Source organism: Saccopteryx leptura, chromosome 4, assembly GCF_036850995.1.
Source record: "Saccopteryx leptura isolate mSacLep1 chromosome 4, mSacLep1_pri_phased_curated, whole genome shotgun sequence".
NCBI classification, from domain to species: Eukaryota; Metazoa; Chordata; class Mammalia; order Chiroptera; family Emballonuridae; genus Saccopteryx; species Saccopteryx leptura.
This window is the reverse complement of record NC_089506.1, coordinates 54,377,350-54,521,528: the sequence shown is the minus strand read 5'-3', so window position 1 is coordinate 54,521,528 and position 144,179 is coordinate 54,377,350. Positions and strand designations below refer to the sequence as shown.

General features: G+C 38.7%; 2 protein-coding genes and 1 non-coding gene across 3 annotated transcripts; 1 reads left to right on the top strand and 2 right to left on the bottom strand.

Moving 5' to 3' along the window:
• Nucleotides 1–31,079: 31,079 nt before the first annotated feature.
• Nucleotides 31,080–31,152, bottom strand: TRNAF-GAA (transfer RNA phenylalanine (anticodon GAA)). Its single transcript has one exon. It is a non-coding gene; the product is annotated as a tRNA-Phe (tRNA).
• A 17,304-nt stretch (nt 31,153–48,456) lies between these two features.
• Nucleotides 48,457–69,944, bottom strand: TGDS (TDP-glucose 4,6-dehydratase). Its single transcript, XM_066380687.1, has 12 exons — nt 69,783–69,944; nt 67,677–67,743; nt 66,223–66,291; nt 64,202–64,292; nt 60,718–60,860; nt 58,074–58,172; nt 56,649–56,708; nt 54,699–54,742; nt 53,949–54,114; nt 51,990–52,048; nt 50,966–51,063; nt 48,457–49,860 (listed from the first exon to the last, which is right to left on the bottom strand). The coding sequence occupies exons 1-12, from the start codon at nt 69,866–69,868 to the stop codon at nt 49,775–49,777; spliced, it is 1,068 nt and encodes a 355-aa protein (XP_066236784.1). The 5' UTR covers nt 69,869–69,944; the 3' UTR covers nt 48,457–49,774.
• A 4,683-nt stretch (nt 69,945–74,627) lies between these two features.
• GPR180 (G protein-coupled receptor 180) lies at nt 74,628–110,979 on the top strand. The gene is made up of 9 exons (XM_066380686.1): nt 74,628–74,876; nt 77,252–77,410; nt 85,184–85,384; nt 99,832–100,012; nt 100,156–100,205; nt 103,121–103,278; nt 106,207–106,398; nt 108,450–108,527; nt 109,467–110,979. Exons 1-9 carry the CDS (start codon nt 74,732–74,734, stop codon nt 109,623–109,625), a joined length of 1,323 nt encoding a protein of 440 aa, XP_066236783.1. The 5' UTR covers nt 74,628–74,731; the 3' UTR covers nt 109,626–110,979.
• Nucleotides 110,980–144,179: the final 33,200 nt, after the last annotated feature.

Here is a 144,179-nt window from a genome sequence, read left to right as displayed (position 1 = left end):
TTGACTACAGTCCAGTCTACACATTGATTGCAGCCTATTAGGAACCCTGAGACGGGAGACTTAGTTAAGTCACACCTGGACTCCTGAGCCACAGAAACTGTGAGACAATAAATGTGTGCTGTTCTAAGCTGTTATATTTTGGAGTAACATGTTACACTGCAATAAATTACTAATATACTTGATATCAAGAACTCACATATAGTGTGTTACCTGGCACCACAGAGTCTAAACATCAATAACTATTTTTTAGGCCCTGGCTGGATGGCTCAGTGGTAGAGTGTCGGCCTGGCATGCAGGAATCCCGGGTTCGATTCCCGGCCAGGGCACACAGGGGAAGTGCCCATCTGCTTCTCCACCCCTCCCCCTCTCCTTCCTCTCTGTCTCTCTCTTCCCCTCCTGCAGCCAAGGCTCCATTGGAGCAAAGTTGGCCCGGGCGCTGAGGATGGCTCTGTGGCCTCTGCCTCAGGCGCTAGAATGGCTCTGGTTGCAACAGAGCAACACCCCAGATGGGCAGAGCATCGCCCCCTGGTGGGCATGCTGGGTGGATCCCAGTCAGGCGCATGCGGGAGTCTGACTGCCTCCCCATTTCTGGCTTCAGAAAAATACAAAAAAAAAAACAAAACACTATCTTTTATTTTTCCCTCTAGTGCTTACTTTGATTAAAACTCCATTTTGTCACCTAGCATCCAGATCTTGGTTTCTCCATTAAATGAAGCCAAGTTGTTTGGGAAAAGTTCTTCAAGAAATAGTTGATTCCAGGGTTAGGGCAGAAAAACCAAAAGCGGATCATGAAACATTTTGTGGTGACAGAAAGAAAAAAACTACTCCCAAATAATGGGTATGTCAGAAAATAAATTATAGTGATGTATTAGAATCTACAGAATAAAATAAATATTCATAAGCCCATACTGATATAAATATGGAAGCATGGGAAAGGGACAGTAGAATTTAATTTATAAATATAGAAAGAATGATGCAAATAAAAAATAACTATAGAAAAATTCCAAATTAATCATTGTGGTTTTATGAGGAGATATAGTATATTTATGTGGTCTAGAAATAAGAAATTTCATAATTACAAAGGGAAAATAACTAGAGAAACCTGCAAGAGACCACAAATAATCAAATTTAACATCACCAACAGTAAAGACATAACATATAACCATCATGCACCCCCGATACCATGCACTGAGAAGAGTATAATATCTGTTCATGAGAAAAGAAACTCAGACAAGTGTACATTGACAGTTTTGCTATTATGTTACTGTACAGAGTGATCTCTAGGTCTTGTTTTCTTCACATGGAAAGTAGGTGCATTGTACTGACCAGTATTCTTCAAAAGTGTCAAAGTCGTGAAAGACAAAGATTTTCACTGATCAGAGGAGACTAAAGAGACATGATAACTAAATGTCATGTGGGATCAGGAAAGGAATGTTAGGAAACACTGACTCTAAATTAGTTAACATCATTGTCTCAATTATTTCTTGATTTTGATGATTATACTATGGTTATATAAGATAGTAACCTAAGGTAAGTTGGGTTGAAGGGTACTCAAGAAGTATCTCTACTCTTTTTTACAACTTTTTTGCAGACTAAAGTATTTCACAATACAAACTTTAAAAATAAAAACTCCACCTGGTATTCTAAGTTTGAAGTTCTGATGGTCTTTCAGCCTCACACCACGAACTAATGGGTACAAGACCTTTGATCTAAGCTATAAAAGAGTCTCTCCTTGGTAGATTTTTATCAACCCATATCAAAGGACATCTTGCTTTTGAACACCAGGTGGCAATTACATTTTGGCTATATTGACTATTTTTATTTAAAACCTTATAAGACGTTAGCTTACTTTTAATTAATCTCTTCTAACTTTATAGAGTCAAAAGTCTACTGGTTTTAGACTCTCCTTTGCATCATTAATGATAGAAGAAATGGCTCGTTTAAATCATTACCAAAAGGGGGGGCACATCAAGATCCATATATCATATACTGCTCTTTAGTCATGTTTTTATTATTTCCCATTACTTACATTGTCAAACCTCAGTTATCTGCAAAAATATCGAGGATGTACATGCATGGTACATTTCATGATATGAGGTGGAAGTGATCACTAACCATTATATTATGTTGGTGGTAGAAGCTGTCTAATATTGCCTTCATTATATGTCATAATAACTAACATTGTATTCTTCTTGTATATTGGGCACTGAGCAGATCACTTTATGGATTAGTTCCTTTCATCTTTCAATAGCCCTATGAGGAAGACACAGATGAGGCAGCAAAAATATCTGCTAATAATATCTGACTTTAGAGAAAGAGCTCAGTGAGTGTACACTGGGCCCCAAGAAGTTTTGTGCTGGAGAAGTGACTTGAGTAGCCTCAGGCTGTGTCCACTTTTTATTAATCCCCTTTTATTTATCTCTTTTAAATTGGATCTCACTGTCACAAATACTGACTTTCAGGTTGATGTGTTTTAAATTAGAGAAGTTTCAAACTGGAGGAGAAAGACTCAGGGGAAACATGAAAGCCATTTTTCAAAAATGTGAAGGGCTGTTTTGAAAAAGAGGGTTTAGTGCTATTGTGTGTGATCTGAGAAGGAAGTTTAGAAGAGAGATTTCAGCTCATTATCAAGAAACTTTCTAACTCCAAAATCCAATTATGGGTGAGGCTGCCAGAGGACTCAGTGAACCCCTGGTCCTGGATGAGCAACTCTCAAAGAAGGATCAAAGCAGGGGTTGGTACTTGAATTAGAAGTCCTTGAACATACCCCCCAAAGAAACTCCAGGAGGTATTCTGTGTTTCTGTTTTATCAGTGGATCAAACCCTTCTGAGAAATGGCAATTTGCAGCAACTTGGTCCTGATGGCAGAGCTCTAGTTTGCTACTATGTTCAGTGTAAAGAAGCAGGTTGACTGGTGTGTGGGGATAAAAACCAATTTAGACAATGGGTGGATTGATGTTGGAGTCTGTTGGAGTCAGTTGTAGACAAGAGAGACTTACATGAGGTCTAAAATTTGGAAAACTTATCTTTGTTAACTTATCTCGTTAATGATCCTGGTCAACCCTTATCTATAAGAAGAGATAGTAGCCTAACCACGCAGTGGCACAGTGGGTAGAGAGTCAGACTGGGATGCAGAGGACTCAGGTTGAAAACCCCAAGGTCACCGGCTTGAGTGTGGGCTCATCCAGCTTAAGCACAAGGTCACTGGCTTGAGTGTGGGATCATAGACATGACCCAATGGTTGCTGGCTTGAGCCCAAAGGTTGGTGACTTGAAGTTCAAGGTCACTGGCTTGAGTCCAAGGTCACTGGCTTGAGCAAGAGGTCACTCACTTTGCTGGAGTCCCCCAGTCAAGGCACATATGAGAAAGCAATCAATAAACATTTAAGATACCACAACAAAGAACTGATGCTTCTCATCTTTCTCCCTTCCTGCCTGTCTGTCCCTATCTGTCCCTCTCTCAGTCTCTCTCTCTCTCTCTCTCTCTCTCTCTGTCTTTGTCTCTTTCACTAAGAAGAAGAAGAAGAATTAGAATTAGAATTAGAATTAGAATTAGAATTAGAATTAGAATTAGAATTAGAATTAGAAGAAGAAGAAGAAGAAGAAGAAGAAGAAAGGGGAGGAGGAGGAGGAGAGGAAAAGGAGGAGGAGGAGGAGGGGGGGGAGGAAGAGAAGAAGAAGAAGAAGAAAAAAAAGTAGCTTTGGCCGGGTAGGTCAATTGGTTAGAGCATCATCCCCATATGCTAAGGTTACAGGTTTGATGCCTGATCAGGGCACATATAAGAATCAAGCAATGAATGAATGCATAATAAATAAGTGGAACAACAAATTGATGTATTTCTCCATCTCTTTCTAAAGTAAATTAAAAAGAGAGAGAGATGGTAAAATATCAACTTTGCAACAAATTTGGTGCTCAAGCCAGATCACCAAAACAGAAGGGATGGTTGGCACTCATCACATTTGAATCCAAGCTGACTTTCTGAATCTCCCCTCTTGTTTCCCCTGCCTTCCTTCAGAGGCTGTACTGACCACTCAGAATCTGAGTGAGGTAAGCAAAGTTAGCAGAAACCATGGGCTGGTATTCATTGGCTGGCTTGAGTCCCTAAAAGGTTCTCTGTGTTTCCAGGGCTGCAGTAGCATAGGAAGAGGCAGGTGTGACCCAGACTTCAGGGCAATATGTAGGAGAGGCTGTGCTTACTTATGAGAGATAAATAGGTGTTAACTATGCAGAGCAGAAAGTAAATAGGCAGGAAAATACCACAGTGAAAGGAAAGTAGATGACAAAGGCTGGTGCTTTTAAGATATTCATTGTGACTGGAGTGCAGGGTGGGAGAGGGAAGGGTGAGGACCTAGAAACAATACAGATAGCCTTGTTTGGGAAGCAGAGGAGTATGGATGCTATAATCAAGAGCTTGAGAGGTTTTAGGCTAAGATGTAACATAATCAAAGATGTATTTTAGACAAGTCAACTGCAACAGTGTGGGAAAAACTGACTAGGTTCAAGAGGATATAGAGGCAGCAAGATCAGTGAAGAGGCTGTGGCAATAATCCAATTACTAAATAAATATGGTTCTGGACAAAGTTGGGAATGGTGGGAAATAAAAAGGATGTGAAATATTCAAATTGTTTTGAGGTATAAAAAAATCAACAGAATTTGGAAACCAATTGGCTGTTGAAGGTGAGGGACAGGAAAGGTAAAAGACCATCCCCATGCCTGACGGGTGGGGGCACAATGGAATGCTGAGGTTGCCAGTTCAAAACCCTGGGCTTACCCAGCCAAGGCACATATAGGAGTTGATGTTTCCTGCTCCTCCCCCCTTTTCTCTCTCTCTCTCTCTCTCAGTAGATGATGAGGCTACTGACCAGTTACTGAGTCAAACAGCACTTGGTCAGAAAACAGAAGCTTCTCAATGTATCCTAAGAATAATGGGTTTTGCCTGACCAGGCAGTGGTGCAGTGGATGGAGCGTTGGACTGGGATGCAGAGGACCCAGGTTCGAGACCCCAAAGTCGCCAGCTTGAATGCAGGCTCATCTGGTTTGAGTAAAATCCCACCAGCTTGAACCCAAGGTCGCTGGCTCGAGCAACGGTTTACTCGGTCTGCTGTAACCCCATGATCAAGGCACATATGAGAAAGCAATTAATGAACAACTAACGTGTCGCAGCGAAAAACTAATGATTGATGCTTCTCATCTCTCTCCGTTCTTGTCTGTCTGTCCCTATCTGTCCCTCTCTCTGACTCTGTCTCTGAAAAAAAAAATTTAAAAATAGTGGGTTTTAATACAAGGAAATAGAGGCTTACAAAATCTCAAGAAGGGCTAGGAGAGGTTCTCAGAAGCTCTACTGCTGCTTCCCAGAAGAGAAGCTACTTCATATCTAAAGAACTTCTGGAAATCCTGGACCTCATCCTGTAACACCAATACAGGTAATCCCAAGAAGCAGGTGGCCGCTGTCTAGACTGTCTATGGCATGGCAACAGGTGCTCATCTGGGAGTTCACCTGGAGGACGGATACTGGGGTTGGAGTATGCTGTGACTTCCAAGTAGGATGTTTGATATATTCTTCCAGACCACAAGAACGAGCTCTGAACTAAAAAAAAAAAAAAAAAAAAAAATGGATTTGCGAATTGTGGGGCTCAAAATGAAGCTACTCAGAGAGATTGTAAGAGAAAAATGAGAAACATTAGGATAATATCAACAGTGGGCCAAAATATAAGGCAATCATAGCAGCAATTTAAGCTTCTTGGTGGTGTTCACCCACTCTCTCCAACTATTGGAACTGCATCTCACAGAGCAAGACACAGAAACCAGACTCGGTTTGTCCCAGCAATTTCTCAGCAGTACTGGCCAGGTCTGGATGTGGAAAAGGATCTATTGACTCAGTGTGCCTGGCAGGCAAGTATTGTGAGCCTGGAATAGCTCAAAATAAGAAAGAGATGGTGGTCATGTGCAAGTGAGAAAATTGGCAGAATCAGGACTTGAGGTACAAACTGGATAGGCCATATTCTACATTAGATTAAAACCCCTCTGTAACTGCTGCCCAGAAGAGAAATATGTCCGATGAAAACCACATGATTAAAACTGAATGAATTAAGCAACGTTTCTTTGTGCTACAGATCTCCTGGTTTATCACATTTGTAACGGAGAGGGAAAAACCTTTTAAAAGGATAAATGTGTAAAAGGGAACCCATGTTTACCAACCAACTAATTTATAAGACTGTTCAAGAAGAGGCAAAATAAACCAATAGCAAATGTGTATTCTAAAAAATAAAAAAAAGTGTATTCTAAAAAACAAATTTTGTACAAAGACTTACTATTTCAAATAAAATATCTCAAGGCATACTAATTATGTAGTTTCTAAAATCCCCCCCCCAAAGTAATCATTTTCTAAATCACATATAAGTGGTGAAGTAGGAGACTGAGGAGAATGGTGGAGGTTAGAAATCGCTTCCAGACAATTTCTCTTCCACTTTTGGAGTTATATTCCAGCCACCAACATCTACTCCTCTTCTGCCCAGGTCTAACTTCTAATGACTTTTCTCATTCTCTTAAGACTTTGAGAATTGACCACTTCAATTTCTGCCATTGTCCAGTGTAACTTCAAGGTAAACTCACCCAGTATGTGGGCTCTTATCTCCCTGACCTCATTTCAGGGAGATAAGAGCCAATAAATTCTTGCTTTCCTCTACTTTAGATACCACCTACATGGTTCTGTTCTTTAATATTACCTGAAACTGTGTCACTTCCAAAAATGACAACTGTGTAATTTTAGAGATGATGTAGCAAAAACATATGAATACCCAATTCTGTAACTACAGCCTTCCATTTTTCCTGTGTCCTTGCTCAAGAACTCTGTATTAGGCTGGACAATAGCCCCCAATAATATCAGGTCCTAAGCCTTGGAAACTAAATATCACCTTTTTATGTTGGCTACTTTCATTTGTTACCTAATGTCACCTCATCTGTGGGACTGTCAATCCTTTGGCTCATGTGTTTTCTTCCTGTCCTCTTAACTTTCCCCATTATCCCCTCTTTCCTCCCTATGCATCCTAAAACCCATTGTCCATATTACAATATTGCAAATACAGTTCCCTTGGCCTCTCTCTTACCCCTCTCTCTTTCCATAACCAGCTGACTTACTCTCCACTCTGGATTAACCTAACAATTGGCCATCTCTATACCAGCACCAAGCAACTAATTGCTGTTACAGAAAAATCATATAACCTGGCAAATTGATGACACCAAAAATAGAAATAGTTGTAAGCTTCAGCCGGGTCCTCCACACTGCTTGCCCTTAGCCATGTTCCAAACCATACATATGCAATTGCCAACTCAACTTGGAGGTCATGCAGGCACTTGGAATCTAATGTGTTCAAAATTTATCTCAGGTTCTCCTTCTCAAAGCCTACTCTGTGTCCCACAGTTCAGAAAATGGCACTAACACCAGAAATCTATGTGTCAGCCTCAGCACGTTTCTCCTTCATCCCAAATCCTGCTGTTTTTACTTTCTAATGGTTTCTTAGAACTGATCACTTTTCTCTACTTTTCACCAATGTTTAATTCACCATGATCCATTGCCTACACTGGGGCCATAGCCTCTGCACAAATCTCCTACATCCATTCTTACCTCCCTTCAGATGGTTCATTTTCAAGACCAGAGCTATTGTATCAAATATAAGTTTATTTTATGTCTCTGCTTAAAACTGAATGTCTGAATAGAGTTCACCAAATCCTTAGCATGGACTCCAAGCTTCCCACGATTTGGCTTCTTCCCTCCGCAGTTTCATCTCACCTCATGCTTTTTCTGAATCCCTAAGCTTCAGTCCTGTAGGCCTTGTTTCAGTTCTTAGAATGAGTCAAAATCTTTCCAGCTTCAGAGTCTTTGCCCACACTCCTCTATTTGGATAGAATGTTCTTTTTCTTTTACCCCATCATCACTCCCTCTCCCAGTCTAGTGTATCTTATCAAAGTATAAATATATATATATTTTTAAATTTTATTCAGTGAGAGGAGTGGAGGCAGAGACAGACTCCCACATGCACCCTGACCGGGATCTACCTGGCAAGTCCACTAGGGAGCAATGCTTTGCCTGTTTGAAGCATTGCTTCATTGCTTAGCAACCAACCTCTTCTTAGCACTTGAGGCAAGGTCACGGAACCATTCTCACCACCCGGGGCCAACTCATCCAATTGAGCCATGGCTAAAGGAGGGGAAGAGAGAGAGAGAGAAAGAAAGAGAAAAGCAAGGGGGGGGTGTAAAAGCAGATGGTTGTTTCTCCTGTGTGCCCTGACAAGAAATCAAACCCAGAACATCCACACACTGGGCTGACTCTCTACCACTGAGCCAACCAGCCAGAGCTCAGAGTATAATTTCTATAGGTTCTGGAGTATTGTCTATGTCCTTCCTGATGAACCTTCAGCACCTAGAACAGTACCTGGACTCTATCTAGTAAATGCTTACAGGGGGTCCTTGGGTTAGGACAGTCTCAATATACAAAGTTTCAAGTTTATGACGCTTACTCCCATAAAAACTTTAAAAAATAGAGATGTGTTTTAGCTTATGCCATTAGCATGTACTAATGGACAACATGGGTAAACTAGTTTGGTTGCTTGCAGTAGAAGAATATGCAGTAATGCTATGTCTGAGCGAAGGGTTTGACGTCCCCCAGTACACTTACCTACATTTTGGACTGTTAAAAGCACAAGTGTTCTGTTTGCGTTGCTTTGTTTGATTTTTTTTTTACCCTTATCATGTCATTTTTCCTGTTACTGCAGTACAGTGTACAGTACAGTATATTTATGTCCTTTTCCTTTTTCTATGGCTTAGTTGTGTTTTTATGTAGATTATGATTTTATAACTGTGCTAGGATAGGTAAGTGACTTAGGCTAGGGTATGTTTTGACTTACACCAAAATTCAGGTTACATCACTGTCATAGGAAGGGAACTCTGTTGTAACCTGAGGACCCCTTGTGTTCAATTTTAGGTGAAAGGAAAAACACTAGAAACTTGGGGATATAAAAGAGGAGCAAGACCTGGTTTTGCACCCAAAGAGTTTGCACTGGGATACTTACTCAAATCTCAGCTAACCTAATCCACTCTCAGAAAGAAGAAATTATTTTATATCAAGAAGGATATGAGACACATGGCTAAGAAATAGATGGAAAGAAAGACCTGTTTGAATCATGGCCACATCATCTGTTGAGAGGGTTCTGCCCTGTTCAGGTCTCTGCATATTCTGGAGGTGGGTAGGAGCTAAAATCTACCCACACGTGATTCTCCAAACGACATGTCTGTGGGACTGCATCAGTTAAAGGTATAACTTTTTTCTAATTTGCACAAAGTAGTGTGAAAACCAGTGGTTTTCTTTGTTCACATCCCAAGATGAGGATCCTTGATGGGTTAAGTGGTATCCAATGAAATGAAATAGTCTGAAAGTCAACCAGGTAATAAAGGAACCAAGAAAAAACCCAACACTTGTGGCAGGTCCCTTAGTCTATTATGGAACAATTCAAACAATTAACTATAAAGGAGAACAAAGGAGAAAGACCTAAAAACTTACTGAGTTCTGAGATGGTAATTAAGGACATCTAATAGAATCTGTAAGTGGTTCCTATCTGACTTTAAGGTGTCTCTCAGAAGTCAAGAAGGGTCAAATGGAGTCTCCAAACACACATCTTGCTATTTAAGATTCTCAATAATTCCAATATTAACCCCTACTTGCTTTCATATATTGTACCATTTGCTGCAAAATTAAAATAAAAATCAATACAATGAATACTCAGTATGTAAAACAATTCAAGGCTCTATTTCAGCAAGAAGTTTCATTTAAACTGTAGAATAAAAAGAAAGACAACCCTTTGTTCTTCTCATTTCACAATCCTGCAAATGGTCTCTTAGCCAAAATAGCTCCTCTAATCTTTAAGTTTTAATTAGCTGCCCACAATTCATAAAATATCAGGAATTAAAATGCTGATACTTCGTTCTCCTGAGAAATGGCACACAATTAACCTCTTTTTTCTGGTCAAAGGCAGAAATTGAGAAAGGGTAATGACAAAATTAATCTATTCTGGTGGCAAGGCAGGAAAACAGCCTCCCACCCTGCGTCAAAGGGGAGAGCAACGCAAGCGTGGCCAGAAACCGCGATTTCTTGTGTGCGGAGCCTTTTGTATTCATGCCACGTACTATACCACAAAACCATAGTGGGCCCCCCAAATGGCTCCCCAGAATTAATCGATCTAACCCACCTTCTTTTTGCCTCTGAAGACAGGTATACACAGAAGGTTTAAGTCATGTCTGAAGTTCTGGCTTTCTCACGAGGTGGGCAGAAGAAGAGACAGAGACATGCACATCTTCCAGGCATGATCTCAAGATCAAAACATACTCTTGGCAGTAAAGTCAGGTCGAGTTGCCGGGACTGAGTTTATGCCTTTCTAGAATTTTTTTTTCTCTCCAAAAGGTAGATTCTGCTTGTATATCTTAATCATAAATTCCGTGCTAAATATTTAAATAAGATTAACCGCAACCATTTAACCTCAATGAAAGCTCAAGGAGATTCATAGAGCTCAAGACATTTCAACATGGTTTCAAGGAAGACCTGAGGAGGTAACTGGCAGGATAGAGGCTGTGGAGTCTATCTGCCTGATGTCATGCTCTCACTTGGCAATGCACTAGCTGTGTGATCTAGAGCAAGTTGATTAACCTCTCTGAGCTTTTCTTATATATCTCTAAAAGGGAATAAAACCTGTATTGTGAGGATGAAACAGAGAATGCTTATAATATGCTTAGCACAGTACCCACCACTGTGAAAGTGCTCATAACTATTATTGTCAACAGAGGGACCCAAATATCTTTAATAAGCACAAACAGAGAAAAGTAGTGTTTTATGTTATGAATGCTTTGGTAATTCCAATTGCTGCTGTTTGTTTCTTTCTCAGGTAACAGATTTTATTAAGATATAATTCTTGTGCAATGCAGTTAACCCACCTAAAGTGTTCTCTCCAATGGTTTTTAGTATATTCACAGAGTTGTACAACCATCACCACAACCCATTTTATTTAATTAATTTATTTATTTTCATTTTTCTGAAGCTGGAAACAGGGAGAGACAGACAGACTCCCGCATGCGCCCGACCGGGATCCACCCGGCACGCCCACCAGGGGCGACGCTCTGCCCACCAGGGGGTGATGCTCTGCCCATCCTGGGCGTCGCCATGTTGCGACCAGAGCCACTCTAGTGCCTGAGGCAGAGGCCACAGAGCCATCCCCAGCGCCCGGGCCATCTTTGCTCCAATGGAGCCTTGGCTGCGGGAGGGGAAGAGAGAGACAGAGAGGAAAGCGCGGCGGAGGGGTGGAGAAGCAAATGGGCGCTTCTCCTGTGTGCCCTGGCCGGGAATCGAACCCGGGTCCTCCGCACGCTAGGCCGATGCTCTACTGCTGAGCCAACCGGCCAGGGTCACCACAACCCATTTTAGAATGTCTTCATTACTGCAAAAAACAAAACAAAACAAAAAAACAAAAACCTCCATACTCATTAGCTATCATTCCCAAACCCTCTATTTCTCCAGCCTTAGGCAACCAGTAGTCTACTTTCTTTCTCTGTGAGCTTGCCTGCTTTGGACATTTTATATAAAATGAGTAATATGATACCTTCTGTGGACGTTTCTTTCACCTATTATAATGTTTTCAAGGTTCAGCCCTGCTGTAGTCTATATGAGGACTCCGTTCCTTTTTATGGTAGAATAATATGTTATTGTATAAATATATTACATTTTGCTTATTTATTGCTATATTTTCTTGGAGTAATTGTAAATCCAATGTTAAATAATAAAAGCATAATAACACTTACTACTAACCTTCATCCACAAAAAAGGTGCTTTCTAGCTTACTGGGTATGTTAACATATGTGATTTCATTTGAACATGAGCCATTTTAATTGCAGCTCACAACAATCCTGGGTGGTGGGTGTTGTTTCACATTTTATAGATGAGCCTGGAGAAGATAGTTTCAGTAACAATCACATAGCCACACAGTTACTGGCAGAACTGGAACTGAAACCAGACATTCTCAGTCAAGTCCTATGTTTTTTCCTTATATAAGTTGATAGGTGTATAAAAATCCATAGTAATGGGTGTGTGAAAGTCCACAGCACTAGGATACACTTTTTATGTCTTGGAGGGAGCTGAGACAAAATGACAGCTCTTTTTTGTGACCTGCATTTGCCCACAAAATGCAGTCACCAGCAACTATATAACCAGGGATAGGGGATCTTGACTCTCCAATTTCAAAGGTAATGTATCACAGCTTCTTCTGGGGTTGACCCATTTCTTGAAGAAGCAAAACAACAGTCCCTTTGCTAAACATCCTGTTTTATATCTCCCTGGCCAAATTCTTACTTGAGGGTTTACAGCTACACCATTTCTGAGCAGCACCTTTGTGATTAGAGACATATTCACCCTGGATTGATGGGAGAGGGATCAGTCCCTTCTTCTGTATCTAAACCCCTATTTGAACAGTCTACTTTCCTGCAAACATATACAGTAGCCTGAGCTTTCTGATTATTTAAATATTTTTGCTCTCTGGGTTGGGAGAAATAACCTCAAATTACTCTACTTTTCAAAAGATGTTCTGAGAACTTCATTTTTTAAAAATCACTTCTCATTTTTCCTAAGCCCAAGTCAAAGTGATTGGTTAACAGTAACCATTCATATACCCAACTCGAGTGTGCACAGACAGATGTGTACACGAAATTCAAAATCCATGTGAGGAGAAGGGAAAAAGGAGAGGACAAAAGGGGTTCAGAGTCCATCTGTGGATTTAAACTCAGTAAAATGAGCTAATAATACCTCCTTCAGACTGTTCCATCCAGGAAAGATCCTCAGCTACTAACCTCAAAATCAGCTGCGACTGGGGCACAGCATCGAGACCATGCAGTGGAGAACGACCCATTGTTCCATTATCTGAGAAGATGTGGTCACCCCATCAAAGCACTGATAGGCAACAGAAGGTCAGTGGGCTGCAGCATCTTCAAAGGCTCAACAATTGAAATCAACACCACACAAAGCAGGACAGGAACACCAAGGAGCCATAAGTGCATGACCATCTGTCTGCTCAGGATGAGAAGGATGTGTAGCCACGGAGACTTTGACTATCACCAAGACCTGCCAGCTCTCTGCCTTCCTCTGTCATCCTGGACCCTTGCCAATGCCATTTGCCACTGGCCTTGAGATACTTCAGACAGGTGGGCTCAGAGTCCTGTGTGTTGAGGTGGGACAGCGCAAGCTAAGCCAGCATTACTGTGCTGGTTGCTTTGTGGCCCTTCACTTAGATGAAGAGGAAAATTTAGTTCCAGTTTAAGATCCTGGGCAAAGCCACTTGCTTTTTCCCACCAAGAAATAACAGAACCTTCTCTTGGAGCATCCTCGTGGTTGCTTCTAGAGAACCCCACCAGGGCTTGGTTATGGGTTGGATTGTGTTCCCTCCCAAATTCATATGTTGAAGTCCTAGTATCTCAGAATGCAGCCCTGTTTGGGAACAGGCTATTACAGATGTAATTAGTTAAGATAGGGCCATTAGAGTGGCCCCTACCCCCACAGGCCTGGTGTTCTTGTAAAAAGGAGAAATATGGATGCAGACACTCACACAAATATAGATGCCATGGGAAGATGAAGGCCAAAATCAGAGTAACCCTTCTACCCGCCTGGGGACACCAGAGACTGCCAGCACGCCTCAGAGCCAAGGTGAAAGGCACAGGACAAAGTCTCCCTCAGAGCCTTCCGAAGGAACCAACTATGCCATCACCTTGGTCTTAGACTTCTGGCCTCTAGAACTGAGACAATAGCCAAGTTTGGTCTACGTTGTTACAGAAGGCCTAGCGACTAATAAGGACTCCTTCCCTTGCTCTTTGGAATTACTTCTCATCTCACATCCTTTCCTTTCTTTACGTCACAGGGAGGCCAACTCTTTCATTTCAGCCTCACTTCGGAGCAGGGCCCTTTGCCTCGCAGAAGTTTGTGCTACATTAAATACAACACTAGGGGCCTCCACACAGCTGAGAATGCTAGAAAAACTTTTCCTGTCAATACATTATTCCATTCATCTCTTTGTAAAAATTTTCAAAATAAGAATATTTTTATATGACAAATAATTGACATAATATAGCCAACACCTTTTTAGAGCCTAGCGTATTTCAGCCTCTGTTTGGATACTTATATTAGCAATTTAATGATCACAAAAATTCTATGGGGAGGTACTGTTATGATCATCCCCATTTTACAGGTGAGGAAACTGAGACAAGAAGAGACTGAATTACTCCCACAAGGTCAGTAGCTGAGCCAGAGTTCAAAGCCAGACTGTAGTCTGACACCAGAGTCTGTGCTCTGAACCACTGTGCTGGATTACATTTTGTAAGCAGAATTAATAGCATATGTGTTTGTCCTATTATTTCAGATATCAATCATCCTTGTCACTTAGGGGTCCAGCTAATGTCCTAAAAATGTGATGAGGGCACATATTCATTCCACCCACAGTGGGTAATTTTATGCCACAGGACTACCAGAACTGAGACTCCTAGGCATGGTTGCTCCAAAGCTATGTGTATGCCTAGCTGCACCCCACTAAGTGTTTCTGTCTGCACACACTCTGTTTTCTGGGCATCATTCTCAACCTTTGCACTTTTGTATAGCAGCTTTTGAGGATGTCCTTCCTCCCTCCCAAAATCTTCAAGCTTTGAATGGCCCCCTTTAGGGAGAGGTAAAGACCCAACTTCTACCCTGGAATCATGGTGCCATGAATCTATCGACCCAGGAGCGTGTCTCTGTTCAGATGACCCTGGAAATACTTGGTTTGTCTCTGTAAACTTTTCACTTATATAAACTGCTCTTGGCACAAACCAGCACAGCTAGTAACTGTCCAGGTCCTGATGAGAACAGTACAGAATGAAGAAATAGACTAAGAGAGGAAAAGGATGAGATCGGGAGGTCTCTGCAATGCCTTTAGCTTGCAAGAGCAAAAGCAAACCCCCTGGTCTGCTTTATTATATAGTGCAGAGCCATATGCAAATAAGGAAGTCTCTGATACAAAGACACACACTGGAGGCATAAGGGAATCTTCTTAAGAGTGCACCCCCCCCCCCCACCATGCAACATTCAAGGGTGTGGGAAAGATGTTAGTCTTAAAAGGGTGTGGGGAAGAATTTAGTCTTAAAAGGGTATGTTTAAGACTTAGTTTAAGACTAAACCCCAGGCCATAAGGACTTTGTCAGTTTACAAACCTGTCATCCACATCTCTTAACTTGAGCCTAAAGGCCATGATTATACCTATAAGTGGGTAAGCTTAAATTTGTTCTAAGAACAATTTGATATTGGCACTAAATTCCGGCCACATGTGCTATCTTCAAGGATTGTGGCTCATGGAGTGTGATTATCTACTCACAACTTGACAGAACTCTGGTGCATGTGAGTACTGTCATGGCAAGGAGCAAATTGGACATTCTGTGCCCAGATGTTTATTCACACAAGTCTACTAAAGGAGTATGTAAATCAGGCACTGTGATGAATAACACAATTCCTATCCTCAAGGAATTGAAAATCCAGATTAAAGACATTAGAAATTCATGACAAAGAATGTTCTTGGCCCTGGCCAGTTTGCTCCATGGTAGAGCATCAGCCCCGCATGTGGCCATCCCAGGTTCAATTCCCAGTCAGGGCACACCAGAGAAGCGACCATCTTCTTCTCCACCCCTTTGTCTTTTGCTTCTCTCTCTCTCTTCCCCTCCTGCAGTCATGGCTTGACTGGAGCAAGTTAGCCCTGGGTGCTGAGGATGGCTCCGAGGCCTCAACCTGAGGCGTTAATGATAGTTCAGTTGCTGAGCAACAAAGCAATGCCCCAAATAGGCAGAGCATCACTCCATAGGGAGCTTGCTGGGTGGATCCCAGTTGGGGCACTAGCTGGAGTCTGTCTCTGCTCCCCTCCTCTTACTTAAGAAAAAAAAAAAAAAAAAAAGGATGTTCTTCACTGTGTTTGAGTAATACTACTATTCTGCTACATATAAAAGGCAATCCTTGAAAAGGGGCCTCCATGGCAAACTAAGTTTGGGAAATGATAAATAGGATGGATGGCCATCTCCCCAAGCCCCCTTTCTGTCTCCCAATTATATCATTATAACACAAAAGGATCTGAAAATTTGGCAGTAAAAATATAAACAAAAGAGTGTTTTGTTTAATCCAGCTACTCCCTAAGTTATTAGGCTATAAAATTTTCTCCTTCAAAGCAAGTTTACTAACATATTACCTAAAATATTTACTGGGAATTTCTTTTTAAATCTCAGGTGCACAGCATTATTGGATGGGCTAGCCGGGTAGCTTCCTGCCAATTCCCTGAGGCAGGCCAAACACCACAAGAAAGGTGACCAGCTAGAGAAAACAATAACTACTAGATCTTACAGAAGAATACCCTAGTTAAAAGAAATGGAGTAAATGCCCTCTTATGGGTTAAACTGGAGCTCATCAGTATGACTGGTAATTAAAAAAGTGGGTTAAAAGCAGGAAATCATGAAAAAAGGACACTGTCACCTTAAACACTATTTTACTGCAAAACCTTTAACTGTTCATTCATTCACAAATCTTTTGATTCATGTATATCTTGTTGGAGTATAAGCTAAATGATTAACATTGTTACATTTATTATACCATGATGCATCTCTTATGATTTCCACTAAAGCAAAGTCATAATAATTTTTTATGAGACAAGCTGAATATAGCCTCTTTCTACATTCACAATTTCTCCTGATCTTTTAACTTATCTTTCTTCATCAGCTGCCTCATTATGTTCAGTCCTTCAATAAAGACTAAGTAATCAAATAAGTTTCCCTTCAAATCAAAGGCTGGTGTCTCCTCAATGGAAGAACTGTTAAGTTCTCAGGTCAAGTCCAATGGAAAGCACAACAGGCCAGGGGCTGAACCTCCTCCAGGCATATAATATCCATCAGCTGGCGACTTCATTTTACAAGGCTTTCAAAAGAATCCAACTTCATTTTCTTAGAAACTCCAATTATTTCTTTGTCTTTTGCTTTTCACACTTATACAATTATAAGCACAATTGACATGAATAGGTTTGGAAACAAGAACAATAGAATGACTTGGCAAGTATACAACTGCTGGGAGGAGAGTGCTGAGATACCACAGAGAGGCCACTGGCCGTGAGCTTTCAGTGAGCCCTGATCATCAGGCAATTTGTTTCAAAGTGATGGAAGGCACAGGCTGGGTGGTCATGTGGAAGTCTGTCCGGGCAGTTCCCACTGCACTGCAATAGCTGTTCTGGGTGGGGAGTGAGATCTTCAAAGAATATCCTCAAACAACACCTGAAAACTGCTGAAGTACCTTCTAAGGAGGGTGGGTAGAGTTCATTTAAACACTCTTATATGAGAGAAGTAGGAAAATTTGAAGGCAGAGGATAATTTTTTCAATATAAAGTGCAGAGCTGCCACTTACTGTCACATCCTCCATCCTGCCCCGTGTCATCCAAATAAATGTTGAAGAAATATTTTAAAACAGCATTTAAAGGGCCCACAGCCTCCTGAAATATCCAAATATCTGACTCTACATGTAGGATTTGGTTACAGCTTGTCAGTATATACAATTTAGAATACATTCTATGTAACTGCTTTTATGCAGACAATTTTAGTTATACAGATACTAGAAAGCCCGGCGGTCATACGAAATGACCGCTGTTCTAGATATTATAAATTGTAATTAAAATGATTTGTGCAAAGGTGTCTGCTAATTCAAACTGAATTACCCAGGGCAGGCGGCGAGGACGCCCCTTTGCTTACTGCCCTTCTACTTGCTTAATTGCTTAAAGTAGAGTGCAATGAAGGAAACCACTGGCGGTACATTTCTTAAGAGCCACCGCTAGCTCAATAAATAAAGGTGATTTAAATAATAAAATGTTAATTCACATGTCAAAGATCTCTTTGTACACAACATTTCTTGTGTAGATCTTTCCATCATTTTTAAGCTCGCCTTGCAGAGGACCATCAATTATTTTTAATTTTACGTCCATTCTTTCACGAACTCTTGAACAGGCAACATAAAGTTGACCGTGTCCAAATGCAGGCTCAGGTAAAAAAATGCCAACACGCTTAAGCATTTGGCCCTGAGACTTATTGATGGTCATAGCAAAGGCAAGTTTTACAGGAAATTGTCTATGTCTCAATTGAAACGGCAACCCTGTTTGAGATGGAGCCAAATCAATTCTTGGAATGACATGTATTTCACCTTTAGAGAAGCCAGTCAAAGACTTAGCTATTATGACATTATTCTCTGCTGCCTTTGTTCAAGGGACTCATTTTGTCGAACAGGCTTTTTTGTCTTGCATCTGAGGCAAGCCTTGTTTCTCTATGCTCATCAGTCTCATTTTGCCGAGAAAGACACATTTGCTCTGCCACTGAAGCAAGCCTTGTCTTTCTTTGCTCAGTGGTTTCTTTTTGTCGAGAAAGCTGTTTTTGTGCAGCTTTAGCTTCTTTTCTCTCCCCTTCAGTGCTGTATTTTCTAGGAGGCATTCTTAAAAGAAATTACGTTAAGATGTAGATTTTATGTAAAACAGATGATTGCCAAGGCAAACAAATATTCACCTTCCCCCTGACCTGCTCAATTTGCGTTCAGCCGTGGCAACTTCACCCCATTGGCTAGTACAGTTACGCAAGCAACCAATAAGCTATCGGCGACAAACAGACACTTAAGCCGCATATAATAAAGATATTACTGAAGTTCAGAATATAGGGTTGTGTTTGAGTATATGGTGTAACATACCCAACACAAAATCATTTCCATGTGATGAACTGCAAAGGAATTTAGGTTTTTGGCTTAAATAAGGAAGAAGCATTAGAGCTATGAGTACTAGGGAAATAACATAGAGAAATGAAATGAACATGGTGTCTGTCAGTCCACCAAACCCAGTGCAATAGAAGACTGGCAGATACTGAAGGAGTTCTGTCAAAAGCTCTGTCAGACAAACGTGCTTCCAGACATACCTGCAGTTCTCTTAATCAGAATACAGCAACACTCAGCACCTGAAGGCATTAATGTACCCATGTCAGTGCCCATGAGGCCAGCCAGGGAATGAAAGAAACCTGGTAGACCAGAGGTCCGATGGTGGTGCATGGAAAGTTAAGATTTTTTTGTGAAAACACATGAATTACCCCGGACAAGTATAGGCGAGATTCTTTCTGGTTGCTGAGGTCCTCAATAAATAGTTGGGGCAAAAAAAGGGGGGGACATAAAACTCTGAGTTATTACCAACACCATGACCCCATCTATACCTTCAGGATGGTAGGCCATGGGGAGTTGCCAAAAGCACTAATAATAAGTACTTTTAAGTGGCATAGCACAGCCTAAGTTATCCTCTTAAAAGGAAAATACCTTCTGCCACCCCACAGGAGCTCTCCAGGAAACTGAAGTGACTCCAGCTCCTCATCCGGCACCCCAAAGATCTGTTAGCTGGAGAAAGTATAACCCTTACCTCTAGCAAAAGTTGAGCTATGCTTCTAAAATGGCCTCTAGAACCAGTTCAGAAGCTGGTGACAAAATGCTTCCACATCTAAAGAAAGAAAATTCTTTATTTAAGGTCCAGTGGACCAATGTATGTGCACAGAGATGTGGCAGTTACCAAGGGCCAGTGGCAGATACATTTTAGGATCCAAGGTTGACAGATCCAACCTCAAAAATGCCATCCTCCAAAAGGCCTGGACCCAAGGATTTAACACTCATATTGGACAGAACACTGTTCTGGCAGCTGCCAATGCCTGTGACATCCGGCAGCTGCTCTTCAAAGGGGACCTCCCAAGCACACTCACTACAGACCAACACCTGCACGAATAGTGAACGGATAATTGATGAATTAACTAAAATGTTTACATTATTAAGACATGTTTCTATTTGTGTTGGTCTGTTTGCCTTTTTTTATATCCCTCTGAACACAAAACCTTTATTTAGCTTTTAATCTCTGTTACATCTGGATGGTTTTCTAAAACCTGTTTATTTAGGAAGTTACTTAAATCTTATGTTTTAAAATAGCAACCAGAACAGCTTAAGTAACTTGAAAGATGGAGAGACTGTTTTGATTACTGTTACTAAGACATTTATTGAATGTCAACATGTAATGTGTGATTATGATTCTAACGCATGGGTTTATGACCTAAATTCACCTGGGTTCATGCCCTGGCAGATCCTAGAACCAAAATGACTCACCTTGTCTCTGTTAGGCAAACCTATGCTCTCCTTGGAACATAGGTGAACAAAGAGGTCCAACTTTCTACTGTCCTGTTCTGCTATGTTGTAGAAGGTTTAGAGCCCTTTTTCTCCCTTCCTTTTAAAATTATTTTTAAGAAAAACATTTAAATACAGATTAATAAAAAAGAAAATTCTGAAAGTCACCCATAGTCTTAAATTAATCACACAACCTTTTTAGTCTCTCTAACAGAGTTGCTTTTTTGTCAAATCAATAGATGTTATGAAGCTTTTTCTGAGAACCTACAATGTTTCTGGCACAGGGCTATGTGATATAAGGCATAGAAATAAAGAGGAACCTCAGTCTAGACCCTCAAATGAATTAATTCTCTTGTCAGGGAACATGATAAAAACAAATACAGCCAAGGCCTATGACATGGTGGTGAGCCACCACTGGCAGAATAAAAAGAGAGATGTGTTAATATGCACACAGCACCTACTATGTGCCCTCTGTTGTGCACATGAATTGTGATCTGAAGGAGATCATTGCAGCCAGTCAGGAAAAAAAAAACAGTGAAATACAATAAAATATTGATGGATCTCTGGATAAAGTGTGGGAGGCAGAGAGTAGAGGAACAGCTAAGCCTTCCTGGAGTAGCCGATGTTTACGCCGCTTCTTACAGGAAGACAGCAATGTGCAGAAAGTACTTTCTGAGCACACAGGATATGTCCGGCTGTACATGCTGAGCACTTTTCATAGGTTCCCTCGTTTAATTCTCACCTAGCCCCAGAAAATAAGTGTTTTTCTTCTTCTCTATTTTACAGTGGGCAGACTAAAACTAAGAAGGGTTAAAACACTTGTGAACAATACCCAGCCAATAGGTGGAGTCAGAGCGCAGGTCCAGCAGCCTGCCTTCAGGGCTGTGTTCTTGACCTTCCCCACGCCAATACACACAGCTGTGGTACCTTGGTTCCGGCCTTCTCTGTCTCTTGATGCACCGCATTTCCTGCTCTGCTCTACTGCAGCCAAAGACATACATGGTTTGGTGCACCGTTATCTTTTTTTCCCATTGTGAGAGTTCGAGGCTATAAACTGTTCATAAGCCTCACCTCGTATTCTTCAGTCAGGTTGACTGAAGGTGAGTGACAGGCTCTCCACTGCCTATCACAAGTGCAATTGCAAACTCAGACTTAAAAAGAAATCAAGTTGCATCCAGGCTCTCCTGAAGCCTCTCTCTCTGCCTCAGATAAAAGCTCCTCCCTGAGGATTCCCACCTTAACAGCCAGATCAGTTGTCCCGGTGCGCATCTGCTTCTCCACCCTCACCTGCAACACTGTCGGGGGCAGGGTTTACTGCCCCTACTCCTGCCTGCCTGGTTTCCTTTACTTTGCTATCGTCGCCCTTTTCCTTTCATTCTGAGAGCCCAAACACCACTTCACCTTCTAGGGGTATTCAGTCCACACCTCTCCAGTTCTTCCAGGTCACATAACCTTTTCCAAAGCACCACTACTGGAAAACACCTGATTTTCTTGCTAAAGCATGGAAACTTTGAAGTGCCTGTCCCTGAAATCAACGCCACCTTTTGCGAAGGAGGTAGCATTTTGTCACAGGAAATGAGCAGGCATTCAAAACAGAAAATGAAAGATGGGGCAGAATCACATGCTCGATGCACAGAGGTGAGCTCTTTGGGAGGTCAAAATGGGGCGAGAGCAATATTAGCTTGAGCTACGGGGAAAGGTTTTATGACGAGGCAAAAATTGAGAGAATCGGAAAAATGGTGTGAATTGAGGAGACACTAAAGAAATAAGATGTAAAATAAATAGGCTCCTGATTATTTTTATCTGAACAAGTTACCAACTTGACATAAGAAAATGCTCAAAAGGAAAATGTCTTCATGCTGGTTTATACCTGTATTTCATTCTTATTTAATTGATAGTTGAAGCTATTTAACAAATCAGGCCTTTTTTCAAACGGAATTAAACCAAATGTGTCTGTTAATAGTCGTTGCTAGAATAAGAGCTCAGACCATTCAAATTTAGATCCAAATTATGGATTTAATATTAAAATCCTTTGCAATCATATCTTTAGAATCTATTTCAATAGGGAATGTAAATGTTGATATTGGGTGAGTTTATCTCTTAAATACTTTACAGGAGACTATGATTTAAAAGTTCAGCTCAGGTTTATAATCGGTTAAGGGAAAAAAAGAAGTAAACATGTTTGGTGAGATGTAAAAAAGAAGTGCTGTACATCTTTTTAAAAAAGCTTTAGGACAGTGTGCATGCTAATGATGCTATTCATCTAATATGTCATATGTGCTTGTATATATAAACTCTCTTGACCAAAGCAAACATTGTTAGAAGCTTCTGCTACTGACAATGGTCTTCTCTGCAGAAGGTGATTAGGCTCAGAGCTAAAACGGAAACGTACTTTTCATGGTATACCTCCTTCTCTGCTTAAACTTCACACTGTGTGTTTCAGTGATCAATTCTAATTCAGTGATCAATTTCTTAAAGAGAAATTAAGAATTTTAAAACATTTTCTCAAATTCCCAACTTTTAAATGTGAGAATAGGCTCTGTTGAGAGGGAGGGACTGAAAAAGCAGGTAGAATGGGAAGAAAGGAAGGAAGCAGAAGTCGTGAAGCGGCTGCTGTGTGCTCAGGAAGCTCAGGGATGCAGAAAGAGAACAGAATTCTCTTCACACTGTCCTTGTGTCTAACAGACATTTTCCCCGGGCCTGGGCTCCCGATTTAAGAGACACCTGGAAGAGGAGAGTCAACAACTACACAGACTTTGTGAAGATGAGAAAGACCGTGGGAGGGTTCAGATTTCAAAGAGAATGACAAAGCTGCAAAGCAAGGGGCTCTGCCCTGGTTCCGCACCTGGCCCCTTGCATCGGCAGGTGCTCCAGAGGTTGTATTCCAGATCTGAGGAAGTCGCTTGCCCCCTACATTTGCCTTCACACAAGAAATTGTGTGTAACTATAGAAATGATCATTTCCTAGATAGTTAACTTTAGGGATTCCTGCTTACTTATCAAATTTTCCTTCAGAGAATTGTGAAACTTCTATCAAACAGACTGGCAGAATGCAGGCCTTCTTTGACACATTAGTGTCACCTAAGTATGTGCACTGCGATATAAGCACTTTACAATTAAGTCAGGTCTTCATACTGATGAAGAATTCCTGGGCATTTTATCTTTTCATGCCTTCTCCCTTCATTCAAGCCCATCAAGAATGGAATGGTAATTTTCTTTTCTAATTCTCACCACATACTGCTTTATGCTTCACATGTCCACCTCCACATGTTTCAATTTGCCTGAAATTCTACTGAAAGACCCAGATTTTTGCTTTTTTTTAACATTGAGTTCATCTTTAAGCAGACATTTGTTCAAAGAAAAGCACTTAGAAAAATAAAATAATTTTCTTGCAAAAAAATTGAATAAGGGAGGGTCCAAGTTTTTTTAAAAAAACTAGTCCTTGCCCTGGCCGGTTGGCTCAGTGGTAGGGCGTGAGCCTGGCGTGCAGGAGTCCCGGGTTCAATTCCCGGCCAGGGCACACAGGAGAAGCACCCATCTGCTTCTCAACCCCTACCCCTCTCCTTCTTCTCTGTCTCTCTCTTCCCCTCTCGCAGCCAAGGCTCCATTGGAGCAAAGATGGCCCGGGCGCTGAGGATGGCTCTGTGGCCTCTGCCTCAGGCACTAGAATGGCTCTGGATGCAACAGAACGACGCCCCAAAGGGGCAGAGCATCGCCCCCTGGTGGGCATGCCGGGTGGATCCCGGTCGGGTGCATGTGGGAGTCTGTCTGACTGCCTCCCCGTTTCCAGCTTCGAAAAATGCAAAAAAATTAAAAAAATAAAAAAACTAGCTTAAACAAACAAACATGAAACTCTGAAATAAAACCCCCAAATCAAGCATACCCAAATCTATATACAAGAAGAGCGATGTTACCAAGTTTACAGTTAGTCCGTGCATCATGGTAAAACAGTGATGTGCCGGTCACTACATATCTTCAGACACTGACATTGAAATTGTTGTGGATAAAATTATCTTGGATGCAGAGTCAATAACTTTCAGAAAAGGCTCATGGCTTCATTTATTATGAGGATTCTAACTAAACATCGGGATCCTCTTGGGGCTGTCTTGGTTTATCTCAGGATGGAGAATGCTTTTTAAATTTCTTTTTTTTCTGACTGGAGTACATGATCGTGATGTGCACACTAAGTCTTCATAGAGGAAAGATGAAGTACGTCTTCGAGACATACTGAGTGTAAAACGATAATAGGATCCACCCAACCACCCTTTTCCTGCTCTATGCCAGCAATGTCCACACTCCCTGCTGCTTCACCCCCTTCCTTCCAGAACTGTCAGCAGTGGCAACCACATAGAAATCAGTGGATTTTTTGGAAGTATCTGAAGGGTGGCAGAATATGCCAACCCAAACATGCCACTTTTATATAAGGGTTATTTTGAGCTGGATGCAATTGAGAAGCAGACACAAGAAAAGCTCGTTGCCCTTCCCGATTTGCTTAAAAGCAGGACATAAATATGTAAAGATATCACTTCTCATACTCTACCAGGAAAGACAGAAACCAACAGAGACAACTAGACCCTAATCAGCCCAGCAGTGGGACCAGAGAAATCTACTTAAAAAACTTTACTAACTCTCATCTTCCATTAGTTTTCCCATATATCTGCCTTCCCATAATTGACCGATCTAGAAACTCAAAGTCCTTTTCCTTTGTCTTGTCACTTTCTACAAATTTATTGTTTTTCAGTTAAGATGCTATATAAGCCCCAGTTCTAATCATCTCTTAGAGTTACTCATCACTGAGCAGTCCTCCCATGTGCATGCATGCTGCACATGTTAATAAACTTCTGTTTTTCTCCTCTTAATCTGCCTTTTGTCAGTCTTATATACAAGGCCCCACTCAACAACCTTGGAGGGTAATGCGGAAATTCTTTTCTTCCTCCTCTACATACCAAAGTTAGCTAGCAGTCCTCTTAGACACAGACAAATCTATTCAACAGCAGTTCTCTACCCCATGTTGGCCAGATGCTTTTTCTATCGTAAAACTAGATAAAATATTTTATCACAGTTTCTCTCTTTGGCAAACAGCAATTTCTCATGCCTTCCTCTGAACCCATTTCTTCTAGTGGCATCTTCCTAAAAATTATATACTCTTAAGAAACAGTAATTTAGCCTGACCAGGCGGTGGCACAGTGGATAGAATGTCGGACTGGGATGTGGAGGACCGAGGTTCGAGACCCCAAGGTCACCAGCTTGAGCACGGGCTCATCTGGTTTGAGCAAAAGCTCACCAGCTTGGACCCAAGGTTGCTGGCTTGAGCAAGGGGTCACTCGGTCTGCTGAAGGCCCGCGGTCAAGGCACATATGAGAAAGCAATCAATGAACAACTAAGGTGTTGCAAGGCACAACAAAAAACTAATGACTGATGCTTCTCATCTCTCCATTCCTGTCTGTCTGTCCCTGTCTATCCCTCTCTCTGACTCTGTCTCTGTAAAAAAATAAAAATAAAAATAAAAATAAAAAAAGAAACAGTAATTTAGGCTGTTTCCAGATCTTCACTATTGTGAACAATGCTGCCATAAACATGGGGATGCATTTCTTTTCTTCAGTCGGTAATACGGTGTCCTTGGGATATAGTTTGTCTTTTTATTCTGTTCATATTGTCTTTAGCTGTACGAAAGCTTTTTAGTTTGATATAGTCCCATTTGTTTATCCTGTCTTTTATTTCATTTGCCTGTGGAGATAAATCAGCAAAGATATTGCTGTGATAGATGTCGGTGAGCTTAGCGAAGATCTGGAAACAGCCCAAGTGTCCATCAGTGGACAAGTGGATTAAAAAGCTGTGGTACATATATACAATGGAATACTATGGAGCTATGAAAAAGAAGGAAATATTACCTTTTGCAACAATATGGAGGGACCTGGAAACTATTATGTTGAGTGAAATAAGCCAGGCAGAGAAAGAAAAATATTATATGACCTCACTCATTTGAGGAATCCAAGGGAATAATGAGAACTGAGGAATGGAATTGAGACAGAGGAGGGATAAAAGGGACCAAAGGAAAAGAGGACAGAGGGAGAGGGGATGATAGGATGGGAGAAACCTGAAGGGAAGGGGGGAGGGCGCTGAAGGGAGGGGAAAAAGGGAGATATTGAGGGGAATAGGGAGGAGGGGGGATGCATATGGGGTGACCCTAGAATCTATGTAAACACAATTAATTAAATAAAAAAATAATAAAAATAAAAAAGAAACAATTTAAAGACAATAATTAAGTTACCTTTGCTTTCTTTTATCTTAGCAAATCTATTTCATATTTTTTGTTCTTTTATAAAATAATTCTCCTCTTCCTAAATCATGTTTTTATTCTTTATTAACCCTTTCCTCTTGAGTTAATCAAAACTAAACAAAAATGCTCTAACATAGATCTCACTAACAACATATAAAAGAACTACTACTTTATTTTTATGGCTAATGCTCCTTTTTTTTTTCTTTTTCATTCACTGAGAGGAGAGGAGGCAGAGAGAGAATCCTGCATGCTTCCTGACCAGGATCCACTTGGCAAGGCCACTAGGGGGCGATGTTCTGCCCATCTGGGGCCTTTTTTTTTTTCTTTTTTTTTTTTTAGTGCCTGAGACCGAGGCCACAGAGCCATCCTCAGTTCCCAAGGCCATCTTGCTCAAACCAATCTAGCCATGCTGCAGAAGGGAAGAGAGAGAGAGAGAGTAAAGGGGGAAAGGGGAGAAGTAGAGAAGCAAATGGTTGCTTCTACTATATGCCCTGACCAAGAATTGAACCTGGGACATCCACATGGTGAGCTGATGTTCTACCACTGAGCAAACAGGCCAGAGCCTAATGCTCCATTTTAATAGATCTCAAAATTATGCTGGGTTTTCACAATAGCACATTTATGTATCATTTTTTTAAATGTGTATTCATCAGTGCCTCCTACCTCAAAGGGTTATTAACAGGTCTGATGTGAAAAGTGCTCACTAGAATACCTGGTACACAGACAATACTCCAGGCATGGTAACTGGTTATTCTTTTTTTTTTCAAGTTTTTTTAAAATTTTATTTATTCATTTTAGAGAAGGGGGGGAGAGGACCAGAAAGCGTGAATTCCCATATGTGCCTTAACCAGGCAAGCCCAGGGTTTTGAACCAGCGACCTCAGCATTTCAAGTCCATGCTTGATCCACTGCGCCACCACAGGTCAGGTGGTAACTGGTTATTCTTGATACTTTAAACTAGACAGTCAGTCAAGTATGGAGAAGGAGTTGCTCAAAATGCACTATAGAATATTTTTAGGTAGTAAAGAGTCAAATATTTGTGCATCCTGTTTTAAGATACCTCATTACATGAAAATTGGAATTTATGGAACTAGTATGTGACTCAGGTGTCTGTTACGAAGAAGACCCTTACCTTTGCTCAAACTGTCCTGTTTGCTTCCCCAGGTGTCTGCTAGCCATCTCCCAAACAATACATCCAACAGCTAGGGACTATAAACAATCCTTCAAGATTTTCAGTTAGTTAAGTGAACTACCCTTAAACAAGGTAATTCATCCGGGCACCACATATTAAGGATGACTGTGCAGAATTCACATATTTCTGGTATCTGACACAAATCCAATCAAGAGTTGTATTTCTAACCAAGGTACTACATCAGATAAATCAGAGATATGACAAATAATATAACATGAAACTAAACAACTATAAACCACTATGCATTTAAAAGAGTAGAAGTATAACCCAAGACTAATAAAAATGGGCATTAATGTAGGTACACATCGATTACATAAAAGGCCCCAATGAATAATTAAATGCTCATCTAGTTTTATTGTATATAAAAATCAAGAGCTTTGCTATATTGTAATCCTGGACTAAAATGAATGTAGTATCCAGAATAGCTAAGAAGTAAACAGTCATTTAGCAGCATGCTTGCAAATCACCTTAGAATTTGTCAGATGAGCCAGATGTCTCAGATGTCTTTATAAAAACTTCCCAAGGAAATTTGAGAGGATACTTTCCCCTCACCCCCTGGATAAAAGGTCTGAAGCAAGGAGACATTCACAACCTTTCCGCTGATAATAGAGTGCTGGGATGAGCACTAACTCATAAATGTTTCATGCTGGTTGTGTTCCATTGAAAGTATTTCTTTTCTGAGGTAAGGGCTAACTCCACACTTCCACTCTTCCCCCTTCACCTCCTCCTCAGTCATAAAGAGCTATCCTGGCGCTGCCTGGTGTTGGGGGAGTTCCTAGGAGACAGCTCATGTTCAGTCTTTCTCAGCCTTCACTCCTGGGAAGTACAGTGACAGCTACCAGAGCACTGCATGCTTCAGGCAAAAGCAATAAAAATTATCAGATTACCTCTTTACACTTTATTCCTTAAAGTACAAAAAGAAATATATATACATGTAATAGACAGAATTATCTTTTAAATTATATATGTATACACATACATAAAAACTTTTAAATACTGCCTACCTTCTTCTTAATTATTCTTTTCTCCCACAAGGTCAACAACTGTTTATAATCAACCCCCCCCCCAAGTGGATGCCTGCCCAAACTGTCCCCTTTTATTTTTCCCTCTTCTAACTTTTAACCAGATGTGTGCCTCGAACCTCCCGCCAACACCACAGGTTCTTCCCCACAGGGAAGTCAGGCCTCAGATTGTCTAAAATGACTCTCACTTCCAGCATCTACAGTTTCTACACCATTCCTGTGCCATTTAAACACAGGGATACCTGGTGCTGCTGTTCTGTCCTTCCTTAACCAAGAAATCATCCTCTCAGGCCCACTCAAGTCCTACTTCCTCACAGAGCCTCTTCTGATTAACCAGCTAAAGCTTTTAGTTCTTCCTACAATTACCTCCACTTTTACACACACATCTTAACCAAACATTCCAGCAAATACTGCATTCCCATATAGTAACATTTAGGAGGTGGCAAATATTAGGTGCCTGACATGTATGTAATCCTTGCAATCCTACACAAACTGTTATATGTAAAATAAAAATAATGTTATATACCTCATAAGGAAGTTATGAAGATCAAATAATATCTGGCACATGGCAGAAGGTCAGTTAATTAATGTCCAGTTGATGAATAAATTAATAACCTGAGAGCACACAGTACTTCATAAATACAAGTTGCCTTTCCCTCTCAAGGCCATAGACCCAGAAGAGACAAAAGACCATATGGATAAAGCCAACAAGTAAGTGATTGTCTTTCATTCGCAGGCCAGCAACTCAGCTCCGCACTAAACTGTATCCCATTTTCTAGTGACTCCAACAGATTAAAATGTCTTCCTCCTGTGAGTCAAATTTACGTCTTTGCACCTTCTACCCCTCAGTCCTGGCACAGCAAAGGGAACCACACAATCTATTCCAGGGGTCCCCAACTTTTTACATAGGGGGCCAGTTCACTGTCCCTCAGACCATTGGAGGGCCAAACTTTAAAAAAAAAAAAACCCCTATAAACAAATCCCTATGCACACTGCACATATCTTATTTTAAAGTAAAAAAACAAAACGGGAACAAATACTATGTTCAAAATAAAGAACAAGTAAATTTAAATCAATAAACTGACCAGTATATCAATGGGAACTATGCTCCTCTCACTGACCACCAGTGAAAGAGGTGCCCCTTCTGGAAATGGGACGGGGGCGGATAAATGGCCTCAAGGGGCCGCATGTGGCCCGCGGGCCATGGTTTGGGGACCCCTGGTCTAGAATAAGGTGCCCAGCGCCTCCATTTTCTTTACTGCACCTAATTTAGCCTTGGGGTGGGCTCCCACAGGTAGCTAGAAAAGGGGATGCCCCTACACATCCCAGCGCCAGCACACACACTCATGGTGGAAACAAAAATGCTTTAAGAAATATTAATTTCGACCACATGCCAAAGTTTTCTTTCGGGCTTGCAGAGCAAAGACAGCAAACTGGAAAAGCATGTTCACAAAAAGTCTTAGTAAAGGAAGGGCTCTTTTAGAAATGGAGAGGAATAGCTGATAAGTGGATCTCAAACTTCAGTTGCTTCAGAATCTCACTGGGAGGGCCTGTTTGAACACCTGGTGCTGGAACCGAGAGTGTCTGATCGTTAGGTCTGAGGTGGATACGCAGTTCTAACCACAGTGTCTAGTTCCCAGGTGAGGAGGAGTGACGCAGGGCCGGGGACCACACTTTGTGAACCACTGGTCTAGACACCAAATAAAACTGTTGAACTGCAAGACTGATGAACTGTGCGGAGCTGTAAAGCTGCCACGCCTTTACCCCCCGGGCACGTAACTCTGGGTACGCCGCGCGAGCGCCCTGCCTGCGCCTCTAACCAGGAATAGCGAGCCCCTCGGTTCCACTCAGCAGCCCGGTGGATGAGCCATTTGATTAAACAGAAGGGTTTTGCTTTTCAGATTGACATGCTTTGGGGCGTGAAATTTGGAATGCAGTTTTCTCTCTTGTCACCCGAGGCAGAGCCACTCCTTCCTCGCACCAGCCCTCGCGGCGGGGCGGCTGGGATACCTCCGGAGGCGGCCGGGGCGTGGAGCGGGCCTGGGAAGCCGAGCGGTTTCGGCCGGAGCCGCGCTGCTCCAGCCCCGAGGCCCGCGTCGCGCACGCGCAGCAACGTCTCTGCCGGCCGCCGGGAGGCGCAGCGGGACTAGCGAACGTGCCCCGCGGCTGCTCTCCCAGGAGCGACCGAAAGCGACCGTTTCCACTCCTCCCTCACCCTTTAATTCCCGGTTTCATTTAAACTCACGTTAATGAGTCAGATTACAACTGACAGCAGATCCTACGAAATTTGAATCACTTCGAAATAAAAAGAGAGGGGGAGAAAAGAGGTCTGCCGAAACCCGGGATCGAACCAGGGACCTTTAGATCTTCAGTCTAACGCTCTCCCAACTGAGCTATTTCGGCTCCTCCCGCTTTTGCGCTAGAGCCAGGTATTACTGCATTCTTTGCCCCTTCCGGATGTGTCATTCTAAAATAATCACAGTTTCTTCTTTGTCACGGCAAATTGTTCCATCAGAATTCTCCTGTCTGGCTGTTTACGAGCCACAGTCCCGGCAGTACTGAACAGCTACCTCCTCTTCACATAACCCGGATTTTGAACTTAACTGTTAAGAGCGGTCGTGAACGAGCCGGTCCGCAGCCGCTGGGCTCGGCGGTCGGGTCGGCCCGGGAGCCCGCGGCCGCAGGGTCCAGGGCGGCAGCGCAGCGGCGGGAGGCTGGACGCAGGGCCCCGCGAGGAGGATGCTCCCCGGGCGGAGCGCTCAGTCCGCCCGGGGCTGGTCCCCTCGATCCCGGAGCCCCGCGGTCCCCTCGGTTAACCCCCGACCCAGCCGGAATAGGCCCTTCCCGCCAACCCGCCCCTGCCTGGAGCCGCACACACATTTGTCACAATTGGGATAAGGGAGTGGACAAGCGCAGGGAGGCAGGAGTGCAGCCTCTTGGGTCCTGGAAATGCCCCTTTATCTAACCACCACTTTGCGCGGGGCCCGCCCGGCACTCCCCGAGCGCTCGGTAAAAGTTTGGCGTGCTCATTAAGGGCGATCATCCATTGGCAATACGATTTCCTACACCAGCAGATAAATGTTTCTGAAACATCCGCTCCGTGCCAGGCAGACATTCTGCAATGCCCAAACATCCTATTTTTTCACTCTCTAATTACATTGCAATTTAGAGCTTTGCATTAAAGCGGAGGCTTCACCGTCAATTTTTACGGCTGAATGGATGCATTTGAATATATATATATTCAATATATATATATTGAATATATATATATTCATAACAATATATATATAACAGAATATATATATATATAACAGAAAAAAAATCACTATTTGGAATGGATGCATTTGAATATATATATATTCAATATATATATGTTCATAACAATATATATATATATATATATATATATATATATATATATATATATATATATATATAACAGGGGGAAAAAATCACTATTTGAAAGTATTTGCAATCTCTAAGACGGAGAGTCGCTGTCTGAGTTCCTTTAAAAGCGTTGGCTAGGAGGGGAAAGAGACCAGAGAACTTGGGGATGGATACTGATCTGTGAAGGCTGGGGGGCGGGGGGCGGGGGGCGGCGGGGGTGGTGGCTTGGAGTGAAAGAAGGAGAAATTTGAAACATCTGCGGGTCATACAAGAAAAGGAAAAGAGGACTTTTCAAGGCTTTCTTGGGTATGATGAATGTAGCTACCTTTCACATTCTCTTTAAAATGGGTCAGAAATCGGAGCAGGCAGTGGTGCTGTGGATAGAACATTGGACGGGGACAGTAAAGACCCAGGTTCCAAACCCGAGGTCCCTGGCTTGAGCCTGGGGTCATATGATCCCATGGTCGCTGGCTTGAAGCCCAGGGTTGCGGGCTGGAGACCGCTCCCCCCCCCCCACGCCCTCCCCACATCGTAGTGCATATGAGAAAGCAATCAATGAACAACTAAGGTGCGGTAACTGTGCTATGGAGGAAATCCAGCTTTGCTCAGCAAGATTGCACAGCTAAGAACCATCAGAACCTCCATAGAGATCACGTTCCAAGGATGAAAGTAAAGTGAAAATCTGCACATACATCACAGTAAAGGACATATAAATAAAGGAGTTGGCATTCAAATGAGAAGGATGTTAAAGATGACTCCATGTTGAAAAGAAGTTTTATGTAGGCTGCAGTCCTGTATTCCAAATTAGCCCATGGATATATTACCTATGATAACTATGAAAACTAGTTATGAGAAGACCTGAGAGTAAACAACTACAAAGAGAATGTTTTAAAAGAGAGAGAAAGAGAATATGTTGTATGTAGTTATAACGTCTAATAAATTTTTGAACTTCTGTTAACTGGTAAGCTGTCCTTAACTTTGATTCTGGAACCCCTGGCACACACAAAAAAATTGCAATATTTTGATTTGCCTCTGATTGTAATTATTATTTCTCAAGTCTTTTTTTTTTAAAAAAAAAGAATATATCAAAAGGACATAGGAGCCAGTTTGAAGGGACTCCCAGTGGTCAAATCTGGGACAATCTGAGCATCAAAATAAATAAGAGCAATAGATAATTTATCCATTGAATAAAATTAAAACCCATGAGTACAATAATGAAGGGAGCGGGACACTGAAAATTCTGGCTTGTAGGTGAATGACTTGCACCGACTGAAAAATATGAAGGGCGTGGTGGCATAGGAAATCATCCATTTCCAAGCATCAGTAAAGACTGGTTCTGGCAAGAATCAATGATGGATGCTAAGGCTGGGAGAAAAGTTATATGATGAGCAGGATCATGGCACGGTCTCAAAGTGTTTCACCAAAGATTGCTTAATAGTAGCAAGGGGGAAATAGAATCTATACATTAGAGAAATTGAACAATGCCTTGATATGGTCGTCAAGAATGATTTTTCAGTGAGGGTCATTGAGATATCATGTGCTTCCTAATACGATTTTCTGGAAAGGACACAACTTTGTCACTTATGTAATGGTCCAGCCAGGGTTATTTAACCTATATTTAATCAGGATACAACACTAAACAATCCAAAATTAAAGTCATTCTAGTTTATTGCAGCATTGTTTACAATAGCCAAGATCTGGAAACAGCCCAAGTGTCTGTCAGTGGAGGAGTGCATTAAAAAGCAGTGGTACACATACACATGGAATACTATGTGGCTGTGAAAAATAAGAAAATGTTACCTTTTGCAATGGCATGGATGGACCTGGAGATTATTATGCTAAGTGAAATAAGCCAGGAAGAGAAAGACAAATATCATATGATCTCACTTATATGTGGAATCTAATGAACAAAGTGAACTGAGGAATGGAATAGAGACAGAGGCAGGGTCACAGGGAGCAGAGGACAGCTGTCAGAGGGAAGGGGGATGATGGGATGAAATCAGAGAAGGTGAAGGGATTTGTGAATTTATATATACATAACACATAGATACAGATAACAGGATGGCAAATCCCAGAGGGAAGAGGGGAGGGAGTTGGGGGAAAGGGGTACAGGGGGTGTAATAGGGGACACAGGGATGGGGAATGAGGATGTTATATTGAGTGAGACACTTTGAATTCATGTTAATACAATAAAATAAAATTAATAAAATAAAAATAAAAGTCATTCTAGTAAATGACTGTTTTGGATTCTCAAAACTGTTAAGGTCATAAAAGCAAAGAGCTGAGGAACAATTTCAGGTGGAAGGAGGCTAAAAAGACATTACTACTAAACGCAATATGTGATCCTGGACTGGTTCTTATTGGGGAAGGTACGTGCTTTAAAGAATATTATTGGGTCAATTAAAGAAATTGGAATGTGGTTGTAGATTACATAAAAGCGTCATGTCAGTGTTAAATCTCCTGAAGCTGGCAACCATAGGTACATAAGAAAATATCCTTGTTTTCAGGAAATGCACAGTGAAATGAAGTATTAAAGGGAAAGAGAGGTTTCTTATCTGCAATCTACGCCCAAGTGGTTCAGAAAAATAAAATCGTATGTGTGCAAATACACACAGAAAGACAGAAGAAAGAGAATATTTAAAAGTAAATGGGAAAAAGTATTAAAAGTTGGTGAATCTGGGTAAAATATATATGGGACTTCCTTGTATTATTCTGTATCTTTTATGAAAATTGGAAAGTCAGAATATCAAGTAACTTTTCTTAAATGTGATGTTCTTCTGGAGCCAGACCATTTCAGCTGAAGTTAAAGTAACACTAGAGGTGGAAAAGAACTTGGGGTTTATTTAGCCTGACCCACAAATTTTACATATCAGGAAACCGAGGCCCACAGATACTGTACACAACTTGCTTAAGGTTACTGTCTTGCTTGAAATTGGCTTGGGCAGCCATAATAAACTACCATAAACATTTGGGGGAGGGGAGAACAGTGCTTAAAGAACAGATACTTATTTTCTTAGAGTTTAGAGTCTGGGAAGTTCAGGATCAAGGTGCTTGCCAGTTAAGTTCCTCAGGAGAGAACTTTTCCTGGCTTGCAGACAGCTCTCTTCTCACTGCCTGCTCACATGGACTTTTCCTTGGTGTCTGTGCTTGGAGAGAGCTCTATTCTTCTAAAGCCACCAGTCCTATCAGATCAGAACCCTATCCTTATAACCTCCTTAACCTTAATGGCTTTCTGTCCAAATACAGTCACTTTGGGAGTTAGGGCTTCCACATATGAATTTGGGGGAGGAAGGTACACAATTCCATCCATAGCAGTTACATAATTAATTCAGTGCAGAAATGACTGCTGCCCTACAAAGCATACATTTTAGCTTGAGTAAATACTACTAATATGTGTTTTTTAAAACACCTTATTTCTATTAAAAATTAGCATGAGAATCTAAATCCTTAACAGGAATCTGATGGTAAGGCTCAGCTTTTCTTGTAGATTCTTTTTCACCGGCGTGTCTATGAATTTTAAAGTACTCTGTGCGTAGAAAATAAGACCTTTGCTTGATGGATATAAAGTGATTTCTTCAAAGGTATAGATTGAAGTTGTAACTTAGAAGAGAAGTATAAAAAAGTTAATGGGTAGCAAAATCGTCAGTGTATTGAATTGATCCAGAAGTTAATGTATTTAAAGCCATTAAACCACAAGTCAATAAAGACCTTACTGTTTTTTGTTTTTGTTGAATCACATACATCAATATAAAGCCTCTGGGTATACTTACCAGGCCAGAAACCATTAAGTAAATGATACTCAAGAACAACCTACTGTGTTTTTCATATGTTCTAATCCAATCCTCCCACATCCTCAAGCAAACACCTAACTAATCACGTGGATTTTGCACAATGGCCTAAAGGCCAAAACCTTGGGTTCCAGAGCTTGAGTTTCAGAGGCTTGCACACTCTTTAAATACTTGTCAGCATAATTGCTTGTCTCTCTTTTCTGATGAATTAGGCCAGCCTCCCGACTGCATCCCTGCCCATTTCCTCACACTCAACCCCTATCCAGAGATTAAAGCGTAAGGCTTGATTATTTGCCCAAAAAATAAGACAAAATAAATTTAATGCAGGAGTTTCCTAAATCCTTGATAATTTTTTTTAAAGCCAGAAACCAAAAATAATTTGTCTCTTTTTCTTTTTCCCCAGTGAAGATGCACAAGATAGTGTTAAGTGACCGGCAGCTCAGAAAAAGAGGCCAGGACACAGAAGCCCTGTGCTATTTGGCCCTGAGTCACCTCCAGCCTCCCAGGAGCCTCGTATTGTTGACTCTCCACTGCTTTCGTTCACTTCTCTAGTTCTGTTTTTTTGGACCCTTACACCAACTGCATGTCTCACCACTGGCCAATTCCTGACCCACGTTGCTTTTGCTCAGGAGCCTAGGCGACAGTCATTTCTTCTCTAGCATTCCTCCCTGTCTTTCTTGCACATGCAGGGCAGAGTTTTTCTAGAGGACTTTAGTGGATGGGTGGAATGGGTAAGAGAAAGGGGTAGTGGAGCTTTGCTGCTTCCTGTGGTCAGGACTGAGGCAGGACTGTGCAATGTGAGACAGAAGCCTCATCAGAACTTTCCTCCTCTTGTCTTGCAGCTGGAGCTGACGGGGCACACTTCTGGGGTTTTGCTAAATTAGCAAGATGAAAAGCAGGGCCCTGACCTCAGATTCCACCACTCGGCTAGCCAGCCATTTCCACCATTAGCAATTGGGGAAGTTGACCACACCTAGTTTTCCCCAACTCCATAGGCTGCACATGATTCAGAAGGGGCTGCGGTTCCACCCCATCATTCTACATGTTATCACGGGGTTAGTCCAGTGTCCAATTCTTCCCGGATAAACAGGCAGGAACTCATCACATCATTGACAAAAAGACATAACTAAAAGTTAATGTGTGGACCCTTATTGGACTCTGGTATAGATTTTTTTTTTTTTTTTTAGCTATAAATACACTTATAAATATAAGAGAGAAAACTAAGTTATCTCTCTATCTATCTTAGGTTCCCTGGCTGGGGCCCCGTAAATTAGACTAACAAAAGATAAGAGAAAATCAGAGAACAAGAGGAAAGCATAAGTCTATTAACCTGTGTATTGCACATACAAGTGTAAGTTCTCAGTGATGAGTAATTTAATGGGATGGTTAGAACTTGAGCTAATACAGGGTGTAGCAAAATACAGTTGTGAGTACACAAAACATAGAGTTTATTCTTGTATTGTTATTTATTAATTATTGCATTATTTCTGTACAAACAACTGTAAACCTACTTTTGCCCAACTCTGCATGGCATCTTATAAAAGAAAAATAAATTTGTGAAATAGTGACAAGACAAAGGAAAAAGACCAAAGTTCTGGGGCGGAAAGTAAACACACGGAGAAACTAATGGTAGAGAGGGCTAGTTAGGAAAGCTTGTTTCCTAGATTCCTCTGGTGCAATTTGTGAAAGATCAGGGTGTATAGTTGTCTCTGGTGATTAACTACTGCCCTTCCTGGTAGAGAGGGAAGAGGGGACACCTTTACCAATTTATCCTGCATTTAGACAGAGGGGATGGCAGAAAACTTTTGTTGTTTCTCATTTGCTTTCAGCTTAAAATAATGTCTGTGCCAAAGTGGCATGGTTTGGGTGGTATATTCTGCTAACTTTCAGGGAAATATGGAGAAATTTAAATGTGTATATTAAGAAATGGCTGTCAATTTTCTTAAGTATAAAATAGTATTATAATTATGGAGAAATACTATGGATTTTATGATATTTATGTGGAAGTATTTAGTGTTGAAGTGTCATGATGTCTTCAGTTTGCTTTTAAATATTTCAAACATCCACACATACACATAACATCAATATAGCAAAATGTTTACAATTGTTAAATGTATGTAGAGAAATACATCTTTTAATTTCTGTTTTAATTTTTTATAATAGAATTTGAAAAAAATAATTATTAGTCTTATGTTAAAGAGTCAAGAAATTTTTGGATTTTAATGCTATTTTTCACTAAATAATGAAGTACTTTATTTCTTATTAATGTGTTTTTAGGCATCAGAATGTGATTAGGGTTATAGTTTGTGAGAAAAGAGAGGCTTTTCATTAAATCCACAGTCAGTCTAAATAGTACCTTTGTCCATCTATTGCTAAAGTCTGTCCTGCGTATACCAAAACCATATTTTTGGAATCACCACATTAGGACATGTGGTCTGACAAAAGTTGTTTCTGTTTTGTTTTTCATTTCTGTTTTTACACATGAAATCCTTACAAAGACATAAAATCAAAAAATGTGTAGATATTTTTGTTGTTGTTGTTGTTTCATATATCACAAAGCACCTTTATTGAAAAATAACACAATGAAATGAATACTGTTTCAAGATTTGGGTCACAATTTCCATACCTTGTAGTCAACTCCACTGTGATTTATAGAAAAACCTCTCTTTAACTTTACAAGGTCAACTTAATCTATCATGACATATGTTCAGGATAAAAACATCTTTTATTCTTAACTTTCAATTTTCCTTCTTGAATCAGGCTTTCAGTTTTGACCTTCACAATTACTAAGGAAAATCAGATTGCAGTAATTAGAATATTGCAGGGACACCATCTAAAACTATGGTTTGATTAGTCCATTAACTGAAACAACCACAATTTCAACTCCTGAGAATTTTAACTGATTTAATTTTAGTTATGAGGCACACTATTTTATTTTTTTTTATATAATGGTTGAAATATTTGTAGAGTAAGTCAGAGGCAGCACCTTAGAGTGTTATGAGGGCAAAAGGAAAACCTGCAGGCTGGCAGATTAATCTGAGAAAAACGTGTATTTTCTAAATATTAACACATGGAACTTGCACTTGATATGTAACATCCAAATAAGGTATAACGTACATTTCACTGTGGATGCTTTTTTCTGAACAAACAAACACTGCTTTATATTTTCACCTGTTTATTATATTTTTAAAAATGTGACGGGCAGAACAGCAGAACCACCAATCAAAGTTTTCAAATTTACTAGGAATAGAAAGCTGTTTCTCAATGGCTCATTTGGCCTATTTTATATAATTTTCTCTTCTCCGTAATTTTTATTCAGCATTTTAACCTGAGAAAGCACTTGCCCTTCTCTCTTACCCCTGCAGTCATTTCTCAAGGCTCTCTTCATTAAGTGAGCGATGTTTTCATTCCAAGTCAATAATCAGGGATTAAGCAAAGTACAGAACTGTTAATTAGAAGACATTTTATTGAAAGATTTTCCAACAGGTTAAAGTCAAGGGAGGGAAACCATGAGTTAAAGTTGCTTCTTTTGCTTCGCAGAATTGACCTAATTAAGTCAAAACAATAAAAAGGGGGCTTGCTATTTTTCTAAATGTATGATAGAAAGACTACATAGGTACAACAGAATATTTTCCACCATTGGATAAAGCTTGCCTAATAGCGTGTCAATTAAAGCATAGTGAATTTAGCTATAAACACAACAGTATTAGAAACACTAATTATTAAAGCTAAGAAAAGATCAAAGAACAATCATTCAAAGAAGTTTCCACAAAGAAGCACCAACGTTAGAATTAAAGATCAGTTCTTCTAAACAACAACAAAACATAAGTGAAATCAGTAGCAAGCCTAAGACTTGCAAAACTGGTTGGCCTCTTTCTTAAAGTGTGAGGTTCAAGGAAGCAAGTATGCTTATGGTGGTCAGTGGTGTGTGAAAAAGCAAGAGGTTCTGCCTGGGGTGGGAGGGAGAGCAGCTGTGAGTGTGGAGAGAGCAGCAGAGAGAAACTGAGAAAGACAAAAAGACAGTGGCGAAGAATCTACTCCTTTAAAAACCCACAAGCGATTAGCGATGCTGAGTGTCTGAGTCCTGGGATACAGAAATGATTCCACTCCCAGGAGCAACATGTCCTGTGGGCACACAAACCTATAAACACATGAATCATACGAGTAAAATGGGATGGGAATTGAGGGCTGATCTCAACAGCTGCAAGTGAGGCCAACTTTGGTGAGCAGGTGACATTTGGTTTGGGATTTGAAGGTTGACCAGTTCTTCAGACAAACAAGAGGGAACAAGAGGAAGGCGCATATCTGAAAGGACAGACAGCTGTGCCGAAGAACAGGACCTTCCGAGAGCATGGAAGGGCCTGGCTCCTGAGGAGGCCAGGGTGCCCGTCTGTGAGCACAACTGAGGAGGGAGCTGAGAGGAAGCAGAATGACTGGGTATGATGACCCTTTGGAGTTTGAAAAATTAGGCAACAAGGAACCAAAATGTATTTTCTATTTCAGGGAGTGGTTTGATTTGTAAAAACGCAAGTACTAAGGCAGTGGCAGTAAGAGCTGAAGAAGAGACACCAGAATTCAGAGATGACTAGGGAGTAATCAGTAGGATTCAGTAACTAGACATGGGCAGGGAGAGAAAGAAGAGGCAACGATGGCATCAAGGCTGCTGGCCTGGAAAAGGGTGGACGAGTATGTCCTTTCTCAAGACTGAGAATGCAGGAAACAGTAATTGGGGACTGTGGAGGGACTGTACATTCTGTTACATATCTGTAAAAGTTGTGGTATCTTCTAGAATCCAGGTGAGTGCTCCAAAAGTTGTTTGGAGTTTAGAATGCAGAAATAGAATAGGTAGGTGCTAGGAAAATAAAATGTGGGAAGGGAATCGTGCTTATCGTGAGGATGAGAGTTAGAGGATATGGAGAGAGAGTACATAAGTGAGGAGGCTGGGAACATTATCACTTAGGGGCAATGGTTCTTAACCAGGGCAATTTTGCTTCTCGGGACAATAGGCAAAGTCTGGATGCATTTTTGGTTGTCACAACACGGAAGTGGGGGAAAGGAAGGGCATAGACACCAGGGATGCTAGTAAGCCTACTACAATGCACTGGATAGCCACCCCCCCCCCCCCCACACACACACACCCAGGAATTAACCAGTCCCAAATGGTCAATTTAGGGAATAGGCAGAAGAGGCCAGCAAGAAGGAAAGAGGTGGAAAATGGTGAGGGAGACAGGAAAGAACAGTGCTGCTGAAGGCAAGGGAAGAAAGCCTTTTAACAAACAGAGCACGAATAAGGCCAAAATGCAGCAAGGAGTGGGGAAGAGAACTGACCTTTGGCTTTCACATTCAGGAGATTATGAGTGACAATGGTGGAAACAGACCCAGAAAAGTAATGGGGCAGAAAAGTCAGGTATAACACAGTGCTAAAAGGTCAAGAGGTGAGGACGTGGGACACTAAATGGGGATACTCTCGAGTGTTTGTTTATAAATGATGAGGGAGAGAAGAGGTAAGGAATAATTTAGTGTTTAGGGTAAGGATATTCCTATTTCTTTTTGTTTTTTCCTGTGAAATAAAAATAAAAACTAAAGTTTAATAAACATGTACTGGACACTGGCTGAATGTTTTACATGCATTACTTTATTTAAAATTCATAGTAACTATGGTTTCCACTCTACAAAGGAGGATATTGAGCCCCAGTTGGAGAACTGTGACTATCATGAGAGAGGAAGTGGTGAACTGGGCTCTGAACTTGAAGTGTGGGGAGGTTCTCCTTAGCCTGGGGTGTTTCACAGTCGTCCTGTGTGGATGCTGCTACCGCCCAGCCTGCTGGCCCAAAGGCAGTCTCCAAAGTCAGAGAAACTGGTCACAATAGCTTTACAGTATCTACTAACCCTGGTCCTCCCTTTTTATTCATTCCCAGCAGGAGGTTAACAAAATAAACCTAGGTCACTCCGGCTCTCCATCAGAAGTTTACACAGGTGGGTTGTATAGAATGAACTCACCAGCTGTAGGATTCCATGACTAGCTCCTTGCTCAGTCCCTCCAAGCAGGAGAGAGCTAGAAGGAAGTCTGCCGGAATGTGGTTGTCATGCTACTCACCTCAGCTGACCCTCTTCTGGAATCTCCTCAGTCAGGGAATGGGGGAATCCATAGGACTTAGGGATCTAAATACCTAGGATTTCTGAGCTTGAGCGTATCCGCTCAAGGGGTTAACCAAGAATTTTCAAAGGCGAGGGCCAGTTTTCACATTTGCCCTGGCCCATCAAACACAATTCCAAAACTCAGTTTATTACCATTACATCACTTCACCTCCTTCTGCAACAAGAGTAGGAGAATGGACTGAAAATGAGTGAGATCAGGATGAAGTCAGAATCTGAACTCTGATAAAAAATCGAGAGCTCCTTCCCTGTGGCATATAAAAGGCAGCTAAGCAGGAATAGATGAAAGCACGGCTTATACTTCTGAGGGCACATCTGTTTATGTTGGTGGTAAAAATTTCTAAAACTTTGAAATTTTCTTCAGTGATATTCTATAATATACAGACTTAGAAAAAGAGAAAGGCTAGGTTCATGTAAGGTTGGGCTATGTAAGAATGGTGCTTAGAACACAGTAAGTAGTCAATAATATAGAATGAATGAATGAATGAAGGAAGGAAGGAAGGAAGGAAGGAGGTAGCAGAATTAAGAGTACTAGGAAAAAGTTTATACCCATTTGGACCATTGGGGTCCAGACTGAGTAGGAAGAGTAGCGAAGCCCAGTCAAGGCTGATGAGACAGACTGTTGAGGCTGATCTGATTGGGGTCATAGGTAGGATGGAATGGACACTGAAGCTCAGGTCAGGAGAGATGACATCAAAGGGGATGCTCCAATTAATGTTTAATCATCTCATTAAAAAGATCTACTTCAAATACCTCTGTTGAAAAGCCAGCAACAATATAAATATGTAATTCAGAGAAAAAGACACATAAGTGGCTAATAAACATACACAGAGAGACTAAAGCTGGTTAAGGAGTATAGAAGTACAATTAAATAATTTTGTATCTTTCAAATTGGCACAGGTTAAAGGGTCTATTAATATCCACAACTGGTTATGTGGCAGGCAGTTAGACATGAGCAGAGCAAGAACAATGAGCCAGATACGGAAGGTCACCAGGACAGAAAGCCCCAGGTGCCTAGCAAGGGTTAATATTAGGGAAACAAAGACCTTGCTCCAGGGTAACTTCACCTCCTCTAGCATATCACTGGTCAAGTGGTTTAGATCCCTTCACACTTCATATCATTGGTCATGCAGTACAGGCCCTCCCCCAACCCTCCCTTCCCTCTCATGTTCCTAGTCTTACAGCAGACCCCCTCCCATGTGGGCCCTTGCATTAACTGCCTTAAGCATTGTAAAGCCAGGAGCCACGGCCAGGGCCACCATCACAGCAGCCCGGCCCATGCAGGTTCACATTGGATTCGGACAGTCAGTAAAGAAACAATGGAGCCACAAACTGGTGGGCCATAGTCTTTAATCCTAGCTTGCACCCGGCGGGCAAGTAAAAATACACACTGGGCTCCAAAACCCACTCACATTCAGTGCTCACAAAGCTACTGACTTATCCGAGTTTCCTAGAATCAAAGGTTTCTAGCTTACCAGCCTTATTTTCCTCAGTTCCCCATCTCCTTCCTTATCCCAGATACAAACTCTACGCAAACTGGCATCTCACTAAGCACTCCACCATCTTGGCTGCTTCTCCTCGTCACATGGCCTCTTTCTGCTCTCTGCTCTGCTCCCTCTGCTCTCTCATGCTAATCATCCCAGGAACCAAGAGCGCAAGCTCCCGCTCCGTCCCCATTTTATAGTGTAGAAATCCAAACCCTTAATCCAATATACAAAATAGGGAAGTCTCTAATACAAAGTCACTTCTCTGAGGCATGATTGGATTGTACCACCCCACATCAAAAAAGGGTGGGAAAGGCTTAATCCCAAAACCAAGCCCCAGGCTACAAGGAGTCTGCCTGCCCACAGAGACACACATTAATATCACCTGGGCAACGGCCTCCACGTGGGCAGCGCCACTTTAACAAAGTGAGCATAATACATATTTTATCTGCCCAACAAGCATTAATCCCTACGGATAAAATATAGGCCTCAGATGTGTTTTAGCTCCAGGCCCCAAAAAGCAGCAAGGCCAGACTAGTAATGCCATAGGACCAACTATGTAAAGCCAGTAGCCACAGCCACCATAACAGCCACCTGGCCCATGCAGGTTCGCTTTAGATTTGGACAGATAGTAATAAAACAATGGAGCCAAAAACTGGTGGGCCATCATCTTTAATCCTAGCTTGCACCCAGCGGGCAAGCAAAACACACAGTGGGAAGACACTTCCCTTTCCATTCTGTGCTCACAAAGCTACTGACTTATCCGAGTTTCCTAAAATCAAAGGTTTCTAGCTTACCAGTCTTATTCACCTCTGTTTCCCATCTCCTTCTCTCTGCACAAACTGGCTTCTCCTTCAGCACTCTGCCATCTTGGCTGCCTCTCCTCCCCTCCATGTGGCCTTTCTCTGCTCTCCTTTCTCTGCTCTCTCCTCTAATGCTAATTTCAGGAACCAAGAGAGAGCAAGCTCTCCGTCTGCCCCACTTTATAGTATAGAAATCAAAACCTTTAATCCAATATACAACAAGGAAGTCTCTGAGGCATGATGGGATTCCTCACGAGAGTGCACCACCCACATCATGCAACAGTCAAGGGTGTGGGGAAAAGCTTAGTCTTAAAACTAAGCCTTAGGCTATAACAACCTGGCCTGCTTACAGCCTGTCCCCCACACCCAATGCAAACTATAAGGGAGCAAACATATACATCATATCTGCAAACCTATTTGACCCACAAGCTGCATTGACTAGTGACCCCCTGCCCTAGTGCCAACAATCAGTGGAGACCACAATCCTGAAAGAATGCACATGAAAAGCTGATAAGTATTCTACTGGGATGCTCCCCTGGGACCTCCAGATACACATTCTCACAATGAAGGACCCAGTGCTGCTCTCTCTACAGAGCACGCCTGCACCTTTCCCCACCCAGCCCCCAGCCAGTTTTCCTGGCCTCTCTCTTTCTCCCAAGCTCCAAGGGCCATTCTTTTGCCTCTGCAATTATTTCCTGAGCCCATTTCTTCTATAGCTCACTTCTACCTCTGTGACTTTCTTAACAAACTTTCTGTTTTAGAGTCTTGACTGAATTTTTGATTAGCCAGAACCCAAGTACTAAGGTTGCTGAACCAAGGTCCAATCATCAGTAACATTCTGGTGCCATTTCGCCACCAACAGTTACAGTACAGGCAGTTTCATCTGTATCTTTTCAATGTTAAGTGCATGTGCTTTGGACCCAGAAACAGCATTTCTGGTCATCAATCCTTCAGAAATATATGTTCACCTCTGTCCAGATAGGTGCATACAGGGATGTTCAATGCAGCAGTGTTTTCAATAGTTATAACAGGTGCCACTATAAATTCATGGCCTTCAGACTGGGTTGTGCCTTCACCTTGGCAATGGTAGTTTCTGCTTTCATTTTCCTCTGTGACTCTTCAAAACCCTCCCCTCCCCCTTTGCCTTTGCCGCGAACCAGCACAGCTAGTAATTCCAGGTCCTGAGTGGGAAGTGCGCAGAATTAAGAAAAATAGGCTTAAAAGAAAAAAGGATGGGCTAGGGAGGACCTTTTGCAACACAGAAGATAGCTTGCAAAAGGCGAGCCTCCACCCCCCTACCTGCTTTATTTATAAGGCAAAGTGAGGTCATTAGCAAATCAAAGAGATCATTAAACAAAGTCATATTTCCAAGGCATCCCAAGAATTCTACCAAGTGCAGAAAACCCCCACCATATATATCTTAACTACACAAAACAAAGAATAAAAAGAAACTGCCTCCAGTCTTTCCAAGGGACATGGAGGATAGGAGAGCAGAAACAATTCAGCATCACAGCTAACATGGAGGTGTGGAGAAAAACAACCTTCAGCAACTTCACAGAACAAGTGAGGTGGGGGGTTGGACAGACTGTCAGCTTACTGCCAGTTCCCCACACCTGCCCCCCCTAAATCTAGACTGCAATGACCCTATTGGTTTTCGGTGCCCAATATGCCTTCCTCACCACTCAAGAAGAAATTGAGGTCATGGTGAATTCCCTCATGTTCCTTTCTTGAAGTTTCTATATGCAAAATTCATCCAATCCCTGCCTTTACTGGTTCAGAAAGAGGTGAACCCCACCTATCTCATTCCACCCAAGCCAGTACTCCCCCCTGGAGCCCCTCTCCTCAGACACGGTACCCTGTCAATCACCCACCCTTGAGCCGTCGTCAATCTGTCCTACTCTACTGCACACTCTTCCATTAGAACAGTATTACACACACACACACACACACACACACACACACACACACACACACGTTTCTGAAAACTCAACTTCCTCCTCTACTCCCCATTCTATTATTGCTCTCCTGGGCACCAAAATGTGTGCTTTTTCCACACCCAGCAATTCTTTAATTTACTGAGGACACCAACTAGCTGTCCTATAATTCAATTAAATTCTGACATTATCTACCTGGAGTTACCATCAGCTCCCACAAGTAAAGGGCTTGATCCCACAACTGTCCCCACTTTAGGTACCAATTGCCAGTCTGGGTTGTCACTTGTGCTTCTGACCAATTGGCTATAGATTTCAGGTCCCCATCACCTCCTCCTCAGGTTTGATCATTTGCTAGGAAGGCCCAGGGAAACACACAACCTGTATTATAGCGGCTACAACTCAAGAGCAGCCAGAGGGAAGTGAGCACAGGGCAAGATGTGGGGAAAGTGCCGAGCTCCCACGCCTTCCCCAGGTGCACCCCTGCCCGGCCTCTCCACCTGTTCACCGACCTGGATGCTCATCAAATCTCATTGTTCGTGAGTTTTTATAGAGCTGTTTTCGGGCTCTCGGTCTAAAAGATACTGCTTTCTAGTTGCTTGATCTTTCTGGTGACCAGCCCCATCCTGAGGCTGTTCAGCTTTGAGACTGAAAATGCTCCAGAGAGTGGCAGTGTTGCAGCTTATTTTATACATTAGAATGAAAGGAGACGTCAGGAGGGTCACATGAAATCTGCTGGGGGTAGATTAAGGTGGTGGGAAAAAGAGAAGTAGGGAAATCCCCGGGACTGGGAAAAAATGCAAAACAGAGAAACACATGCTTCCTTTACACTGGGGGGTACAGGACAGTGAACAATGAACATTTACAGCAGAGATGGAATGTGGGGAACAAGTAACAGTGAGGTGGGTCTGTGGTCTCGTTCTCTGGTACAGCAGGTGTCCTGAGCGATCTAGAAGAGATTACTCTGGCCTAGGACACACTTTCAGTTAAGACTTTTATGTTCAGACTGTCCTCCGTGGTTACTTTTGGTTCTGAGCTTAACACCTGCCAGGCAGGCCTCCCTTGACCTTGTCAGGTTCAGTATGCAGCCCTTTTTCACCCAACTCCATTCCTAGATCCCTAATTGTAACTGGCCTTAGGGTTCTTGAGCTCCCCAACACAGAAACTGAGAGAAGACCCCAGAGAAATTTCAGACAGCTCTTATCAAGGTTATGCTCAAGCACAAGGGAGGCAGCACAAAGGAAGGGAAGGAAGGTCCTCTGTACTGACTGAGAGGCTGGCGCCTGGCTGCGTTACAAGCTGGGGACAAAGTTGGTTTCATGAAAAGGCATGCTTGTGACATTTTCCCTTTCAGGGTCAGGTGACTTTTTTCCAGGTGCAGCGCCCAGTAACCATGTTTGTACCTGCACTGCAGGGGCAAGATGACAAACCTCTACTCTACTTTGTGTCTATGAATTTGCCTGTTTTAAATACCTCAAATAAGTGGAATCACTTGTCAGCATTTGGTGGTGTCATTTTGGGCTAATACAGGGGTCTCAAACTCAACTCAGCATGTGGGCCGCAGAGCAAGATCACAGCCGTTCGGGGGGGCCGCACTAGGTCTACAAAAGGCAACTGTTATGCAACACTTTTCTCACTGCAGTTGAAAACAAAAAAAAAATCAGTACAACAAGCACAATCGTACATGCAGTTTACTCAGTGTCACAAAACGACCAGAAACTGTAGTTCGCATCACAACTGCTGTTAACTAAGTTAATATCTAGCTAGGATGCTAGAGAAATGAAAAATACAAGTAGGCCCCTAGGCTTACTTAATTTTATCCAAAATATTTTGAACTTTGTGGGTTAGTCTGCGGGCCGCACAAAAGTGTTCGGCGGATGCGGCCCACGGGCTGCGAGTTTGAGACCCCTGGGCTAATAGGTGTGTATCTCGTTATTTTAATTTGCATATCCCTGTGACAAATGATTTGGAGCGTTAATCTTTTTACATTTTTCTGGCATTTTTTTTTATAAACTGATTTTTTATTATATGTTATTAATGTCTGTCAAGGCCATCTCCTGAGATAAGATGTACAATAAAGTAAATATATTAAAATTAGAAATAAAAGTGTACACAAAAGTATGTACAAGAACAAACTACACAGAACAAATGACACAAAGTGCTTTTATTTTGTCATCTGCCCTCAATTACAAAACTCCATCACAGACCATTTGCTGTCAGTTGGTCCCACCTGCCTGTAACTTCCCAGGCTCTGAGCTCTGCTCAGCTTCCCCTGTGCCCGCCCGCCATCTCCATTTCCTCTGGAGCCACACTACCTGCAGGAAGCTTGTTCTTCCCTACACAGCAAAGACCAGCGGAGCATCATTTCAGGCCGCCTCACTCTCTAGTCCTTTTGCCTGACCTGACTCATACTATTCCCAATTCTGGCTCGGTCTATTTTCACGTATCTCAGAATTCTGAAGTTACAAATGTTCAACTTCAGTTTGTGTTTCATTTCTGTTTGGCAAATCCTCTTCCTGATTTTGGATCTGCTTCCTCTTTTCACTCCTATCCCCCCGCCCACCCTCTCCAACCTCTGCGTTAATAACCTTGCTTCCCACCACACAAACCACCACCAATTATGTACTGAAGCCAGAAAGCATAATCTTTGACTCTTTTTCCTTTCTCAACGCAATATCCAATCAGCTACATTTTCAAATTATCTTAAAGGCTTCAGGGGTGAGAGGAATTAAAAATACATAATTAAGTTTTTAAAAATTTTTCTACAGCAAAATAAAAACATACATTACTAAAAGAACATACTCTATTTTAAATACATTAAAATAGTGATTTTATAAATAAAATCATTTTATATGGTAAATATGATAAAACATGATAAAATTTCTGTTACAAGGTTATGTAAACACAAGTTCAATGACTGATTTTAAAAATATAAAAACTGTCCTTTTAAAAACCATTTAACTTAATCAGTTACAAGATTATCAAAAGTTTAAAAGTGCTTCCATTTTGTTCCATTTTTAAAGAAACTATAGCATAATATCATACCTTAAAAAAAAAAAAGTCAGGGCATAGATCTCATCCTATATTGCCTAAAAAGGAAAACTTCAGTGACTCTAGGCAATGGGAAAGGCTGGGAAGCTGACCGAGCTCAATGCCAGCAAAGCTGCCATCAGTCCAGATCTCTTATTGCCCTTGTTCTCAGAACTAGGAGGTCCCTCCTTCCCAGCCCACTCCTATGAAGGAGTCTTCCTATGACTGTGGGTTCCTAATTCAGAAAATGTTCCTGAAAGAATTTTGATATTTAAATCCCATGCCAATACTGAAACTTTTCCAAAGATTGAGGCATTTTGCATTTGAATTTTGTACAAAAAGTCACGAATCTAATTCCAAATAAATAAAAGACGCTTCATTTGGTCACTTGATTTCATATCACTTGTCGAGGTAGAATAATTTTCTTTTTCCAAAAACTGTCCAGACTATACAAATGATGGCTCTACTGGAAAGGGTTCTAATGCTTTTTCTGCATTCTTCCAGTTGTGAAAATTCTCTCTGTACCACTCAACTGAAAGGAAGAAAGCAAGAGAAAAAAATTAAAAATTAAACATCAGTTAACCAAAATTTACTGAGTTCCTGCCAAGTAAGAAACGTCTTGCCCAACACCTATCAGCAAGCAAGGGTTGCCTAATGATGAAAACAATTTGATTTTGAACTGAGATTAATCAGAAGATACTTCATCATACTAAAATTCAGATTTAAAAACCAACTTTTTTTTAACATCACAAATGCTTCAATATCAAATTTGCTGATAAAAGTGTTTAAAGACATTCTGATTTTAAGAAACACAGGGGGAAAAGGAGATAAGTCATTTGTACTGGTTTTAAAGTTATAAAAAGTAAGTGCAACATTTTATTCCTGTAAAGGTAGCAATACTGCATTACAGGCATAATGAGAGATGAGTTTTCTTCTGTTAATATGTGAATTATATTATGTTGCTATACTATAGTTTGTAAAGTTTTATAGTGAAAAAAAGATTAACTATCTTTGAACTTGTTTTTGAAATTCAACAGAAGTACTTTGTATTTTAAGATTTAAATCAAGACCTTTTTATATCTGGACATTTCTTTTCATAAGTATATTTCTGAATAGAACTTTTAACACATGTACATAGACTTCATATATATTTTAATAGATATTTCTGTACATAGTCAATTTGCTTCCTATTTATTGTAATATAAAAAGACTTAAGATATTAAAGACTGCAACTACACATATGTCATCAAATCTAAGACGCCACTTTTCTTAAGATAGACCACTATTTTCCATACAATAAAGGAAAAAGTTACAATAATTTTAGGATACTAGTGATAGTCAAACACATACCTTTCAAGGATATGAAAAGTAAATATGTGCACCTGAGAATCAATGAAATAGGTATCTCATAAATGCTAATAAGATAAAGGAAGACTAATTAGAAGTTAGTCTATGAAATTCAAGATATATACTTAAAAATATATATTACTATTGCTAGAAATACATTAAAGTAACAATTTGAAAAGTAAAAATTATTCATCACAATATTCTGAATTTTTAGTGTTCAAAAAATAAACTACTTTATCTTTAAATTTTTCTGAACCCGCTGCCCCACAAATAACCAATTCATAACATACTTGTTTTCTTTATGCCTTCTTTCCAAGGCACTTTAGGTCTCCATCCTAAGCCGTGTATTTTTTCTGACTTCATTGGATATCTCATGTCATTGGTAGGTCTTGGAAAACAAAACAGAGTTAAAATGACACTGTGGAATATCTTTACAAATCTGAGTATTAAAGAGAATGTGGCCATTCATCTTTACCATAATTCAAACTTTTTTTCTCAAAAAATTCTACCTAACGACATGATCAGAGAAAATTTATAAAATAAAGTATATATAGATATATATTAAAAATCATCTATAATCCCAGATGCCTAATACTCTTTGTAGTTGATTCTCTTATTTCAGCACAATCTAGGTATGATGAATGAATAAATAAATATATATAACCTTATCAGAACTCTTGTGTTCCATACCCTGGGTTGGGTACTTTGTATCTATTATAATTAAACCCTAAAATACTTTTTAAAAGCAACATATTATTTTGTCTATTTCACACTCAAGGAAACCTCAGCTTTGGGAAGGGTAACTTTTTTTTTTCTGAAGTGAGAAGCAGGGAGGCAGTCTGACAGACTCCTGCATGTGCCTGACCGGGACCCACCCAGCATGCCCACCAGGGGGCGATGCTCTGCCCATCTGGGGCATTGCTCCATTGCAACTTAAGCCACTCTAGCACCTGATGTGGAAGCCATGGAGCCATCCTCAGTGCCTAGGCCAACTTTGCTCCAAAGGAGCCTTGGTTGCGGGAGGGAAAGAGAGAGATAGAGAAAAAGGAGAGGGGGAGGGATGGAGAAGCAGATGGGTGCTTCTCCTGTGTGCCCTGGCTGGGTATCAAACCCAGGGTTTCCACAAGCCAGGCCAACACTCTACCACTGAACCAATTGGCCAGGGCTAGGTCAGGAACTTTTTAAAAATCATACAGCAAGTTATAATGCTATACTTTATTCTCATGACATTTAAAATTAGAAGAAAATATTTTAGCAGAAAACTCAAAACAAACAAACTAGTTTCTTTCCCCAATGTTTTGACTTGTTACTCACCTGTCATTAACATAATCAACCCAGTTTTCCATTTCAGACTCTGAATTGGTCTCTTTGATCTGTTGAAATTGAAAAAGTTTTTTGAATCAAATTATAAAATGAGACAAGAGAATAGCAATTATATTCAATAGCAGATTCAAAAGACAAGAAAACAAGCTCCTGAAAGCAGGAGAGACAGCTAAGATGAACAGTGTTTTAGGAATACTTTCTGTACTCTACAACCCAAATTCTGTCTGAAGCTCAGAAAGAATACACAGTGCCCTGGCCGATGGCTCAGTTGGTTTGTGTCGTCCCTACACCAAGCTTGTGAGTTGGATCCCTGGTCAGGGCACAGACAAGAATCAACCAATGAATGCATAAATAAGTGGAACAACAAATCGATGTTCCTCTTTCTCTCTCCCCCGTTCCTCTCTCTCTAAAATCAATAAAAGGAAAAAAGAACACATATTGTATACTAAGGCAGAAAATAAATTTTTTGGCTTTTGGTCATTTCTCAGTGTGATATTGTGATTTATAATAAAAATACATGTTTGGTCGTCATCCCTGTTTCTGGCACAGAGCTCCTAAAACACTGGGAATTTCCAGTGTGATGAGAGATACAGGTGTCTTTTGCCATCTATAATAAGTCCCTTTCGACCACACCACAGTTCACGTTAGTAACAGAGTTTTGGCAAGCCCCTAAGGATAGGGGCAGGTTGCCAGGGGAACAAACCATGTGACGAGAGAAATAGAACTCTGCCCCGCTCCCCTCAGACCTGGGAGAGAAAGGAGAAGTGATGCTGGCAGTTGAGTTAGTCACCAATGGCCAACGTGACAATTAATGCCTACTTAATGAAGTCTATCAAAAAACCCCAAAATACAGGGTTTGGAGCACTTCTAGGCTGCTGAACATGTGGAAGTGCTGGGAGAGAGGCGTGTCCAGAAAGAGCATAAATATTCCAGACCCTTTCCCTCATACCTTACCCTATGCATCTCTTCCACCTGGCTGTCCTGAGTTACAGCCTGGGTAATAAAATGATAATCTAGAAAGTAAACTATTTTCCTGAGTTCTGTGAGCCACCCTAGCATATTACCTCTGATTTATAGCTGGTGGGTCAGAAGCACAGATGGCACCTAGGATCTTCTAACTGGCATCTGAACTGAGGGCAGTCTTGTGGGACTGACTCCTGACCTGTGGGACCTAACGCTATCTCCAGGAAGATATCAGAATTGAGCTCAATTGTAGGACACCCAGCTGGTATCCAACAATAGTTTGGTGTGGAAAGCCCATATTAGGAATACAGACTATTCTGAGAATAGTACAGATGAAAACAAGTTTTTCAATTTACTCAGTCTTTCTACTGAATCCTGAGATTTACAATTGATGTTCACAAATATACTATAATTATTTCTTTTTCATTGTTCTTTGATTCTAGGTCACACAATTTTACATTTCTGAAATTAGGTATGTCTTTTATTAGTTATGTATATTTAACATGTTAGGATTTTTTTCCTGAAAAACTATTACTAATGAGTGATATAATTTCAAATGATATATCTCAGCATATAGATGATATACATCAGTGATTTTCAACCTTTTTCATTTCATTGCACACGTTAACTAATTACTAAAATTCTGCAGCACACCAAAAAAATATATATTTTGCTAATATGACCAAAAATATAGGTATAATTTTGATTCAATCACACTGGAAACCTATTGTGTTGGCTGTTGTCATTTTTTATTTGACAGTCTAAGGGAAAAGAGGTCAGTGCCTCTGACTAAACAGTCAGTTACTGAATGTTTTAAAAATTCTTAGGGCACACTGGTTGAAAATTGTCAGTATACAGAATTATAAATTTTACTTATTACTCATTCAGTTTTCAATTAAATAAACTGTAAGCATATTGACTTAGTGATTACTGTCACTAAATTAGTGACAATTTTGAAAATAGTACCCTTTCACAATATATACATACCAGTTGTATTAGTTCCTTGGCAAGCTGGAGAACTGACATTTCAAAATTGGTTCCAATGTTATAAATTTCACCTGGCTTCCCCTTTTTGAGGACAGTGAGAAATGCTTCTACTACATCAGTAGCATAAAGAAAATTTCTTGTTTGAAGTCCTGATCCATGAATACAGCTAAAAAGATTACATAAAGGGAATCATAAAATATAAGAGTAAGCTTTCCTAAGACAGAGTACAGCAATGACAGAATTTCCAAATCTTCTGAGGGCACTCAGCAGGAAATTGGAAAACGCCTAAGAAATTCCTGCCCCCGAGGAATAATCATCAATTGTATACTTTAAATTCATTTTGAAGAAATATCTACAATTCTATGAATTAATCCTTTCAAAAAAGTACAGAACAGTTATATACAGATAGCTGTCATATTTTATGTAATAACTGAAAGTTCCAGAGTAAATCACTTGAGAACTGAAATATTTTTCTCTGTCTCTATGCTGCTGTCTGTGTCTATGAGGTTCTTTTGCTTAGTCCCTTCACTTAGAACTGAAAATATCTTAGATATAAATTATAAAGATGAATTACAGGTACTTATTTAAAAAACTATGAAACTGATTATACAATAGAAGGAATTCTTAAATGTGTTGAGACATTCAGTTCTATGGCTTCCAACTCTAAGACTTCATGATTGTCAAGAAAGACTGTCACCAAATCAGTGACATCTCAGAAAAACACAGGTACAAAGGAAAATAACAACATACCATTTCCTGTTGTGCTGTAGTAAAGATATAAATTTTGGAATAACCTAAAAGAATATTTAAACATCATTTCAGACTTTGAGAATTTGTACACTGGTACTAATCTGAACTCATAATAAGATTAAAACATTATTATTGTTAAGAAATATACATCTAGATACATTCCAGTTCTTATCAGGAGTTCAAGAAAAATCTATTTTAACTCTGAAAAGTAAAGGAACTCTAACTAAGATAGCTTCCTATTTCACAAAAACAAGTTATCGGCTAGAAAAATATGAAAATAAAACAATATATAGTGGAAAGTCTTTATGAACAATTTCATCTCATTACCAATCTCACTTCTGTGTTGATTTTATAAAGCAGGAATCCTAGCTTACTTGTGCTTTATATATAACAGCTACTCAATAAGTGCCTGTGACACTGATAAAAAAATACGTTCCAGTGAGTTGGAGTCAAAGAAAATTTATGTTAAACAGGGTGAAATTACTAAATCTATAATAAACCTGTTAAAGATACTCTAAAAACTAAGAAAAGCAGATATTAATACCAGCAGAGCATGGTGAGGGCCGTTTCCCTTGGGCAAACAGCTTAACACAAGCTGGAAGTAAAAAACCGGGTCTCTAACCGTAGGCAGAGACAGAGCACTAGTCACTTAGACTTGGGTTTAATGATACAGAACCAGCCACGCAGGCATGTTCAGCCTTTCACTACATCTCTTCATGCCCTCTTTGTACTACTCTCTGGAAGACATGCAGGCCTTCAACAATTAGAGGGGTTGGAGAACTCCAACCCAGTTAATCATATGAATGTAAGATAAATTTTTTTTCGTTTTCTTTTCTTTCTTTTGTTTAATTATTTGTCCTGTCTATGAGCTATACTCCAGCCTTTAGCTCAGTACATTTCAGTTATTGGTATAAGTGAAGACAGGGACCAAACCTCAGTCATCTTATTCTTCAGGGGCCACACACTGTACTCAATAGAAGTGCCAACAATATAACTGAATCAAAGGAGAAAGATGCTAATGTGACCTATTTGGGGATTTCATACAGAACAGTAACAAGACAATAACAATGTTCTGCAAAGACCCCAGCTACATAGTCTCTCTGTGGAACACTTCGCTTACAGAATGGTTACATAAAATATGAATAAAATGGTTTAATATAAAATAGGTTTGATAAAGCTCTACTACATGCCACATTCTTCCTTTTGCCTTCACTGAGCAAATACTAGTGTTGAAGTTCTGTTTTCTAAAACTGCCCTTTGAAGTCAGTATTTCCAGTTGAGGTATCCTGGGACTAGTGTGGCTCATTTAGGATGGCGGCTCTGCCCACTTGGAAAGGCTTGTTCCATACCAAATCTCATCGCTGTGAGGTCTAAGGTAAGTTTCTGTACAAGCCTCCTGTATCACTGACAAACCGGAGTCTAAACTGCAGCGTGACAGCAGTGCAGGGAGGACTCTGCAGTGCTTGAGAATCCGCAAAGTACGAGGCATTTCCACGTGTCATCTCACTGAACCCTTCAGAATCCTTTCCAAGCTTATGATGATCCCTCAATTTAAAGATGATGCTCTAAGGGCCTATGGACATGACGGCAGGTGAATATTAAGTAGGGACTTAAGCTCAAGTCTTCAAACTTTCTAAATCAGTGTTTTTCAAACACTGGTCCGCGGACCGGTCTTGGTCTTCCAGAAATTTCGTGCTGGTCTGTGAAAGAGTTACCCACCCTGATGTATGCACATTAGAGTCCGACCAGCATGAAGTTTCTGGCGAATTGGTACCGGTCCGTAAACCAGTGGTAAAAACTCCGGCTCCAATGAGTTCTGCACATGCCCTATATAGCATTTTAAAATTATATATAGTTACAACATAAACTTTGAACAAGTAACTGAAGAGAGATTATTACAAATGAGTTATAATCACTAAAACGCACTCTGAATTCAGAAGTAAAATGTACCTTTTCTGGATATTGGTGTGGTCCATAAACATTACTGCTTCTTGTGATGACAACTGGAAACTTAAAGAGTATTCAATAGTAAGGTATTGGAAAGGTCCAAAATAATGATTACAAAATAATGATTATATAAAATTAAGCAGTTTTAAAATATGGCACTTTTGGATAAATAATTTCACACCTTAAGGAGAGAAGCAAAGGGATTTTTTTCTAATGTAAGGTTCCTGAAGAGACAGGAGAGGCTGGGATTCAGATAAAGGAAGAGGTTCCAAAAGGAAGAAGAGGAGTCCTTTCTTTACTGGGACACGGGAAAGATAAATATAGTGAAGGCAGGTTTATAAGTTTGATAGACGGAAATTTCCACTTGATCATTTCAGAGACCCCTCCCCCCCCCAACTTAGGACTCTAGGTTTGGTTACATGTTAAACTTCAAGTAGGCTTCCCTGATGTGCCAACCCTTACAAATAAAAGAGCCTACCACAAAAGAGAAAAGGACACAATAGGCAAGAGCAGGTTAACTCATTCCTTGGCTCGCCATTCTGACCCAGTCCCTAGCAACTCCCAGAGGATCAGTGGGGAGCCCGATGGAGGGGGTTCGAGCTGATAATTCAGTTAGTAAGGCTCCCACACTGACACTGTCGGAGCCACCTGGGAAATCTGCCTCCTATTCATGAGCCAAGAGAGGTGAACCATGCAGAGGAGCACGCAGGAGGCAGGGAGTCGGCCCCCCTCCGTCTTCCTTCACTCAGAGGATGCCTGGGAACAGGTTTTTCACTAGGGAGGCAACTCTCTACCTATTACTGAAGTAGAAAGAGAAGATATACAAATCACTCCTTTAAATAATGAGTGAAACAAGAAGTAAGTCCTACTTTGCACACATGCAATAGAAAATTAGTTGTTTTTTTTGTTTTGTTTTTTTGTATTTTTCTGAAGCTGGAAACGGGGAGAGACAGTCAGACAGACTCCCGCATGCGCCCGACAGGAATCCACCCGGCACGCCCACCAGGGGCAACGCTCTGCCCATCTGGGGCATTGCTTTGCCGCAACCAGAGCCACTCTAGCGCCTGGGGCAGAGGCCAAGGAGCCATCCCCAGCGCCCAGGCCATCTTTGCTCCAATGGAGCCTTGGCTGCGGGAGGGGAAGAGAGAGACAGAGAGGAAGGAGGGAGGGGGTGGAGAAGCAAATGGGCGCTTCTCCTATGTGCCCTGGCAGGGAATCGAACCCGGGTCCCCCACACGCCAGGCAGACGTTCTATCGCTGAGCCAACCGGCCAGGGCCGAAAATCAGTTTTTTTAACATTCCTTAATATGTAACTTTTCTCAATATATGTCCTCTACGCTAGAAATGAAATACTGCTAATGTTAACTTGAAGTGTTAATACCTAAATCCAAACAAAAATGATTCGAGAGTTTTAAAATCAGTTCTTACTCTGTATCGTTCCCAGTAAGACTGCACAAAACACTCAGCAGCTGCCTTAGATGATGCGTAAGGATTTGTTGGCTGTTTGGGTGAAGATTCATCAAATTCCTAATTTTAAAAAGATAAATTAAAAAAAAATAAGTATTATACATCCTTTCCATGTAGAAAACTCAAAAAATGTATTACAAACTTTAAATGTTAATCACTACATTAAAAAAAATTAATGAACCCCAACTATGTGCCTAGTATTTTTCTAAGCACTTTAATGTAGTAACCTATTTAAAGTTCACCTCAACCCTATAAAGCAAGAGGCAGAAGAACAAGAGCAAACACCCTGAGATAGAAGTCTGTTCAGAGGAACTACAAGGAGCTTCATGAGACAAGAGAGAAATGGAAGATGAGGTCGGAGCTAGAGGGAAGCCAGAACATTTGGAACCTTGAAAGCCAACATAAAACATTAATAGATTTTGAGCATGTTATAATCTTTCTTACATTTTAAAAATCATTTTGGCTACTGCCTGACCAGGCAGTGGTACAATGGATAGAGCGTCAGACTAGGACGTGGAGGACCCAGGTTCGAAACCCCAAGGTTACCGGCTTGAGCGTGGGCTCATCCAGCTTGAGCGTGGGATCAGAGATGACCCCATGTTTGCTGGCTTGGGTCCAAAGGTTGCTGGCTTGAAGCCCAAGGTCGCTGGCTTCAGCAAGGGGTCACTCGCTCTGCTGTAGACCCCCAGTCAAGGCACATATGAGAAAGCAATCAATGAACAACTAAGGTGCTGCAATGAAGAATTGATGCTTCTCGTCTCTCTCCTTTCCTGTCTGTCTGTCCCTATCTCTCTATCTCTGTCAAAAAAAAAATCATTCTGGATACTATGTTACATCTGTATGTGGTGACATGGTAACAGGAGAGAGAAGTTAGCCAGATAAAAATTACAAGAACTGAAAATGGTTGCTTCTCAGAGGTGGGATTGTAGATTGAAGTGGTCAGGGCCTGCTTTTTCTCATAAAATTTTTCAAACTACTTGCTTGTTTTCACTATACATGTGTTTTGGTAAAAATAAAAAAATAAAACAAAACATAAAGAGGTCACTACTGACCATGAAAAATACAGGCTGGAAAATGGACCCATCTCTTTGCATAAAAAGAATGACATTTACAAATGAAGAATAAATGAGAACAAGTTCTAGTTTCTTCACTAATTTCACACTAACCCCTTGGCACTCCAGTGTGCTCTGCTGTGTGACCAGGCAGTATGCTGCAGCGTACTTACACATGCTCTGGCCCCAAGGAATAACATTCATCGTGTATGTAAGACTGCGACAAAAAGATGAAATCTGCTGCCCTCTTGTAAAATACTATCAGTCAAATTACACATAATCTGTACCCAGTGGACTGCTGTTGCCATTGGGGTGGCATTATTTGATTTGAACAGAAGGCATGATGGAATGACAATTAGAGTCCAATAAGGATGTATAATCAGAGGATGAAAAAAAGTCGAGTAGGTTTTTTTAATTATTAAATTTTTAAGTTTATTGTGTTAACTTAAATTCAAGTGCCCCACTCTATATAACACCCTCACTGGCCAACAACATGCCCCCATCATGCCCCCCTGAACCTGACTCCCTCCCCCCTTCCCTCTGGGACTTGCTGTCCTGTTATCTGTATCTGTGTTACGTATATATAGTTTCACTAATCCCTTCACCTTTTCTGATCCCATCCCCTCATCCCCCTTCCCTCTTACAGCTGTCCCTCTGGTCTCTGTGACCCCGCCTCTGCCTCTATTTCTTTCCTCAGTTCACCATGTTCATTAGATTCCACATATAAATGAGATTATATTTGTCATTCTCTGCCTGGTTTATTTCACTTAATGTAATAATTTCCAGGTCCAAAAAGGTAAGATTTCCTTCTTTTTCATTGCCATGTAATATTCTAGTATGTGTATATGTACCACTGTTTTTTAATCTACTCATCCACTGATGGACACTTGGGCTGTTTCCAGATCTTGGCTATTGTGAACAATGCTGCCATAAACATAGGGGTACATTTCTCCTTTTGAATCACTGATGTGGTGTTCTTGGGATATATTCCTAAAAGTGGGATGGCTGAATCAAAAGGTAGTTCCATTTTTAATTTTTTGAGGAATCTCTATATTGTTTTCCACAGTGGCTGCACCAGTCTGCATTCCCACCAGCAGTGCAGGAGGGTTCCCTTTTCTCCACACCCTCGCCAGCACTTATTGTGTGTTGTTTTGTTGATGAGTGCCATTCTGACCGTGTGAAGTGATGTCTCATTGTGGTTTTAGTCTGCATTTCTCTAATGATTAGTGATGTTGAGCACTTTTTCATATGCCTATTGGCCATCTGTATGTCCTCTGTGGAGAAGTGTCTATTCAGTTATTTTGCCCATTTTCTAATTAAATTGTTTACCTTTCTGGTATTGATTTTTAGAAGTTCTTCATAAATTTTTGGTTATTAACCCCTTATCAGTCGTAATGGTGAATATGTTCTCCCATTGTGTGGATTGTCTTTTTATTTTGTTAAAGGTATGTTTTGCTGTGCAAAAGATTTTTAGTTTCAGAGTTGGTTTTGATAAGACAGATTTGTTACATGGTCCATGGCTAGTAGGTGAAATATACATTTCCTAAGCTTACCTTATCAAGACTGCCTCCATATACTTCATCTGTACTGACATAAATAAATTTCTCCACTCTGGCTTCATGAGCAGCACTTACCAAAACGTGAGTGCCATAAACATTAACATATGTAAACTCAATGGCATGTACAAACGAAAGATCTGAAAAAGAGAGAAAAAGCTAGAATAATCCCATCCAAAGGACAAAACAAACACCAAACCATAGACTCAGGTTTAAGGAAACTCTATTTAGTTCATTCACAACAAATGCAATAGTTTCAAAAATAACAGAAAAACACATGGCCATTTGGATTTTTTAAACCTAAATTACATCATATGTGTAAATTCTTAGAACCTAGAAAACCATCAGTGTTAAATGTGTGGGAAACACTTTTAATTCCAAAGGGAGAAAAATAAATGATACATCTAAATTTAAAATATTTTTAAATTTAAGACAATTTTGAAACTTTCAGTTTAAGCTAGAAGGCTGTTTTTCAGTTCAAACTGTTATTACTGAAAACTGTTGGATAAATTATTTTAAAATAAATTCACTTTAAAGAATCAATTCTCTATAATCTGGGAATGAGGGAAACTTTTCTAATTATGGCTCACAATACAGAAGCAAAAGAAAAGAAATTAATAAATTTGACTACATAAAAATTCTTCTATGGTTTAAGAAAAATCTACAAAGAAGACAAATAACAAACTGGAAAAAACATCTGAATTTATCAGAAACAAAATGTTAATATAACCATTCTATAAGGAAGCTCTAAAAATAAGTAACAATTCTATGGTAAAATGGGCAGCATAAACAAATAGTTTAGATGAGAAATACAAAGGTCCTTAAGCTTAAGATGCTCAATCTCATTACAATAAAAGAAATCCAAATTAAAAACTTATAGATACTATTTCTTACCTACCAGATTGGCAAAAAAATTTTTTTTAATTGACAATACTACGTTTTATTAGTAAGACTATAAGAAAAAAGATTCTTTATACATTGGAAATGAGTATACAAAGTGTTTACACCCCAACGAAGAAAATTTTCCAATAGCTAGGTGAATTACATATGTTTTTACACTTTAACTCAGTGTTAGGGGGCTGAATTGTGCTCCCTCAAAATTCATATTGGAGCCCTAAACCCCAGTGCTTCAGAAGTGACTGTATTTACCTAGGGCAGCAGATTTCAACCAGGATGCTGCAAGAATTTTTAAAAAATGCAATACCTGACTATTTAGTCAGGGACACTGACCACTTCTCCCTTTGATTTTCAAATAAAGAAATGACAACAGCCAACACAATAAGTGTCTGGTGTGAATGAATCAAAATTATACCTATTTTTTTTGTCAGATCAGCAAAAAATGTATTTTTTTGGTGTGCTTGAGCATGTTAGTAATTAATTTATGTGTTCCGTGAGATGAAAAAGGTTGAAAACCATTAGCCCAGGATTTTAAAAAGGTGATTAGTTAAAGCAACGCCAGTGGGGTGCTCAATAATCCAGTCTGACTGGTGTCTTTAAAAGAGGGAATGTGGACACAAAAAGAGACACTCGAGACCCACAGAGACCATGTAAGAACGTAGTGAGAAGGCTGTCACCTGCAATCCAAGAAGAGAAAGAAGCCTGCGGAAAAGGAACCACACCTGCCGGCACCTTAATCTTGGTCCCGCAGCCTTCAAAACTGTGAGAAATCAATGTCTGCTCTTTAAGCCCGCAGTCTGCGGTATTTTGTTTTGGTAGCCCCATGCAAAATGAATATGCCTTGCAAGCCTACTTCTAGAAATACTTCCAGTGTCAACTGACAGATATAAAAAAGACACAGGCACAAAGCCAACCACTATAGCACTATTAAAAAGAAAAGCAAAATGTAGGAAATAAGCCCTATCATGGTACATCCATACAATGGAGTACCATGAAAATTAAAAATAGAATGAGGAATATCTTTACATTGTTTAGAATGATCTCCTAGACACACTGTACTATATAAAAAGATGGAGAAAGATGAGTATACTAGACTACCATTTCTCTTAAAAGCAGTAGATTATGCATCTTTTTTTAAAGAGGAAAAATAAACTTTAAATTAAAGCATATAAAGTTATCAACAGGGGACAGAGGAGAACATAGGGATTAAAAGCTACTCTTCTAAATATAAGTTGTGTGGTAAGTTTAATGCTGAAGTGTGCAGATCTTATGATTCTAGTTATATACTGACAGAAATATATACTATGTGTATTTATATGTACCAAGATACATGTGTAAGAATATCCATAGTAGTATTGTTCAAAATTGCCCAAAGTGTAAACAATCCAAATGTCCATCAAGAGTAAAATTAATATACAAATTGTGGTACGCGCTGAGAATAAAAGAATATTTTATGTCACTGAAAATGAACAAATTATACCTACATCCAACAACATGAATCTATCTGAATAAAAAAGACCCCAAAACCTACATTTTTTTTATATATACATATTTATAAAATTGTAAAAACAGGCAAAACTAACTTATACTGTTTAGGGATAAATATTTATATATAGACAGCAGAACTGTAGAGAAAACCAAAGGAAATGCTAACTTTAAAATCAGGTTAAAGCGTAGTAATACTACACTAAAGAGGGTTCAGCAACATTCGATCTTTGTCTCAGTGACCATTACATGAGTATGACTTCTAAATTCTTCCGAATATGCTATATTTCACAATGTAAAATGTTAGACATATTATTAGAAAACTCTCAGATGGAAAAAACAGCACAAATAATATAATGTTCAAATGTGTATCCAATACTTAGCTTAAAAAAAACAAGATAAAAAATATAGTTTCAATGTCTCCTCAGAAGTAATTACTATGATGAATTTGGTTAAACTCACAGTTTTTGTTTTTGTTTTGTTTTTAATTTTTTTGCATTTTTCTGAAGCTGGAAACAGGGAGAGACAGTCAGACAGACTCCCGCATGCGCCCGACCGGGATCCACCGGCACGCCCACCATGGGGCGACGCTCTGCCCACCCTGGGCGTCGCCATGTTGCAACCAGAGCCACTCTAGCGCCTGGGGCAGAGGCCAAGGAGCCATCCCCAGCGCCCGGGCCATCTTTGTCCAATGGAGCCTTGGCTGCGGGAGGGGAAGAGAGAGACAGAGAGGAAGGCGCGGCGGAGGGGTGGAGAAGCAAATGGGCGCTTCTCCTGTGTGCCCTGGCCGGGAATCGAACCCTGGTCCTCTGCACGCTAGGCCAACGCTCTACCTCTGAGCCAACCGGCCAGGGCTTAAACTCACAGTTTTAAGATAGCATTCAAGGTTACATTTCAACGTACACTAATAAAAGTGACCTGAAAAGCCCGAACTATCTTGATGACAGAGTGACCACTGGCTTCTTTTTCTGGTAGAGCTTTCAAAGACACATATTAAGTATCTACTTGTTCACCCCCACTACTAGACTTTGATTTAGGCTAATAAGCCACTGGAAAAAATCATTTTCCCATTATAACTGTAACATAAAACAATGCTTACCTACATGTGTTTGTGCAGCAAAATGCAGTACTATATCTATTTTCTCTGTTTCAAAAAGCAGTTTCACAAAGTGAGAATCACATATGTCACCCTATTTAAAAAGCAAATATGAAAGTTTCATTGAGCGTTCTAATTCATAAGAACCATTTTAATGTCTAAAAAACAAAATGGAAGAAAAGAATTAATCCACCCCCTCCCCCAGTTTAATAGAGAATATCTTAAAAATTCAACTGAAGGGTCACATAAGTACAATAGTAAGTGATGTATTTTATTCAGCATCCTAGGATATAAAATACTCAATTCAAAAAATTTTTTTGCAAATAAATGTCTAAACTACTATTTTATTGAGCACTAACTATTACTAAGGACTGTGCTAGATTTTTTCTGTAACATTCTTGCCAACCTAAGATCTCTATGTGTTGTTTTGTTTTGTTTTAAGAGAGAGAGAGAGACAGGTAAACAGGAAGGGAGAAAGATGAGAAGCATCAACTCATAGCTGCCGCACCTTAGTTGTCCATTGATTGCTTTCTCATACGTGCCTTGACTGGGGGCTCCAGCCAAGCCAGTGACCCCTTGCTCAAGCCAATGACCTTGGGTTCAAGCCAGCAACCTTTGGGCTCAAGCCAGTGACCATGTGGTCATGTCTATGATTTCACACTCAAGCCAGAGACCCCGCACTCAAGCCGGCGACCTTGGTGTTTCAAACCGGGTCCTCAGCATCCCAGGCTGAAGCTCTATCCACTGCACCACCACCTGATCAGGCAAGGTCACCATGTTAACAGGAAAAATGTTAAACATATTTTCCTAATGATTGAGATAACCATTATTGAAATATATTTAAGGTTTTACAACTGGAATGACATTTCAAAAAATGCATTCAGTCACAACTAAGTAAACTTATAAGTATAGTACTTTTGATCTTATATGTGTAGTTCTAAAAATACATATTCTCAATAATTCTTTGGCAACTGAAGGAAACACTTTCAAAAAGAAGAAAAGAATTATGAAATGTTTGCTCAGTATATTCTTCAAATTTGTGTTTAAAAAGAGTGTTTCTAGAATAACTAAAATAAAGGAAGTAAACCATAGGATACATAGTTGCATTTGACATTAAACATTCCCTTTGCAAATTAATAACCTGGCTCTCTGGTTTATACTTGGGACTCTTTTTAAGAGTGCCTGTTGGCCAGACCAGGCGGTGGCACAGTGGATAGAGCGTCGGACTGAGATGCAGAGGAGCCAGGTTCGAGACCCCGAGGTCGCCGGCTTGAGTGCGGGCTCATCTGCTTTGAGCCAAGTTCACCAGCTAGGACCCAAGGTCACTGGCTTGAGCAAGGGGTTACTCAGTCTGCTGTAGCCCCACGGTCAAGGAACATATGAGAAAGCAATCAATGAACAACTAAGGTGTCACAACAAAAAACTGATGATTGATGCTTCTCATCTCTCTCCCTTCCTGTCTATTTGTCCCTATCTATCCCTCTCTCTGACTCTGTCAAAAAATAAAAAAAAATGACTATTGGCCTTGACCAGTGGCTCAGCGGATAGAGCTTGGGGCAAATATATATGGAGAGAGAGAGACAGAGAGAGACAGAGAGAGAGAGGCGCACAGGCAGGCTAGAATCAGCCTTCCAACTTTCAAGGGAAAAGACTATCCTACTGGCTACCTGGTGGGCTCTTTGGCTGCTGGCTGACCTAAGTAACACCCCACTTTATGCCAATCTTTTTAAATCCCAGCAAGGCCTTATTAAGAAAAATAGTGAGGACGTAAAAATCACAAACCATGTAAGTTCAGTGATAGATCTGCCAAGGCATCTTTAATCACATGATACCATGTTGATATATGGTATCAACCTAAAAGTAGTACTCTCTATAGCATGTGGTACTTCTGGAAACTAAAAAATCTTTAACTAGCATGCTTTCCAAGCCCATATCACAGGAGTTTGTAAAGAAGGAAGATACAATGTCTGACTAAAGAGGTACAGTATAATATTTACGTATATAATTAGGAAAAACTTTCATACCTGTATAAATTTGTAGTTTTGTTTGCTAGAAATGGTTTCAAGATTCTTCAAACTTGCACAGTAATCCAGCTTAAAATAAGTAAGGAGAAGGGAGGGTAGAGAAACAACACAAAAAGTGATAATAGCTTAGCTTTTCCTATAAAGTAGGAATTTACTTTAAAGAATATAGATGTTTTGATTGTAATACAAGAACATGTCTTCTTAAAATATTTGCTTTTTGTATTTTTAGAAATTTCTAATATCTTAAAGTAAAAAAAAGAAAACAGAAACATGTAATTTTGTTATCATTTCAAAATACAAAAATATATATATCACTCGTTAACTCTCTCCTTTAAAATTTTTTCCTACCCAGATGTGCCTCCAGACCCTGGTGGCTAGAAAAGTTTACCATTTCTTACTGAAAAATTAATGCTTGAGAACAATGACACTTGTGTTACACAAATTATAACTCCTTATACTTTTTTTTTGAGTTAACTGCTGGTAAATCAGTATAGAGATGTGGGAAAAAAATTACTGTCCATGACAGTAGGACAGGTAAAAATTCCTAAGACTTAACAGTTATCGGTTATCCTTTGACTATACATTTTTACTATTATGTTTTATGAAATGAAGGTAACTAACTGCATCTTGTGTTTAAAATAAAAAATTCAGTGATTACCAATCATGACTTTCACTCTCAAGGAAAACTCCAATTATACAGAAAAATTCTCAAAGTTAAATTAATTTAATTACATTTTAATTTTAAATATATATATATATATATAATTTTCCATGAGGTGGCATTTAGATAATCAAATAGTCAAAATATTTCAACTCCAGAAAAGACTAATAATCACAAGATAACACTAAACATTGAATTTAGGTTGAAGATTTCTTTTTCTTCTTTTTGGTAAAAATACTGCTCTAAAAAACCTTACTTTGCCTGACCAGGCGGTGGCGCAGTGGATAGAGCATAGGACTAGGATGCGGAGGACCCAGGTTCGAGACCCTGAGGTCCCCGGCTTGAGCGTGGGCTCATCTGGTTTGAGCAAAGCTCACCAGCTTGGACCCAAGGTCGCTGGCTTGAGCAAGGGGTTACTTGGTCTGCTGAAGGCCCACGGACAAGGCACATATGGGAAAGCAATCAATGAACAACTAAAGTGCCACAACGAAAAATTGATGATTGATGCTTCTCATCTCTCTCCGTTCCTGTCTGTCCCTATCTATCCCTCTCTCTGACTCTCTCTCTGTCTCTGTAAAACAAACAAAAAACCAAAAAACCACCTTACTTTATGGGCTACCATAATAAAGTTTCAAAAGTCTTTATATAAGATTAAATACAGCATGAACACATGACTAAGTTGCTAAAATGACTAAATAAGAAACTAAAATATCAGCATGATAGGATTCTAATACTTTTAAAAATATTTATACATTAAGTTTCAGTGCATGAAGCTCATTTTTATAAAACTCACCTTGTCTAGATTTACGATCATATAATTTGGATAACCTTCTACTAAAGAGACAATCACATGTGATGCACTATGAGAAAAAAGTATATCTTGTTAGTAGAAAATTTGACCTTTCCCATAAATTCTTAAATATTACCCTAAGCAGTCAAATATTAGGAAATTATTCAAGGAGACTTTTATATTTTTGCAGGAAATATAACTTACTGAATATACACACACATACTTTTCACTAGCCTTGTCAACAGTATCAATACACAAAGCCTATATTCCCTGTTCAGAGCATCTACTGGTCCTGGGTATAAGGAAAAATTAGTTTAACCAAATGATCTGACCATGCATGCTTTGAGGACAGGAGCAAAGCAAGAAGATAAATACCATGGCTGGTGGTCGGTGAAAATGGAAATAATGAGCCTTTTCAGAGACTGTAGGTTTAATTATGTAAAATTACGTTAGTATGAGCATAGGAATTGTCTGTTTCACAGTAGTCTTACTGCAATTCCTATATTTTGGTACAAAAATATGATGGTGTAAATCAGGGGTTCCTAGACTAAACCTAGATTTCCAAGCTGAAAAAAATCCTGAGTTGGATATCCACATTGGCTCCTGGGCTTACAGGACCCTGAAGTGGAACCACAGGTGCAACTCAGTGAGATGATTTACCAGATTTTATCACATATACAAACAGGGCAGGAACAAGGGCAGCCTTCAACCAAATTATGAGTTTGTACCTGACAGCCCTTTCATAGCATTTTTTAGAAATGCCCCTGCTGGACCAGCACTATCACACCAGCACCGCCCTTTTATGTCCGTACTCCTAGCTTCATTAGTGAAACTTGCCTACCTGGTACCCTCCTCCAAGTCACTGTCAGATCAGAAGGGAAGAGTTAATGTGACAATGGGCTGAGGGGTGGGAGAAAGAGTCCCATGTTCCTCTTATTCCACTAGACACTGGGAGAGTTTGTTTGTACTTAAATATTCATACATCCAATAATTATAATAGACCCTTATAAAATGAGCCGGACATTCTTCCAAGTGCTGAGAGAACAACAGTTTCTGCCCTTATTCAATTTACATTCTAAAGTGGGGAGGAGGCAAGCAATAAACAAGTAAGCGCAATACACAATACAATTTCAGTAGTGATAAGGGTGTCAGTAGGGAAAGGGGTATTTTAGATAGGGTGGTCCAATAAGGTCTCTCTGAGGAGCTATCTGAACAAACATCTCAACTGAGTGATGCAAACAGACTAAGCAAAGGAGAAGCAAGTACAGAGGCCCAAGAAAGGAGGCTTGTATGTTCCAGGGACAGCAAGATGGTAAGCGTGTCAGGCACAGAAAAGCAAAGGGTAGCCTGGCAGATAAGGCTGGAAAAGTGGTGCTTGGGGCACTTGCCAGTCTTCTAGACATGGTAAAGAGTTTGGATTTTAGTCTATGTCTGACACTGGAGTAAAACTTTTATAAACTTTTACTTAATAATACTGGCTTGTGAGGAACGGACTTGGAAGCACCATGACCAATCAGAAGGCTACAGTTGTACAGTAGTAGTGTGGCAAAAGAAGACAGTAACATGGGCTTGGGTAGACGGGGAAGGGAGGTGAGAAATGGCCTTGAGGATAGTTTGGAAGTACGGAGAGAGGACTTTCTGACTGCCGGTATACGAGGGAAAGAGGCGTCAAATGCTTAGTACCGGGAGGGTTTTTCAGTAGGCTGAATAAATGCGTGCGCTGTTATATTAAAAAAAGTGATTTTTGGTGCATGTATAAGGCCTGTGAAGTAGAGATGGGGTGGAGATTCAGGAGGGTTGAGAAGCTTACTATAATTCTGTACGTATTCGTAAGAGTGTGACACGTACATCTCGGGCCAAGTAGGAGGGCGGAGAGCACCCAGCACCTTTGATTTGGGGGAAGGGTGTTTTAAAGAAGTCGCAGTTTCAAAGGAACCAGGTCTTCGCAGGCCGGGAAAGAAGAAAGTAGGAAGATCCTGGTCGTGCATTAAGACCCTCCCCTTATCAGACACCCAAAGCTGGTCCCAAGTTGCCAAGGACAAGCAGAGCCGCAGGAAAAGGTTGGGGTTTCCAGGGATCCCCTATTCGGCCAGCAACGCCGTTACCTACATGAAACCAGCACCTCCAGTCACCAGGACCCGCTTCGCAAAGCTCCCGGGAGGAGCCACAGAACCCACCGGCCCCACAGCTGACATCTTTCGGCTCAGCACTGCCTGAATCCGTAAAGCGCCAGGACTCTATAAAAATTCCACCGCGACCTTTTACGACGCGTCTTGTTCCCCCGACACGTTAACGGGGGCAGCGTCGGCTTCCGGGCGTAATTGATTTATCCCCGCCCATTGAAGGGCTGGGCAGAATCACCGGGTGCGCAAACGCCGGCGAGCCTTTGCGCAGGCGCAGATGTTCTGTATCGCAGCTATGTTAGGAGATATTAGGGAGTCTATGAGAAAGTGGGGTCTAGACCGTTTTCTGGGCTGCCACCAGCCTGAATTAGGTCTTACACAGATGGTCGGAGTTTTGAATGACTACCTTCTTCCCATTCTTTTACTACAGCGATCTCCACAGATTAGCACTTGCTGAGTTGAGAACTTCTGGGGAATTCTCTTGCATAGTATAGATGGGAGGTTGGAATAGCAAAAATGATCTGTTGCTGTTGTTGTTACTATTACAAACAGAGCAAGCTGCTTGCAATCATGGTAAAAATGTTTCCTAGCTCTTACTCTTAGATCGTTTCCTACTCTGCCCTAGCCTCTGTTCTTGCTTTTCCTTGAATTTACCTGGCTTGCCACTTCCCTTAGGCCTGGATGCTGTTTCCCCGATGTCTGACTAGGATTTACCCTTACTTCAATTCTGAGCTTGAATGTTACCCTGTTAGAAAGCCCTTTTACCACGCCATTTAAAATAGCAAACTACCCCAGCCCTGGCGAACCACTTTACCCTTAATTTTTCTCCATAATAGTTATAATAATTTATATTGAATTGCTTGCCCCTGCTTTATGAGGGCAGGGGCCTTGTTTCCTGATAAAAATCCCAAAGCCCTAGGATCAAACCTGGAACAGAGTAAACCATCATTAAATGTTGTCAAATAGGTGAATAAAAACCTGTTTTTTTGTGTTGGCAGAGCCTAAAAAGAATGGGAATACCCAGTATATGTAGAGGTGTCATTTGTTACCTTTTTAGTGGGCAAATTGATAATATATATGCAAAATTCAAATGAACATATCCCATGATCCCCATATTCCATAATGTATAATATAGGTAACTGTATGTTCATTGCTATATTGCTCATAGTAATGAAAAACTGGACCCAGTATAAATGTCTACTAATACTGTCACACTTTTTAAATACAATGAGTGGATATATAACCTTTTAAAAGAATATACCAACATGGAATGAGAACCAAATTTATTTTAGTGGATACTTACAGTTTTATATGACCAGACTACCCTACACTTTTTTTTTTTTTTTTTTTTTTGTATTTTTCTGAAGCTGGAAACAGGGAGAGACAGTCAGACAGACTCCCCCCGCATGCGCCCGACCAGGATCCACCCGGCACGTCCTCCAGGGGCAACGCTCTGTCCACCAGGGGGCGATGCTCTGCCCCTCCGGGGCATTGCTCTGCCGAGACCAGAGCCACTCTAGTGCCTGGGGCAGAGGCCAAGGAGCCATCCCCAGCGTCCGGGCCATCTTTGCTCCAATGGAGTCTCGGCTGCAGAAGGGGAAGAGAGAGACAGAGAGGAAGGAGAGGGGGAGGGGTGGAGAAGCAAATGGGCGCTTCTCCTATGTGCCCTGGCCGGGAATCGAATCCGGGTCCCCCGCACGCCAGGCCGACGCTCTACCACTGAGCCAACCAGCCAGGGCCCAGACTACCCTACACTTTATCATCTTACTAACTTGACCCACTCTTGACAGGCCCCAGGATGGTCTCCTGACTCAACTGAACCTTCTTCCTGGGATTTGGAATTGCACTAAGGTTCTAGGATCATCTAGTTGCTCTCCTTGACCTCTGAGGACCTACAAAGTTTGGACTTGCTGGTGGCCATATTCATTCAAATGAACTGAGGAATCAAAAAACCTGTCTTTGGTGAGAGAGGAAAACAGAGTTGATAACAAAGAGAAGAATGACAAGAAACAGTAAAAGAGGCTTCACAGCATTCAAGACCCATATTCTGATTTTTTTTTCCAGGACCAATTTTGTTCCTGTTCTTGGTTTGGAAATACCACATATATTTGCAAACACATGTCTTCAAGAATGCACCCTAAACTACTGGCAAGGGTTACCTTTGAGTGTCAGGAATGAGCAAGGAAAGGAATAAATGAGGATTTACATTTTTACTTCATATAATTTTGACTGTTTATTTCCCTAAGCTGCATAAATTACTTTTATAATTAAAATATAATGTAATTTTTAAAAATCTCATAATATTAATACCTCCAGTTTATTCCTGGTTGGCCAGAGATACCAGAAAATATTGGCTATATGATAGGAAGCATTCCCCCAAGCTTTCTTTTTATAAAAGGCGAAGTCCTTTGTTAGAACTTGCTTATATGGTTGTCAAGTGAAAATAACATATGCATTTATTCATAACAAATTTTAAGCTTCTATTCTCATGAAGACATAATCTCTGACCACCTGGAGCTTACAGTATAGTAGGGGATTCAGATAAATCAATAAACATTTGCAATACCTTGTGGTAAGTGCCTGGATAGGGAAATACAGTATTCCTATCCCAGAGGCACCTAACACAGACTTGGGGGTTTGGGAAAGGCTTCTAAAGGAGCCTTAGGGGAGAAGAGTAAAAAGGAAAAAGGAAGATGATGTGAAAATTGAATAGTAGAATAAGACAAGTATTTCAGCCAAAGGGATCTGCAAGTGCTATAGGCCCAGAAGCGAGCACTTGCAGTGTTCAATGAACTGACAGCTGCCCCGTAATGATGGTAATAGAAAAACTCCAGATAGAAATTTGAGAGACCCTAAAACAGTGATGGGCAATCTTCTGAGCTAGGTGTGTCAAAATTCGCCAAAAAACTGAGCATAACTCGGGTAGTGTGTCACTTCGAGAAAAAAAAAACACATAATTTTGTGACATTTATAGTTTAAATAACAAAAATGTATAATTGTAATATATAACTGTATTTAATAAACCAAAACTAATTATTTAACTTACCTGCTTAGTGACTTCTTTGTTCATCTGTCAGTCGGTTTCTTTTGTTGGTCTTGATATTATTTAACTTGTGTGGGGTGCCGTGAACTAAGATAAGTGAGGGGGAGGGGGAATTCTTTAACTAACCTGCCTATTAGTGACTGTTTTGTTGCTGAATTTCATTGGCTAAATCTTCAATTGAAGGTTGGTATTTTGTACACTTCAAGCCCAAGCAAGCGCTACTAACTTCATCTGTCAATCTGTTTCTTTTGTTGGTTTTGATATTATTTAATGCTGAGGATAAGGTCTCACAAAAGTACGTAGAGGGAAAAATTGTGAGTAAAGCCATTGCTCTATTTTTCAGGGTGCTAAAAGTGTCTGGTAATCGGTTCCAGGCACTCCAAATTTCCTGTTCGTAGTGACACTCCTCTTAATTCTCCAAGCAGCACCTTTCCAGATTCTCAAGCTTTGACCTCAAGTTGACAAACACCTGAGCCCAGATGCTGTCTTGAAATTCTGCAAGTTGCATCTTATGTAAATTAAGATGGCTGCCGCTATTTCTAATGGCGGGAAACGGCACCCATAGCACAGGCCCTCGCCTCTCCCAGCCTCCCCCTCACTTATCTCAGTAATGATAGTCAATTAGAAATCCACGACAGTAGATTGGGTGATGGTTGCTGTGGTTATGTGGTTGCTGGGAATGGTGGTCACAGGGCACGCGCGACATTTTACTGCTCCCTGCTCCGCCAGCCAGAAGTGAGGTCAAAGACCCCCTAAGGGCCTAACCGGAAGTCCCAGAACTAGATGCTCTGTGCCAGAGTTCTGTTGTTTTGGCCTACAGACCTCCAGCACAGAGTGTCTACACTACAGCAAATGTTTTATCCTCGGCTACTGCACCTGGCCGTGCAGGAGCCGAGGATGAATCGTACTTCTCAGCGTGCGGCCCCATACTTCTCTGGTATGCGGCTGTGTGTCATTGAAAGTGGCTACATGTGTCAATGCTGACATGCGTGTCATATGTTCGCCATCAAGGCCCGAAAACCATATTCTAAAGAGTAGGTTGTGCAATAAAAGCAATTGAGAACTTTTGAAAGAAAGTGATGCAGTCAAATTGCATTTCCTAAAACTTTCTGTGGTTCTAGAGATGGGCTGTGTGAATTGGAAAAAATTAAGCCTGGAGGTAGGTCAGTTGCCATAGACAGGATGGTGATACTATGAGGGCCTGGAGAGGATAGTGGCTGCTGCTTCCTACCATTACTGCCAAAAGAGATGCTAATAAACTAGTTAAATTGAGACTGGATGTAGACTTCTAGAGGTGGAGAGGGTCACTATAATTCCCAGCTGTTGGGCTTGAGATGGATAATGACCTAATTCAAGAAGACAAGGAATCTAGGAGGTAAAAAAAATCCATTGGACATGCACAAATATTTTTGAGACATTAACGTGGAAACGTCCAACAGGCTACATAGACACGTAGGGTTTTGCGAGAGTTTTCTTCTTTTCACCAGAAATAATGCTGTCATGTGTTTGTTAGGTCTTTGCAAAACCCATGGATCTCTGGAAAGCGATGAACCCACGCCCGTGCTCCCACGCATGCGCAGTAGACAATGAGGGAAATAATTTTTCCGTAACCTGAAGCAACATCCTTCTGATTCTCCATTTAAAAAGGCGGGAACTAGCCAACAGGCAAGGAGGTGATGGGACGCACGCATCTGCACGTCCCGCCCATTTCAGTCTCTGATTGGTAGATATCCTTGGCTCGTGGCGGAGGCGCCCACCTCATTGGCTGTCAGTTTCCTGGGCCGGCCGGCGGCGCAGGTCCTGCTCCTTCCTCCCCCTTCCCGGCTGCCGACGTGGGACTAGTAACCGCTGTTGGTTAGGGCTGTGGTGTAGGTGCCAGGCGGCAGGCGGGGATGGGGGTGCTGCGGCTGCTGGCAGTGGCCCTCACCTGCTGCATGTGGCCGCCGGGGAGCCAGGGTAAGACGCTGCGGGGCAGCTTCAGCAGCGCCGCGGCCCGAGACGCTCAAGGCCAGAGCATCAGCCACTTCGAGTTCCACGGTAGGTGCGGGGGCGAGGAGAGGGATGAAGGCGCAAGGACTCATCCCGCGGGCCGCACCCCCTGCCTGGAGTGGGGATACCTGGGGCCCGGCGGCCAGGCGGGGAACTTCACCTGGCTCACCTGGATGTCCGGCGTCTCCGGCAGCCCTCCTCCCACTGCAGCCCGGCGGAATCGTGCGATGCCTGTATTGCGAATCCTACCATTGCTGCCTCCTACCCCCCCGTCAGCACTCGCTCCCCGCTTAATAATTGTATTCTGCACCAGAAAGATGGTTTCTCCAACCCTCCCCATACAAACGTTGTACCGATGATAAGCTTGATGCATTTTTCGAAATGCTTCCCTCAAGGACGCAGCAGTTGCTCACTTCTGCCTCAGCCCCCTTATATTCACTGAGGCACTGCAATTATGTGTGAATTTAAGCCTCAGAACGTATATTTCTTGGGCTTGTTGTTATTAATATCAATTCGATAAAAACTACTTGCAATAAAGAGGTTTTGGAAACTAAATAAAACACCTGATAATCTAGTTGTCACTATTACTACAACAGTTTAGTTACTCTGCTACTAAAGGAGTAGATTACCGATTATGAGGTAGAGAACCTGGCAGAAATGCATGTGAGTGTGCCCTGGAAGCTTCATAATTTGTATCCTCTCGCCCGTTTGACATCAGAACTGCGGTTGATTCTTACCTTCTGGTCTTCTTCAAAAATCGATAATTCTTCAGTGAATGAATTTACAAGTCACTCTAGTTTTTACTGTGTTTATTTTGTACCCTTAAATTTTTTTGTTGGTACACACTCTTGGTACTCTTAATTTGACTACTATATTTCAAATGAATATTTGCTTCGATGAGGTTAGGATCCTTGATTTACACAATCTTTAGCATGAAAAGATCAGCATAATATCCTAGAGAGGATTCTTTGGGGAAGATAATATAAATGAGAAGTTCTTTGGTGTGGGAGAACAATTTTAAAGTATTGGAAAATTACAGAATTGGGTCAAGGGAGGGGAACCTGAATGTTCTTTTTTAATTTAAAGTTTTCAAAACAGCTGAGAAAAGGAGATGCAATCTAGTTTTCCAAAATCTAATGTGGATTAAATCTTGGGTGAATAAAATAGAAAGTCTAGAAATAGTTTTATTATTTTCTAGGTAACATTTTCAGTTTCTGAATCAACTGGCTGTCACTGTACTTTTTGAGTGTTAGTGATAGCAGTGGCAGTACAAGAAATGGCAAGCACAGTCTGGACAGTGCTGGAAAGTCTGGGGTGTCTGAAAGCTCGTACATGGGTTATTACGCATGTCTAGAAACGTGATGATTACTTGGTAAATAGGAGAAACGTACTGTAGTAAATCCAGATTTCTCAAGAAAGGTTGGAGAATTGAGTGATCCAAGTATTCTAACACTCACTCTACGTGTGTGTGTGTGTGTGTGTGTGTATAATTAATTTTAATTGCATTCAAATTCAATAAAGTAATAATACTACAACTATACCAAAATAATAACTAATTTAAAATGCAATATAATGTTAATAGGGCCTTAAAGTCATTTTTAACTTTTGCTAATTTATAATGTAATCAATTTATATAGGAGACTTAACACATTCTTTGATACATATTATACATTAAATTTATTTAAAATATTTAATCAAAGTGATAATTATAACAATAAGAGAATAGAAAATATTTAAATGGAAAAATGAAAAAGTCTCCTGCTTTCCATCTCCCCCCCCCCCCCCCAGCCTGTTTCCGCAGGGGCAGCTGGTTTTTGCCCTTTCTATCTGGGCCTGAAATGTAGTTGGTGTGTGCAGCGAGGCTCCACCGATAGTAGTCTTACAACATATTCTGGAAGTTTTATTGTAAAAGTGACATGTTAGATTTTGTGTCCGGTAAATGAACCCCCAAACTCATTTATTTAAACTCTTTTGCTCTTAGCTATGCTTATTTTTTACCTTAAAAATATATTTCAATATTAATAGCTATGGCATATTAAAAAAACAAAAGAAACTTAGGAAATTTCTATGGATAGTTTGTGAACAGATGTTGAAGACGTGGAGTAGTTGTAAAATGAGACAAAGATTCTATTACAGTGAAGGTCCACATACAGCAGATGTTGCTGTTTACTCAGTGAAATGTCATCACTTAGCTGAAGTATAAGGAAACACCATACATTGATTTGAATAATTAATGTGCATAATCTCTTGACTTGCATCTCAATGAGATGTTCATTCTAATGTGACCTCTCTAGTTAAGTGAGATTTAAGAAAAATTGTGTTCTGTAAATTCCCACTTTGATAAGTAGAGTTGTTGAATTGTCTAACATGTCACTTTTGTACAAGAGACCGAACTAGTTGGTAATTTTTGTTTTAATGTCCAGGTGACCATGCTCTTCTGTGTGTCAGAATTGACAACATAGCAGTAGCGGTTGGAAAGGAAGCTAAACTCCACCTATTCCAAGCTCAGGAATGGCTAAAGCTGCAGGAAAATAGTCACAGTTACAGTTGTAGTGAAAAACTATCCAGAGCTCAGTTGACAGGTGAGTATATCATTTTTATTTGATTGTTAGTTATGTTTTTTCTCCATAATGTGAAATGCAATGTTTGTATACCAAGATGTTTCATGACACAGCACACATCACACTGTGATGACACTTCATCTAGTACATTTGAAACTGAAGTTTAAGAAAACTGACCTTTTCCTTGATCAAAAAGTAGTCTGCCTTTTCTCCTTTTTCTCATTCAAAAAATTTTAAAGTATATCCAGATAATTATAAGGATATTTATTCAAACTTCTTACAGGTCACATAATTCCTACCAATATGGCAGATATATTTTTACCCATTGGCAATGTGGAGTGAATGATAACATTAGTAGAGAACATTATATGCCAGCACTGAGCTAAGCAGTAAATCTGTATTATCTCAGTTAACTGTATAAATTAGCCCAAGTGATGCTGTTTTGTAACATGTTATTGGAACAGGGGACCTAGTTGTATGGTGACATAGTATGTCATATTGAGATATACTAGTACCCCCTAGTACCCCATCACTTGTAAACCTTTAGGTTTACCTCTGGAGAGGCACTGCTTTTGTGATCCTGGTTGGCTGGACCCGTGAGCTCTTCCATTCTCATCATCAACAATCCCTGCATTAGAGTGTTAGCCATCCAGAGTGAGTGCAGATATTTTTAATATGGAAATGAAGAGCATGTGCCATGCTACCCATTATACTTCTTGGAAGTCAGTTAATTTTAGGAGACATTAGGAATATGAAGAATCCATGAGAAAAAAAAAGAGAATTCTCTCTTTCCTCTTTTCTCCCCTATATTGTCCCTATCATATTCTACATGTTGATGAGTCTCTGAATCTTTAGTCAAGTGAAACATAACCATTTCTAAACACCCATTGTCCTAGACTTAGTAGCTCTCTGGTTCCCTCATAAGGCAGGGAGCAAGAATGAGGAATAAGAGTAGAAGTTCCCAGTCCTTGCCACCCACTGTGGGAATCCTTTATTTAGATTTGTGTGATGACATTGACAGTATGCGGAAGAAGACTGAATGACTTAAAGATTCAGATATAAAAAAAAAACCAGACAGTTACATAAAGTTATATATCTCAACCCTGAATTTCAGAACTTTTCCTGAGAAATTCTTGCAAGTTCTTGTTACCAGTTTTTTTCTTTATACACCAGTTTGCTCATCTAAGTGTTCCACATATGTGTAAAAAGTTTTTGTCCATCCAAACCTGGTCATTTTCATGTTCCCGGGTTTAGGAATTGGGGCCATCATCCTCCTAGGAAACAAGCTGGAAAGCAAGGGGTCTTCCAGCATTCCCCTCTTTGACCTCTCTGTTCTCTTCCAATCTATCAGTAAGTTAGGTCTAAATATCTCTTGCATTCGTCTAGTTTTTTTCCTATCTACCCCCACCACATTACTCCAGGTTGCCATCGTCTCTTGCCTGTACTATTGCAGTAGCCTCCTATCTGGCCACTGCGGCCATGCCGATCCCTCTCCATCAGAATAATCTTTCTGAATAGCAGATTTTATCATGTCATATTCTCTTCCTCACCACACCCTTAAATACTTAAGTGTTTTTCTACTGCTCTCAGGACAAAGACCAGCTCCTTAACATGATCAGCAAAGGCATCTCAGTCTGGCCTTTGCTTACCTGCCTTTCTTCCCAGCCTCATCTATCTCACAGCATCGTCCTCCTCCTGCCTCATTTTATTTATAGTGCTGGTTTTACTTTAGTGCTCTCCTGGGCCTTTGCACAGGCTTTTCCTCTGCCTGTTCTTCCTGCCCCTCTTTGGCGCCTCCCTCTTCTAAGTTAACAGTTGAGTTTTTATAGCCTCTTGTTTTCTTCCACAGCACTTGTTATAGTTACCACTTCGTGTTTTATTTGCTTGTTATTAAATCAGTCGGTAAGAGCACTGAGGCTCTTTTGGTCTGTTCATTCCTTCCTTCCTTCCTTCATTCACTGAGCACTTCTATTGTTTCATGCATTATGCTAGGCACTAGTGATAAATCATGGACCAAAATATTGACACTGTCTCAGTCAGGCTGGTGGGTGTGACAGGGATGAATCACATCAATATGAGTAAATGTGAAATTACAACTGTGTAAGTACTGTGAGTGTTATTACATGGTACTATGAAAAGGAGAATTTAGGATATTCTATTTCTGAGTTAGGCATTTACTAAGTATTTGTAGGATGAATTATAGAGGTTAGCGCTTGAGGGTTTTTTTTGTTGGTGGATTGTTTGCTTTATATTTGACAACTCAGAGTCTTTCTTTCTCTAGTAAAAACTTACCCGGTAGTTTAAAGGTTTGAGCTATAGGAATGGATTTGTTTTCTTATATCACATGGTCAATATTATACCATAACAATATACACTAGCAAAATGGTAATTTTTGTATTAGTCATAATATGCCTGCAGTCACAGAACTTAGGTGAACAGGGAGACAGTGTGGTGCAATGGAAAGTCACTGAGACCACTGCTAGTACTGACAGAATCTTATCTTTGAGCCGCACTGTGCTTACTGGTCCAACAAGGAAGCTGCGGTGGCTTTCTCTGAGGTTTCTGAAAGTCCTAAAATGCTGTGGTTCTAACTATAATTCTTTAGGATGGAGTGCGCATCCATGGGGCTGTAAGTTACAAAACCTCTTGCTGTTTCCTTTTCTAATTTCTCTTTCCTACACTCTTGAATGCAAGGGTTTTCTTGGGAATTACTGGAACAGAAGAGCTCAGGGAACAGGACTTTTTAAAGAAGAAAATTGTTTTGTTAAATTTGGGGGCTTGAAATAAATTAAGTACTGGTGAGACGTAAACCACTGTCTACATATTTCATCAATTCTTTTTCTAATAACAAAAGCCAAGTCTTAAGAAAACCTATTCTCTAACTTTTATATGTTAGTTGTCACATTTATAGTATGTTATTATTTAGGGGCTTTGGTGCACTGAAACAAAAAACATATCCTTAAATTCATGACAGTGTAGTAGTACCATATTTGAAAATAATTCCTTGTAGAAATAATTCTCATTTTCTGGACATTAATGGGACTTTAAGAATTAATGGCCTTTTACCTATATGGTAATGAGTTCATTAATTATGCCTAATGCCATTGTAAAACCTTACTGCAGCTATGAACTATAAAAAGACTAGCAGATCTGAAAAACCCCTAATGTCAAATGTGGCTTGTGAGTATACATTCTCCTGGGTTAGTGTTTGAGAAATTATTTTTCAGGCTTCCTTTGCTTTCTTTCAGTAGTGTCATAAACAATCAGCTTTAAAAGTAATGATAAAATATTTTGTAGGTTTTTTTAAATTTTTTAAATTTTAGTGAGAGGAGGGGAAGCAGAGACAGACTCCCGCATGCACCTTGACGGTGACCCACCCAGTAAGCCCACTAGGGGGCGATGCTCTGCTATCTAAGGCCCTTGCTCTGTTGCAGCTGAAGCCATTTTAGCTCCTGAGGCAGAGGCCATGGAGCCATCCACAGCACTGGGGCCAACTCGCTCTAATCGAACCTTGGCTGCAGGAGGGGAGGAGAAGAGAGAGAGAGAAGCAAGAAGGGGAGGGGAGGAGAAGCAGATGGGCGCTTCTGTGTGCCCTGGCTGGGAATCAAACCCAGGACATCCACATGCCAGGATGACGCTCTATCACTGAGCCAACGGACCAGGGCATTTTGTAGGTTTTTAAAGCAAGCAAACAAAACATTTAAAAGCACTGAAAATTACGTTTCTATGTAAAAAAAAATAACAATATTAAGAGTACAGTAATTTGCTGTCAGATTATAACTAAATACAACTTTGTATATGAAACATTTAGTAATGTCTTTGTATATCATATACATATAATTCCTTTTGTACATTTTGCGTGTGTATAAATCCTTTAAAGGTGTTAGTATATTATTATTCTGTGTATTTTTGTTAATAGTATTCATTTCATTGCATAATATGATTGAACAGTTAGCGATATAACATCATTCTCTGCAATTCAAGTTTTGTTAATATTTTAGGTACTAATTATATTAGCATAGAATAGGTGTGCAGTGCTGTAGTCTTTTGTCTCAAAAACAATGAGTACACATTTTTTGTCTTGCCTTTTTCAGTAAGCCTGGGAAACAAGGCTTTTGACAAAGTTAAGGCAATATCACTTTATGAAGCACACTCTTGTTTTAATGTATATCTGCATAATTTAAAATGGAACATTAAAAAGTGTATTGGTTGAGATGTAATGGTTAATTTTTAGATTGTTTTATATAAAAGGAAAAGTACAAGTGATAGAACAGCAACATAGCAGAGCCTTTATATACTGAGGTCCAAATTATGTAATTGCAAGCTGCACATTTCAAAAACCTTATTTCTCAGCCATGTATTAATTATATATATTGAATTCTTATTAAAGATCTTCAAATATTTAATAGAAATTAGAGTCTATGTTATATTTTCCCAGCAATTGTAGTTTTCTTAAAGAAAAATAAACAACAGTATAAATGTCAGGTAGGTTAAGATAACCAAAAATATAATGCTGTGGTATTGTTCATAAATCTTCTTGCCCTGGTTAACTGCTATTAATGAAATTGCCAATTATAAAGTCTAAATCCTCAAAATTTAAATCCTGACTAGATACATCAGTATCTTGTTTATAAAGTTAACCTATAAATAACATTTTTCCAATTTTTACTAGGAAAATTTTCAATCAAAGGAGTTGAAAGTATAGTGCAATCAACATCTATATATCCTTGTCTTATATTCAGTAATTGTTAATATTTTATTACATTTGCTTTGTGTTTGTATGTGTATGATTTTTTTTAATCTAGCCACCTGAAAATATCTGTGGGTGTCGTAAGCAGTGTTTGACCCAGCATAATTCAGCCTACACTATATAAGAGTGCGATTTCTTATTCCTTCTCTTCTTTTTATTCTTCTCCATAATCACAATACCACATTACGTCTAAGAAAGTGGATCATTCATGATGTGCTCTAAAATCTTTCCATATGCAAATTTCCAGTTATCTCAACGTGTCTTTTATTTTTTCTTTCTTTTTTTTTTAAGTGAGGGGAGGGGAGGCAGAGAGACAGACTCCCACAGCATCCCCACCCAGGATCAACCCAGCAAGCCCACTAGGGGGTGATGTTCTGCCCATCTAGTGCGGTTGCTCTGTTGTTCAGCAACCTAGCCATTTTTTTTTTTTTAGCACCTGAAGTAGAGGCCAGGGAGCTGTCCTCAGCACCTGAGGCTTACTCTGGCACTGTTGGAGCCATAGGAGGGGATGGGGGGAGAGAGAGAGGGAGGAATGCAGAAGCAGATGGGCACTTCTCCTGTGTGCCCTGACGGGGAATCGAACCCAGGACATCCACATACTGGGTTGATGCTCTACCACCGAGCCAACCAGCCAGGGTGACATGTCTTATTTACTAAAAGGTCCTTTTCTTCAGTTGAGAAAAAGATCGAGACTGCTCAGCATGTGTGCAGGCAGTCTGGAATTGGGGATCAGGCCCATCATAATCTTATAAGAATACCTGGATTTGTACAGAATCTGACTCTACAAAGGATTTTTATATATTGTCTGACTTGCTTATGACAAGAATCTGAGCTAGCTAAGTCAGGTATCTTAGTTTCATTACTAAAAAACAAATTTAAAGATGTTAAGTAATTTATCTGTCAAATATTAATGTTGGTAAGTAGAAGGCCTTAGCCTTGGATCTCTTTTGCTCTTTATTATGCATAGTGTCTGAGACACTGCTCTCCTGTAACTTTGTAATTGTGTTAGCCAGTACCTCTTAGCTCGGAAGCGTAGTTTTAAATTGAGAAGGGATCTTAGACATCATTTAGTGTTTCTCAGAAGGGATACTACTAGCATTTTAGGAGAAACAGGTCTGTCTTGTGAGACTTTACTTTGGATTGCATGAGGTTTATCACAACCCCCTCCAGGTATCAGGTATCAGGTATCTTCTCAACTATTGTGACAATAAAACTCGCTATGTGTTTTCAGATGCCCTGGCAGGGAACAGAATTACCCTGGATTGAAAACCACTTATTTTTATAACCCCCTTCTTTTAAAGAAAGGAAAAGGAGAATTAACCTTTATTCAGCAACTATTATATGACAGATACCATGCAAACTGACACTCATACTTTAGTCCTTGCATCAGCTCTTTGCTCTAAGTATTATTTTCCTTTTACAGATGAAGAGAGTGTCATTGCTTAGGTAATTTGCCCAAGGTCACATAGAAGGTAAGTATAGGAGCCAAGATTCAAACACAGCTTTGTGTGGTGGCAACATTCATGAGTCTCCTCTCTCCTGCCGCTATATAAACCTGACCCAGCATAGTAGCTCTTATATTCTTATAATTTCTGTTTTTCTACTTTTAGTACCTTTTTAAAGAATTACCAATTACCAAAAGATTTTGGAAAAATCTTATGAAGGTACTTGTCAGTCATAGTTCCTAGATAAAATGGCTTCCTAAATTAAATGTTTTATTTTAAATGTAACTCAAATAAGTAGATTTCAAAACTGTCACTGTGCCTGACTGGTGGTGGAGTAGTAAATAAAGTGTCAAACTGGGATTCTGAGATCCCAGGTATAAGCCCTGAGGTCTTCAGCTTGAGCTCAGACCAATCCAGCTTGAGCACAGGTCTCACCAGCTTGAGTGTGGGGTCCCTGGCTTGAGCATGGGATCATCGACATTATCCCATGGTTGCTGGCTTGTAAGGGATCACTGGCTCGGTTGGAGCCCCCCGGTAAAGGCATGTATGAGAAGCAATCAGGGAACAACTAAAGTGCCACAACTACAAGTTGATTCTTCTCATTTCTCTGTCTCTGTCTTGCTAAAAATAAGAAAAAAAACCCAAACCCTATCATTGTGATGATTATACAGCATTGTGAATGTACTTAATGCCACAGAACTGTACACTTAAAAATCATTAAAATGGTAACTTTTGTATATTTTGCTACAATGCAATATACAGGTCATGTATCATAGAAATGTACACTTGAAATCTATGTAATCTTATTAATCAATGTCACACCAATAAGTTTAATTCTAAAAAACCTTTTATGGGCCTGGTTGGTTGGCTCAGTGGTAGAGTGTTGGCCCTGCATGTGGATGTCCCAGGTTCGATTCCCGGTCAGAGCATGCGGGAGAAGTGGCCATCTGTTCTCCACCCTTCTCTCTCCCCTTCTCTCTTTTCCCTCTCCCTCTCTCCCCTCTCTCTTCTTCTTCTTCTTTTTCCCCCTCACCCTTTTATCCCCCTCTTCCCCCTCTCTGCCCTTCATGCATTATGGCTAGATTGGTTAAGTGCATTGGCCCCGGGCTCTGAGGATGGCTCCAAGGATCCTCTTCCTCAGGCTCAAAAATAGCTCGGTTGTAAGCATGACCTCAGATGGGCAGAGCATTGGCCCCAGCCTGGGTGGGGGGGTGTTGCCAGGTGGATCCTGGTCGAGTGCATGCGGGAGTTTGTCTCTCTCCCCTCCTCTCACTTGGAAAAGAAGAAAAAAAAATTTACGTTACTGACCCACTTGAAAAATTTGAGAACATTTATATTAAAAGTGAAGGTTTCAGTAAAACCATTCTCATTTGTGGTGTTTCATGGTACTTTTGTAGTAATAAATTTTTTGGTTAAAAAACATTATTTTTCTCTGCTTTATGATATACAGACCATATGCCAATACTACAACAGGGTTTGAATTTCTAAGGCTCTAAGAATTAAACATGAGAATTCTAACTTCAGGGTGATTATCTGACTAAAACAATAAATACATTTGAGAGTTTTGCTTTAAAAATGCTATATTCTTTCTCTTTAAAGTATCCATGAATCAGACTGAACATAATCTGACAGTGTCCCAGATTCCATATCCACAAACATGGCACGTGTTTTATGCAGACAAGTATACATGCAAAGATGACAGTGAGAATTCTCAGGTGGACAACATACCATTTGAAATGATGTTACTAAACCCGGATGCTGAAGGGAACCCACTTGATCATTTTAGTGCTGGAGAATCTGGTAAGAATATACATTTAAATATGTCCTAAATACAGAAAAGATTTATGTATAAGTTCTTTCATGTGTTTTTAGAATGTTAAACATGTCCAATAGTAGGGAAATGTTAAATAAATCTTCTTATAGCCTTTTAATTGCTACACTATTAAGTTAAAGTAGAACACTGAATTTTATATTGGTTGATTTGAAGTATGTTAAAAATGCAGAGAATAAACAAAAAGGAGTATAGAAATATAAGGTTATTTTGTTGGGTGGTAGAAATTTGGATAGTTTTATTTTCTATATATTCTAAGTCTTTTAAAAATGATAACAGCATTTTTATAAACAAAAATATTAATAAATTGAGTAAATTTGGAAATTCAGTGTGGTAGAAATTTGGATAGTTTTATTTTCTATATATTCTAAGTCTTTTAAAAATGATAACAGCATTTTTATAAACAAAAATATTAATAAATTGAGTAAATTTGGAAATTCAGTGATACAGATTAGGAACTCTACTACTTTGTGTGACTATTCTTTTAATAGGTTGTTTGAGCAAATTTAAGGACTGTCTTTATTGGAACTTATAACCATTTTAGAAATGATCCAAGTTTATAATGCTTTAAAAAATTAGGTTTACTCTCATTAACTATTTCATCAGAATATTAGGTTGACTGTGTACTGTACTGCTGAAGTGAAATACCTAGCTCAAACAGAAATGAATGACTTCTTGTGATTCATGATAGACATGCCATAAAGCATCCTCATAGAAATGTAAATTAGCATGTCAGTGAAAACTAAGATCTGTAGGCCGTCTGTCAAAGAAACAGGATTCATGAGTTTATTACCTATTTGGAAGAGTCAGTCTGGTTAGAGAAAAATTTAATCCCATCACATCCCATTGACCATCAAGGTGGATGGGTGGAGGTAGGGCAGGAGTTGAGGCTACACTGTACAGAACTGATTACTGAGTTCAAGATGTACATTGCCGCAGATAGAAAAGCAACTAAGGAACATGTTACAGACACCATGTGACAAATAACTTAATGTCTGAAGAGAGTAACATTTTTCAAATATATTTTTGTCTGAAAAAGTATATCTAGCTAGGGGCAAAATGAGAAGCTGTTTTAAAATATATAGTTAATTCTGAATGTTTTTTTGTGTAAAGGAAATGGTAGTTCGGATCATTGTGGATTGTTATTGGATGTTAAGTCAGTAATTCCATTTCTTTTATCTTTCTAAAAGATACTGGCATTTCTTTTTCATAGTTTGGAAAGGCATTGATGAAACCCATGTCTACTCATAGCATTGGGTAGGTGGTTGTACTAAATTGTTTTTAAGGTTTCTTTACTTATTTTTAGGACTGTTCAAGGCTCAGCCTTGAACTATAAGGAAGTAATGCTCTGCTACAGTCACCGTACATACAAACCCTCCTGACCTTATTGTTCCCGGACTACTTCCATGCTGGGAGCTGGCCCTGCCCGGCCTAGTCCAGGACCTTGTGCTTGTCAGTGATCCTCCAGGTCCTTGACTAGCCAAGGAAAGATTGAAAGGATGAATCAGAGTGAGAATAAAGCAAGTTTTATTCAGGTAGAGAAAAAGAAAGAGGCTTGGACGGTCATGGCTATGAAGTGAAAAGTACATGTCCAGGTGGAAATGGGCCAACTTGAGAGTGAGTCGTGCATGGTCAGTTAGTTCTTGGGATTTTATGTGCTTCCACAGGTTGGAGGTGGGGGTCTTTAAGCTTTGTGGTGCCAAATTCTGACTCCACCTTCTGGTTGGTAGGGAGCCTTGTTTTTGTCACTTCCAGGATCAGAAGGGTTTCCTGCCATTAACTGTTTTCTCTTTGATCCGGGGGCTCTATCCTGCCTCATAGTGGAGTCTAGTCCTTATAAGTAGTAGGTCTTTGGCTCAAGAGGTTGTCTTAGTTATTGTCTGGATCCATGAGATGCTACTGTATCCTGATGTGCTTTTCTTGCCTCCTTATCCGAGCTTCCATTTCCTGTCCTTATCCAAGCTCTCATTTCTAGTCTCTTTCTGTTTTCCCAATTTGACATGCAAAACATTGACCATAAACCATAAAATGATCAAATTTGTGCCTGTGCAATGCATGAGCCACTAAATGTCGTTCATACTCACCCTGGCTCGTCCTGAACCTTACCCAGATCTAGTATTTTTTTCAACGTCTTGTGTATGGTTAGCTTTTTCTTTAGGGTTCATACTAACCATTCTGACTCAGTTCTTAATCCTAACTTCTGATTGATGTTCTCTGTGACTGATTTTGAGTAGATGCTTCTACTTAGGTCTGAAATCAGATTTTACTTTTATTTTTTTTATTTTTATTTTTGCTGATGATAATGATAACAAAAGGTTTATTTCTGTATATTTTCACCTTTTCTTTTATCACACCTAAGGTGGGTTTTTGTTGTTGTTGTTTTGTTTTTGTCTTTTTTTTACTAATTTTACTAGGATGACATCAATAAATCAGGGTACATATATTCAAAGAAAACATGTCCAGGTTATCTTGTCAATCAATTATGTTGCATACCCATCACCCAAAGTCATATTGTCCTCCATCACCTTCTATCTAGTTTTCTTTGTGCCCCTCCCCCTCCCCCTTTTCCTCTCCCCCCCCCCCCCTGTAATCACCACACTCTTATCAATGTCTCTTAGTCTCGTTTTTATGTCCCACCTACGTATGGAATAATGCAGTTCTTGGTTTTTTCTGATTTACTTATTTCACTTCATATAATGTTATCAGGATCCCACCATTTTGTTGTAAATGATCCGATGTCATCATTTCTTATGGCTGAGTAGTATTCCATAGTGTATATGTGCCACATCTTCATCCAGTCTTCTATTGAAGGCTTTTTGGTTGTTTCCATGTCTTGGCCACTGTGAACAATGCTGCAATGAACATGGGGCTGCATGTGTCTTTACGTATCAATGTTTCTGAGTTTTGGGGGTATATACCCAGTAGAGGGATTGCTGGGTCATAAGTTAGTTCTATTTTCAGTTTCTTGAGGAACCACCATACTTTCTTCCATAATGGTTGTACTACTTTACAGTCCCACCAACAGTGAATGAGGGTTCCTTTTTCTCCACAGCCTCTCCAACATTTGCTATTACCTGTCTTGTTAATAGCTAATCGAACAGGTGTGAGGTGGTATCTCATTGCACTTTTGATTTGCATTTCTCTAATAGTTTAGTGAAGAGCATCTTTTCATATATCTGTTGGCCATTTGTATTTCTTCCTGAGAGAAGTGTCTGTTCATGTCCTCTTCCCATTTTTTATTGGATTGTTTGTTTATTTGTTGTTGAGTTTTATGAGTTCTTTGTATATTTTGGATATTAGGCCCTTATCTGAGCTGTTGTTTAAAAATATCATTTCCCATTTAGTTGGCTGTTTATTTTGTTGTCAGTTTCTCTTGCTGAGCAAAAACTTCTTAGTCTGATGTAGTCCCATTCATTTATTTTTGCCTTCACTTCCCTTGCCTTTGGAGTCAAATTCATAAAATGCTCTTTAAAACCAAGGTCCATGAGTTTAGAAGCTGTGTCTTCTTCTATGTACTTTAATGTTTCAGGTCTTATATTTAGGTCTTTGATCCATTTTGAATTAATTTTAGTACGAGGGAACAAACTGTAGTCGAGTTTCATTCTTTTGCATGTGGCTTTCCAGTTTTCCCAGCACCATTTGATGAAGAGGCTTTCTTTTCTCCATTGTGTGTTGTTGGCCCCTTTATCAAAAATTATTTGACCATATATATGTGGTTTTATTTCTGGGCTTTCTATTCTGTTCCATTGATCTGAATGTCTATTTTTCTGTCAATACCATGCTGTTTTGATTGTCGTGGCTCTATAATATAGTTTGAAGTTAGGTATTGTAATGCCCCCAGCTTCGTTCTTTTTCTTTAGGATTGCTTTGGCTATTCGGGGTTTTTTATAGTTCCATATAAATCTGATGAATTTTTTGTTCCATTTCTTTAAAAAATGTCATTGGAATTTTGATGAGAATTGCATTAAATTTGTATATTGCTTTGGGTAATATGGCCATCTTGATTATATTTATTCCTATCCAAGAACAAGGAATATTCTTCAATCTCATTGTATCTTTTTCGACTTCCCTTAACAATGGTTTGTAGTTTTCATTATATAAGTCCTTTAGGTTCTTTGTTATGTTTATTCCTAGGTATTTTATTTTTTTTGTTGTAATCATGAAGGGGATTATTTTTTTGAGTTTGTTTTCAAATGTTTCATTGTTGGCATATAGAAAGGCTATGGACTTTTGTATGTTAATTTTGTATCCTGCTACCTTACTGTATTGGCTTATTGTTTCTAGTAGTCTTTTTGTAGATTCTTTGGGGTTTTCGATGTATAGGATCATATCATCTGCAAGAAGTGATACCTTTACTTCTTCTTTTCCGATACGGATGCCTTTTATTTCTTTGTCTTGTCTGATTGCTCTGGCTAGAACCTCTAGCACCACATTAAATAAGAGTGGAGAGAGTGGACAACCCTGTCTTGTTCCTGACTTAAGGCGGAAAGCCTTCAGTTTTGTGCCGTTTAATATGATGTTAGCTGATGGTTTATCATATATAGCCTTTATCATGTTGAGATATTTTCCTTCTATACCCATTTTGTTGAGAGTCTTAAACATAAAATTGTGTTGTATTGTATCGAATGCCTTTTCTGCATCTATTGATAAGATCATGTGGTTTTTGTTCTTTGTTTTGTTGATATGTTGTACTACGTTAACTGTTTTACATATGTTGAACCATCCTTGAGATTCTGGGATGAATCCCACTTGATCATGATGTATTATTTTTTTAATATGTTGTTGTATTTGATTTGCTAGTATTTTGTTTAGTATTTTAGCATCTGTATTCATTAGAGATATTGGTCTGTAGTTTTCTTTTTTTGTGCCGTCCTTGCCTGGTTTCAGTATGAGGGTTATGTTGGCCTCATAAAATGTGTTTGGAAGTATTGCTTCTTCTTCAATTTTTTGGAAGACTTTGAGTAGAATAGGAACCAAATCTTCTTTGAATGTTTGATAGAATTCGCTAGTATGACCGTCTGGGCCTGGACTTTTATTTTTGGAGAGGTTTTTTAATAGAGGTTTTTTCTATTTCTTCCTACTAATTGCTCTGTTTAGGCTTTCTGCTTCTTCTTGACTCAGTCTAGGGAGGTTGTATTGTTCTAGGAATTTATCCATTTCTTCTAGATTGTTGAATTTAGTGGCATAAAGTTTTTAATAGTATTCTACAATAATTCTTTGTATATCTATGATGTCCATGGTGATTTCTCCTCTTTCATTTTGGATTTTGTTTATATGAGTTCTTTCTCTTTTTTCCTTGGTAAGTTTTGCCAAGGGTTTGTCAATTTTGTTGATCTTTTCAAAGAACCAGCTCCTTGTTCTATTAATTTTTTCTATAGTTTTTCTGTTCTCTATTTCATTTATTTCTGCTCTGATTTTTATTATCTCCTTTCTTCGGCTGGTTTTGGGTTGTCTTTGTTCTTCTTTTTCCAGTTCCTTAAGGTGTGAAGTTCAGTGGTTCACTTGGGCTCTCTCTTGTTTGTTCATATAGACCTGAAGTGATATGAACTTCCCTTTTATCACTGTTTTTGCTGCATCCCATAGATTCTGATATGTCGTACTGTCATTTTCATTTGTCTGTATATATCTTTTGATCTCTGTGCTTATTTCTTCTTTGACCCATTCATTTTTTAAAAGTATGTTGTTTAGTTTCCACATTTTTGTGGGGGTTTTTTCTTCTTTTTTGCAGTTGAATTCTAGTTTCAAGGCTTTATGATCAGAAAATACACTTGGTACAACTTCAGTTTTTCTGAATTTGCTGATGTTGTTTTTGTGGCCCAAAATATGGTCAATTCTTGAGAATGATCCATATACACTGGAGAAAAATGTATATTCTGATGTTTTGAGATGAAATGTCCTGTTGATGTCTATCATATCCAGGTGCTCTAGTGTTTTGTTTAAGGCCACTATATCTTTATTAATTCTCTGTTTGGATGACCGATCTAGAGCCATCACTGTTGTATTGAGTTCTCCAAGTATGATTGTATTTTTGTCAGTTTTTGTTTTAAGGTCAATAAGTAGCTGTCTTATATATTTTGGTGCTCATTGGTTTGGTGCATATATATTAAGAATTATTATGTCTTCTGATTCAGCGTCCCCTTAATCATTATGAAATGACCACTTTTGTCTCTGAGTACTTTTGCTGTCTTGTAGTCAGCATTATCAGATATGAGTATTGCTACGCCTGCTTTTTTTGGATGTTATTTGCTTGGAGTATTGTTTTCCAGCCTTTTACTTTGAATTTGTTTTTATCCTTGTTTAGATGAGTTTCTTGTAGGCAGCATACAGTTGGATTTTCTTTTTTAATCCATTCTGCTACTCTGTGCCTTTCTATTGGTGAGTTTAATTCGTTTACATTTAGTGTAATTATTGACACTTGTGAGTTTCCTATTGCCATTTTATACATTGCTTTCTGTTAGTTTTGTGTCTTTTTTGATTCTTCTCTTTCGTTTTTCTATTTTTTGTTTTTGTTTGGTTGTATTCCATACATCTTTCCTCTGTTGCTATCTTTTTTAAATCATGTGCTTCTGTGGTGGTTTTTTCAATGGTGGTTACCATTAAGTAATGAAAAGGGTTCCTACCCTGTTCATTGTAGTGCACTATCTTGTGAGTACTTTTGCACTCCATCGTCCTTTGCTACTGTTAATCTCCGTCCTCCCCCCTCCCTTTTTTTTTGTTGTCACAGTTTAAATTTCGTTTTATTGTGTTCTTGGTGGAGCTTTTACCTGTGGTTTTGTTTTGTTTTGTTCTTTTTATCTGGTTGGAAAACCCCCTTTAGTAATTCCTGGAGTGGGGGTTTTCTGATGATAAATTCTCTCATCTTATCTGTATCTGTGAAAGTTTTTATTTGTCCTTCTTATTTGAAGGATAGCTTTGATGGGTATAGTATTCATGGCTGAAAGTTCCTCTCTTTCAGGACTTTAAATATTGGGGTCCACTCTCTTCTAGCTTGTAGAGTTTCTGCTGAGAAATCTGATGATAATCTAATGGGCCTTCCTTTATATGTCGTATTCTTCTTTTCCCTGGCTGCCTTGAGAATTTTTTCTTTGTCGTTGGTTTGTGCTAATTTCATTATGATGTGCCTTGAAGTAGGTTTGTTAGGGTTAAGAAAACTCGGTGTTCTGTTTGTTTTTTGAATTTGAGGCTTTAGTTCTTTCCACAGGCTTGGCAAGTCCTCATCAATTATTTGTTTGAATATGTTCTCCATTCCATTTTCTCTCTCTTCTCCCTCTGATATACCTATTATTCTTATGTTATTCTTTTTGATGGAGTCAGAGAATTCCTGTAGGGCTTTCTCTTTTTTTAAATTTTTGAGCCTCTTTCTTCTCTCTGTTGTGCCTCAAGTTGCTTGTCTTCTATTTCACTAATGCTATCTTCTATCTGGCCTGTTCTATTAGCTAAGCTTGTTACCTCGTTTTTCAGCTCATGAATGGAGTTTTTCATCTCTGTTAGATTTGTTTTTATAGTTTGAATTTTTTTGGTAATATATTCTTTGTGTTCATTGAGTTGTTTTCTGAGCTCCCTAAATTGCCTTTCTATGTTTTCTTGTATATCTCTGAGTATTTTTAGGATTTCTATTTTAAATTCTCTGTCATTTAGCTCCAAGGTTTCCAATATATTAAATTTTTTCTCCATAGATTTTTCCTCATCTATATGTGCTACCTCTCTGTCTTTTTTATCCATGATATTTGATTTCCTTTTTCTTAATGGCATCTGAGGGTGGTTTTGTTGATAGTATTAATGAGAATGAATAAAGAATAAAAAGTTAAAAAAATAAAAATTAAAAATAAAAAAGAATAAAAAAAATTTTTAACCCCCCCCTTTTTTTCCTCTCCTCTCGTCTCCCCTTCTTCTTGAGAAAATCTTGTGGTGAACTGTGAATTATATTGTGCTAAATAGAACAAAAACTACCTTTAATGGAGGGCCTGAGTTGGGGACAAGTGATAATGGGGCAAAAAAGGGGGTATGGACCCACAAAATTCAAAAAAGGAAAAAATTTGGGTCAAGAATAAAATGATTTGCTTTTAGGTGATGGTTGACTAAGAGATATGATGTGAGGAATAAGAGGGAAGCAGAAAAAGGGGAAAAAAATTTAAAAATTACTATTGTATTTAGTGGAGCAAGAACTAGATAAAATGGAGAGCTAGGATTGGGAGCACTGCTAGTGAGTTAAAAAAAAAAAAAATGAGGTAAAAAAACCCCAAAGCACCACAAAGAAAAATTTGAGTCCCAGATAAAATAATTTGTTCGTGATTGAGGATTGAATGAGAGGAAAAGTAAAGGAGAAAAGAAGAAACTAATATAGAGGGAGAAAAAAAAGAAAGAGAAAAACACAAAAAGAAGAAAAAAGAAAAGGAGAGAGAGAGAGAGAGAGTCAAGGGTTTTGGAGTGCAACCCTCATAGAGAGAAAGGAAAAAGAAAGAAAAGATAATGGGAGATGTAACACTTATGGGTAGTGTAGTTCAAGGAGAGGAGATAGTAAGACTAGCAGAAAATTAAATGACCAAATTGGAAGAGGAAGAAAATAATCAAGAAAAGAAGATAAGAGAAACAAACGTGCAATATAGTAAAATGGGATAGGTTATAAAGTCTGTGGATTATTCTTGATTTTGAGAGGTTATCTTCTTGCTTTTTCTTTTCTCTTCCTCTTCCTGGTCGGTGACCTGTACCCCGGTGTCTGCCCCTATGGCACGCTCAGGTAGAGGTTTGCAGTTGATAAGTCTCTATGGCGATGTCATATACTGGGCTTCAGTCTCGCTGGCAGTCGAGGCTATTAGCATTTGCAGGCTCCGCCAATGAGAGAGTCCGTGTTCCCGGAGCCTCTCTCCTAGTCTTTCCTTCCTGAATTAGTAGCCTGATGATCCAGCTATGGTGTTGCTGCTGCCTCTGCCTTCGCGATTAGTGTGGAACTTCTGGAGGCTCCAAGGACAGATTTTTCTGTCTTTGGTTGAAGATCTTGTTGAATTTTTGGGGAGATTTATCGGTATCGCTCCTTATGGCGCCATTTCTCTGACGTCACTCTTCAGTTTTCATTTTTTTAATGCCAGGATGGGAAGAGTTACATTGGTCATGTCATCAATAATATTGAAATGAGAGACAACCTCATTATATTGAGTATTTATTGCAATATTTTCCCTAAGCATGGGATTCTGTACAAGGCAAATCTATAAGAATTGATTATCAGAAAGTGCCAGAGTACTCAAAAATATTCAAATTTGTTATGGGACTGGCTTAATTCTTAAGGATTACATTCTATTGATTAAAATGCCTAAAGGCCTTAAAATATGATTACTTCTACATTGCCATAAAATATGATAAATTCTACATTGAAGTATAAATCAGTGTTTCTTAACCCATCACTGTGCATGCATCTGGAAGGCTTTTTGTTTTTTGGGGTTTTTTTGCATTTTTCCGAAGCTGGAAATGGGGAGAGACAGTCAGACAGACTCCTGCATGCGCCCGACCGGGATCCACCCGGCACGCCCACCAGGGGGCGATGCTCTGCCCATCCGGGGCGTCGCTATGTTGCGACCAGAGCCACTCTAGCGCCTGGGGCAGAGGCCACAGAGCCATCCCCAGCTCCCGGGCCATCTTTGCTCAAATGGAGCCTTGGCTGCGGGAGGGGAAGAGAGAGGCATAGAGGAAGGAGAGGGGGAGGGGTGGAGAAGCAGATGGGCCCTTCTCCTGTGTGCCCTGGCCGGGAATCAAACCCGGGACTTCTGCATGCCAGGCCGACGCTCTACCACTGAGCCAACCGGCCAGGGCTCTGGAAAGCTTTTATACACACACACATACACACACACACACACATCCATCCCTCAGAGACTCGGGTAGATTTGGTTTTGGAGTGGAAGCCAGGCATTTGTAGTTGGTCAGAGTTCCAAGGTTGATTTTACTGTGAAGAGCCACTGATGTAAAAGTATAATATATATTCTGCATTGTTTTGGTAACGTGTTGGTGTAAAGCAGAGCCCTAAGGGGGGTTTTTCTTCCTCTCTAGCCTTAGGTATGGGGTTTATTTCCAAGGAATAATTCCCAATTAGTTTATTTTAGAAACTTTTGCTCCTGTGTTTCATTTTCTGCCCTGAGGAAGGCAAGCTGATTTACTATGCTTTTTATTGAGCATTGACTGTTAAACCATATACCTGAAAGGTTTGAATTAGAGTAACGTAGTGCAAATAACTACAATTAATGTTACATATTATTTTGGGTTAATTTTATAATTTGTTTTCTTTAAAAACAATTATGTATTTTATATCTACCTGACTTTGGTTTATCCTGTATTTTACAGACATGGTCTAGATGAAGAAAATAAGTAAAAAACTAAGGCAAGTGTGATGCCATCTGATAGAATACTACATAGAAATAACATGCTTTAAGGTAGAATAAAATAAAACTGCTTCTTAAAAAAATATAGAATCCCAGTTAACTATATTTGTGTCCTTGTTAGAGACCAGTAGAAGTAGTACTAGAATTCTGAGGGTTAAAGTATTATTATCTAAAGCAGATTGGTTTTCATTGGAATAATATTACAGGCTCTTTCACATTTGCCATTTCACTGTTCTTAAGATTCCAGATATATTCATTCTTTTTTCTTGTCCCTTTTTTTCCTCTAGTCTCCCAACAGATTATGGGTTGGGTCTTCCCTTTCGCTCTGGTAACGTGTTGCTGATAATATATTGGAACGTTTTTGGCTAAAAGTAACAGACAACACTGATGCGAGTAATGTAGATCAGTGGTCCCCAACTCCCGGGCCGCGGACTGGTATTGGTCCGTAGAGAAAGAATAAATAACTTACATTATTTCCGTTTTATTTATATTTAAGTCTGAACAATGTTTTATTTTTTAAAAAATGACCAGATTTCCTCTGTTACATCCGTCTAAGACTCACTCTTGACACTTGTCTCGGTGACATATTACATTTATCCTTCTCACCCTAAAGGCCGGTCCGTGAAAATACTTTCTGACATTAAACCAGTCCATGGCCCAAAAAAGGTTGGGGACCACTGATATAGATGATAAGGAAATTAATTATCTTACATAACAAGTATTTCCAGGGCTTCTTCAAGGTGGTTTATTCAGAATCTTTCTACCCTGCTCTCCGTGACTGTCAGCATTGTCTTCAGGCTACTTTCCTCGTGTTCAAAGTTAACAACAGCAGTTCTGGGGATCACATCTAGATATATTTGGCCCTTTGTATATATCTGCACTCCACACCACAAATTCAATAAGAAAAGAATCCCAGAAAGTTTCAAAAAGCAAAATTTGAATTTGCCACATGCCAAGCACTGTACTGAATTTCCCAACACTAATGAAGTGGTGTGTAGGCATATGCTGTGGCCATTTTCAATGATCCTTACCTCTCTCCAGCAATTGTTTGAGCATTGTTCATCTCACATCTTGTTAGTATGCCATTTTATATTGGGATTGAGTATGGGTGGAATTTGGTATCCATAGTGGGTCCTGGAACTAATTCCCCTTAGATGCTGAGGGATCGTTGATGGCAAAATTCGGTAACTCATTCTGAGAGTAAGGAGACCTTTCCCAGAGGCTCCCTTATCACATTTCATTGGCTAGAACTGGGTCACGTGCCCTTGCTATGGAATATCAGTGAAAGAAATGTAAGTGAAACTGTCCGACAATAAGGGTATACCAATGTGTCAAAGTAAAGGGTTGGGCTTACCTCTTACTGGCAAAGGCGTTGGAATTTCTCTGATTGGTTAGGATGTATCTTGAGACGCTTGAGGGTAGAGTAGACATTGGGGCTCAGACATCATGGGTAGGCCCGTGACTTCCCTTCTCTTACCCTCTTTTCTCCCATATTCTGTTATTTAGCTAGAGCTGAATTTTTTTGAAGCACTGCTATAAGTTTTCTTCCTACTTAAGTTTACCAGTGCTTTTGCCCAGTAACTTGCCTTAAAATCTATATGTTTCCTAGTGTTTGTCACTTGTTGCATGCTCATTCAAGACTATTTTTCTTTTGTGTATAGGTAAAATTTAATACCTAGTATCCATCTGTTTTAAAATTAGAGTTTAATTTCAAAGTAAAATAGCTAAAGAGGAAAAAAACCCTTTTTTCCACAGGTGATTTCTTTAAAAAGATCACTGAGTGCAGAAACCATGTTTTATCTCTAAAGTGTCCAGTAGACAGGGTCATGCTAAAAATAATTTATATAAAATTCAGTGAACAAAGTGTAGGATAAATTACCTAGGTCAAGGTATTTATTATAGTATCTCAGTGAAATAATTTGTTGGTTATAATGTTAATGTTTTCTGTAAAATACTCTTAATCTTGAATAATCCTAAAACTTTTTTTTTTTTTTTTGCTGGTGACATATGTTTTATTTTCAAAAGTTCTTCCCTCTCCTGTATTTTTCTGATTATTCAGTAAATCGTCTGAGGATTTTCTTTTCATGGTGGATTTGTAACCTAATGGGGTCTAAAACTTTATCTTATAATGGATATTCTGTAAAGAATTATAATAAAACTTTAGATAGAATGCATGTTTAAATCTTTATACTAAGAAGAAAAGATAAAAACCAGGACTTAAAACACAAGTTAGCAAAAAGAATTTTACTGACTTAAAATATATTCAGCATATTTGCTGTCTCGTTTCATTACTGTGACATCCCAGGTTTATTCTCCCATTATTTCTAAACCTGTAGCACTTTCTCTATGTAAGGAATTTTACAGAAATATGCCTTTTCTGTTATTTGATATTGTCTTCCTGAAGACTATGCCTTTTCAACTGGACTAGAGACTTTTTTATGTAAGGAATTTTACAGAAAATACGGTTTTTCACCTGGGCTAGGGAAGTCCACTATCAATATTGATATACATAGAGCAGGGGAGACACCCAGTGGTTGAAATACTTACCTCTTTTCTTTTTAACCATGCCAAAAATATGATTGAGATTGAAATGTTTATTGACTATTTTTTCTACTCTTAGTATCTATATTGCTTTATTAAAACTATTTTTTACATAATTGAACTATTTCCTTCTCTGCCTATTGATTGAAGTTTACCACAAATGAGAAATGGGAGCAGGTTCATTATTCACAATTGAAATGAAAGTGATTGCAATTTAGATGTTCACCCACAAATTCAATAGAGACAGCTCTATTCATATTCACCGTTAACTATACTCTACTGTTATTTAGCTAGAATATAAAAGCCCTAATAGTAAAGACTAGCTTTAGATGTAACGAAATAAATGTAAGTTAGCCTTCTGGTTTATAATTAAAATTTACTGAAATTTCTGAAAAATGAAGATAGTCAAATATTCCAGATAGTGCAAAAAAAGGATTTATCTTGAGGACACAGAAAGACTACTGAAAAGCTGCTAGCAGCAACTAGAAGCTGCTTACAGAAGTCTGCACATTTACTTTGTTCTTGTCTTTACCAGCCAGTTCCCTTTGCTCATTCAGAATTTCAGTGTACTCAACTTTTTGATTTTATCATGGCCTGGGTTGATTCATTGGCCCTATCCCAGTATCAGCCCCTTTTAACTTCCATTTCTGTTGGCTAATCCTTTCAATGTTTTGTGGTTTGATTTCCTGAGAGAATAGCCTAACTTAATTTTGAGAATCAAGTTATGCTGTTTGTTGGTCAATGGCTAGTCTTTGGATTTGTAGCCATAATAGTTTAAGTTAACTGTGGAGTGGAGTCACATGGTCACCGTAGGATTTCCTCTTTGACAAGAGCTGAAGACAGTTTACTTTAGAAGAAGGCTGTGGTCATGACAGGTATTTTGAAGCTCTGTCCAGGTGGAAATTGAAGGTAATCATACATTCCAGAGTTGTGGTTCTCACACTTTACCTGCAGTCAGAATCACCCGAAGGGTTTATTTAAAACACTGATTGCTGAACCCCACGCCCAGAGTTGTTGACTCAGTAGATCTGGAATAAGGCTCAGAAATTTTCATTTCTAATGAGTTCCCTACTGATGCTGCTGCTGCTGGCTCAGGATCACACTTTGAGACCATTGTCTATATCTGTTTCTAAGTGTCTTAGAAAAGAAATCCACTTTGGGGATAAAAAGTATATCTAACAATGCTGAAATCATTGATTTAATTTACTGTTTTTAAACAAGACTGTCATCTTATGGGTAGTCTTTGGACTTATTCCTTGACCACTATGCTTTTTTTTATAGATCAATGTTAACTAGTTGAATCTGCCTTCTTATAGTTAAAACTATCCAAAAGTATAATACTTTTAAATTTCAATGATTTCCTTTTCTTTTTCTCTCTTATAAAAGTGAATGCTATGACTGCAGTTAAAAAACAAGTTCTAGAAATATATTGACAGGAAGATTTGAAAGCAACCCAACACTCTAACTGGCTTGTTTTACTGAAGCAAACTCCTTTCTTCTCTTCACAGGGTTACATGAGTTCTTTTTCCTCCTAGTCCTAGTGTACTTTGTGATTGCTTGCATTTATGCTCAGTCACTGTGGCAGGCTATTAAGAAAGGAGGACCCATGCACATGATTTTAAAGGTTCTGACAACTGCATTGCTGTTACAAGCTGGTTCAGCTTTAGCTAATTACATTCATTTCTCCAGGTAACTCACAACCACTAAAACTGTGTTCATCATTACATCTAATTAATCCTAATTAGTCCACCAAAATTATGCTTGATTTGATTATAAACAATATTTTCTCACATTTGTAATTTACACTAATACTCTCCTCTTTAATTCCACAGTTACTCCAAAGATGGAATCGGGGTACCTTTTATGGGAAGTTTGGCAGAATGTGAGTATCTTTCTGAGCTTTTTTAAAAAACATAAACTTGCTATCTGCTTCTTGTTTGTTTTTGTGGAGGTTTATTTTGTTTTGTTTTGTTTTGGGTTTTTTTGTAAATTATTTTTTGTCCTAATACAATTTTTCTATTCAAGGTTGTTTAGAATTTAGCCTGACTGAAAACAGGACTACAGATTCAGTTCCCATATAGCCTATTGTTCCTGCTTAATAATAGGTAAAGTGTGTAGCTCTTCATTTTAGAGCATATTTATATGCATTCTTCCATTTTATCCTCGGTGAAGTATAGGTTTGCTTATCCCTGTCTTGCTGCCGCTAAAGAATCAGCGCTTAGTGGCATGAAGCACATTTCCAAATGTAGTCAGCTGTTGAATGGTAGAGCCAAGACCCAGACCCAAGTTTTCTGATCCCAAACTGAAGATTTTTTTCCCTATATTTACCCCTTTTGTGACTCTTCTATTCTGACCCGAAGCCATGTAGTATACCTAAAACTGAGCTGACCTATCAGCTTTGGGTTGGTTTGTTTTTTCCAAAAGAACTTTTATGAAGTTATTTTTAGTTAAACTTAATGGGGAAAAATACTTAAAAGTTTCGATCGTCATGACTTTCTAAAGAGGATTTCATATATCAGACCATAATGCCATTCTTAATTTTGGAAAACTTGTTATGATTTGCTCTAAAAAAGCAGATTGTGAACATAAACCATTTTAGAATTCACTTTTCCATGTATTTCCATTTTTGTTTTCTAGTCTTGTCACTCTTTATAGGATATCTTATAGAAATCCCTAATTATCTCAGATCCACTTATCCTGATCTTGCTGCCTATTTAAAGATTCTAAAACTTCTAGAACCTTATGTTTTCCTTATGAAGAGTGTGTACTGTTCTCCTCTTGTGCATGAACATGATTGCTTTTTTATTTTTAACATTATCTAGAGCCCTGATTTCTCACACTCTTTTCTCTTCGATGACTCAGAATGTTTCATAGAATCATAAAATATTTTAAAGCTGGACAGACCTTAGAAATAATTTAGCTTAGCATTTTTAGATGAGGAAATTGAGGTCCAAAGAGGCAAAACACATAGAAGCTCATCAATGGCAAACCTACTAGAAAATTCAAAGACTTTAGAAGTTTTGTGTCTGCTGTATACAAAACAGTGTATCAGTCTGTCTGTCATCTTCTGTGTAGGTTAAAAAGCAAACGTTTTAAAATAAAACTGCAGTAAATCAATGTTGCTCATTTTGGTAGTTCTGACAATAGGTTTGGTTAGTTAAATGATTAAAATGTCAATATTTTTAATCAAATCCCACAGAATATTTTTTTGTATGATCTGTATATTTTACTTATAATTAGTTACTTTTCAACAACAAATAAGCAGTGTTCTACCTCTCCTCAAAGCCATAGCATTATATCAATGTGTGTCTTACTTAGTATAGACAGAAATGAACCAGGGAATCAAATGTTGTTGTTTTTTCCCTGGTATTTGTTTTTGCAGATTATATTCTTTGTACTACAACTATATACTTTAAGTAACTTAACATGTATTTGTGAAATGTTTAATAAAATAATTGACTAATATTACAGACACTTAAAATCTGTGATGAAAGAAAATTGTGCTGATTCTGAAAAGCCATGACATTTTATATTATTCAAATGCAGTAACAGTTCATTATCAGAATTCACTATTACAAATATACTGCTCACAAAAATTAGGGGATATTTCAAAATAAATATGAAGCGATAAAATATCCCCTAATTTTTGTGTGAAGTATAGATAAGCATAAATATAGAGTATCCAGTTTTAAAGGGGAAAAATGTATCAAAATATGTATGAAAAGGTGTATTATTAATAGGTTTTTGGCTTGTAACTTAAATATAAGTATTAGATTAGAGCTAGTCTTATCTGTTTCTCTAAGAATATCTTTAGACAAAAGAAGTAAAAGTTGTAGACCTCAAAGTTATGGATGGCAATATGAAGAAAGTTTTATTTTGTTAAGTTGTGATCCCATGTTTATTCTAAAATCCAGATCAAAATACACTATGATGAGTAGGTAATAATCTTTTTTAAAATCAATAAATACTATTCTCTTCTAAAATAAATATGCATGGAACTTGAGGTACTTATAGATTGTTACTGTTTTCCTGTAGCACTGAACTGAATGCAGGTGGTTTGTTGCATCCTTCTTTCTTAATTAATTGAATTTATTGGTATGACACGGGTTTGCAAAACCATGCAAGTTTCAAGTGTACAAGTCAGTAAGACATCAACTGCATCCTTTTTAAAGTAGCAGGCTTCCCCTGCAGTGTCAGTGATGGCCACTTGGTGGCACTAATGCTTGGAGTATTTTGTCTGTCTTTGGGTCTCTGACACTAAAGGCAGTATAATTGGATGTTAATCATGTTATCACTGCTGTGCATTTTGTCATGCTATTTTCTAATAATCTTAGAAAATATTCTTTACATTATACTGCAACCATCAAAAAAATTAGCAACTGAGAAATGAAGGCACCGGGAGTCTACATTGCAGAAATTATTTAAAACATTTTTTTCTTTTAATAAGTAGTGAGATATAGAGAACAGGATTATGTAGTTGGAGAAGCTAAGAGAAGTGGGAAATACAGAGAGATTTAAAGTTTATATTAATAAAGATGTATTATGGGCATGCATACATATATGTATACATTAAAATAGGAGTGTTACCATTTTTCTAACTATTCTCATAAATGTTGACAAATTTAATGCCAAAACTTTACTTCTTTAGAATTGTTATACATCTTACTGAATTTTATCAGTCCTCTTACAAATGCCCATCTTTTTATGGTTAAGAAATAATTATATTCTCAATTCAAAAAGCACCACATCCTTTATATGATGCAAACTTGGTTGACTTTGGTTTTCATTTTCCATTAGTTTTTGACATTGCTTCCCAAATTCAAATGTTATACCTACTTCTGAGTCTGTGCATGGGCTGGACGATAGTGAGAATGAAGAAGTCTCAAAGCAGACCTCTCCAGTGGGATTCCACTCCGGCCTCCACTGGCATTGCTGTGTTTATTGTCATAACACAGGTGAGCATTGACATTCAGTGTTCCTGCTTTTTAATATTTGGAAATGCAAATTTAAACGTATCTCATTTCAAAATTGACACCTGGGATCCATGAATAATTTGTGTCATTTTAAAGTGTGAATTTAAAAAGTGATAGATCGAATAACTTGTTAATCTTCTTAGTGTGAATTTAGTTGTAATTTACCTGAATTTGAGCTTCCTATAAGCTTATTTAAGCGCAGTATATTTAATATTAGGTTAGATTCTCATTTCCCACTTAACAGTTTTCTTTCATATTTTCTAACACATAGTAAGTGCTCAACATTAAATTAGTGAATCAGTGAATTTGAGATTCATTCATTGACAAGGATCTTTAGGTCTATTTCTACTATTTTATATATGAAATAATTCAAGTGATTATCTGGGATCGATGAAAAAGCAAAATATAGAATAAAAAAAGAATGGGATAATTGTTTTGAAAACAATTACAAAAACAAATTTGGTCTTTTAGACAGATCTTCTTCTATGCATTTCCCTCTCTATAACAATAGTATAGACGTTATTCTAGGATCTCCATATGCCTTTGTGCAGTGGATCTATAAAAAGTAAGAAGAAAAGTCCAAACATAAAAATTTCTACTGAGTTTGTAACCATCACTGGCTATAGATGAAAATGAATATACACTTGGGCTCTATAAAGGACATTATATCTAAGTTTTAATGCGTTAAATAAATTGCAAAACTTATTACTGAATGGTAAGTTATATGCTTCATTCTTCTCTGTACCTCTGGTATTTAGTAAGTACAGCAGGTACTGAGTGAAGTAGGTATATTGAATTTACATGATTGATTTTAGAAAGAGACTATATCACAGACAGTAATATTTAGAAAGGAGATAATTCCAGGAAGGGGAGGGCTAATAAGAAAGAACAGAATTAAAAGTGATTAAAATAAGGGCAAAATTCTCCCAACTTAATGTTTTTGAGTCAGAATTTGTAGAGAGTTGTGTTAATATTAGGTTAAATTCTCATTAATAACTTTTTAACTAAATTTTTATTATTTTATACATTTATACAATTTACATTTGATCTTAGCCAAGTGCTTAGAAGTGATCATTATAATGTAAATTCATTATTATAGACAAATACAAATTAAGAATTAAGATTATGATACTACTCTAGACTGTATGTGAGCATTTATGAAGAATACATTAGGGATGGCCCATTATTGAACAACAAATCAGACATGGTAGACAACAAGGACAACCAGAAACTATATGAATACATACATGTATCCCATAGGTCATGTGTTCACACACGTCTATAAGAACATGGGAGTTTGAATTATAAAAATGTGAGTCATAGGAATTGGTAGGTTTTTTTCTGCTTTATTGAGTATATTGACAAGTAGAAATTGTATATATTTAAGGTATACAACTTGATGTTTTGAATTGTATATATACACATTGTGGGATGATCACAAATATAGCCATTGCCTCACATAGACAGTAGGAAATGGTAATTCTATAATAGCACTATTTTGTTGTGAAAGTTAAGTTTAGCAATGTAGGTCAGATGGGTGTAATTTGGTGGAGTGGAGAATTAACATTTTCAGTAATAAAGAGCAAATATTCAGTGCAAGAAGGTAATTCATGAATGCAGATGACAAAGGAGTTCACCTATCAAAAATGGTAGTAAGGGTAAATTAGGGTAGAAGATTTGATAATGAGAAAAGGAAGAGGTTGCTGGTATACCTATAAAGTCTGAGAATTGTAATTAATACTTGAGTCTTATCTGAATTCTTTGAAAGCCACTGAAGATGCAGTTCTAAGGCCTGAGTTGGCAAGTGAAGGGAGCAGAGGGCTATGACTTATGATGGTGGGAACACTGTAGTAATTTATTTAAGTAACTGATGTTTAGTAAGGGTGGAGGGAGTGTGGACACAGATTTCTACTGAATAGGAACAAATAGAACTACTTGACAGTGAACCTGCTGAGCATTTTACTGTGACAGTAACAATATGGGAGAAAAATAAGGGTAAGTAACTTTGCCTTTGGTGTTATAAGTGCATATTAAAAATTCCTATCCTTTACCCATGGATGTTACCATGGAAAAAGAATAAAATCTGGCCTGACCTGGCAGTAGCGCAGAGGATAGTGCATTTACCTGGAACACTGAGGTCCCACATATGAACCCCCATAGTGGCTGGCTTGAGCGCAGGCTCACCAGCTTGTGTGCAGGGTTGCCGGCTTGAGTGTGGGATCTTCAGCATGATCCCAAGGTCACTGGCTTGAGCCCAAGGTTGCTGGCTTGAGCAAGGGGTCACTGGCTTAGCTGAAGCTCCCTGGTAAAGGCACGAATGAGAAACAATCAATGAACAACTAAAGGGCTGCAACTGTGAGCTAATGCTTCTCATCTTTCTTCCTTCCTGTCACTCTCTCTTGCTAAAAAAAAAATAATAATTAAATAAATAAATAAATAAATAAATCTGAAATCAGCAATTCTGACTTGTTAATTTCTGTATAGTATACAGAAAATACTGAGATATTTGAAAGTAATCCTGAGATAATAGGCTTGAATGCAGAACAGTTTGATTTCTAATAAAGTGTTAAAGTAAGAAAAAGATGGATTTAGGAAAAAGTTTGTATTCATTCTCTTAATCTTTTCAACTTATTTTCATCCTTGCCCATGTCTTATTTGAGTCATGGTAGAAATAGCATTTCTTATCTTTTGTATGTGGTCTCATTTGATAATGCATTTTCTCTAGCTTAGGGTGTCAGCAAGGAAAAAAACTGCCTGTGCTTTATTTATTAATTGACAAATTTATAGTCTGATGTATCTTAGAACCTCTTAGAAGAGTTGATATATTTAAAGAGATGTTTAAAAGAGTTGAAGAAATATTGTATTATAAGCATTTATTTATTTTTTCTCTAAATGTATTTTTTTTTGCAGAGTATATTGCTACTTTGGGAACAGTTTGAAGATACCAGTCCTCATGGCTATTATTTACACCACAACTTAGCAGGCATCCTTTTAATCATTTTAAGAATTTGCCTGGCTTTGTCGCTAAGCTGTGGGCTTTACCAGATCATCACAGTGGAGAGAAGCACACTGAAAAGGGAGTTCTACATCACCTTTGCCAAAGTATGGGTTTGATTAGCAAATGTCTTCTGATTATCAGTTTTGTTCTGCTTTCCTTGGGAAATATACAGGCAGTGTATCGACATTTATTTAACTTTTATTATGTGCCAGGCACTGTTGTAAGCCCTTCATGTGCTTCAGCTCATTTAATCTTCACAACCTACGAGATGTGGGTGATATAATTCCCTTTTTACAGAACCCATACAACAGTGGTTTCCATGTAGTTTTTGGCAGGTCACTTTTGCCTGGCTCATTTCTTTATCAACATGGACTTACATTTTTCTGTAGTATCAGAATTAAAAAAATTTTTTTTAAATTAGAACACAGTTTACATTTATCAAAAAAAGTTGTTCACTATTACTAGATAATGTTATTAAAACTCAAAATTAGGCAGTGTTTTAAAACATATTGTGAGGAGCTATTCATTGGCATAAACAGATGGAACCAGGAGACTGAGTAAATACTAAGTTTCAGCCATTTCATTGCATCCTTATGAGTTCACTTTATTCCCCACTCAGTGTCCTTCGTATGGTAGTGAGATCTAAAAGCAAATTTAAATTTTTTCTATACCCATTTAATAAAGGAAAAGATCAGGAGAGAAGTTGGGGCAGTGACGTCACAAGCCTCTCTCCCTAGAAGGTTATGTCAGATTGAGAGAATTCAAGTTCCTTCCTCTTGGCAACTTTAAACAGCACTCTGAGAAGCTGTTGTGTCAGCCCACTCTAGTCCACCCAGAGTCACTGAGCAGTCGGAGCAGCTGTGGGGAAAGGGCAAGTGTCTTCTCTGTGCCTAGTGTAGAGCCTTTTACAGCTGCTGCTGCCGCTGCCGCCGCCACCTCGGCCCTAGAACCCCCTTCAGACTTCTGAGTACCAAACAAGCAAGAAAATGCCTTTTCACTTTTGAATGTTTTACAGGGATAGTAGTGTTTATTGTTTGAAACGTGTTTAGAAACTAAATTTCTTCTTTTGTTTTATGCTTAAAACAATACCAAACTTTTTCCTTGAACTTAAAAAATTTTTATATGTTATAATTTAACTTTCTGAATGGGTTTAAATATTCAGAAGTATTTAAGGAGTAGCAAGCTTGACCTGTGGTGGCGCAGTGGATAAAGCATTGACCTGGAATGCTGAGGTCACTGGTTCAAAACCCTGGGCTTGCCTGGTCAAGGCACATATGGAAGTTGGTGCTTCCTGCTCCTCCCTCCTTCTCTCTCTCTGTTCTCTAAAATGAATAAAATCTTAAAATTTTTTTAAAAAGAGTAGCAAAACATATTTCTTAACCTCTCTTCCATCTCCTCAATTATCACCTCCTCATGTAATAACTGCTGTTTTCATTTATCCTTCCAGATATTTATACATTCCTGTATACTTCTCTCCATTTTTATATAAATGGCATACTGAACACATTGTTTTACATCTTTTTTCCTTATCTTCAACATACTAACCATCTCCGCAGCTATCATTTAACTAATTTCATATTTAATTTTAGAAAACAGGTACATTGCCATGGTTTTAGGAAAAATAGAGAAAACAGGTATTTGAAAAGTATAACTTTTAACAAGTTTTCCATTTTAACTTGCCTACTTCCACTCTCTTCTGTACTAACAACCCTCAAATAGAAGACACTATCAATCACTTTTTTGTGTATTCTTAGAGAATTTCTGTGTGTGTGTGTGTGTGTGTGTGTGTGTGTGTATGTGTATGAATACACACAAATATTAATGCACATTCTTATTTTTTTATAGAAATGTTATACATTTTTACTTTGGTTTTCTCAGTTATTGATTAGTTACTAAATATATTTATAGCATAGCAAAATGTGTATATGTAAAAGATTTAAGATTTTAAATACTCTAGAAAATACCCATTTGATTGGAAATAAAATATTAATGTTATAGCAACAACAAATTTATTTCTATATTTTTATTGCAAATTTTATAAAGTCCAGTTGAGCTCAGTCAAGACTGCCTAAATATGCTGCAGTGGTTTTGTCTGGTGCATTCTGAAAATAAAGACATGGCTGTGTTTATACAACTTCTTTTTCATTTGTTTCAGGGCTGTATCTTGTGGTTTTTATGCCATCCAGTTCTCGCATGCATTTCTGTCATGTTTAATGACTACCAAAGAGATAAGGTAAGCAATATACATCATCAAAATAGTTTTTGGTTGTTGTTATTGGGCCTATTTATCCATTCAGAGACTTCTCGATAGAGTTCCTTAAAATAAAACTTTGAAAAACAGTACTGAACTGGTATGTACATAATTTAGAAGTTTAAAATATGAAAGACAAAAATTTAAATATAGTTTATAAGCAAAATGATGGAAAGTAGCTTTGTTAATGCCTATTTTAGCCTATTTCATGTTGTTTTATGAATTAGAGAATTCATGACACATCTTTGTTAAAATATTACAAGTTTTTTTACTGTGTAATGGTAAAAAGATAGATTTGTAAAAATCAGTTTAGTAGCTTTAACAGAGTGCGGACTGTAGTGCAGTGTTGAAGTATGCTACTCTTTGATTGTGTTGATTCTGACCTTGTTAGGGGAACAGCTCCATCATTTCAAAGTGGAGTTCTGCCAGGAGCCCTTTACAAGCACTGTAGTATGTGCTTGAACTCACAAATGTGTCTTAGCCTGAGCTAGTTACAAAGGGTAGATAGAGAGGCTACAGAAATAGAGAAGCAACATGAGAATTTTTGAAAGGACTTCAAGATTCAGGTAGGGGCCTATTCTATTCCTATTATAAGATTAGCCAGAAACCTGACTTTTCTCATTACTTTCTGTAATATATGACCCATAAGGAGAGACTAGAGTAGTAAATTATTGTTTTGTGTCTTACTTTGGCATCTGTAAACTGTTAAAAGAATTTGCCTGTGAACAATTACAGTTCTGAACATTAGTAATATTTTTCTATTGAAAATGTATTTGATAAAATGTGCTCATGGTAAAGATGGAGGATAGTGTGTATATCTATACATATGTATATAAAAAGTATGTATCGGTTTGTGATAAATTGAATTTAATTTTTCTGTTTTTGCATGCAGTAAAAGCATTCTCTTTCCTTTCTTTTCAGGTTATTACAATAGGTGTTATCCTTTGCCAGTCTGTCGCCATGGTTATTCTCTACAGACTCTTCCTGTCCCACAGTCTGTACTGGGAAGTCTCTTCACTCTCCTCAGTCACACTACCGCTGACCATATCCTCTGGACACAAAAGTCGGCCTCACTTCTGATACTTGATTTTCTTTAAAGGAAAAGTGAATTGATTACAGAGTGCAATAAGGATCCAAATACACTGACTTTTTTTCATACTTTTAGTATGAAAACTTGAACATAGAAAGTAGAGCATGTTCTTAATACAACTGCATTTAAGCAGTACCAAAACTGGAAAAGGTAATACATATTTTGAAAAATACTTAATAAACTTTGAAGAAAAAGTGTTGTTATAAGTTGATTTATGCAGTTTCCATTTGGAAATAAAGATGGAAAAGAATTATATGATATTAAGATATTCACCACTTAAAATGCCTCATCTTATGTCAGTAGTTAACTCAGGTTTGATAGTCTTATCAGAAGTAATCAGTTAAATGATTACTTCCTTATATGTATCTAAACTAGATCCAGTTATGAAAGCAGTGTAATACACTGATTAAAAACTGCTTTTTTACACTTTAAGGAAAATGCATTTCATATTGGAGTTTATTTAAAGGAATTAAAAGTGAAATTACTTCAGAAAATAAATGTAAAGTATATTCATATTTAAATGAATAAGCTTTTGTTTATTTGTGGGTGGGTTTTTGTTTTCATTTTCTTCTATCCCTTTAGCTCTAATTCAGGATTTAGTTTGATTAGCAAAAGGTTTTTGACAGTTCATGAGAAATAAAATTAGATATCTATATTACATGTGTTTTAAGAACAAAAAGTTTTAAAATCTGAGCATTTAGGTGAAGAAACAAGCAGGTTTACATATTTAAAAAGAAAGAAGAAAAAGGTACTATGTAATATGGTACTAAAATTTTAATCCTGATATAATTTATTTCTCTTCCATTGAACCCCTGATCCTAATTAAGCCATATACACAGATTAAATTAACAGAAGCATTTCACATAAATTTTGGTTTCAGTCATCAACTACCCATGAATTCTTGCCCAAGGATACTTAATCGGGATTAAATTTTCTATGAATAATTGAAAAACAAAATACTCACTGGATTTGTTATAATTTGTATTGGCACTGGATTCTAAGTAATTGCCATCTTGAATCCTTTGTAACAAAGCCATATTTTTTAGTGTGTGTATGTGATGCCCCAGTATTATGATAGCTTAAAAAGTACTCTGTAAAGTGCCGTTTTAAAGAACTGCTAAGTGGTGGTTAATACCTGCTGTGTAGCGTGAGTATTCTCATTGTCAATAGTCACTGATTAGAAGTTACTCTGTTTCTGTTTGTCAAGTTGTTCAGGTCTTTTCATTTTTGTGTCTTATTTGAACAAGTTTTTTAAATCTACTTTTAAAGGTATTACATTTTAAGCAAGAAATGGTGCACTGATCTGGTACTTAATCTTTTTGATTAAATAGTTAAAATAATGTAGTATGACTTAAAAATATCCATGGCTTCATTTTTGTCTTTCACTTACACCTAGTTTTATTAGAAATGAATAGTATTGATTCATTTTAAAGACAAAATACATGTTTGTGACTGGCCAAATGACAAAGACACAAAGTTCAGCCTGCTCATTGAGTCATCCCTAAGAGTTCTTTGTCAATTATTGAATAAGTGAGAGCTACAGGTTGAGACGAGAACGTCTGGGGTATATGTTAGGTTTACACGATCTGCTGAGTGGCCGTGACCTTTTCTTTTACCACATCTTACTAATAACACCAGTTATTGTCTGTTGTGTTCAACTGAAGTGCAGTTAATTAAGCTGAAAAAAAAAATAGTGAGGCCTATTCATAAGTTTTGTGACCTTGCATCAGTGGGAAGGGAATAATCTTTATGTTATCTAACACAAAGAACATAGGAACTGTAATCAGTATATATAAAATATATTGCTGTACTTGCGTTTATGAAACTTTAACAGGTGTTTTTTTTTATTTATGCTTGAATTTACTGATAATTTATTTTGTTATTCAAAAGACTTTGTTAAGTGAAGTAAAACAATTGTTAATAATGTATAAGAGTTGTTAATAAAGTTTAGTAATTAGAGCTCAAATTTATAGTTCATAAGTCATAACTTAGCATTCTTTTTCTAAATGTTTACAAGGAGATATGTCACTACAGATTACAGAAGGATAAGTATGTACTACAAACTAATTAAAGATCAAAACTTTTCTACTTTCTGTCAAATAATGCTTTTTTAAAATCTTTTTATATATTTTTCTTAAAGAAGATGAATGTTCTGTCCAGAGCTCTTCCTTTTTTAAGAAGCATTTTGGATTTTGTTTCCCCTTAAAAGGTATAGAAGATGTTTATTTATTGACATGTATAATAATGTTAGCTCCTACTTAATTAAGTGTGCCCTTCACCACCTGGGCTTTCAGCCAGACAGCATTACTAGCAGGAAGAGATAGTCCAGGCAGAGGAGTTTGCTCTAGGAAAGTTTTTCATGACCTCAAGTAAAGTAAGCCAAGTCTAGTGAAAATAGAAGCTATCCAAATCTAAGTCCAACACTAACATGACAGTAGGACCCTATTACTTGGCATGAATATTGGCCCCTTCAATGTTTCCTTTAGGAGGCTGTGCATATTCTCTGGAAATTCTTTGGAAATATGAAATTATTTGCAAAACATTCTCTTTAAATAACTGTCACCAAACAAATCTTTGAGGTTTTTTTGTTTGTTTGCTTTTGAGAATTGATGTGATACCCAGTCAATTTGAGACCAAACCTGAAGATGTAACACCATTTTTTGTTTCAACGTGGATTCATGAATGGAGACTAAATTAATAAGACTGGTTTTTCTGTGAGATCTGAAAACTAGTATGGAGCACACTAGCCTGAACTCGTGCAGTATTTCTCTAACTGATATTCCTGTTTCCACACTTGGGCATCCTCTGCACAGCTGCAAGGACATCATGTCCCTTGTGCTTTAGGAGTGTCATTGACATTAGAATACCAGGAGGCTTGGAGTTGGGAGAGAGTGATCCTGCTCACTAAAGCCCATTCTCTGCAAAGCAAAGCTGGATGATAGAATTCTTTGTGCTAATCCTATGCCTTTCTTTATGTTTGAAATTATTTTATAATAGAGTAAAAAAAAAGGTAAATTAGATCAAACTATTCTTTTCCTGTTAAAATCTCTATGTGCTTCCCATTGCACTTATGAAAAAGTGATCCATGTTCCTTACCATGTTCTATCAGGCCCCAAATGATCTGGTCCCTGCCTCTGTCTCTGATCTCATTTTGTACCGCTCTTCCCTCTCACCATATTCCAGTCTCATCATTAAAAATAACTTCATCTGGCACTGACCGGTTGGCTCAGTGGATAGTGTCAGTGTGATGTATGGACATCCTGGGTTCGATTCCCAGTCAGGGCACACAGGAGAAGCAACTATCTGCTTCTCTTCTTCCCCTCCCCCTTCTCTCTCTCTTCTGCCCCAGGTGCTGAGGATAGATAGGTTGGTTTGAGATTCAACCTCTCAGTTGGCCCTGAGAATGGATCAGTTGGGCCAAGTGTCAGCCATGGCACTTAGACTAGTTCGGTTGAATCGAACCTCGGCCCCAGACGGAGTTGCCTGATGGGTCTCGTTTGGGGCACATATGGGAGTCTGTCTCATTATCTCCCCTTCTCTCACTTTATTTGTTTATTTTTATCTTTTTTTTTTTTTTACAGAGACAGTCAGAGAGAGGGATAGATAGGGACAGACAGACAAGAACGGAGAGAGATGAGAAGCATCATCAGTTTTTCGTTGCGACACCTTAGTTGTTCATTGATTGCTTTCTCATATGTGCCTTGACCGTGGGCCTTCAGCAGACCAAGTAACCCCTTGCTCAAGCCAGTGACCTTGGGTCCAAGCTGGTGAGCTTTGCTCAAACCAGATGAGCCCGCACTCAAGCTGGCGACCTTGGGGTCTCAAACCTGGGTCCTCCACATCCCAGTCCGACGCTCTATCCACTGTGCCACCACCTGGTCAGGCTATTTTTATCTATTTTATTGAGAGGCTGGGAGACAGAGAGACAGACTTCTGCATGTGCCAGACAAGGATGCATCCAACAAGCCCCCTACTGGTTTATGATGAGCTCTGCCCATCTGGGGTCATTGCTCTGTTGGTCGGTAACTGAGCTTTTAGCACCTGAGGTGAGGCCATGAAGCCTTCCTCAGCACCTGAAGCCAACTTTGCTCAAACCAATCAAACCATGGCTGTGGGTGGGGAAGAGAGAGAGAGAGAGAGAGATAGGTGAGAGGGAGAGATGAAGAAGCAGATGGTTGCCTCTCTTGTGTGCCCTGACCAGGAATTGAACCCAGGCCTTCCACATGCCAGGCCTACGCTCTACCACTGAGCCAACTGTCCAGAGCCTTTTTTTTTTTTTTTTTAATTAAATTTTGCCTGACCTGTGATGGCTCAGTGGATAAAGTGTCTACCTGGAACACTGAGGTCACTGGTTTGAAACCCTGGGATTGCCTGGTCAAGGCACATATGGGAGTTGATGCTTTCTGCTCCACCACCACCCCCGCCTCTCTCCTCTCTAAAATGATTAAATAAAATCTTTTAAAAAAAAGAAAGAAAAATTTAACAGGGTGACATTGGTCAATAAGAGTATATAGGTTTCAGGTAAACATTTCTATAGCATTTGAACTGTTGATTGTGTTGTATAGCCTTTGCCCAAAGTCAAATCATTTTCCATCACTGTATATTTGTCTGTCTTTACACCCTTCCCCTCCTAACCACTTTTATCTATGTCTATGGGTCTCAGTTTTATATCCTACGTATGTGTGAAATCATACAGTTCTTTTTTACTTTTTCTGATTTACTTATTTCACTCAGAATGTTCTCAAGGTCCATCCATGTTGTCATAAATGGCAAAATGTCATTATTTCTTATGGCTGAGTAGTATTCCATTGTATATGTGTACCACATCTTTTTTTATTCAATCCTCTACCGAGAGACAGTTTGGTTGTTTCTATGTCTTGGTCACAGTGAATAATGCTGCCATGAGCATGGAGGTGCACATTTCTTTACATATCAATATTTTTGAATTTTGGGGGTAGATACTCAGTAGAGGAATTGCTGGGTCATATGGTAGTTCTTAATTTTTTGAGGAACTGCCATACTTTGTGTGTGTGTGACAGAGAGAAGGACAGATAGGGACAGACAGGCAGGAAGGGAGAGAGATGAGAAGCATCAATTCTTCATTGCAGCACCTTAGTTCATTGATTGCTTTCTTATATGTGCCTTGACCAGGGGGCTACAGCAGACCAAGTGACCCCTTGCTCAAGCCAGTGAACTTGGGCTAAAGCTGGTGAGCCTTGCTCAAACCAGATGAGCCTGCGCTCAAGCTGGCAACCTTAGGGTTTTGAACCTGGGTCCTCCGCATCCCAGTCCGATGCTCTATTCACTGCGCCACCAGCTGGTCAGGCTTGACACTGCCATACTTTCTTCCATAGTGGTTATACTAATTTGCATTCCCACCAGCAGTGAATGAGGGTTCCCTTTCTCCACAGCCTCTCCAACACTTGTTATTACCTGTCTTGTTGATAATAGCCAATCTAACAGGTGTGAGGTGACATCTCATTGTAGTTTTGATTGCATTTTGTAAGTAGTTAGTGAAGATGAGCATTTTTTCATATATCTGTTGGCTGTTTGGCTTATAGGGAGAAGTGTGTTCACATCCTCTCCCCACTTTTTAATTGGATTGTTTGCTTGTTTGTTGCCAAGCTTTGTGAGTTCTTTATATATTTTGGATATGAACCCCTTTTTGGAGCTGTTGTTTGCAAATATAATCTCCCAATTAGTTGGCTGTTTCTTTGTTTTATTTTCAATTTCTTTTGCTTTGCAGAAGCCTTTTAGTTTGATGTAGTCCCATTCATTTATTTTTGCCTTTACTTCCCTTGCCTTTGGAGTCAAATATATAAATTGTTCTCTAAAGCCAAGGTCAATGAGTTTAGTACCTATGTTTTTTTCTATGTAATTGATTGTTTCAGCTCTTATATTTAGGTCTTTGATCCATTTTGAATTAATTTTTATGCAGGAGGACAACTGTAATCGAGTTTCATTCTTTTGCATGTGGCTTTCCAGTTTTGCCAGCACCATTGAAGAGGCTTTCTTTTCTCCATTGTGTGCTTTTGACTTCTTTGTTGAAGATGATTTGTCCATATATATGTGGTTTTATTTCTGGACTCTTGATTCTATTTCATTGGTTTGTATGCCGGTTTTCAGCCATTACCATGCTATTTTGATTATCGTGGCTCTATAGTATAATTTAAAGTCACATAGTGTGATACCTCCGGCTTCATTTTTTCCTCCTCAGGATTGCTTTAGCTATTCAGGGTTTTTTATGGTTCCATACAAACCTGGTGATTTTTTTGTTCTATTTCTTTAAAAAATGACATTGGGATTTTGATGGGGATTGCATTAAATTTGTATATTGAGTTGGGTAATATTGCCATTTTAACTATGTTGATTCTTCCAATCCATGAACATGGAATATTTTTTTATTTCATTGTGTCTTTTTCAATTTTTTACAATAATGTTTGTAGTTTCCAGTATATAGTTCCTTCACATTCTTTGTTAAGTTTATTTAATTAATTTTTTTTTTTTTCTGAAGCTGGAAATGGGGAGACAGTCAGACAGACTCCCGCATGCGCCCAACCGGGATCCACCCAGCATGCCCACCAGGGGGCGATGCTCTGCCCATCTTGGGGCGTCGCTCTGCCACAATCAGAGCCATTCTAGAGCCTGAGGCAGAGGCCACAGAGCCCTCCTCAGTGCCCGGGCAAACTTTGCTCCAGTAGAGCCTTGGCTGTGGGAGGGGAAGAGAGAGACAGAGAGGAAGGATAGGGGGAGCGGTGGGGAAGCAGATGGGCGCTTCTCCTGTGTGCCCTGGCCGGGAATCGAACCCAGGACTCCTGCATGCCAGGCTGACACTCTACCACGGAGCCAACCGGCCAGGGCTATTTAATCAATTTTTGAGGAACACAAATGCAGTTATATGTCACTTGAAAACTCAGTGCTGTACAAAGCAGGGAAGTAAATGTTACTGATTCAAGTTAGTAATTATTTTGTTATGCAGTTGTTAGAACTCTAGCCACATAGGCTGGGAAATAGGGAAGCAATTGGTCCATTTAGTGCAAACACTGAAACTTTCTGGGAGCTTACAATGTAGAAATGACTGATACTCAAAGAAGATTAAAAATATAAAAATTTTAAAATAACAAATAAAAAGGAAAAACCACAGAAGACAAAGATCAAAAACCAAAAAAACAAAATCACAAACATAATGTCCACAAAAAAGGAATGAAAAATATGAAAGTTAAAGAAAATGAAATTCAAAAGAATAAAAAGGAAAAAATTTATTAAAAAAGGAAAAATAAATTTCAGTTTTGATAGGCTACTGGTTTTTTTCCAGTAGATGTCACTGTGTTACAAGTTTTTGCTCTGAGATTTCTGGGCTGTCCTCTGAGATGTTGCTGTTGGTGGAGCTGCAGTTGCATTGGTGGATGAGGCCTGTTGTGAGGGGGTGGGGCCTCAGGTTTACAGCTTTTCGGCTCTAGCAATGGCGATCTCAGGCCTCCAGGGACTTTTCCACACATCTCAACACAACAGAACATCTCTGTTCTTCAGGGGAGAGAGTGGCTCTGGAGAGCAAGCTGTGGGGTTTGTCTCCGCCTCTCCATACCACAGGTTGAGGGAGGCGGGATCTGTCTGGGAGGCCGCACTTTAGTTTTCTATGTCTCTGCAGAGCGTGGGCTGTGGCAGACCATGGGAACACTGGCCGTGACTGCACTCTGCCACCTCTTGTTTATCACCCCCTCTGCCCCTCTATCTCACTGCTCTCTTGGCCAAAGGAGACCCAGTCATTCCGGGTTTTCCTCTCTGTGCCCCTCAGAAAAAAACCCAGAGAGCCTGAGCTTTCCTCCTCCCCATAGGCAAAAAAACAAAACAAAATCCAGTTACTCCAGGTTTGTCTCCTCTCCAAAGCCCACTGCAAATGTGTTTTATCTCCCACCCCCCTTTTCTACCCATCCCACCTTTAGTTCATTTGGATCCACACACCTGTGAACTCAACTGTGGTTCCTTCATGGCGTTATATTGTTCAGTTTGTTGAAGTTTCAAGGGGAGAGATCAGGAGTATTGCTCACGCTACCATACTCTGCCGTTGTTCTCTCACTTTAAAAAATTAATATTAATAACCTCATTTATATCAGTGCCTCAGAGGTTTTGCACTTACTCTTTTCTGCCTGAAATATTCCAAATTGCCATATTCACATGGCTGAATCCTCATTCTTTAGGTTCTAAGCTCATCTATTTTTAGAGACATCTGACCATCTTTGGTGGATTTTATTTGGTGCAAATTTAGATAAGCGGGAGATATATGTTCCTCAGAATTCTCCCTGGGAAATTCCAGGATAGTGTGGGTCACAAGAGATGTTTGATGTGAGACTTAGAAGGTAGAAGTAAAGTATCTAGACCCAGATTCTTATAATTGAAAGGTCGAAGCAAGACACACACTTCTCACTCACCTTATTATCTTCTGGTTCATCTTTGCCAATGGGCCAACAGCCAGGCCCACAGGAATGCCAGCTACTGCTGGATTGCTTCCTTCAGCTAGTCTGACTCCTGGTCCAGGCGTATGTTCTACTAAGTGACAAAGGGTGCCAGATTCTTCAGGACAACCCTGTTGAAGTTGGAGACTTGGAGATAGTCCACTCAGTCCCCAAGGATTCTGCTCATCCTAGCAGGTTCCAGTGTGCCCTCGCTTTCCCCGCCTTTATATCCATCTTCCCTTCCAACCCGCTAGACACAGAAAGAATAGCCTTCTGTGATCCCTATACTAAACCCCTTAGTTTATATAGTAAGGATGAGTTTGTCTGTTATATCCTGGTGGTTCTTTTCTGATCAGATCCTTGTTATGCCATCCTATCTAATGGGTCATTTAGTGTGGATGAAAACAGCTCTGCGTGCCTTAGTAGACCCTGGCAGTTTTATTGTTTAATATAATTCATGACAATGGCTTCAGTAATCAAAAGATTAAATTATAAATTATATGTAGTATCAGAGAAATGTGCAAATGCATTGTAATGTTTCAGTCCTGTTAAGCAAGTAGTATATGCACATTGTACAAAAATCAGGAGGTTGTAAAGGGTTAAAAAGTAAGTCCTCCTAGCCATTAATTTCACTACTCTGAATCCAACCTGCCAGTTTCTTGTTTATTTTTCAAGAGATGGCTCATGGATATATAAATATACATATACATAAAACACAAATTATAGTATATTATACAGATTGTTTTACACATTCAGCAGTTTATTTTGTATCCCTACCTACAGAGTTGGGCCACTCTTTTCACCAATTGCATAGAATTCTATTAAATGAGTGTATTCTAATTGTTTAAAGTTAGTTCTTTGTTACTGGACATTGTTGATTTCCAGTCTTTTGCTATTACTGTTATAGTCTTTTGCTATTAAAATGTGTCTGTCCTTCTTCTCCTTCCAGTCTCCTCCCTTTCAAACATTCCCCCCTTCCCTTTCCAGGATCTAAATCTTTGGAATTTCCAGAGTATTATATAGAAATGTCTTTGTTGTTCACGATGCAACCTGATAGTGTTTGCTAATGAGATAGATAACTCAGGATGAGGTTTAGCCATACCAGAACCATGCAATTGGTTCTTTGAATCACAGTGATATGAGCCTGACCTGGGGAGGGAAGAGGGGTGGAAATTAAGTTCAATCAGTAGTAAATGATTCAATCAATCATGCCTATCTAATAAACCCCTAATAAAAACTGTGGACACTGAAGCTTAGGTGAGCTTGTAGATTTAAAAAGAAAAGAAAACACACAGGTGGAATTATCTGTATTTTTTTTATGGCTTCTGTGTTTGTGTTCTACCTGTGCCACATGTGGAAAGCCTTGCCTCTTTGATATTATGTTTCAACCCACCATGTTTTTTCTTCTAGTAGTTACATGTTTTAAGTTTTGATCCACCATGAATTTATTTTGCTATAAAATATGAACTAGGGAATCAATTTAATTTTTTCAAATGGCTGCACACTTATTATAACATCATATATTCAATAATCCACTTTTTTTTTTACTAATTTGCTTCTAGTCTACTGAGGGGCTTTTACAGCTGTTCAGTGAACTGTTGATTCATGATCTAGCACCACACTTTTTAAATTATTTTAGCTTTAAAATATGCCTTACTGTATTACAGGGATAGTTCCCTGTTAGTGCTCTTCTTCTTCATAATTTTTCTGATTATTCTTGCTAATTCTTATCTGAGCTTTAGAATCAACTTTTCTGATTAAAAAAAAAAAATCCTGTTTGTTATTTTACCGGGATGAACTTTTGTGGTTGGAGCGCAGAGCACATTCCTAATGTGGAATTCCTAATTCCTAATGTGGCTGATGCAATGCTGTGAGAATACTCCAGCTCCCAGAAGCCTCCTGGGCATACCCAGGAAGGAAGCTCGCCCGCTATAAGGAAATGACTTAGCGCCAACCACACAGCTCCCTGATCTTTTCAGCCATTGGCTATGAAGGACACACTATAACATCCTATTGGCTGAACCATGTATATAAGCTAGCTTACTTCCTGAATAAAGTGGATCTGCATCATTGAACCTGGTCCCCAGAGTCGGGTCTTTGTGTCCTCGTCGTCCTCACCCCCGGCAGGACTTGTCCACAAACTTTCTTTCCAAGTCGGTTTAGGGAGATTTAGCTTTCTTAATATGTTGGTTGTTAATTCCATAGATGGTAGCTCATTCTTTTAACTCCTTTTTTTTTTTTTTTTTACAGAGACAGAGAGTCAGAGCTGGATAGATAGGGACAGACAGACAGGAATGGAGAGATGAGAAGCATCGATCATTAGTTTTTTGTTGTGACACCTTAGTTGTTCATTGATTGCTTTCTCATATATGCCTTGACCGCAGGCCTTCAGCAGACCGAGTTACCTCTTGCTCAAGCCAGTGACCTTGGGTCCAAGCTGGTGAGCTTTTGCTCAAACCAGATGAACCCGCGTTCAAGCTGGCGACCTCAGGGTCTCAAACCTGGGTCCTTGGCATCCCAGTCTGACGATCTATCCACTGCGCCACCACCTGGTCAGGCTCTTTTAACTCCTTAGTCAAGCATATCATCAACTGTCTGAATCTGTGGTTGGTAGTGGTCCAAGAAACTGGTAATATATAAAATACCTTTCAATTTCTTCAATGTGAGCATGTGTTTGTCACTTTTAAAAACCTCTTTATATAGCTGTTGTACATTTCTTGATATTTTGTTTTCTTTCCTTATATCTTGCATATATAGCTATTATTTTACACGTGAAGATCATTGATTTCTGTATTTTAATTTTGCTCCCAACCACCTAACTGAATTTTCCTAACAGTTGTAATAATTTTCTAGCTCTCTTATATTTTTGAGGTAAACAGACATGTCATCTACAAATAATTATCATTTTTATTCTTTCTCTTCTTACTATATTTTTACCTCTCATTTTTTACCCCTTTTGCTATTATCTGTAGAATAGTGTTAATTAGTTTTGGTAATATGCAGTAAGATTTCTACATTCCACATGACATGGTTCCAAGTAGATTTTGAAAAGTTAAGTATGTACACTGTAATCCCTAGAGTAACTACAACAAAACAAACTATGCAAATGTTTTATAAGAAATATATATAATAGGGAAATTAAAGTGAAGTACAAAAATATGTTTAAATAACTCAGAAGAAGAGAGGGAAGGAGAAATGGATTAAAAACAGAGGGGAAAAAAGCAGAAAACAAAAAAGATAAACCTAAATTCAAACTCATCAATAATTTCAGTAAGTGTTAATGACTTAAATGACTAGGCGGTGGTGCAATGAATGGAGTATTGGACCCAGGTTCGAAATCCCGAGGTCACCAGCTTGAGCATGGGCTCATCTGGTTTGAGCAAGGCTCACCAGCTTGAGCCCAAGGTCGCTGACTTGAGCAAGCAGTCACTCTGTCTGCTGTTCCCTCCGGTCAAGGCACATGTGGGAAAGCAGTCAATGAACAGCTAAGGTGCCGCAACAAAGACTTGATGGTTCTCATCTCTCTCCCTTCCTGTCTGTCTGTCCCTATCTCTCTCTCTGTCTCTCTCTGTCCCTGTTACAAAAAAAAAAATTAAATAAATACGTGAATACTGGAATTTAAAATGACTGTTAGAATACATTTTTAGAAATTTTCCCAACTATATGATCTCTAAAAAACAATAAAGATAAAGGTAAGTTAAAATAAAATGATGGGACTAAAATGAAATATATATATGCATGCAAACAATAAACAAAAGCTAGAATGACTATATTAATGTCAAAGTAGACTTCAAAGCAATAAAAATTTCCAGGAATAAAGAAAGGATGAAAATAATAAAGGGTCAATTTACCAAGAAGACATTGCAATTCTAATATATACACCAAATAACAGATAATCAAAATACATACAGCAAAAATGAAACGGAAAGGAGAAATACACAAATCTATAATTGTATACTTCAACGTTCTTCTCTCCAGAAATCAATGGAACTAGTAGAAAGTCATCTAAGATATAGAACAACTGAACAAAGACATTAACTGGTGCTACAATAGTTGACATTTTGAGATCACTCAACCCAGCAGCAGCAGAATATACATTCTATTCAGGTTGCACATGGACCATTCATCAAGACCAATCACATCTTGAGTCAGACACCATAACCAATAAAAAAGAGTTGAAATTATACAAAATATACTCTCTAATCATAACCAGTAATGGAAAAATAACTGGAAAAATCTACAAGCACATGAGAACCGCTTTTAAATTAACCATAACTTACCAAATATTTCTTTGCAACTAAAAATACAGCATGCCAAGTTTGGGAGAGGAAACAAAAGTATTTCTTAGAAGGAAATTTATAGCATTAAGTGTTTATATAAAAGAGAAGAAAAGTATTGAATCAATAATCTAAACTTCCAACTTAAGAATTTTTTAAAAAATGAAAAATAAACCGAAAGCAGTTGGAGGAAGAAAGTAAAGATGAGAGCAGATTTAATGAACTTGTTCACAAAAAAACCTCATAGATAAAAATCAATGAAACCAAACTTTGAAAACATCACTAAAATTCTTAAATCTCTAGCAAAATTGACAAAGAAGAAATGGACCACACAAATTAACAATACCAGGAATAAAAAGGAGATATTGGACTCTGCAGATATTAATAGGATCACAGTAAGGAAATACTGGGGGAAAAAAAGAGTAAAACTTCAAACATAAATGACAATTTAGATTAAACAACCATTTCCCTGGAAACTGTATGTCAAGAACTATGAAGAGTCTGAGATTTTACCCTACTTATGATATAACTCATTAATCTATTACTGCTTCATGGAGGCTGTAGGGGTAACAAGATTCCTCAGTCAGAGATAAGGGACTTACTTTATTACAGCACAGCAAGATCATGAACTTCATGTTGATTTGCATTGCTTACGCATAACTCCTAAGTTTGTAGGGGCAATATATGTAAGACTAGATGGATGCTACACATGCAATGGATTTGTATAGCCCCCAAGAAACACTGAATTTGAGATATTTATTTCTTTTAAAACTGGCTCTGTTGAGAGGGAGCCGTTAGCTCATGCTTCTCGCTGCAAATGCAGCCCTGAGAAAGGTACAGATAGTGGTTGGAGCCTTGTATTCTTGGCATACCTAATAAAGCATGCAAGGTGAGTAGGACCCATGGTGGATTTCCTATTCCACCACCATAAACTACCAAAACCCACTTAAGGTAAACTAAGTACACAAACTAATACTATAACAACCAAACAAGTAAAGAATTCTTGTTTAAAAGCCTTCTAAAATAGAAATCTTCGGGCCCACATGGTTCCACTGGTCAATTCTACCAAATATTTAAAGAAGAAATAACACTAGTTCTACACAATCTCTTTCAGAAAAATAAAAGAGAAGGGAGAAAAAGATGCAAAGACAATTTAGTGGAGAAATGAATGTTTTCAACAGTGTTAGGACTATCAGACTTTGATATGCAAAATATATGAACCTAACCTCACACTTTATACAAAAATTAGCTCAAAATGAATCATTGATTTAAATGTAAAATATTAAACTATAAAAATTTTAAAATATATTAGATGAAGTCTTTGTGACTCAAAGTTAGGCAAAGAATTCTTAGACATCAAAAGCAGAATCCACAAAATAAAATACTGATAAATTTGACTTCATTAGAATTTTAAAATGTTGCTCTCTGAGAGAGAGCAAAAAATTGACTAGAATACAGTTAAGAGAATGACTAGAATACAGTAACATCACAATTGATATTGGGTCAATAGTATTCAAATTTCAGGGATATTTATATGTGAAAAAAATTGTACATCTTAGAATTGATTAAATGACAATGGCAGTAGTTTAGGCTGCACAACTGGGAAAATAAAGACTGTAAATAAGTAGTGAATAAGAAAATAGAAAATAAGAAAATGACAAGCTAACCCACATCTTCAATAAAGAACACTATATAAAGAAAGTATAAAGGGCTCTTTATAACCCTGCAGTGAGAAGACAACCTAATTAAAAATGGACCAAAGTCTTGGACAGAACTTCACCAGAGGAAATATACAGCTTTCAGTGACCCGGAAGCTCTTCTAACCTTTCATTTATGAGGATAATATTTAAATGTCCATGAGAGGAAAGTGTTTTTAAATGATTGTACATATGACAAATTAGCACTCAGATATTAGGTATAAAAAGTTCAACATAATTATTCATTGGGGAAATGTAAATTAAAATCACAGTAAGGCCCTGGCTGTTTGGCTCAGTGGTAAAGCATTGGCCCGGTGTGTGGAAGTCCCGGGTTTGATTCCCAGCCAGGGCACACAGAAGAAGCACCCATCTGCTTCTCCACCCTTCCCCTCTCTTTCCTCTCTATCTCTCTTTTCCCCTCCCTCAGCCAAAGCTCCATGGGAGCAAAGTTGGCCCGGCCACTGAGGATGGCTCCATGGCCTCTGCCTCAGGCACTAGAATGGCTCCAGTTGCAGTGGAGCAATGCCCCAGACAGGCCAAGCATCACCTCCTAGTGGGCATGCCGGGTGGATTCTGGTTGGGTGCATGTGGTAGTCTGTTTGCCACCCCTCACTTCGAAAAAATACAAAACAAATAAAAGAAAAGAAAAAAAATACATAAAATCATGGTAAGATATCACTACATACCTATTGGAGTGATTAAAATAAAAAGACTGAGAATACCACATCTTGTCAAGGATGTGGAGCAACTGGAACTCTCCTACATTTCTGGTGGGAAAGCAAAATAGCACAGCCATTCTGAAAACAGTTTTGTAGTTGTTTATAAAGTTAAATAAATTACCATATGACAGCAATTCCAGCCCTGGGTATTAACCCTAGAGGAATAAAAACTTATTTTCACACAAAAATCTGTACACAAATGTTTATAGCAGCTCTATTCACAATCATAAAAATCTGGAAATAACCCAGATGTCCTGAATTGACAAAGTATGATATATACATACAAAGGAATGCTATCAGTAATAAAAAGAAATGAACTACTGATTCATACAACTTGGATGAGTTTCAAAGACATTCTGCTGAATTAAAAAAAACAGTCTTATAAGGTCATACACTGATTCCATTTAGATGGTATTTTCAAATAAACAAAACTACAATGATAGAGAGAAAAATAAGTGGTTGCCAGGAGTTACAGGTGGGGCAAATATATGAGTTTGAAGAGGTAACACAAAGGAGTTTTGGGGGCATTATAGAACTTTTCTGTATCCTGATCATACTGTGGTTACATCAGTTTATACCAAGAAAAGGCTATTTTCTGTGTCATGACTTAAAGAATAAACTAACTTAAAAAATAGATGTTAGATGCTGTCTAATGTGTTTCAGTATACAAGAATATAATGATAATGACTTTTTTCTATTAATATGATGAGTAGTATTAATACATTTCTTAATGTAGTATAAATATAAAATACATTTTTTTTAAAGTTTTATCATCTCAAATTGGTGAGATTTAAAAAAAACTGGGATATTTAATAAGATATAAACTTTAGTAGTTTGGAAAATAAAAATATTCAGATTCTCTCATTTCTTAAGGATGTCTTAGAAAGAAAAGACTCGTAGGTGTTTGTTCTGAAAAGTGTGTTTAAAATAAGTTGTATTATTTTGAGTTTTTGCTTTATGCATCACCTATATTTCAGGTTTATTGTCAAAAGATGTTTTCCTAGAGTATAACTGGTTAGGGATAAAAGGTGCCAAAATCTGTCATATACAGAAGGCATTATGTTCTACTGGAAAGAGCATGGACTTTTTGGCAAGACAGACCGATTTCAAATCCCGGCCCTGCCATTTTTCAATGATTTTCTCATGGAGCACACAGTGATTCTTTTACCACAGAGAAGGGGTCTTACTAAATAGAGTGAGGAGTGGCCAGATGTGAGAGAAGGGCTCTAATATTACTAATTCGTGTGATTGTTTTTTAAGATTATATATAGTGCTTTGCCTATTTAATATAATGTTCTTTATTTATAGATCTAAAGGTTGTATGCAACTTTCAGTGAACCTGAGGTTCTCCCTAATCTTTTATTTATGAAGATAATATTTAAATGTTCATGAGAGAAAAGTGTTTGTTTTAAATGATCATACATATGTGGTTAGGACATAAAGTAGATGTGACTAAGTATTTTCAAGATTCTATCTAATTCATACACGGCTACATTCCAACTTACACCCACACAAAACAAACTTTTAAATCTCTTGCCTAGCCTGTGAGCTTTATAGATTTTTCAGATTAGTTTTTAAGATTTAACCCAGAAGTTAGTGTATGTAAAAGGCTCTCTTTTTTTGAGGGTGAGAGTGGATTTTTCAACTAGAATGTGGTTGGTCTCTTTTTAGATACATCAATTGCAATGACTGAAATTCCTTATCAAATTAGTAAACCATAATATTCTTTATTTCCTTTTGTCAGTAAATCTGGCTTTGCAGAAATAACTAATATTCATTCAATAGTTGTTAAAATTTAATAGTTCTACATAACAATCTTTTTAAACCCCTGTAGATTCTTTGTATGCTCCTAAAGTGCTTTGGAAAGTTAACCTGATTATTCAAGATGGAAAGTACTGATGGAGTAAGGCCAACAGCAAAAATCTCAAATTATAGCTCCTATCTAGATTTCAAGGTCATAGCTCTCTTATCTTTTTATATATAAATTCCCCTACAGAGATCAACGTCTCACTGCTCGCCCTTCAGCTTCCGGGAACCATCTCTCACATCTGGCCACTCCTCACTCTACCCAGTGACCCCTTCATGATGTTGAAAGAATCTCTGTTTGCTCTGAACCAGATGTTTTCCCCCAGGGCTCTGCTTTAAGTAGGTAAGGCAATATTTTCTGCCCTTTGTCTTCTTATTTTTTATACTTCTGCTCTTTATCATAATGTTGTTTTGGTGTTTCTGTTTCTTGATGATACACCACTGTCAGCTCGAGCTTATGCTATGAGTTTCAACAGCTGTGACATGTCTAAACTGCATTATCTTGAAAGTGTTGGCACTAGTGAAAAATAGAAAGGAGCCAAATTAATAAAACAAAACATTTCAAAGGGTTCCTATGGATACATCCTGAAACCAGGAAGTACACATTGAGTTGAGTTGACTCATTCAGCCTGTAATAGCCTCTGTATCATTTATGTTCACACTGTACAATGCATGCTTGAAAGAGAATTAGAGCCTCTGATGAGTGTGATCACATCACTAGAAGTGTGCCTTTTTGCCTATAAAATCTATTCTTAAATGGGTTTTTGTGTTTGAAGTGACTTATTACAATCTTCAGGGATAAAATATGAATACTGTACAAGGGGTGTGGAAACCAAGGTACAAAATTGTGTGTGTTATGTGGAGGAGTAATCAGAAAATAATGAGTATGCATTCTAATAAGGGTAAAGTCCCTATAGCAGATTGAAAAGACTTGCGTTTTATTGCAAGTTGAACCTGTACAAAGCTGGACTCAGGCAGTAATAAAGTGGAACTATGTTGTTTTGCATTTGATTTTATGAGACCTTTATGTGTCAGTGGGGCTTTCTTTTTTATGTATTCATATTTTAGCTTTACCATATTTGGTTAGAGTTTGACTTTTTAATGAGATAAAGCTTCATGGTATAAACGTAAATGCTACCGTATAGCCTGGCATGTGGAGTCAGGTAAAGACGAATGTATTCTGAAGTGAAGGTCAGCTTATTTTTCATTTGAAAAGAAAATGCTTTTTATCTCCATATATTTTGTGACTTTATTTTCCTGGGTAATTTACCTAACCTTTTCTCTTTAGCCCTTCATGTTTTCTTTAATACTTTTTAAGAGCTTTGCCTATAATGTATATTGAAAATAATTGTCCTAGTTTGTGATTTGCTTTTCACTTTTGTTTGTGGGTATTTTTTATTTGACATTCAGAAATTTGAAGTAATGTAATTCTCATGTAATTAAATATATGAATTATTTTCTTTGGCTTTTCTGTCTTTAGTGTTCTTTAGTACCTTAAAATTAAATATAGTTATATTTTTAATTTTTTTTATTTATTCATTTTAGAGAGGAGAGAGAGAGGGAGAGAGAGAGACAGAGAGAGAGAGAAGAGAGAGAGACAGGGGGGAGGAGCTGGAAGCATCAACTTCCATATGTGCCTTGACCAGGCAAGCCCAGGGTTTCGAACCAGCGACCTCGTGATTTCCAGGTTGACGCTTTATCCACTGCACCACCACAGGTCAGGCTATAGTTATATTTTTATTCACTAATTCCAATAATCAATTTTTAGTCTATTTGAAATTTATCTTGATGTTAAACAATAGTTCTGAACCAGGACTATACATTAGAATTACATGAGAAAAATATGTTGTGCCTAGATCCCATCCCAGGCTAATTCATTTAAAATCCCTGAGGGTGTGGCATGGCCATTGTATTTAAAAACTTTTTTCTGTAAATGTTTTGTGATGTTCAACCAGAGTCAGGAACTACTGTGCAGAGTCAAGCATGGATACAGTCTTTTCTTTTTCCGAATCATTTCAATTCACCTTGCAAAGGTTTTTTGAATCTTTGCTGATATGAAAACGGTCCTAAAAAAATGACTATAAGTAAAACATATTAATGTAAACTTTATAGGTGTGTAGATATATACCAATATTCTCTGATTCCACTAATGTTTATATAAAAAGACTGGAAAAATGCATCTAAATCTTAATAAGGATTATTTCAGGTTGGTGAGATTTAAATTTCCTATTTATTCTTTTCTGAATTTTTCAAATTATCTACAAGAAGTATGTGTTATACTTTATAATAAGAAATATTAGTTGCAAAAACCCTTATTTTAAAATAAAATTTTAGTCACTATTTTTTAAATAGTGTATAGAATGGTACCAGAAATATTCCAATTAAATCTATAACTTATGAAGGTGGGTTATTATGAGGAAGATGAGGAAGATGAGGACTTGCATATTTAAGTTTTACTTTGTTTGCTGCTTATATTTTTATAGACAAATATTTTATAAACATATATTGATTTAAATTATAACTGTTGGCCCTTGCTGGTTGGCTCAGTGGTAGAGTATTGGCCTAGCATGTGGATGTCCCGGGTTTGATTCCTGTTCAGTACACACAGGAAAGTGCCCATCTGCTTCTCCATCCCTCCCCCTCTCACTTCTCTCTCTCTCTCTCTCTCTCTCTCTCTGTTTCTCCCTCTCCCCCTCCTGTAGCCATGGCTTGATTGAAGCGAGTTGGACCCCAGCACCGAGGATGGCTCCATGGCCTTGCCTCAGGTGATAAGAAGAGCTCAGTTGCTGAGCAACAGAGCAATGCCCCAGATGGGCAGAGCATCACCCGTCAGTGGGCTTGCCAGGTGGATCCTGGTCAGAGTGCATGTGGGAATCTGTCTTTCTGCCTCCCTTCCTCTCCCTGAATTAAAATAAAAACTGTAACTGCTTATAACTTTATTAAATTATTGCATTTTTTTTTTCAGAGACAGAGAGAGTCAGAGAGAGGGATAGAGAGGAACAGACAGACAAGAACGGAGAGAGATGAGAAGCATCAATCATCAGTTGTTCATTGCGATGCCTTGACCGTGGGCCTTCAGCAGACCGAGTAACCCCTTGCTCGAGCCAGTGACCTTGGGTCCAAGCTGGTGAGCTTTGCTCAAACCAGATGAGCCCACACTCAAGCTGGCGACCTCAGGGTCTCGAACCTGGGTCTTCGCATCCCAGTCCGACGCTCTATCCACTGCGCCACTGCCTGGTCAGGAAATTGTTGCTTTTTAATATGAACTTATCTCTGAGAATAACATACAGTTGGGAAATAGCAGTAAAAATAATCAATATATTTCAGCATTTCCATGGCCAATAAGAAAATTATAGCAGTCAATATGGTTTTATCTTAGCTTGTGTTAGCACATTACTTCACTTTGTGGAGAGAAATCAATTTAATAAGATTTTGTATTCATATAAGACTTCTGCAGACATTAGGAACTAAACAGTTTTGACAACATTCAGTCCATTCTCCTATTCTGAAGGCCATTTATTTCATTAAAGCTTTACCAACATGGGTTGCCAAGATTTTACTGTATTTAACTGAATTTAAGATTCCATTGCTTTTAAGAGTCACGATTAATTTTATGAAGAAAGAGAAAGTTTTGCTAATCAAATTATAATACAATGCTTTTCAAACACATAGACTATTAGATGCATTCAATTCCAAGGACTTAACATTTGGAAAATGTATGAATCTTGGAATCAATTAAATATAAACACTACTCTCTTCAATGAGAATACAAAAAGATGAGGAAACTTTCTTGTCTAATACATCCAGAATTTGAACTCTAATATCCAGATTGCTCTACACCATACAAACAATTAAGTTGTAGATGTTATAAATGAGTTTAGTGAAGAAAGGTGTCATGTGATAATTTGTTAGGAGACTTATTTAGTCCAAATGATAAAGGTATTATGGTGAAAAATCAACCTGAGAAGTACCAGAAGCTATGTCTTCCTACCAATCCCAGTGACATTCAAATTACCTGTTTGAAGACATTAGTTTCTGTCATATTAAGTGTAATGTCCATAGATAGTAAGAGTCTTCTGCTAAAGCTTTCTGATTGGTTAAATGACTCAGGCACCTACTTTGCCATAGCTTTGGCAACTTCTCTAAGTGCCAGAGTTGAGTGAAGGGATGTGAAACATTTTATACTAAAATTTTGACTTCTTAGATCTGAACAGAATGGAAATTATATTACTTAGTCAAATCTTAAAACCATAGCTTTGAAAAGAAATCTTAAAGTTTCTTTTAAAACAATCCCCTCGTCTTCCAGGCAAGGAATCTAGAGCCTCTGAGAACAGCTAATTTGCTGAGGATCACATGGTCACATAGGCCAGAGCCAAGGCTAGAATCCTGGCTCTCGTCTACTATGACCTTCCTACTGTTTCATACTTTTGCTATTCAGGGATATGTTGAAAAATATAATTAGTAAGTAATTTTAAATGCACTTAATTTCAAAACCATGTGCTTACTTTGGCATACTTTTTGTCTTTTTTTGCTTCTTAATTGACTTGATTGGGGTGACAGGGGTTAACATAATTATACAGGTTTCAGGTGCCCAATTCTATAACTCATCTCTGTACGCTCACTGTATGTTGTGTTAAACCTCCCAAATCAAGTCTCCTTCCATCTCCATTTATCTCCCCATACCCTTCTCCACCTGCATCACCTTACCTCCCCACCTGGCAACCACCACACTGTTGTTCCTATCAATGGGGGGTGCGTGTCCTTTTTGCTCAATCCCTCTACCTTCTGTCACCCAGCCTCCCTCCATATCCGACAGCTGTCAGCCTGCTTTCTCTGTATGAGTCTGTCTCTATTTTACTTGTTAGTTCATTTTGTTCATTAGAGTCCACAAGAGTGAAATCATATGGTATTTGTCTCTCTCTGACTGGCTTATTTCATTTGGCATATTTGTTTGGTAACTGTTTGCTTCACCTACTTTGGGAAAAATCTGAAAAATAAACTAGCAGTGACAACTTACTCATTACTTACAGAGTTCAAGGCACTGGCCAAGTACGCATTATTTAATGTAATCCTCTCAACAACCTTGGGAGGAAATGAGTTGAAATAGATTAAATAATTTACCCACTGTTACACAGTTAAATGACAGAATTGAATGTGTCAAGCTCTAAAGCTTATTAGCTGCTACACTATTCTCCCTTCTTTTGATTAAAACTAACTTCCAGTGAAGTATTTTGTACTGCATGGAAAACTGACATCCCAGGCCTCTTAAGTTTCAAAAGATGCTCTAACAGACTTCCCAGAACATTCATAGCCCTTTTGGAAGAGGAGTAGAAGGAGAAACACTTGTTGGGAAGAATCTTTAACTGATTCTGTTTGTGCTGTCTTTGTAAGGAAGGGAAGGAAAAAACATTCAATTTTTTCTAGGTCACTATATGGCTGATTTTTACTGGTAGCCTAGCCTCTTTCCCATCAACCAGATTATCATTCATTTTTTTTATTGGTTTTAATTTGTTGTGTTTACATAGTTACATGTGTACCCCTGAATATATCTCCCTCCCCCATCACTCATTTTTATAAAATATTATACTTTTCTTGAAGTGTGTTAAAAAAATAAAATTTTTTGCTTACCTTTTGTTATAATGATTCCAGGTGTATATTTATTCATTCTATTATTAACAAGTGCACTTTTTAGCATTTTTTGGTCCATTTGCAAATATATAACCTTGTCTTTTGTAAAAAGATGGTGACCATGGCCTCAAATAGAGGTGTCTCATTGGGAAGAGCTGTAAAGTGCTCTCTCCAGAAATATGATAGTATATAGCATTAACATGTATTTCTGTGGTTACAATTTTTTCTTTAAAATTTTTTGAAATTCTAAAATTTGAATCAAAGTTTGTTTGTTATGTTCCCAGATATACCTGAATGACTTTGTGTACAAATGCTAAGGATTATATAGATTAGGATGTAAGACTCCTAATCTATAAAAAAGTTTGGCAAGATCTTTGGGACAAAGAGGGATTGTATTGGTTATTGTTTTATTGGCCCAAAGAACCATCCTGAAATTATTTGTTTAATAAAGTTGACTTTTTTCAATGTTTTTTTTATCATTAAATAGCATATAATTTTAAAGATGTAGCAAAAATAATCTTGAAAAAGAAGAACAAAATTGGGGTCATATAACTTGATTTTAAAGCTTATAAAGTGTTTTTTTAATTAGAATTTTTTTTATATAGTCCATTGCAAAACTAAACATATAGGGAAATTAGAAGAATTCAACAGAAGACAATTTGAAATTATAATCTAGAAATGAATGTTACCAACAAAAAACAAACAAAGTATGTCTACCAACCAGATACCACTATTGATAACTTTGTGTATATTCCCTTTATGCAGAGTATGCTTATAATATTCAATATTATTTCAATGATTTTAAATGTAGATGCTACAAATAACTTTTATTAATCAGATTTATGTGATTTTATAATATTTACAGAACTAACACAAAATTCTGGAACATTTAGTAGCCTTGATTGGTTTGAGAAATAGCAAAGATAAATAAACTGAGGTATAAATATGATGAAATATTGAGAGAAAATTCAGATTTATGCAAAGTATTTTTTCTAGAATATAAATAAAAATTAAGAAAATTTATTAATTCATAAATGACCATCAATGAAAAATGTTTTAAGAAGTTACTTAATATTTTACATTTATTATGTCTGTTTCCATGGTTGGGAGTCCAGGCACAGCTTACCTGGCTCCCCTGTTAAAAAGCTGTAATCAAGGTGTTATCTAGGCTATGTTCCTTTATGGAGCCCAAGGTCTTCTTCCAAGCTCACGTGGCTGCTGGCAGAATTTAGTTCTTTGTTATTTGTCAGAATGAGATCCCCGTTCTCTTGCTGGCTGTCAGTCATGGATCACTCTTAGCTCCTGGAGGCCATCCACAGATGCTTGCTGTGTTGTCCTCTCACAGGTCCTCTCCCAGCATAGTAGCTTACTTCTTCAGAGCCAGCAGGAGAATCCCTCTGACTTCTAGACCCCCTTTTAAAAGGCACACCTGATTAAACCAGGCCCATTCAGTTTCATCTCCCTTTTGATTAACTCAAAGTCAATCAATTAGGGAATTGACCTACATCTGCCAAATCCCTTTCCCTTTGCCCTATAATGTAACAAAATCAGAAGAGTGATTTCCTGAAATATTCACAGGTCCTGCCCACACTTCAGAGTGAGGGCCATTGTAGGTCATGCTATGAGTTTGCCCACCATAGATAATGTATTGTGATTGAACTAAAAAATAATAAAGAGGACTATTTTATTTGCATTAAATGTTGAGTTTAATTTTTCAAGGTATTGAATTTGAAAAGCCTGCGTGTCATCTGGGTGTAGAATTCGTATTCGGTGACTTTCTACATGGTACCTATGAGCTCTGGCACACATTTCCCTTTTCCATTTCTGCACAAATACTGAAGAATCATCTTCTGACTGTCATCATCAATTGAGCAAAAGTAGTAATTGCATAAATAATAAGACCATCTTAAAATTTCCTTGCATCATTGCATTATAATCTTAATGTAAAATTTTAATTTTATATACTTTAATTCACTATGGTTTTATGTATACATGTGTGTCCACATACAGAGACACATATTCAAATAATACCAAATGCTATTATATATTTGCTTCTAAGTAGTGTAAGATATTCCTATGAAAGATGTATGCACAAAGTCTTTGTTTTACATATTTTATCAACAGCATACATTTTTTTCTCAATATTTTTCAGTGATCTCTGGCTTCAGGACAGAAACAAAAACACGTTCTTTCTTATGCTTTGAATTCTAAGAAGAATCACCTTATAATGACATGTTACTACATCCTTTTACAGAGTGTGATCTCATGCAGTAAAATGTAGTTTATGTGATACCCAATATTATATAGCTGATGTCCATGAATATTGTTGCATTTTACATTTACAGTGTGTGGGTTGGCATTTTATAGGCAGAGTCTGTGTTACAGCTACACAATTACCCCACAAAGGTTGAAACGGCTGCCAACTGAGAGTAGACACTGCCTGAAGCCTTGCAGAGCACTCTAACCACAGGAACAACATCAAACAAAATGGTGGACGGCTTCATTAGCAGCCTGTTTGAATAGCCTTTTCCCACTTTGAGATAAAAATGTTCTGAAGAGTTTGTTTAGGGTTACTAATGAATATTTCATCCCAGATGGAGAAAGCACACAGGGGAATACTGCACAAACAACCCTTGCATACACTCACCCACCCTTTGTGTTCAAGTGGTATATATAACTAGACAGGAAGGGGCTGCACATGTGAGAGCTCTGACTCTTTTCAGACCTGGGTTTCTGGTTATTTGCTGTGTGAAACAACAGAATTCTCCCTTTCAGTCTGCGTTCAGTACATGTGAGAAATTAAATTAGATCATCATTTATTTAGTAAACATCAAATTTTAAGATTTTTTTCAAACCCTCCTTCCTAAAGACTTATTAGGCCAGAATGTTACATGAAATAAAAATTAAAAGGTTTACATATAAGTATGTTTTGCTGTGTCGTTTGATGATTTTGATTTATGAGTTTTAAAAATATCTTTGAAGTATATCAACTCTTACAAGTTCACAAGATATGGAGGATTAGGCCCTTCATTTACAGTTTTGTATTTTCTTTAGCTCAAAATAGATTTGATTAAAAAACAAAATTTGGCACAAGATTAATCCATAATAGTATTTTATTGCTTCTGTTACTTAAAAAAAATATATTATGCTTCGAAGTGTGATTAACACGTAAGAGTACAGCAGCTACTTTTCAGATATGTCTCGGTTCATTTTATTTTGTATTCACCCATTGGATCCTACACTTGTGGAGTAGTATGTTGGAAATATAAAGAATAGTTCAGTCTCTTTACATTTACCAAACAAACCATACAATTTAATATCTCTTTTTTTGTCAGATTGCAACAAATGAGTCCTCATATATACTAGGTGTGAGATCTAATTTATTACAAAATGAATAGGTTTGCCTGAAAGTTCATCCAGTAGATATTTAAACTCTAAGAAATTTAAAGTTATGGTTGAAATGCTAAAATTAAGTTGCCCCACACTGCCTCAGGAATGTATACTATAGGGGCCAGTTGGCACCACTAGTCATCTGTGTAAGTAAGGATTACAGAAATCAGTACACTTCCTATCACATGTAATCTACTTGGAACATTGTTCTTTTTCTTATTTATCATGGTTAAAAGAATTGACATCAAAATGACCATTGACTTAGTGTTCCATAAGTGACCAGTTTAATTTTCCCTGGATATGACCTCATTTTTTAATTGTTCACTTTGTTTTCTATAACATTATGGTCATAATTTAATATTTCTTGAGAACAAGATGAAAATTTAACAAGTTTTAAGACTAGAAGGTAAACTTGGTTCTTGGATTTATGATCTAAATAAGGCACATACTTCAAAGACAAATGGCTAAAATAGGTAGTAGATACACAAAACTCATTATCTGAAGAAGTTGTGCTAGCCTTACGTATGTATTAGGTATATCTGTGAATTATATGCATGCTTAGCTCTCTAAATAATTATTCTTTATCTTATTTATATGTGAACATGTATGTATATAAATATGCATATGTGTGTATATATAATATAATATAATATAATATAATATAATATAATATAATATAATATAATATAATATAATATAATATAATATATATATAAGCTTATGCTCATATACACATAACATAAAGAGTGAGTATGTAGCCCTGGCCGGTTGGCTTAGCGGTAGAGCGTCGGCCTGGCGCGCGGGGGACCCCGGTTCAATTCCCAGCCAGGGCACATAGGAGAAGCGCCCATTTGCTTCTCCACCCCCATCCCCTCCTTCCTCTCTGTCTCTCTCTTCCCCTCCCGCAGCCAAGGCTCCATTGGAGCAAAGATGGCCCCGGGCGCTGGGGATGGCTCCTTGGCCTCTGCCCCAGGCGCTAGAGTGGCTCTGGTCTCAGCAGAGCGACGCCCCCTGGTGGGCAGAGCGTCGCCCCTGGTGGGCGTGCCGGGTGGATCCCGGTCGGGCGCATGCGGGAGTCTTATCTGACTGTCTCTCCCCATTTCCAGCTTCAGAAAAATACAAAAAAAAAAAAGAGTGAGTATGTAGAGAATTAGGCATATGTATAGGTCATATATTTTAAGTCACAGCAGTTTATCTTAGTGGAAAGAACGTATATGGATATTGGTCTCTTATAATTCAAGGATCAACTGCGGCTCTATGGTTTAAGGATGTAAATTCAGATGAATTATTTTAATTCTGATTCTTTTCTGAAGAGAGAAGAGCTTGCTTAGGAAGGCACCCTTCAGACATTTAGTACTAGACTGGAATTGAATCCTAACTCCTCATTCACCTTATGGGCAGGGTTGATAGAATCTTTATATTACTAATGAAGACCTAAAAGGCTGGACCTGGACCTATCTTTTTTTTTTTTTTTTTTTTTTTTTTAAGAAGAGGAGGCAGAGACAGACTCTCTCATGTGCCTCAACCAGGATCTGGGATCCACCCGTCAAACCCACTAGGGGGCGGTGCTCTGCCCATCTGGAGCCCTTACTTCGTTTTGTAACTGGAGCCACTTTTAGCACCTGAAGCAGAGGCCATGGAGCCATCCTCAGTGCCCTGGGCCAACTCGCTCTAACCAAGACTTGGCTGCAGGAAGGGAGGAGAAGTGAGGGATATATATATATATATATATATATATATATATAGAGAGAGAGAGAGAGAGAGAGAGAGAGAGAGAGAGAGAGAAGGGAGGGGGAGGGGTGGAGAAGTAGATGGGCACTTCTTCTGTGTGCCCTGGCCGGGAATCAAACCTGGGACATCCACATGCGGAGCTAACATTCTACCACTGATCCAACCAGCCAAGGCCAGCTGAATCTGTCTTTTTACATGTTGATGGCATTGTAAGCTGTCCCCAGGCTCTCTCACAAGACACCTTTTAATGCAAGACTAAATATTGTAGTCACTGCTCAGATTTATCGTCACATATTTTACATGGTGAGAACACGTGAAATGTCTGAAAAGAGCACTTACCTGACCAAATTTGACTATACAAAAGTTAAAAGTCATGGTTTTCAGACTTCATACCACAAACTGGAAAATACTAACACTGCTAACATTACATATTACTAGAAGAGAAATAGAATATTTCAATAACGTTTTGAACTGGTTAAATATAAAATATTGCAATTTAAATTTTTTCTTAGGAAAAGAATAATAACTGTAAGATAATTTTCTTTTAGCGAGCTTAATTAGAACTGTAAGAACAATAAAAACATTATTGCCAATTAAGTTGATCAATTAATAAAAATGATCAACTATTAAAAGCAATTTTTAAATCAAATATTAAATGCTTTGAGAACTAGCATCCTCAGCATGAGAGATCAGAGATTCAATGTAATACAGAAGTTAAATAAAATTCTATATCCTTGAATTTAAATCAGATATATTACTATGAATCCTTGATGTAGTTTATAGTTAATGTGTATACATTCTAATGCTGTCCCCTGGAAAAACCAAGAAGCAATGGTGAGCCTAGTAGCAGTGAGCACCTCTAGCACCATCTCCATCTATTATTTCTCACTCAAAAGAACTAGGATTCTGTGGAGAAATTGCTGCCCCAGGTTTGGAGCAGAGAATACTTAAGATGATGAAAGAGCATCCTGTCAAACCAGAAAGAAAGGGAACTAAAAGATAACTGGAGTCTTATATAATAGATGTGGAGCCAACTTGAAAATGTTCCTGTTAGCCAAAGATGGAACAATTTGAGCAGCAATCAGAACAGTAACTGCAATGTATTGAAATATATCAAACATAGTTTAATACATGAGCTCATAAAGATACCAAAAAAATTGGTTGCCATGGAAGGAAACCAAATCAGGATTTTGAAAATTGATAAGAAAAGGCTAAATATTTACCTTGTCTTTCTTATATAAACTGTACCAGCAGATGGAGAGATGTTTCTCTTTATACAAGTATCCCAGCTTATAAATAAAGAAAGGTCAAGATGATAGGACTATCACTATTTTGTGACTCCAAATAACTAATGCATAACCTGAATAAGTTGCATGGACATTCCTGTGTGAAAGCGGTTCTCTGGGACACGCTCAGGGAGTGAGACGGGGGTCATAGACAATGCAAATGTTCAACTTCACAAGATGATCTCAAACTATCTTTTACAGTGGTTCTACCAAATTGTCCCCTAACCAGCAGCTTATAAAGATTTTCATTGGTTTGTAATGATTCTTCACATTTTTCTATAAAGAAGTGCAGTGGCCTTCTCGATTTTCTACTAAGAAACCACCTCCTACCACGTTCCTAATGCACATGGTTGCAGTGGGGTTAACCCCTTTCCCACCGCAGATGTACACCTGGCCCAGTCCTGGCCCGTTCCCCAGGCACACGTCAGCAGGGAAAGGAGACTCGGGTTGTGGCTCCAGTTGACCCAATGAGACTTGATTTCCCCACTTTTACACTGGGGCTTCTGAGCTCATAAGATATATGCTCAGAGTTCCTGAAGGTCATGCCAATGCATGGATTAGAGCTGCCTGAGAGGAAGTCTAACATAGAAGAAAGTAGGACCAAATGGAGAAGGAGATTGATTTCTGGATCCAGCCTGTGCCAGAGGCAGTTAATGCTCTCTGGCTTCCTCAGTGATGTAAGTCAACCAGTAACAATCTCTACCCTGCACGCCCTAGTCCTGATTTAGCTGTGAATTATTCCAAAAAGTAGCTATTACCCACCTGTGCCAGGTTTAAGGATACAGCAATGGACATGCTTCATAAATGTTTACTTATTTTGATTTTTATTTAAATGATCCTGGCAGCAGGAAATTATAATTTTATCCTCTAATAATCTTTAATACAGATACTTATAAGTAAACCAAGAGTTTCAAACTTTCTCAGAGGCAATTAGTCAAAATGTTAAAAAAAAAAATTAAACCCAAAATCTTATATTTTGGTATGCAATATAAAGAAGAGATAGGCCTTATTGTGGAGTCATTTATTGTATTATCTAATGGAAAAGATAACATAACTCTGGAGGGTAAACCCTCAAGCTCCTAAAACTGACAATACGCGCAAGCACAATCTGGAGTTCAGAGAGAGAAAGAGCAGGCTTGTGTGCACATCCTAAGAGGAGATGCACACAGGTAGGAGAAATAAGAAAGGGTGAAGGCCGGGGCAGGCCCTGATTATGTGGGGCCTGAAGCTTATACCATGTGGGAGGCCCTCCTTATGAAAACTGATACAAAATTAAGGGTAAAGCCTTAGAAATGAACTATACAAGCAATGGGCCCTAAAGACGAAGGAAGCTTCATTAGTTTTATGCTGAATATGCCTCTGTGGGAGAGGTATGTGTAGGTGTAAAAACCTAAGTGGTGGTTCAAGGCTCAGCCAAAAGTTTTAACGAACTATATATAATCTAGCATGTAGCAGAAAGGTGTCGACTGTGTTCCTAAATGATTGATTGAAAATACCGGTTCCTCTCTAGAGGGTCTCAAAGCTAAGGAGATAACCTCTCACGATGATGTGGATGGGAATTTGAGCATACTTCTGAGAAGGAAAGTTGCATCATTAGGTAAATATTTCTTGCCACTGGGGTTTAAATGAATTAATAAAAAGAAGCCCTGGGACTCCTAGAGATATTCTAGCAAGAAATGATCATTTCATGGACCAGGATGGAGACTGCAGAAACTGAAAGGAAGGAAATGAAGCAAGCCTGAGTGTTACTGAAGGAAATCATCTAAATATTTGGAAGAAAACCAGACTTAAAGTTCTGCCAGCTTTCAGAAGGGCAAAGGAGGTTTGCAATGGATTCATTTTTAGATGTTATTTTTTCCTAATGTTGTAAGCTTCTTGTAGGTCAGGGCTTAGGGTTTAAGGATAATTTTGCAACTTTTTAAAAAAATAGATGCACATTTAGTAAATATCTCATATCATTCTCCTCCCATATTACAGTGCTGTGGTCTGAATGTGTGTGTCTCCCCCCAAATACTTATGGTGAGTTCACGTTCCCAGTGTGATGGTAGGAGGAGGTGGGGCCTTTGGGTAGTAATTAGATCATGAGGGAAGAGCTCTCACAAATGGCATTAATGTTAGTATAAAAGAGACCCCAGAAGGATCCCTTGCCCCTTTCACCATGTGTAGACACATAGAGAAATCGGCAGTCTCAAGAGGGTTCTCACCGGAACCCAACCACGCTGGCCCCTGATCTTGGAATTCTGTCTTCCAGAACTGTGAGCATTAAATTTCAGCTGTTTATAAACCAGCTGATCAGTGGTATTCTGTCAGAACAACTCAAACAAAATAAGATGGCCAGTAATATAAGAAATCTTGGTACTGTCCCCATCTGAGCTATCAAGGGGCAGTGCTCTGTAGTATCTTCCATAATAAGTGGATGTGCTAGAGTTCACTCCTCCATCGTCCAGAAAAGGAGTATGACTGAGAACATGACCAAGGGCAATGAAGCCAGCTTTCAGGTGAATGGGGTATCTTCTCGTCTCAATGTCCAAAACTTGAAGTAATTAGGTGACCTCAACTCAGTTATAACCTGTCTGTGTGTCAGCTGCCTGGAAGGACGCAGAGGAGATGGTTAGCTGGTTCATCACACCTGCAGACAGGGATGGAATAAGATCTCCCACCTCCGTGTCCAGAGGAAAGAAAAGGATTGAACACCAAATGGCAATGATGACCAGGCATTTTCTTCGTGCTTACACTTGAAAACCATATAGGATTTTAAAATAATTTAAAGGTAATTCTGTTCCCAAGGATTAAAATAATCTAGTTTAGGCCAAACATTCCTGAAGGAAAGGCTAAGAGCATTTCTATGATTTACTCTTTTCCCCTTCATATACCCAAATCCAACCTCGGAAAGACTGAAAAGATGAATGTGTCCCACACGTTGTCATCACTGATTTTAGTGACAGGAGTGTGGATACCAGAAATCTGAAGGTGTTTATCAGTTGTGAGAAAACACTGAAGATAGAAATCTGGCTTTATGGTAGGATTCGGTCTGGTGAGAAATCAGGTACTGCCTACGAGTAGGAAAGCAGGATTCAATGAGAGCTCATTGTAACTCTACATAGCCTGACTTTGGGTTTTATTTTTTTGTTTTGTTTTGTTTTGTTTTTTTGCAGTTTTTCTGCTGAGAACCTATAAAGTAACCAAGCAGGCAGTTTTATAAAGCAGAGTGCCTAAATCCCAGTCACAGGAATCAGACCACTAGGGGGGATTGTTAAGCCATTTTGTGCAAAAAGAATGACTTAACTTTTGAAAATGGCTGCAGTTTCATTCTTTTAAATTTGTCATTGGTCAACTTTAAGCAGGAGCACTAGAACTGGAATTCAATCTTTGTAAGCAACCTCTTGTCTCTACTAGAAGCGATCAAATGCCTGTAAACATCCCTTTCTTGTTTTAATTGCGAAAGGATTAATGCTAGCTTTGAAGAAATAGCTGTTCCCACTACCTGCCTCCAGAAGCAGCTGTTTCACAGCATCTCGGCAGGTGCAGCCCAGAAGCTGGGCCCTGCCCTTATCATGTGGCGGGCGGTATATTTGCAGAGACCAATGTGTGTTCAGCTCTGAATTAATCAACTTTGTTATCTAAATTCCCCTAAACCCAAAGCCTAACAAGAAAATAGCAGAGTAATTCCCCCACAGTGATTACAGAGGAACGGGGATCAGAAGTGAATGCAAGAGGCCAGACTAAATGAAGCATTTTTTAGACTAAGAGGCAAAACTCTAGATGAGAGAGTGAGAGAGAGAAGAGAGAGGCTAAAACACACACGTGGAGATTGTTTAAAAGAAATGTATTTTTGAGAATTGCTTCTCCAGTGGTTAAGATATCTTGCTTACAGTATGTTAATAAGCATCTTTAAATCAATAACTAGAAGTCATTCCCAGAAAGTCCAGGACTTGCTCTCAGTAAGGACTCTTGGAGGATGTGTTTAGAAAAGTCAAGAGAAGGGCTGGAGTGGGGGGAGAGGGGGGAATAGATCCAAAAGGCTCATGATTGTTTTAGTCATTAAACACCGATATTTAATTTGAGTTTAGTAATCTTGGGTACTATTATTTGAGACCAAGCAAAAAGAAAAAAAAAAAGAGAGAATTAAATAAGTATAATAAAAGAGTGAGGAGGGGCCAAGCTGCTTTGGGCAAAGAAAGGCAATAAAGGAGTCTTTATAACTGCTGGATGGTGAAATATGCTTCCTCCCCCCACCCCCCGCCAAGCAGAATGTCAAATTCTGTCCCCCTTTTTTTCCCTCTTAAAGCATGCTAAAAGGAAAATTCTTCACAGAACCTTAAAGAACTTTTTTGACACAACAGCGGCAAAATCTATTTTCTAAACAAAGATTTATACATATTTATATGAGCTTAATCCAGATTTTTTTTAATAAATCATCCTCAGAACTGCAGAGGTAAACTATATGTAAATACCTCAAGTAATAGGCTTGTAGTGCAAATCACATCATTTTATCTTCAATTTTGCATTCGTTTTTCTGGCTTAAAGGTGCATCAGAGATATGCATTTTAGCATATTCAGAACACGGGGCGTGAAATTAAATGTTTGACAGAGTGAGAAAAATATACAGACTTTGGAGATGCCTTAAAAATAGTAATTTATGCAGATCTAGAGGAGTGAAATCATTTGCAATGGAGTGACCCTCTCTCCAGGAATTTTGTGCTCAGTGTTCTTCCCTAATCTCCTGCTGTATCTTCATTTTTCATTGAACTAGCCAGTTTTCTGCGAAGCCGTCTTGTAGATAAGGGGAGTGCTAAAGAAGAAGAAAGAGGACGCTCGGTGGGTCCGTTTCCATTGCACTTTTACCCAAGGCAATGGGCAGAATTTAACGGATTCCTTCCAACATATGTTTTTGCCAGATAAGTAAACAGTGTGTGTCGGAAATGAAAAAGCATTTGCAATTTAATGACATTACAGCTCTCAGCTTAGGCTGGCGTGCTGCGAGGCGAAAAGCAGAAAAAGAGAGGAGAGTAGAAAGAGAAAAAGAACAAAGTTCATCTTCCCTTTTGTGCATTTTTATCAAGGAAAATATTACTTCTTTCCCCCTCTTGTTCTCTTTTTCTTTCTTGTCTTTTGGCTTTTTTTATTTTTTGTCTCACTCATTTACATTTTTTTTCTTTTCTGCCTTTCTGTCCTCTGTTCACTTTTACCTTTTCCTTATATTGCCACTGACTCGTTTCTTTTTTCACTCTCCATTGTGTCTCCTTATTCATCTATTTGGGCCATTCAGTTTTACCTTATAAGAAGCTGTTTATCCCACAATGTATCCTTTTTCCTGTTGTACTCCTAGTGCTCTAGCTCATAGTCAACAGGATTGTCAGAGGGATTAGAACGTTTCATTTCAAAGCACTACAAATCTGCTCTCTTGCCTTCGGTCCCTGCTCCTGTTTAGTCTGATACTTGTCATTTTATTTCACATCATTGCAGTCTTTAGTTTCACCTCCAGATATCACAGCACCCTGATGTCTAACCACTGATTCTCACTGTCTTTGCATCGCATGTTGTTTCTGCAAGGCTC

Bases quoted from the DNA above. Each gene is read 5' to 3' on its own strand.
- TGDS (XM_066380687.1), bottom strand. From the start codon at position 69,868: ATGTCAGCTGTGGGGCCGGTGGGTTCTGTGGCTCCTCCCGGGAGCTTT. The intron at 58,173-60,717 runs GTAAGCTTAGGA...TTTTAAAATTAG, and splicing joins ATGGAGGCAGTCTTGATAAG to GAATTTGATGAATCTTCACC. The intron at 54,743-56,648 runs GTACATTTTACT...ATATTCTTTTAG, and splicing joins CACACCAATATCCAGAAAAG to GTTATTCCAAAATTTATATC.
- GPR180 (XM_066380686.1), top strand. From the start codon at position 74,732: ATGGGGGTGCTGCGGCTGCTGGCAGTGGCCCTCACCTGCTGCATGTGG. The intron at 74,877-77,251 runs GTAGGTGCGGGG...TTTAATGTCCAG, and splicing joins CAGCCACTTCGAGTTCCACG to GTGACCATGCTCTTCTGTGT. The intron at 100,206-103,120 runs GTGAGTATCTTT...ATTTTCCATTAG, and splicing joins TATGGGAAGTTTGGCAGAAT to TTTTTGACATTGCTTCCCAA.